The sequence below is a fragment of the Pipra filicauda genome, unplaced genomic scaffold, assembly GCF_003945595.2.
Source record: "Pipra filicauda isolate LSUMZ 115617 unplaced genomic scaffold, ASM394559v2 scaffold349_size1355687_pilon, whole genome shotgun sequence".
Lineage (NCBI taxonomy): Eukaryota > Metazoa > Chordata > Aves > Passeriformes > Pipridae > Pipra > Pipra filicauda.
Genome location: NW_024104475.1, coordinates 1 through 115,995, shown reverse-complemented (window position 1 = coordinate 115,995; position 115,995 = coordinate 1). Strand labels below are relative to the sequence as shown.

Sequence of the window (115,995 nt, the reverse complement as noted above, 5' to 3'; positions counted from 1 at the left end):
TACACTCCCAGCCTTCTGAGCAGCTGAGCCACGTTCATGGTATAACCCTGACCACAGCTGACTTGCCTCATGGCTGTACAGATGTGAGTTAGAGAGAAGCTCTCTGTTAGTTTTGTCCTACACTTTTCTGTTGCCAAGAGAAAGCAGAACAGGTGACTCTCTAAGTACCTCAGTTGTGAGGGATTGTTTTTGACAGAATTTTCTTGATGAGAAAGATTGTATTTTAGCAACCTTACTTTACAGGCCTGGTGGATTCTGGGCTGTCTAGCAAATATTACACAGGGCTATGAAGCAACAGCTCTACGGAAGAGGTATCTTTCATCTAATATGATGATTTTACATGAAAGCATTTCTGGTCATGCTTCACTTTGGAATCATCCTGAACATCTGGAAAGGAAGCACTTCTTTTTGTTGTATAAAATTCTTTTGTGTTATACATACAGGATATCTGTCTGAGAAAGAACTCCTCCTACCATCTTTTCACCTCTGACAAGATGGAATTGGAGAAAAAAACCTTTTCATAGGACTTGATCCAACTGAAAAAAAAAAAAAGCCATCTTTGCTCTCCTCCTCCTCTGGTGCTAGAATTACCTCAGTTCTTAAATTAAGAGAAGCAAAGTCACAGACGGCTGTGATTTGTTAAATTATATTTTAAGACTATCATCTGTTGTTTCAGATATTATCCTTTACTAGGAAAAATGGAAAGTTTATCACTCAGGAAGAAGAGCAAAGTAGCACAAGATATGTTAAAGGCTACAGGGTAGCTGCAATCTATAATGACAGTTAGCTCAGCCACATGCCAAAAGTGGGGTTCAACCGGTCCTAACAAAAGCAAGGAACCAGAGGGAGGAACATGTCAGATAACCTTTTAATAAAACAAAAACCAAAACCAAAACCACAAATAATGCAAGGTAGTGCCTGTTCCTAATGCTTTCTTTTGAAGCTAGTCAGAATGGATTTGCAAATGCACTGTTGGAGCGTATTCAGCCTGGAGAAGGCTTAGGGGGGATCTAACAGCAATATGCTAATACCTACAAGGGAGTTATCAAGAAGATAGAGCCTTGTAGTGGTGCATGGTAAAAGGATTTATGGCAGTGGTATAAACTGGAAGGAGAGGTTCAAACAGGATGGAAGGAAAAACTTTCTCCATGACGACAATCAGGCAGAGTAGCAGCAGCCTGCCAGGAGAAGTTGTGCTGCCTCCATCATTGGAGGTTTTCCAGCCTTGACCAGGCAAAGCCTGGCCTCAAGCTGAGCCTGTTTAAGGCAGGAGGCTGGACCAGAGAGCCCCTGAGGTCCCTCGTAATCTGAATTACTTTAGCAATGCTCAGAATTACAAACCTCTCTGGGTATGATTACTTTGTGTTGTAACTACTTAGCAGTAAAATACTTGAAGTGAATTGTCTTTTGGTTTAATAAAGAGATTTTTAGCTGACATAGTCTATTAACTTCATTCTAATATTAAGATTCCACAAGACATCGTAAGAGTTATCAGAGAACAGAATTGTCATCAGTCAAAAAAGGTTTGCTTTAGCAGGTGGCCTTCCATGTGTAACCCTGGCTTTTCCTTGCAAGTATCATGGAGAAGTAAAATCCATGACATTAGTTTTGCATATAAAAATGCATGAAATTGCTTTCCTTCTTTGACACATTTATTGCCTCAAAAAAGAGCTATGGAGGAGTAAGTTAGGCTAAAATGGATTAACATAGGCATATGTCAATTATTTCTACGAGTGATATGTAATCCTGCTTATTAGCAGTCATTTTACCAGAAAACATTACAAGCATAATTTCTCAAATGATTTGAAATATAACTTTTTGTGCATTTTTTTAAAGCTAGTCCATGAATTTTATGTTTAAATGCGTAGGTTTTGTGTGAAATATGTTAGTTTTCAAGTGGAAATAGTGGCACTACACTAGAAATGTTGCAGAGGAGGAAAATGACAGAAAACAACAAAAGAAATACCTTAGAACGAAATTATGGAAGACTGGTGTTACCACTATGGTTTGTTTATATTTTTGTTTCTTTAATAAATGTGCACAAGACTGAATAGGGTTGAGTGACATCCTGCAGTCCAGAGGCACTGCTGTACAGAGGCACAGAGGCCCTGTTCTTATCTGAAGTGTTTGGCAAGTAGAGAAAATATCTGAGAGTGAACGAAAGGATCCAAGAAAAGAGAGAAATCTTTGCTTCGTTATATAATAGTGAGGTAGTAATACTTGGGGAACAAGTAATGTAAAATTATTATAGAGATTTTTCACTTGTTAATATGTCACATCTTGATTACATTTGTATTATGTAATTAGTCTCCTAGATCTGTTCTTCTATACATTTGTCTTGGGATCATAACATGGAACTGACATCAGTAAGAACTTCTAACAGCAATGTAAAAAGTTTTCTCTAGGTGATACAGACTGAAATGGAAATCTGAAACTGCCTTTGAAAAGGAAGGATGTTCAGTCTCACTAGCTGCTCTGATATCCTGCCAAGCAAAAAAAACTCGCGTCATCCATACTCTAAATTAGCTCTATACCATTAGAACTCCTGATTCTTTGAAGAGGCAGGTATCAGTAAAAGAGGTTTCTCAGTGGTATTCTGTATTCTCTCTCTATCAAACACAATGCTGATAGGTTTTTTTGTCCTTCTCTAGGAGGAAATTATGTTTGGTTAATTCCTCTAGTCCAGGACTAGTATCTGGGTGAAGCCAACTTCTCCACTGTGCTCACTGGAATGAAATGCAGAAGCTGAACGAATTCAAAGAGAGGTTAATATTCTTCTCTTCAGCCATGTCAAACCCATTCCATTTTCATACTTAGTTTCTCAAATATGGAAATAATTGGAGCTGCAGAACTAACCATCTCTCCTGAGTAAAGATGCGCCTCTTTTGTGCACGCAGCTTTCTCCTCTCTCTTCTATTTTTATAAAAATGGTGGAACAGAACATGTTTTCCATGGCACATTGCATAAACTGTTTAAAGTATTTTGTAAAATTATTCTGTAAATTGATTTTAAAATTACTTGGCTTTTCGCATAACACTTAATTTCTTTAGCATGGGTACCTGATACTGAGGAAGACAGAAGTGGGCTATATAGCACAATATAGAAATTCTAAGATATATGCACAGAAGTGAATTTTTATTTATACACAGGTAAAAAGGTATAATCATCTGTAAACCTTATTATTAAAAAAGAAATACATTTCATTCAGCTCATAATTGAAGGTATTGGTAGCCCATTAATTGCAAAAAAATCCCAGTACCTCATAATTTCATAAGAAAAGTAGCTGAAAACAAGCATCTTGGTATTCTTTTTAGTATATGTTCTTTTTTTTTTTTCCTAAATACTTGATCTAACAAGGCTAAGCAAGTTCTCTCAGGTGCACTTTGGAATTACATTTTTCTTTCTCCAAGGGGAATTTAGCATAAAAGTAAATACCATGATGTGTTCCCATTGAAATAAATTTTTCTCTTTCCACCACAGAGGATGAACCTACACACTAATTTGGACTCTCTCAAATACTGATGCCAAAAAGGAACCCCCAAAAAACCCCAAAGCCCCCCAAGAATATCCAATCAATCCAACTAAATATTTATGGACTAGCTAAAGTAACTGAGGACTAGAATCAAAAATAGGTAGTAGTATAGTTTCCTTAATTCTTCATTATTGAAAAGAAAAATAAATGGAAGGTAATTTACAAAGCAAACACAAAGAGAAGTGCATGATAATCCTGTAAGGCTGACTGATGACTCTGAAAGAGCTGTTTTGTGATGAAAAATGAGTTGGAGTGGTGGATGGCATTTATCAATCAGACACCTTTATCTCTGAGTGATGTTAGATTAGAGCTGAGCAGATGAGTTGTGTATCATTATCAAATAAACATTAATTTCTTATATGAAGAATTAAAATACTCTTTTCATGAAAAAACAGCTGTGTATAGATCTTCCAGCAGTTTTCATATTTTGCATATCTACCACATGACAACAAAGTCTCTCTGTTCTTTCTCTAAATATCATCTTTTACTAGACTTAGATGTTCCAAGTTTCTAAAAAAGATAATAAGGATTGTGCCATAGTCAGTTTTATTTTAGAGCACAAGTATCATATTCCTGTGCATGTCAACTAGGTTATAATATAAAACGGAAATCTGCATTTACCTATGTATTTTAAATAGTATAGTTATGAGTAGTAATAGAAATTACTGTTTTATTAAAGTATTCTTCCCACATACATATATGGGTTACAAGTGGCCCTGAAGGTGTTCTTTATCACTAGTATATTATGGAGATTTATCTTTTAGCATCAAGGCTTTTTTCACTATTTCTATGGGACATGATCTGAGCCTATTTTTATTAAAATTCTGGCTCTGGCATATTTGACATCTCTCCAGAGTACACACTGTATGACAGCTACACGGAGTACAATCAGTCGCTTACTTCTCAATATCTAGTTGGCCTTGCACTCTCTTTTGGGTGGATGCCAAATTGGGAGCTGCTTGCGACTATGATGGACCCATTTGTGTTGCAGCAGAAGCTCTGGCTTAGAAAAAAGGTTCTGAAAGGCAAATGATTTTACCCTGAAAAAACCTGAGTGTTAGAGATTTAAGATGTCTTCATGAGGGTTGATACGATTTATAATATAAAAGTGTGAAACTACCATATCAGCTTTTTCCCCAGGTAATCTTCCAAGATATTGTGTAGGTAGTCATTAAGTATAGAAATGAAGTCCAGCATGAAAAAGCTTTTGTGGCAAACAGTGCAGAAGCCAGCTGCACAGCCTATAGGAAAAGAGAGCTTTCCGTAGACATTTATTAATTACAGGAGATCTTTAAAACCGTGATCTGGTTTTAGATAGAAAATGAAAGGTTTCTCAGTTACTACGCAGAAACCTGGCACTAGAAATTACACAGGTATAATTCCTAAAGTACTTTACACTAAATGAAGGGGTTTTAAAGACAAACTGGACTTTCATAAACATTAGAATTACTGTATTTTCTTCAAAGTTTGGTTTGAATATTAAGTTTCAAAGTTTCACAGATTTTTAGATTCCAAAAGATTAAGGTATAATTATTCCTAGAAGCTTTATTATGCTTTTTGGATTTTCAGTCTCAAATAATTCAACTGATTCTGATAAGCTTGGCAAGAAAAAAAAAAACAACAAACCCAAGTAACTGTAGACTAAGATTAAGCCTTATGAATGTCATACCTGAATGATGTTACAGAATGCCATGGAGAACTTAACTGTGGAGAAATAATACTCCTGATCAAAACAAAATCAAAAACCTTTTATCCTTCTGTTAAATGTTGGTAAATGTTGATCTTCTGTTTAACTGAAGATCAGCTGGGAAATGGGCTCTTTGTTACTAAAAGAATTAATTAGTTTTTATTTCTCTGACTGATTTCCAATCTCTGAAAATTATAGTAGGCTCAAAATAATAGATAGCAAAAATTCCTAGTAGAAGTATATTTCTGTATTTGGCTGGTAGAGTGTGTGGCATGACTCTGATCAAGTGAAAGCTGATCTCAAAGAGAGGACTTGAATACTCAAACCAAAAACGTACCTGCTGGATCAGGCTCTAATCACCAAGCTCACTCTAAGTGGATGAATACTTGAAGAGAATTCTTTTTCTTGCCCTTCAGGTTTCCTACTTCAGAGACATCACATTGCTTCATCACAGTCTTTGACTTAAAAAAATTCTTTGTGGAGTCACTCTTGGTATTCAAATGCTTTATTACTTTCCTCGCTAAGTGTTGTAAATATTTATTTACTTTTATGCAGTTTTAGTCTTATAAATCAAGAAACCTGTAGTGTTTAAAACACGGATTTATGTGTAAGTTGATAAACTGTTGTGAGTAACTAGCTCAGCATACAAAGAGTTGTAATAATTATTTCAGAATTAGTCTCTTAATATCTAACAAGATATGTTTACAAGCAAGTAAACTAGATTTTATTATAGCAATTAGGGGCACTTGTAATAAGATGTAAAGTAAAAATGAACAATGATGTAAAAAATTACTATCAGCGACATATAATCTTTACAATTTTGCCCTACTGTTCATAAATTTCAAAAGATGCTCAAGAGCAATCATATGCTTTGTGAGGAAAAACTTAGCTCTTATTTGCTTTCTCTAAAATGCCTGTTCTTAAACTTCATAAGCAATAGTTTGTAAATCTAAGTACTATTCTGGTCATAGAAATTATCTGTATCTTTTCTCTCACTCTCAAGAACATTTTTCAATCATTTTACAACCTTTTCCACAATAATTAAAAATTCTGACATTTCTGTGCTTATAAACTAGCTTGATTATGCCCTAAACAGGATATGACACACTCTATGAAATTTATATGCATGATATACTGAAACACAAGTTTATGCTGACTTGGGATAGAATGTATTTTAGCTTCCAAGGGTAGCCCTTTCTCAAAGCAAATATCTTACCTTGGTCCAGAACCAGGCCTATGCAACACTAATCCTGATCCCTTCCAAAATTTTAAATATTGTTGAGTGAGTTGGTTTCCTGTCAAGAACTTGAAACCCTACCTTCTGCTGAACTCAAGCTGTGTTGCTGGTTGGAGTTAGAGCAAAAAGGGATGTTTTCAGGCCCAATGCACTTTAATCAAGATAGTTGACAATCCTGTAGTTTCCAGTATTCAATTCAAAGCTGGATGTCTGGCAGGCAGGTCTCAAATCACCACCACTGTGAATAGTAACAGTACAGTCACTAGATAACCACAGTTACCAGAACTTAAAGTAATAGCAGGTTATCCTAGTTGGGGCAGATAAACTTTGCTCTGTTTCCCCTACCCCTGATGGTTTTAGTTACTGTATCAACTTCAAGAGGTTTGCTTCTTGATTTTGATGGGTTAATTGAAGATCAGTAATAAACCAGAAGTGCTCTTCTTCATCTTCCCTTAACCACAACTTTTATGAAACATTTCTATAAAAGGCTTTCAGTCAGGAACCTGCATATGCAAATAAATTTTAAAATATAGAAGTTTGCAATAGATTTATTTCAAAAGAAGTCTTTCCTTATTTGAAGGTAATAAAATCTTTAAAAAAAAAATTTTATTTGAATATTGACACTTGTGCAAAGCTTTTAGCGCTTCAACACAATTTTAGCACAACCATAAATCCACCGCTGTCAATTTTCTGGAAATATGCCAGTCTATCTTTCTTCCTTTTTGAGGCATAACCAAAATCCTTCCTAGTCTCCAAATCTTTATACTCAAATCCCCTCAAATACATTGGCAAGATACAGCAATTTGAATTCACACATGTCAAGGAATAGACTGGAGATAAGCATGTGGAACAGAAAATCCTGAACAAATGTTGGAGATTAATTAGCTACGTTCAAAGTAAAATCCTTCAAGCACCCAATCTCTCCATTTCCAATACCATCTTAGTGAGAAACACAGATGACAAATGTTGTCTGTGTTGCTCTGCAGAATGACCCTGAGGGCAGGATCAGAGCTACACCAGCCATCTGTTTGAACTTTCCTACTGGAGCATTTCTGTGGCTGCTTCCAAGTGATCCCATTGGTACTGAGGGAGAAGGAAAATCTGATCAGTTCTGGTCCTTTTGGTGCCTTTACCTGCACTGTAGTTAAGATGTGCTACTCAGTGTGGCTTTCAGCGGTCCCACCCAACCTTCCACTGATGACCTTGAAGAAAAAAAATCTACATTTCATCCATTATGCCTGTTGCAAGACCACGTGAATTTTATAGGCATCGTGAAGGCTGAATGAGTATATGTAAGGGACAATATGAATCCCAGCATAGAATGTAGTGAACTAAATCCCCACTTAAATCTGAACCAGTGCTCCTATAAGCATAGAATCATAGAATGGCCGGGGTTTGAAGGGACCTTAAAGATCACCTAGTTCCAACCCTCCTGCCATGGGCAGAGACACCTTCCAGTAGACTGGGTTGCCCAGAGCTCCATCCAGCCTGGCCTTGAACACTTCCAGGGGTGAGACATCCACAGCTTCTCAGGGCAATCTGTTCAAGTGCCTCATCACCCTCACAGGAAAGAATTTCTTCCTAATATCTAATCTAAACCTACCCTCTTTCAGTTTGAATCCACTCCTCCTAGTTCTGTCACTACATGCTCTTGTAAAAAGTCTCTCTCCATCTTTCTTGTAGGCTCCTTTCAGGTACTGGAAGGCCACAATTAGGTCACTCCTGAGCCATCTCTTTTCCAGGCTAAACAAACCAAATTCTCTCAGCCTTTCCTCATAGGAGAGGTGCTCCATTCCTCTAATCATCTTTGCATCCCTCCTAAGGACTCGGTCCAGTAGGTCCACCCCCTTCTTATGTCCCAGAAGTGGACATGGGATCTCACAAGAGCAGAGCAGAGAGGCAGAATCACCTCCCTTGACCTGCTGGCCATACTGCTTTTGATGCAGCCCAGGGTATGGTTGACTTTCTGACCATTGCCGAGTCATGTCCAGCCTTTCATCCACCAATGAACAGGTATACGACGTTAGATCAAGTTGCTGAGAGCAGTGACACTTAAACTGGGGACAGTCTCTCTAGCTGCTTTTTCCTACTGAGGATTTTTTCCCCAAAGATGCATAATAGATGTGATAAATATCAGCTGGCAATAATGATGCCAAAATCAAACAAACATCAGCAGCCAGACAGATTTTTTCAGGAAGGTCAGTAGAGTAAGTCTTATTCTAATCATGTTTGTTGGGGATTTTTCATCATATATTAATAATCTGAATAATATTTGCATTGGTCAGAATTATTTTTATATTTTAGCCTATAAATCTGCTTTTCCTCCAAAAAGAGAATAAATGCATTACATGCTGTACAACAAATCCAGCATATTAAAACAATGTCAGGATTGAGCTGAGCAAGTCATACTAATATTCCAAAGTAATCTTTACCAGTTGCTACTAAAAGGCCGTGCAGATTTCCTTGCATTGCTCTCTTTTCTGAGATGATTGTAGCACTTGTATTAGAAACAACACAGCCCCACTCACAGCACTCCCTTCCATTTAGTTCCATCCTTAGAGGAACATTACAGAAGTCAGCAAAATTACTTAATGCATCCCTGGAAGAAACTCCAATAGTATATCAAAGGTCACTGTGCTTTTCAATAGGAAGGCTTTCATCTTAACGAAGATTAATATGAATGCATTAATTGAATTACCTGAAATGTATTCACTTTTTACTCTGAACAGTCTCCTTAATGAGATATTGTCAGAGGAGCATAAAAATGTAAAAGACCAACAGTCTATGATAAAGACCTTCAAATTCAACTTCACTTAATACACAATTTTTCCCTATCTGCTATTTTGTCCATGAGCAAAACCAAAACCGCTTTCTGACATACATGGATAAAAGTGTCCTAGGCAGATGATTACATTTATATTCCAGTGTGGAATGCAAGACTGGATTTTTCCTCTGCAGTAGACAATTCCACATAATCAAAGTTATGCTAAATTTAGCATATATTGATAAAATTGCATTTTCATGTGCAGAAATGTGTCTACATCTTGAGTCTGAACATAGAAATTAAACAAAGGTTTCTCTGCATCCCTAAATTTATTTGTAGCACTAATCCAAAAAGACTGATTCGAAACATTAAGATCAGGATTTAGTTTGACATATTTCAGGGAGTGAAATCAACAAGGTTGATTTACACAGGTTATGCAGGAAAGGATGGCAGTTCTTTTAATGTCTGCTAAATTCACCATGAGAGTCCTGCTAAGCAGGCCTGGTTTGAAAATCAAATTCTTTGGCCTCCTATTTCCCATCCAAAAGGCCAACCCTGCCCCAGAGGGCCCAAACTTAGACAACAAGACCTCTCTGTTCCCTTCCTCCTGTCTATTCACCATTCCTCTCAAGTACTTGCTCTCAGCTGAGCTGCCAGCTTCACTGTTTTAGGTCTAATTTTTAATATCTGAAAAAACATACATAATTTAAAAATGGAGCACAACATAAAATGAGAAAACCTGCTAAGAAGCAGCTTAAAGCAGTAGCTTACATGTTAAATCTTTACAGGTGACATGAAAGACTATAAGGACTACTATATCCTGTTTAAGGACTTTATTGGCAACTTAGACCAAATGAGTACCATTTATTAAAAAAAAAACTTGAGAAAAGCCGAAACAAAACATTATTTAGAGTAAGAAGGCTTAATTCAATGGATATATTTTGCCAGCCAAAATACTGTCTCTAAGCTGAAAATGAAGTGACTAATTACTAAAAGCCTGTTCCTGAGAGGTTCCATAGGGTTACATGCTACATCTTGATGCAGATGACTGGCATAAAATATTCTGTACAACTACTATTAACATTTACATGAATTTTTAGCATGAGCTCTGGCTTTGTAATGATCAGTTGACTTATTAATTTTCTGTCCGGTGACGAGCACCGATAGGTTTAGTTCTCTGTTTTAGATGGGTTTTTAAACGTCTGGGTGCTTTCCTGATGTTGGCAAATGCCTCTCGCCTTGATAAATTAACAAGAGACTAGATTGAAATAGTACTTGACAAAGAAAAAGTTACGAGAACTAACAGAAACACTAGGATTCATCCACTTTTCTCCATCTGTGCAGCTAAAGGGAACAGAAAGGCACCAGATCCTTTCTAAAACAAGAGAAAAAATATTTTATACTGCTTAGACTCTTGAAGCATCTTTTACCCAGCTGTATCTCAGCAATTTCCAGAACAGCATTGAGTGAAACAGCCAACACTTCCTTTATGTGACTCCTGTCTCTAAATGACAATCATGTGTAAGCAGTGAGATATTTTTCCAAAGGCATTAGTTTTTCTTTGTTTCTGTTTCTCCTGCTGCTTTTTTTTAAACTTTGTTTGTAAAACAGATCTGTGTTTTCTCTGTAATTTTTCTTATTTTCTTTAAAATATAACTTCTCTGCTGAAAAAAAAAGTGGATCAAGCTTTAAAAACAAAGTTAACTTCTAAGACATCAGAAGAATTAAAAAAGAGAGCTTTATCAGAAGAAAGATAGAACCTTGCACTTTTCTTACTGGTCTTTTTCCTTTACAGTGGACTTTTCAATCCTTAACTACTGTTTTGTGCTTGAAACTAAAATATTATGAAAATCTTTACTTGTTAAAACCAATTGATGTTGATATTGTTAATTTTTCTAATAAAAAGCCATATGCCCCCAACTGCATGCTTCCATGCGAGGAATTAACATTGTTAAATGTTATGCAAGAAAAGAGATAAATGGATTTAAAGAAAGAGAGAATTATCTGGAGGTAGCTGCTCATGGGAATTTTTCTGTGTGCCAGTGCACATCTTTACAGAATCTGGAAAATTATTTTCCAAAGAATCAGCAAAAAACCCCAATCACTCAAATACACTTGTTCACAAGTTGCAGGCCAAACACTCTCTCCTCCATCATATCTTGACGGCTGTCCAGTTTGGACACATGCATGAGGTTGTATCATTCCTTTTAGGAACTGGTGACCTAAATTATTTTCCACACACTAACAGTTTCCTAGATGGGCAAACAGATGTAATAAAGACAACAGCTTTATCTGTATCAGATGTGTGTTCACCATTCTCTGCTTCCTTATTTGAAATACTCAGTTTACACCAGGTTTCCACACATATTAATTCAAGACTTGCAGGGGTTGGGCCTTTCAAGCTTTGAAGGCAAAATCAGTGTATAGACATAAAATTATAAATCTCAAAAGATGTAAGGACTAAAAATCTACCAGGCAGAGTCATAAATCTGTATTTGTCACCCTGTACCACTGCCTCATATTGCCTGAAAGCTTACTTGCATACAGAGGCAAAAAGGTAATTGATTGTACTACTCAGATAAGTATCCTGAAATGCTGATCTGATTGTTTACTTTATATAAATCACAGTCTTGCTAACCCACAAATAAAAAGGTCATGAGATTATTACGATATTTAGTTTTTATTTTTGTTTGCTTGTTCACCTCCCCCCTGCATATCCTTCATGATTATATATGCAACCATAGTAAGGCAATTTTGAGTACTCCTTTATTGATGTGAAAATATCTATCACATATTTTTATCTACAGCTCTATATCATTATCTACAGCTAACAAAAGAAGCCCTTGTTACTTGCACACTTTCAAAACAAAATGGTTTTTTATGATTTCTTACACAGAAACCTCAACATCCTAGATTAACCTCAGCCTTAGCAATGAGGTCTTTATGTTAAAGTAGGACATCATGGGCTTATTCAGTTATTATATTCCACCAGGTTTGTTTGGACCAGAAAATTAAACCAGGAATGACAAATATGTTTAAGCTGTGCTGCTGTTATTTTGAATATTTTATACTATTCTTTTAAAAGGTGAATTCTTACTTTATGAAAGTAATTAAATTTGTATATAAACTTAAGGTACGTATATAATAAATTATTCATTAGCATTCTGGTAGAAATAAAGACTTTTTTAAAGAACCGCCATATTTTAAGCATTTAGTTACTAAATTTAGGTATTTTTTAGTATTTAGTTACTTTCTTCATACACGTTCACAAAAAAAAAATTAAATTCTGGTCAGAGTTGTAGCTGCAGGCTCACAAATTAAACAGCACAAACCTGCAAAGACCAGTAGGTCAAATTTCTCGTTAACCATCCTTTCAGAAAAAGCTGCCGACTTCCTGACATCTTCAGAGTTGTCAAAAGACATTATCACAAAGCAAGCTTAGCCCTTGTAACATTTTCTGTCTATAAAGAATCAGAAAGGGAGTTTTGTGCCTGTGGCTTGAAAAGAAGGCATACAGTGACTGCACACATTTATCTTAGTCAGAGCTGTGATGAGGTAAATAAAGGGATGGAAATCTATAATCCATAATATTTCCAGCGGATTGAATGTAAATGAAATTCTTTCCTGGTTTCACAATTCTCAGTGACGGTATTTCACAATTTTAGAAAATGTTACACACACAGCAGAACATTTGAACAGCAAATATGCAAATAAATAGATAGTCAGTAGATTACAAAAAAAGGCACAGGTAGATTTTCCCACAGGCGATTTTATATCAGAAAAAGCAAAACTACAAAGTCTTCCCCACATGCTGCTATGTATCCATAGCAAATACCTAAAAAATTGCAATCTTAAAGCATATTTCAAATGCATTAAAAAACGGTCTGTACACATATACCAAGAGCACTCTCCCATGGAGCCTAAAGTCACATGGAGACACTAGATAGACACGAATTGTATCTCACTTACATAACCCCGTGGTGACAGAGACACCAACGGTTTCACTGTGCAGCTTTCAGAGCAATGATACACATCAAGAGCCCTGCCTTGTTCCATCGCTTTTTGCACCTTTCAGCAAACCCTGAGCGCTGCCTCCTCATTTGCCTCTGGATGGCCTCAGCCCAAGCCCCGGGACACCTTTAGACCTACAGATCCTACTGCACTGATGAGACATGAAATCCCACCCAAGGAAAAAGCACTAGGATCCTGGCTGTGCTGCTGCATTAAGCCCCTTTTCAGCAGTAACCTTAAGAAAACAGGCTCTATCCTACATATGCAGGCGCGAATGGAAAAGAGCTGCTTAGCAGTCACCATCTGAGCTCTAAAGGCCTAAAATGTGTAAAGAGAAGCTTGAAAAAATCAGAATATGCAAACTACTACTAAAAGGCACATAAAATATTGACAAAGAATATTTAATCACTTTTTTTAAAATTTAAAAGCACCTAGACAAAACTTACTATTTAGCATCTCAGTACAAGAGGAAGACAAAATTGAAGGTATTTGACTGTTTTGTCAAACATATATAAGCATAGCATATATAAGTCACTTCAAAATGCTTCAAAACAATGATTTGGGGCCAATATGAACCACAGCAAATGTTGTTCCTTAGATGTGCAAGAAACTGAAAAAATAAAGTAAGGCTTTTTGTCTCAGAAGAAATGTTGATAAACCCAAACCACTCCAATTCACTTGAAAAATAAGTCTATCCAGAATATTTAAAATGTGTAAGCTAAAATGAAAATATTCTGTAACTTTTGAGATTTCTAGGACTAATAGTTAATTAAGCCAGCCATTTTTTAATATCAGGGGCATTATTAAGCACACCAAAGTACATGCCCTTTTGCACAAGAATTAAGAAGCTCGCTTAAGGTTGCACGATCAGCCAGACACAAGCATTATCTGTGACAAAGCCTTCACAATCAGTCTACTGCTTTAATTAGTAGTTTGACCTTCCTAGACATGAAAAATGACAGTCTCCTCTGCAACTGAATTATTTTTTAATTTGATAAAACTGAATGTGCTATTCATGGATGTCATCCATGGACACAGATTTGAAACAGATGCTCCTAATATTCTTTCTTCCCCTTGTATTTCATCTGCATGAATCAATGGCTGGGTAGGCACCATCTGTCCTTTGTTCTCTGTTGCCAGAATGGGCCACTTCAGAAGGAAAAAAAAAATCATTGTCAGAATTTCCTGGACAATGCAAATTCTGAGCTTAGCGCAACACGGCTACTGAAAAACTGGGATTAAGTCGTGTCTTTAACCACTTTGATTAAATCAAATGCTCCTTGTTACTCAAAATAATTTGGGTTAATTATTTTCTTCATTATATGAGACTTTTCCCAGAACCTCCTTAGTTTTTCTGGCACTTTTAAAAATACCTTTCCAGTTGTGTTGACGCATGGAAATTGCAGATCCCAGAACTCTATGAAAGTACTTCCCGTGTACTCTCACAATCAATCTGTACAAAAGTACCAACTGTACCTTTTGGACAGTGACAAGTCTATGCATCAAAGAACCTAATTTACCCCATGACCTCAGGTTTGCACTGGCAGTTCATGTTTAGTTGGCTATTTACCATACAATATAAGCATGAATCTCTATCAGCAAGCAAGACACACTGCTCTGTAATAGAGATTTTGTCTTATAATTTACTATTCCACCTACTTCTAATATTTGCAAATTTTAAGTGATACTTTTCTCCATACTGTTGCTGAAAAGTCTGTTGCTCAGACTTAGCTGTGTATTTTTGTGGTTTGCCTCTTTAATATTTCTGCCTGCCTACAAAGAATGCAGGCAAAGAACAGATTTTTAGAGCAGAAAAAAAAGCAGTAAAAAGATAAACTACTCAACAGAGAGTACCGAGGACTCTGTAAAAGATGTGTGCAGAGGCTGTTAATCAGGGAATCAGACGTGTCCAATCCCATTAATATATATATTCTCACATGGCCAGAGCCTAGCAAGGAGATGTTAAATTGTTAAAGAGGGTGGCGGATCTCAGGAGTCACACAGGATGGGAACTGAAGAAGAGAGCAGGCAAACCCAGGCTAAAGGACATGCTAAATCCAGCTGTGAATCCCCTCTGGAGGGAACCTTTGTTCCATGCTCATCAGACTATGGGCCACTGGCTATAGAGGCAGTGTCTGTGGCTATGGGAGAGACTGGCTGGCTCAGGTGGATGCCTCCTCACTCACCAGCCACGTCACCCCAGCATCTGTGAGCACTGAGTTGTTTTTTCACAGAATCAATTAGGTTGGTAAAGACCTTTGAGATCATTGAGTCTGAATCTTGTCCTAACACCACCGTGTCAATTATACCATGGCACTAAGTGCCTCTTCCCATCTTTCCTTAAACACCTCCAAGGACAGTGACTCCACCACCTCCTTGGGGAATCCATTCCAATGTCTAATCACCCTTTCTGTGAAGAAATTCCTTCTAATGTCCAACCTAAACCTCCCTTGGTGCAGCTTAAGACTATATCCTCTCCTCCTGTCGCTGCTTGCCTGGGAGAAGAGGCCGACCCCCAACTTCCCTCAAAACCTGAGGTAATCGTGCAGTCCCGTGCTTACTTCACGTATTACAACTTTAACTCGGTCCTTTCCCGTACCACCTACTGCTGTGAGGGGACAGCACACACCAGTGCATACCAGTACATCCCCGAGGACCAGCAACACCTCACTCGCTCCATTCACTCACAGGCACCGCACCATAGCACCCCCTGTGCCCTCCCAGTGTTGGGGAGGCCCACCTTGGCCACGCCCCGCCGCACGCGGGGGGCTTCCCGCGAGAAAAAGGCTTAGGCGACCAGCACACCTGCCCCGAGCCCTACCACTAAAACCTGATCCCCACCCCCGCCCCCATCCTGCCCAAGCCCCCGCGGCGGCAGGGACCTTCTCCGCCCCCGTCCCCGCCCGCAGGAGTGGCGGCAGGCTCCCGGCTCCCGCGGGGGCGGGCCGGGGGCGCTCGGCGCGGTGCCGGGGCCGCGCTCGCTGGGGGGCGCGCACGGCCACGGCCACAGCCAGAGCCGCGGCCGCTCCGCGGGCGGGGCCGAGAGTGACGCGGGGCTGCGCGGCGTAAGCAGCCCGGCGGCGGCCCCGGCAACCGGGGACTGCTGCTCCTGCTCCGCGCCCCACCGCACCGACCGGCCTCCCTCCGCCCGCTGCCGGCGGAGCGGACGGGGAGCAGGACGAGGAGAGGAGAGGCTGGCGCCGCTTCTCGCAGCGGCCCCCAGAGCTTTGGCGCCGCAGCCCGGCGTGGCTGGCGGGAGCGGCGGCCGTAGGAAGCGCCCGGGGCGGGAGGAGCCGCCTCGGGCAGCGGGTCGCGGCCCTCGGGTGCGAGGCAGGGCCGGCGGCGTTGGAGGAGCCCGAGCGGCGGCGGGGGCCGTGCGGTGAAGATGGCGACCCCGGGGATGGGCTGGCAGCAGCCGCAGCACGGCTACGGCGGCGGCTCCGCGCCCGGCGCGGGGAAACTCGGCTCGGGCTCGGCACAGGCGGGGCTGGGCGCCGAGCACAGCCCGGACCTGCACTTCAAAATGAGCAAGAAGATCGCCCAGCTGACGAAGGTGAGGGAGACGCGCCGAGTTCTCTGCCGCCTCGGTTGTCTTCCCGCTCCGCGGTGTCTTTGCGCCTTGCTATCGCGCGGGCAGGGATGGGCCTGGAGAGGGGCTCATTGTTGGGGTTGGTGGCAAATCCAGGGGGGATGCAGCCGGGTGTGTGTGCCTCGGAGGCTGCGCCCGGAGCGGCCGACTTGCCCCGCGGAGCATCCTTGTTCCCCGGGGGCCAGAGCTTGACGTGCCCCGCGGTCCCGCGGACCGGGAGCCCGGGGTTGGAGGCGGACCGCTCACGGGAGCTGCCGCAGTACCGGCCCCCGATAGTTGGGTCCGAATCCCACCTGGTGCGGCCACCTATCCCGGTGTGTAGGAGCGGGTCCCTGGCTGCTGGGCTGGTACTTGATATTTATTCTGTGAAAATTACAGCTTCTCTTCTAGCTCTTTTTTAAGCCCTTCTCCAGATCTCTTTAAATTGTGAAATTCAAGTGTTGCTTGCCTTCCGTTTGCTGTAGTGCTGTTATTTTAGGTGTCTGGTGATAGCTTAAGTGCCTTAGATGGCGAGGGCGAAGAGTGAGAAAATCTCTGGTCTAGTATTGCTGATTGAACAGATTTCATTGTGTCATCCCTAGCCTAGAAAATACATTGTATCTTTCATAGAGGCTGGAGTCAAGCTACGAGGTGTTTTTGAAGCGTAGGGAAGGTAAGGCTGGTAGGCCCCGCGTTTCAGATGTGATTGCAGCTCTGATTTACTTAAAATAACTTAGAAGAATGCTTTGGTGCTGTAATCTTTCTTGTATGATGCTCAAGCTGTAGGCGAATAGCCTTGTTTAGGGAATGAGAGGCAGATTATCTTTGTTAAAGAGAAAGCAGAAGAAGTCATTTCTGTCGAGAATTACATAGCTAAAACATTTAAAGGTAATTTAAAAGCACTGTGGGAACTGCTAGTATTCTTCAAATGTATGCTAAAATGGATGAAGGTGACATTTCGTTGGAACTAAGAATGAAGACTGCTGGCGGTCTCGCAGCAGAGACAGTTCATATTTATATACAGTTGATGCACTATCGGCCAGTTAAAAATAGTATTTATCATGGCACACTGTGCACCTTCATGTGTTGGAAAACTGATGACTGAGGGGTATTTTGTCTTAGAATTCAGAGTCCAATTCCTTTCTATGTTAATATCAGTGGAATTCTAATTTCATAAGGAGAAAAGTTGAATTAAAATAAGCTGAGCGATCTCCTTGGTTTTGCTCCCTGTGCATACAAATCACAAATTAAAACATTAAAGGTGTTACTACAGACTTGTGCTCCCTGAAAGGTGCAGAAAGCACCTGGAGACCATAAACATGTATTAGGCTTACCTGAAGGCCTAGTGCATATGCAAAGTAATACTTTCAAAGACTAATTTGATTTTGTGTGTGTGTCTTTGATATATTCCCTTACTTTCTCTAGGAAACTACCCAGCAGTTTATAGTTTATTTCAGGAATAGCATTCCACTTCTGTTGTGGAGTCATTTGTGCATACCCATGAGTTCCACATCACTGGGCATGTGCCCTGTGCACTCTCAGTTATGCATCAGATATCTTGAGGTGGATGTGAGTTAAATATGGATTTAAATGCATGATGATGAGATATTTTGAACATCTGTATTGGAAAATGTAAAAAGAGTGAAAGCAAATACTGTTTTTTCTTCCATTTTTTTTTATGACCCATACTGAGTTCATCTAAAATTCTATATATTGTGTGCATGTCTGTCCTGACAAAGACTTCAGAGTAGTGCCAATGAGTTGTCTTCTGACTGTGTATTCAAAATAATTCTGAACTATATGCTTGTAAAAGGAGTTTACAAGTGAATTAGTCTTTTGCTGGACTGGAATCTTGTATGTGTTTCCCAGTGACTTGCAGATTCTGGCAATATTTTAATTTGTGTGTTTGTGTTCTGTTTTCAAGTTTTAGGGAGAAAACTTGGAAAATCAGCTGATCTTTACATTGAGTGAAGGCCTGGAGTGAATAATAGCATTTTTAAATGTAAACCAGGATGTATATAAAAATACTTCTCTTGCACCTATTGCAACAATAAAATTAAGACTTTAAAGATTAAAAGTGCTGTATAAGATTAATTTCATTAAGGTAGAGGTACACCTTTTGACAGTTTTGTAGTTAGAGTGCTCAGGTGCTACATTTCTGTTTGTTACTTGTTACCTTTCAGAAAGAGAAACTTAAAAGAAGTATAGAAACTTCTGGGTAAAGTATAATCTAAACTTTCTAATCTGCTCTAGAATCTGAAACCTGATTTGATAGCTGGCTGCAGAAATGAATCTTAATAAAGGACTCAAGCTACAGGGAAAAAATATACACCCACTACTTAATGTCTCAAGGTGAGAGTTAACTGTCAGAGAAGAATTAACTTCACTTTGCAGAAGATTTCTTTAAATAAGTTGTTGCAAAAAAGATTTTAGGATATTTCTATCAAGGTCTTTTGACCAAATTCTACTATTCTAACTTTGTCAAGTGCTCACTACCTTGTGTGTATAAAATTCCTCCTCAGTAATTTTGGAACTTATTTTTAGGAAAACCACTTCTTAATTGTGCTTCTCAAGTCGTTTAATGTCACATGTAAGATACTTCTCACACACCTTTCAACTGTTTTCCCCATTTATTTATTTTTGACTTCCAACTTTCCTCTAAGAGTGCATTGAAGATATATTAACTCTTTCTGTGGATTTAGAGCCTGAGTCAGGCACTTTACCAGGTCAAAGCAAACCCACTAATATAGTATAGTTGAAGGAAATTCAAATACACATTGTCAAAGGAATATACACAGTTAAGTTATTCAGACAGCTTCTGTCTTCTGACGAAAGGAATGTGACTCAATAGTTTATTTTTGCCTATCCTTGTACAGTTTGTATTATGAGCTGTGATTAGGAGCAGAAGAAAATGCTTTCCCTACAGAAGATGCAGGTCGCTCTTGAATTAAATGTAAAATTCCAAAATTAGGATTCCTCTCTTACTTTTTTGCATCACTTAGAGAGAATCTGATGTTTTAGTCAAAGCAATACAGGAACACAAAGTAAAAGGTGGAATTTGTTTAATAACTGGATTTAATCACTAATTCAGGGTGAGGCAAAATAAGGTAGGAATCAATTTCACTAAACATAACACTTCTGAAGTGCTTTACTATATTTTTACTTTTGCGCGTGAGAGAAAGACTTACTTGATTTAACTTTAATGTGCTTAATTCACAGGGGAAGTTAAAACAAGTAGTTAGAAATGCAGCTTTAAAATATAAGATGATACTTCCTGTCATGTTCAAAGGCTGCAGTAAATTGTAACTGAAGCAATTTTAAGTCTTCCTCTTCAGTATAAGCTCCTTATTTTCAGGCATTTTGAAAGATCTGTGTAGCAGTTTGGGATAAAGGAGCATCTGACACGAAGATTAAAGCCAACAAGAAATAAACTGCGATTATGAGATTGCATATATGCTTTTGTGCATATATGCATGCAGGAGTGCCAATGCAGTGTTGAATTATGCCTGCTGCAGATGAAAATATGCAAACTAATTAAATATATATGCATAAGACAAATGGAATAGAAACAAAAAACAAGTTGCTGCTACGCTTGCATCAGTAGGAGAGAATGGCACTAGTTTTTAGTATTGCCAGAAGAATTCAAGTGGCTTGGTTTTTGGTTTGTTGGGGTTTTTTTTTGTTGTGGGGTTGGGTTTGTTTTTTATTCTTTTTGTGATGTAATTTTTAGCTTGAACATTTGTGATAGAGAAATCCATATCCTAAATGTGCCTGCAAAGTCTGTTGTCCAAGCTTTGTGACATCAACATAAATCTTTTATGGAATAACTGCATGATCCGTGCTGGGATTATAAAATGAGAATCTTCAGTATTGGTTGTTGTATGATATTAGTTGCAGACATTTGGCATTAACTGGAGCAGCTCTGAAGACAAGGAAGCACTTGGGAGCGTTGATTGATAAGAAACTCAATATGACCCAGCGATGTGCTCTTGCAGCCCAGAAAACCAGCCCAGTGTCCTGGGCTGCATTAAGAGAACTGTGACCAACAGGTTGAGGGAGGTGATTGATTCTCCCCCTCTGCTTTGCTCTCCTGAGATCCCACCTGGAGTACTGCGTCCAGCTCTGAGGTCCCCGGCATAGGAAAGACCTAGACCTGCTAGAGCAAGTCCAGAGAAGGGCCCCAAGGACTATCAGAGAGCTGGAGCTCCCCTCCTATGAAGACAGGCTGAGAGAGCTGGGGATGTTCAGCCTGGAGGAGAGAAGGCTCTGGGGAAACTCTACAGCAGCCTTCCGGTAACTAAAGGGGCCTGCAAGTGAGCTGAAGAGGGACTTTTTACAAGTGCATGTAGTGATAAGACTAAAGGGGAATGGCTTTAAACAGAAAGAGGATAGATTTAGATTAGGTACTAGGAAGAAATTCTTTCCTTTGAGAGTGGTGAGGCACTTGAACTGGTTGCGCTGAGAAGTTGTGGATGCCTCATCCCTGGAAGTGTTGAAGTCCAGGCTGGATGGGGTTTTGAACAGTCTGGTTTAGTGAAAGGTGTCCCTGCCCATGGCAGAGGGGATTGGAACTAGGTGATCTTTAAGGTCCTTTCCAACCCAAACCATTGTATGATTCTGGAAGAAGGGTCTGTAAGTGCTATGCAGATGATCTGCATCCTACAGTTATAATTTCTGTCTATTTAGTAAAAAGAAAAGATGTAAAAATTTCTAATGTTTTTCCCTGGTACATGCTTATAGCTGGATGGTTCAGTTCTGGAAAGGTTTCAAAAAGCTCACTTCAAATACTAAGGCTACAAAGTTATCCAAGGCACATCATACTTGAGTAAAAAGAATCTAGAATCTGAGACTCTTGAGACGAGATTCTGTTCTCAACTCTTCCAACAGCTTCTTGTCTAAATTTGGGAAAATGCTTTTCTTAAAAAAAAAATAATTTTCTCCTTTGACTTTCATTCTGTTATCCCGTGTTAGAGATAAGTACTTAGACAATAGACATTAATGTTGTAGTTTAACCCAGTGAGTTGCTAGGGGACGTAAATTTATTTCAAAGAATGAAGAGCAATTTTGATGATCTTTAATTCAGATGTTTATGTTTCTTATTGTATGTGCTCTTTTTCTGGGATGGTTAAAGGTTTCTCTCAGCTATTGCAGAATGCAGTTCTATGGAACCTTATAAGGTTCCTTATAAGCTATAAGGTTTAACTTATATTAATGATTCTTAACAAAATGTTTCCAGTGAAACTTTGTCAGTTTTTATTTGTAAGTATTCTGCCTCAGGGAACAAACCAACTAAACCTCTTGCAGAGGGTTCATTGTGCATAGGATTATAAGAAAACTTTAAAAAAAGAGCCCTTAAAAACAGGGAAGAAATGTGAATCTAAAAATCCCTGTAGAACTGTTTTGATGTTAGCTGTCATCATGTGATGGTTGATGCCATTAACAGTTTTGTAAAAACTTTGCATTTAGCTTTTTAAGCAGCCTTATGTCATCTCTCCAGTGTGTGTTAACATTGGCAGTAGGCCAGTATTTGCTAACAGTTCTAGGATTGCATGAAAAGAACTGAAATTTTGAGGCGGGTGTGATTTAAGTACATATTTTAATGTCAGCATTTTTCATATGCTTCTGACTGGTAGTGTGGGAATAAATGTTATGTTATTACATTAAGAAATGGTTTTCAAGAACTAAAAGATATGAAAATGTAATATTAGATATTCAATTCATTTACATTTCTCTGGAGATATTCAATTTTGTTTTGTGTTGATTATTCCAAAGATAGCTGAAATAAGTCTTCTAAGACAGGAGAGACTGAAGGTAGGAACTGAGAAAGTTAGACATAGAAGATATTTCTGAAGCAAGTGTCGTAAAATTTTTCTTTTTTAAATCATGCTAGTGTAGTCTCTCCGTCTTCCCTGTCAGACTCTTTCTGCATGGTGTTCTGTGTCCTTGTTCTGCAGTAATTATGGTCTTAGCAGGGAGTATTCATAGAAGAGAAGTTTTCTGTACCCATAATGGTATAAGGGCAAAGATGGGACTGGGTAAAAATGTCATGTCTTTAATACCATCTGGTAGAGTTCAGAAGAAGTAGAGCTTCAAGGCTTTCAATATCTTCTGCAGGCCTTCAATAAAACCATCAGTTATTGTCTTTATCCAAGTGCTTACTGGCTGATGTACTGGGAATTGCTTTAAAGCACCTGTGGCTTCCTTCCACTTTTTGTAGGACAAGAATTATGGTATTTGGTGTTCTAGTTAGTATGCTCTTTGTTTCTAAAGAAGAGATCAGGCAACTTTAAAAAAGAAAAGGGGGAAAAAAAAAGAAAAAGGTTGACAGTCCTGATATGATGTCCAGGAACTCTTATTTAGTTCTGTGATTTCCCAATCAGGACTAATTGAAATAAGTTAATTATTGTGATACTTAGGAGACCTCAGGACCATATATCTGTCTGAAATGGTTCTTCCATTCATTATCATTGCAAACTTAAGAGGTGAGACATACTTTCTACATGGACCTGGTATGGGTATATTTTAGAGCTCAGTGTTGTGATATGTGTGAATTAGGTCAATGACTTCACAGTCTTTTATCACAAGACATCAAGAAGAAAGAAGTAGGACAAGAATGAAATATTTTTAATATTAAAAAATATATACTCAAGTAAAATTCCTTTACTCTCCACCCACATAGGTTTAGTGGTTGTCTAGTAACTTGTAGTTCTTTTGAGACTACTGACAGCTTTATGTTCTAAAGATACGTTCTATATGTGTGTGTAATTGAAAGTGTGATGGTGTTGAAAAACTGTCTGATCACACATTCACATAAGCTACTAGTCTAAAATGCCTCTTTAGTATGCTTGTGCATATATCAACTTCTTTGAGATCATTTTGGTTTCGGTGTTTTTTTCTTCACATTTTACAAACATCCAAAAGAATACTCAAAATGAAGCAACAAATAAACTGGGGGAGAGGATGAATAATATGACCTGACACCTAGGAACATAGTTTAGTGGTGGATTTGGAAGTGTTAGTTTAGAGGTAGACCTGATGATCTTAAGGATCTTTTCCAACCTAAATCACTCTATGATTCTGTATGTATCATCTTTCTTATTCATTGCTACATCAAATAATATAGTTACAAGGAGCTGGAAAACTGTTAAATGTTATTGCTCTGGTACTTACTTCAGCTGTTAAAAACTGTGCATCAGCGCACTAAGGATATTTAAAGAAAAACCTGAAAGATAGAGATTTTAGTATGAAGTTCAATGTTATCAACATGTCAAAATTTAAAAACTAAAGAAGAAAGAACATGCAGGTCATAAATGAAACTTGATATTGCAACATCCACGAAATTTAAAATCTGTCAACCTTCAGCTGCTTTTTACATAGGATGATATAAAGCTTGTGATAAAAATTAAGAAATATTTTGAATTTATTTTGATTTGGGGTTTTGTTGTTATTACTGTTTTAAGCTAAGTACTGCATTATGAAAGAAGTCTTTTGCAATTTTCTTGATTTAGATAAAATCAATAATATGTCAGTTGAGAATTAAGAGCGTAATACTGAAGTGCTTTCCTCCAGATGCAAAAGTTGTAAAGTGGAGAGTCTTTTATGTATTTGAAAAATGAAATCAATAGTTGAACTCCCTGTAACTGTACAAGGTATTTATAGATTAATTTCTCTGTGCAGTTATAAATTAGCATATGTACAGGACATTGAAGTACTCAATTCTGCAAGGAGATTTTGACAAGTCTTATAAAATTGTATCAGCAGAAGACAGCTGGGTTTTGGTTTTTCTTTTTTTGTTGTTGTTGTTTTGTTTTGGTTTTTTTGTTGGTTTTTTTTGTTTGGTTGGTTGGTTGGTTTTTTTGTGTGTGTTTTTGGGATTTTTTTGGGGGTTAGTATCTGGAATACCATGAATGTGCAAAGAAGTTGTTTCAAATGGATGAGACTTGCCACTTCTTTAGAAGAAGTCAGATTACAATTTAATCTTAGACATAGTGGTGTTGTACTTTCTTCAAACGCAGTAAAACTGTATTTAGCAATAGCACTGTTTGTATGTTTGAATATTTATTATTGTCATGCAACCTATTGGTCACACATACTTTGTTTTTTCATGTCTAGAAGTACAATTAGAGGCTTACTGCATCTAATACATGTGCAAAAGTGTTACTTGTCATAAGTCATTGTATTGTTATAGCAACTTCTAGCCTTAAGTAGCTTCTAAGCACTGAAATTATTTCAATATCTCATTCTCTGAACTCAGGCTTTGGCTTTAATAAAACCAGTAATTTTGTCAATGACGTTGCTGTTTCCCACCCTTCCAATTCTCCATTGAAAGCTTCATTCTCCTTTGAACTGTGTTGAGGAGGAGAGCATTACCTTAAATAGTCACTAACTTTTTCTTACTGTTTGCAGGCTTACTGTTAAACAAACCCAGCAAATCTAAACAAAACATTATGAAATCAGATGTATATGTCTCTTGGCTGATTCAAGTTTGGCAGTAGTAAGCCAGGCTTCTATGTATTTTTCTAATGACTGATGTCATACCAGTAACCAAAGGCATTGCATTCCAAAAATAACCAGAAGAAACAAAAACAGTCTAAAGCTATTCACCATCTTGTCCTACTTAATGCATATTACCTGGTTCTGTTTCCTCAGTCAGGCTCTTCTAACTGGATCTAGAAGGGTAGGAGGAAGAACAACCTTTTGCTGCGATTGTCACTTGGCTAGTCTCAAAATGACAGCTTTTAAAAATAGCTACTGTTAAAAAGTTCATGAAGTCCTTCTTGTTCAAGATGCTGCCATTAAATGAAAGACAACCTTTCAAGTACAAAAACTAGTATGAGGTGAATATAAGAAATACTTACTTTCTATTTTCATTTTTGTGAGATTAAAGTAATCTTTCCATCCCGTTTCCTAAAATTTAACTTGTACAAACCTGAATTGTAATGTCTTTATAAGCAGGTTGGCTATAATCCAAAGATTTTTAATGGAACAATGTTTTTGCTCAAAACATGACTGAAAGCTATAACTTTTAGTAAAGGGTGTCTGACACTGCCTTCTTAGATCTAGTATTTTGCAATATGTATGCTGATGTGTTTGGATAGGTCGTACTCAAATGTATTACAGTAATCTTCTGTGAATGTCTTTGTCCCTTCAAAATTTGGCAAATGAAAATAATGGTAAATTATTTCTGTAATAAAGGTTAAGAAAGGACTTTAATTTTTTGATTTAACTGCTTTGCATAATTATAAGTGTAGATTTCACTCTTAAAATGTAGTTTATTGTAGCTGGTAGTAATAAGTAATCAATTATATGTTTATAGGCTAAAAAAAGCGCAACAGCTTGAAAATCTGTATATGTGTTTCTTCTCAACATTAAGCTGTATCGCCGACATACTTTATTTATTAAAAAAATACTTTTTGTGTTGTGCCACGGAATGGTAGAAATTTATTTGAAACTTCTAATCTGTTATTATGATTAAGTTGTTCACTAGCTTTCCATATTGTATCTAACAATATAGTGTTGATTTACAGTTCCATTAAATTCCTATGCCATAAAATTCAGTCAGACCTTTCTTTGTCCCCTCTTTTTTCTTTTCTGTTGTTTTAAAAGCATATGTCCATTTGCTTTGTGCTGAGACTGGGCTTTGACACAAAGATCAGTTTACATGTTCTTTGAACTGACCTGGGAGTGTTCTGTGGCCATTCATTCTCCTGCCATGATTCTTGTCTTGCCTTTCATTATTTCCATGCTCTGCTTCACATCTTGTGAATGGTCCATATTGTGGGTCAAAAAGGTATACATGGCAATTTGGTGTATTAGGTATGTTCTGTCTTACCTCGAAATACCGAATGCAAGCAGTTGCAATTCTTATCATGTTTGGACAGACACTGCATTAGTAAGTATCCCTGCACCTTCTGTACAAGTGAAGAGCTTGAAGCAAGTTTAGCTTCTGTTCATTTGCATTCTTTTTCATAGCTATGAGTTGATACTGTCGGATAAACTAGATTTCAAATCCCAGATTGTTGGTTTGTTTTTTTTGTTGTTTTGGGTTTTTTTTGACAAAGCTGTTTGTGTAATAGATGATTTTCCTCTAATGGAAATTTTAAAATGCTTTGGGTTGGGATTTTGCTGTTGTTTTGTTTGTCTTTTCTTTTTCTGTGTGTGGTTTTGTTTGGGTTTTTTTATGGACTTATGCTCGCTGGTCCTGAGGGAAACTAGATTTCCTGCTTTCGAAACACTGTTAATTTGGTGAAATTGGAGACAGAAGTAAAATGCCTGTTCACTATAGGATATCGAAAAGAATTACGTGATGATCATAAACTGTAGCTTCTGTCTGTGCCTATATGAAATTTTTGTAGAGAAAGTCTTAATGAAGTCCTGACTCATGTGGTGTATTTGACTCTGGATTTGCTTGAGCCTTGTCTGTTCTTATGTGCAGAAAAGGGATTCTTATAGAAAAAGGAATAATTTATTTAAGGCTACAGAAAGAAATAAAGTTCTCTGGTCTGGGAAGCATAAAAACCCAGTAGCTTTGTCAAAGAATTGAGAGTAGTCTTAAGTTTATCTGCAAGAACTGATTGACATACATATGTTAACGAAGGCTGAGGCTGTATGCGTGCTTTGTGGAAGACTTGTGAGGCTCTGCCCCTGTGAAGAGGAGCCTTGTCTGACGCTTCGCCTGTCGGCTGTGTTGGCAGTGTTGAATTGTTCTCTTGCCCCGTGTTGCTCCGTGGCCAGCCGGGCGGCAGCTGCCGCTCTCCGGGGTGCCGAGTGCGGGGCTGCCTCGACGTTTTAGCTTCACTAGTGTCAACAGCAGCCGAGTCTTACTTGGTTTATGCAAACCAGTACATTTCCCTAGTGGCAAGATCTCGTTAGAGGCCCGACTTATATAACTACAATTTCCCAGTCCTTTTATGTAGTCAGTGTGGTGAGCTCTAACATTGATTACGCTGAACACTGTGAAGGTAAGTGCAGTGAATTATTTCTCTGAAAGTGTGTGCCGTGCCATTTTGTAGTGTCTTCACAAAAGCCAGGCCAAAAAAAAAGGGGACAAAGAAGTGAAAATAAAAACAAGCACAAGCACTGGCATTTTTCAGAGAGTTCTGTCAGCTAGCAAATTAAGAAGTGTTTGAATAAGTATCTGAATAAGCACCAGTACTTCATTCACATTGTTGGGACTCTGAAAGGGGGGTTCATGTTTGATTTTTCTAAAGCTGACTTAGGAAACATACAAAAGAATCCCTTGATTTATTCCTACAGGATTTGTATTTGGGTTTATTCTGTTCTGAAATAGCTGCATTTTTAGCTTTTAAGGACCTTAAAAACTTGGAAATACAATTGTCTTGTCATGAAATTCGTTCAAGGTATGTATTCTATTTCTGGATGTTGCCCACAGTATCTAAGATTGGCAAACCCTCAAAACAAGAGGAAATTGCATCTTGAAACAACATACTACTTAAAAAACACTGATTTTGATGATTAATCAAAAACAATGATACAGGTCTGTAAGATGACTACCTTTTTCACCTTTTTTCACCATTTAGGTGTTACTACTTCTTGATCTAGGAAATCCTGAACTTAATATCACTCTGGTGAGAGAAAATTCATTTGTTTGTATATGGAATATATAGAAAGTGAAGAGTGAAAATCCTTGGGGATCTGTATACCTGAAAGGCTAAAATCAAATATGCAAATATTCAAGAAATAAATGTGAAGGGAAATGCAGCTTTGAGACTAAAACACAACTTGAGAGTAGCCTTTGGTCTATCCTGTTTTCCTTGCAGCAATTTAAGGTCTAATCATATAGCAGATATGTCAACTATATTCTAGCTAGGTGATTAGAGGGTAAATGTGATTCTTTCTCTCAGGAAAGCAGATTGGGGAATTTGTACATCTGTCACTGAATCTTTTTTTCTTTTTATTTTTTTTTCTTCATTATGCTTCTCAAGATTTAATGTCTTGGGAAATCGCCCAAAGCTAACTGTGCTACAGATTTGTAATGCTTGTGTCTCACATAACCTTATTGTTAGAGGTTAACATGCCAAAACTGAAAAGGGCTTTTGATTGGGTGTTGGTACTGCCACACCTCTCCCAGCACAAGGGTATTGATTTGTTGTTGCAGGTATATCCTGAATAAGTCTGTAACAGGAGGAAATAGTTGTTACCAGTTGAATGAAGAGTGAATACCTGTGTTATTCCTGTTCATTAGAGGGCTAATCCTTGCATATGATCCCAAAGCACTGAAAACTTCTGTTTTCTTTTTTTAACGTGGCCTGAGAAACTGAGATGATTTGGTTTCTTTAGCTTCTGTTGGACCTCAAGATTTGAAGTTTTTGTAATGGAGTACAAAGGAAATCTAATTCTTGGTAAGTGCAGGGGTTTACTTTAGTAACCAGTCCATTACTGCTTTTTGCATATTTTTAGATGTTCATGTTTGGGTTGGGGGTGATGTTGTTTCTTTATTATGATACACTGGAATTGTTAATGTTTAATTTTCGTGAATTAGTTGGAAACTCTGCATTGAGTTCCAGTGTATTTTATACCTGGTTCTGTGATTGAAGATTATGCAAAATATAGGAGGTATATTAAGAACTTTATGAAAAGTCTATGGCAAACCATCAAGTGCAAGCATTTATTTAACTTTTTATTTGTAAAAGGAGAAATTTCTAAAATGTACATGGCTCTGTCGTTATGCATCAAGCTTGTTAATTTTTAATGTTATTATAAATAACCTTACACTTTCATGGAAGAGATTATGTTTTGGAAGCTGTATTGTATACAGTCTTTTTAACCCTTAAACTATAGGTAGAAAGCAATGGAAATTCTTCTAAAGTATAGATTAGAATTAGGGAGACGATCTGCTAAAAGCAGAACAAAAAGCTAAATATCAAAAATTTTCACCTTCCTTTGAACCTTTTCTGACTATATAATGGGCACAGTGGTGTATCAATTGCTGAAGATACTTGTCCTTAATGTGTAAGAGTGATGTTAAAAAAACACCAACAAACCAAAGCATAAATGGTATTTGCTAGCTAAATTTGAATTCCACTTTGAAAAAGTATCTGAAAACTTTAGCAAATTTGCTGTTGACTGTTAAATGTTTTAGTCTGAAAATTAAATTGTTCCATGCTGTTTCTTAGCAAGTTAAGACAACATTTATAATGATATCAAATTACAACTGATGTACCGAAAGTTGCATGGTACACAGAAAAGTCTTAAAATGTGCCTTGGAATAATTTCTCAGTATTCTATGAGTGTGTTCTTTGTATATGAATTACATAGATCATTCTTAAATTTTTCTGTTAACTAATTGTGTATTTTGCAATATGCCACCAATTTAGCTTATTTTTTATTCATTTCCCTTTTTGTGTAAAAAATGGAGAGTTTTGCACTAGTAGTGGGAACTAGGCATGTTTGTTTGAGACACTGAATATATAAAAACTGACAAGTGCGTGATACAGACCTGTACCCACCTCAACGCCAGAGGCCTTGAGCTGATTATTTAAGGTGAAGTTGCACACAAGTGCTCGGTGATTTGGTTTTTTTAATCTTTTTTTTCTTGTAAATCTACGTGTGTTTGATTTATATGTATTCCTTGATTTAAGAATGCCACTATTTTCTCATTTGCTGAATTAAAGTAATATATATGCTGAAAGAAGACTTCTTGATTTTCCTTTAGTCATCTTTACGATGTTAGCTATCACAGATTTTTTTTCTTAAGGTAGTTCATCACAGCCAAAACTTGAGGTCTTGATTAAGCTCCTTATTGGACTGACCCATCAGGTGTGGGGAATTTTTGTTGGAAGTGAAAAATTCTGAACAGTCTTACCTACTGTGTACAGTGAATTGCTGGAAGAGGAGTTAGTGTCTCCCATTTCATGTGAAATAAAGCAAGTATTGTAAAAGAGACAAATCATTTACAATATAAATACTCTTAAAATAAGCTTCTTGTAGAAGAAATTGTAGAAGCCTTTATTGCAATTGCATGAGACAACTTTTTAAGCACATTCACTAGTGTAGCTCTCCAGAGGATTATATCACTGATGACGTTTAGATTTGACTGGATAACCATAACAAGAAAATACAGATGTTGAACTGGTAACTGAGTGTTCATGATTCTACTTACTGTATTTATTGGGATGAATGGAAAAAAGAGATGCTTTAGAACAAAGCAATATAATTGTATGCTTTTACCAGGATATCAGTTTCCTTGTAGGTCTCTAATGGAGATATTACAGTTTTCCCACCTAAATATACACAATCTTTTTTTTTTTTCTTATATTTTCCTTTAATTTTTATCACATGGTTTAGAAAACTTGTGAAAGGAACTGCTGCATACTAGGAGAAGGAATATATTTATTCTTTTTTTTTTTTTTTTTGTGGGACTGTTTTTAAGGAAATTTAAAATTGGTTACATCTTCTCTGCTCTTTGTTGTGTACCTGTGAGTGCTGGACAAGTAGACCTTAAGGTAGACTAAAAACTCACTGAAACTCTGGACTTAATGTGTTGTGGTCAGCTGTGTGAAGCCCAGCTGGGGGCTGGTCACTAATGGTGTGCCCTAGAGGACGATAGTGAGGACAGTACTGTTTAACATCTTTGTTGGTGACTTGGATGATGAGACAGAATGCACACTTAGCAAGTTTGTAGCCAATACAAAAGTGGGACATGTGGTTGATAAAACAGATGGGTGTGCTGCTGTTCGAAGCTGGACAGGCTGGAGGAGTGCACAGACAGGAACCTCATGTGGAGGCCTGCATCTGGGGCAGCACAAAATCGACTGGCTGGAAAGCAGCTTAGCAGTAAAGGCCCCCGGGGTCCTGACAGACCATGAGTTGAACATGGTCCAGCAATGTGCCTTTGGCAGAGGAGGTCAGTGGCATACCGGACTGCGTTAGAAAGGGCGTCACCAGCAGTTCGAGGGAGGTGATCCTTCCCCTCTATTCGGCACTGGTGAAACACACCCGGAGTGGTGGGTCCAGTTCTGGGGCTCCCCAGTAAGAGAGAGATGTGGACATACTGGAGTAAGTCCAGCAAAAGGCCACTAGGATGGTGAAGGGACTGGACCATCTGTCATAGTAGGAGAGGCAGAGAGAGCTGGGACTGTTTAGCCTGGAGAAGAGAAGGCTCGCGGGGGGATCTTGTGAGTGTATGTGTGTGTATACCAGATGGTAGGGAGTAAAGAAGACTGAGCAGGCATATTCTTAGTGATGTCTCATGAAAACATAAGGCAATAGGCACAAACTAAAACATAAGAAAACACTTGTTTTGCTGTGAGGATGGTTGAATTTTGTCACAGGTTGCCCAGAGAAGTTGAGGAGTCTCCTTCCTTGGAGATATTCAAAACCTACTTGAGCAAGACCCAGTACTGTCTGTTGTAGCTATGCTTTGCACAGGGAAGTTGGACTATATGACTTCCAGATGAACTTCCAACCTCAGTTTTTCTGTGGTTCTGCATACATGGTTTCTTTAATAGTGTGTCAAACCTTGAAGCTGTGGGTGTCAAATGTCAAAACTAATAGCTAGTATTGTGTAAATACTGAGATGTAGCTGGGAAATAACAAATTTTTTTCATTGCATGATAGATACCTGGAAAGTATCCCAGTAGGCCGCTGCAAACTTGTCCTAGATTCATCTTGGGCTTGGCTTTGACAGTAAACTTGGAGTCTCAACTGTTGTGATTTGAGCAAAAGTGAACTGTACCACCTTGTACTTAATTTATGGTTTTGCTTCTATAACCTACATTAAAAAAAAAAAAAGAGTGTAATTGGTGATCAATCCTTAGTTTGAACATGAATTTTATTTTTTTTAGATAAAATCTGGATAGTTTTTTTTCCAGAGGAAGGGAAGAGAGATTACTTCAAGATAGTATAATATTTCTGGGGAAGTGGCTCAAATTCTTCTGCAGTTATTAAAAATTCCATGAATAGACAAAATTCTGGCTGGAATTTCCTTTATTCATTCTGGAAAATGATCATTTACCATTAAAGCTTCCAGAGACGATTTGTAGTTAATGCCTTCTAGAAAGTGAAAAATGCTGTAGATAAAAATATCAAGTTGAGAGTCTTGCAGTGTATGCTTTTCACTAATAGGTGAAAAGCATACACTTTCCTGCATAGGTACATACTTTTTTGGAAGGCTCTGTGCCTTTCCTTCACTTAAACAGGCCTGGAAAGTAGAGAGACAATTATGAACAAGAAATGGACTTGTTTGCTATTGAAAACACTGATGAAGATTTCTTCTTTGCTCCATAGAACCGAGTGGTATATTCTTGTCTGTGTGGTCTCTTCTGCTGTGAGGAACCTCTAGATACTGGAATTGCATAGAATCTGCAGAAGCTCTTGCAGAAATAACTCAAAATAGATCATGCATTGAGAGGAAAAGACCTGCAGGCAGAGAGAGTGCAAAAATGAACTCTGTTTTGATGGGGAAGAGGAAACTGGGAAGACCTTTTCTCTGTCATACAGTACTGCTGTTTCTTTTAGAAAACTGAATACAAGAAACCTTTTACTAATGTTTTCATCAGCTCAACACTTGAGGACTCGTCAGTAAGATTGAATAGCGTGTATGAGTGATAATAATGCTGACTATGCCTTGCTTTCAGGTTTACAAGCAAACTAAGAGGAACAGAGATCATCTTTCTTTAGTGTCAGCTTCATTTACAATTTTCCAAAAGTACTTGTGACATTTTCAGGTGATGGCACTCAGAAATATTGCTTTGGATATCCTCTAGAGCAGATTTAGAAATGGAGATATTTCATTTTTCCTTCATATTTCCACAGTTGTTGTTCTGTCTTTACCACCCCTGCTTTCCCCTCTTCCTCCCCTTGCCAAATAAAAGAAAAAACAAATCCTTTTCATTCTAAATAGTTAATGTCAGTTCCCAATATTAGTGAGTACTTCCACAAAAATTATTTTTTCCTAAAAAGTAAGACAACTTGCCTTGCATATCCTTAGTTATTTAAAAGCTATGTGTTTGGGGCTAAGCCATGTGTGGAGAAATCCAAAATCAGTCAGTGACCGGACAGTTTTTAATCATAAACATCTAGTGAAAACTAAATGTTTGAAAACATGATACTTCAAATGGTAAAAGTTAGTAGGAGGTTAGATTTGGTGGTGGAATAGATTAAGATTTAAGAGTAAGTTTTTAGTCTTGAATTATAATGTAAATGAGCTTGAATGATGAAACAAGGAAATAGATTTTGAAGGAAATGGGATGGTGATTATTTAGATTTTGGATTCTTTTGAGTCTTATGACATTTTTCTGTGTAGTACAAATAACTGCATGACTGAAACGTTTCTGATGAAAATAAAGGAGGTGAAAGTACAGATGTGATTGTATGAAGAATAATTTTACCAAGCCTAGCAAAAAAAAGGAGACAAAATATAATTTATGTCAATATAATTGATTTTGACTGTTAGACATTTTTTATATGTCTTTATAGGCCTTTTCAAAATAAGAATTGATTTTAGAAAATAAAAAAACTTAAGCTTTGCTTTTAGACAATAAACGGAATCAACTGCCTAATCTTACTCTTTTTATGTGATTGGTTTTTTACTCTAAATTGAGAATCTCTAAGTGTGACAGATTTGTTGTTGATATATGCTTTGTAGAAAATTTCAATTTGTCTTCATCCTTTTAGGCTCTCATCATTTCAATCTCAGTGAATGTCATCCTTTAAGCCATTTGATCCTAGTGAAGAAAATTCACTTCAGTGCCATCACTCGTATATTTTGCACCAAAAGGCTGTTTTTCTTGTGTGTATGCTCTTTCAAGGAGTAATATGAATAGCTTTCTGTTAAGAAAAGGAATAAAATATGCAGTGGTGAATTAGAAAATATTTTTTCCTTTTAAAAATATGCAGGGAGTGAGGTAAATTTCTGAATGAGATAAGGTCTGGAAAAAAATTCCAGCTTCATTAACTGTGGCTGACTATTAAGATGTAATTTGATGATACTAAATACAGAAACCAGAAAAGGAAAGGAGCAGCTTACTATGGTGTGTGAGTAATTAAAGCAGATGGAAATACGGCATCTGTATTTTTTCTGTAATGTAGTTCTGAAACAATGCTGATGATTTGGGATGAATCAAATAATTTTGAAGTCATAGTGTTGAAGTATTTTGAGAAGCTTTGTAAATAGCTGTTGTTATTTTAGTAACATTTGTGTAGTAGAGCTCTCCTTATTGGTTAAGCAGGTGTGTGGTTTAGAACCACTTAGCTTGACTTACAGATATTGGCCAAGTTGAAAAGAAGTGCTGATTTTCAAGCAGCCATTACGAAGCATTTAAACTGTTTTCTGCTGGTATTTGCTTCCATTCTGACTAACTTTTGAAGCTTTTTCTAAACACTTTTTTGCTCTTTCATAAGAGTCTTTCCTTGGGTTGTATTGAAATCTGTCATCATGAAAATATTTTTGATGACATGATCAGATTGAAACTTAGATTAAACTCTGTTTTGACTTACTTTGCAAGTTGGTTTTATGCTTTGGCACAGAAAGCAAACTTATGTGCAGTTAATAAAACAAAATGTCTTAGTCATGCAGGTAATATATTGCTTAGAAGTAGCTCTATTTGAGAACAGCGCAGTATGAATGTGTGGAATTGGACTGCTGAACTCTGTACAAATTTATGTAACTCCATTAAAGCCAGCAATGCCAGTGTAGAACAGCTGAGCATTTCTCTCAGGAATAGATGTTGTGTAGTAGCCAAGTGGGGGATTAAGTGCCAGGTCATACAAAGCACTAGGGGTGATGTCTCCCCTAATTTGGTTTATAGCAAAGGGGTACACTTTACTTGTATCCAGCTGCTTCTTGTCTTTCTGTCAAGGTCTTCAAGTCTACTTTTTCCTTCTGGAAAAACTGTTTTGGTTCAAGCTTGTGCAGATAATTCTAGGATGTTTTACTTCTCAAAATCAGTTAAATTGAATCTGGCCAGTAGCTTGTCCATCTGCAGTATTCTTTATCGGGCATCTTAGCCACTGACTAGAAGTAATGTCTAGTGTTATTCAACTGAATATCCAACTTATATCTCATAGTCCTATGCTATTATCTTGATATAGCTCTTCCCATTTCTTGTTTGTGATATCACTTCTGCTTGTTTTGCACCTGAGTTTTTTCCTCAGCTGAAGGTATTCCAGCGGTTGTATTGCATTTCATAGAGTCACAGAATCATTAAGGTTGGGAAAGATCTCCAAGATCATTGAGTCCAACCTTTGACTGAATACCTAGAACATAGTACTAAGTGCCATATCCAGTTGCTTCTTGAACACTTCCAGGGATGATGACTCCACCACTTCCCCGGGCAGCCCATTCCAATGTTTGACAACCTTTCAGTGAAGAAATTCTTCTTGATTTGAATGATGCAGCATTGTATCTGTCTGTCATGCTTTAGCTGGGTCATGATTATTTAAAAAACCTTTATGAAGTGAACTTGTATTTCATCAGTGTTTAAGTTATTAGTTTGTTTTTTTAAGTAACTTTACTATGAACATCCTGAAAATCAAATTAGAAGAGCTTTCAGTATATAGGGTCTGCGTGCTATATCTAATACATGTTGTATCTACCATTCTCATTTTTTCTGCTCTTCCATCTTCTAGACTTAGTAGGAATAACAACTTCACCTGTTCTCCAAAATCCAAATTGGATATTGTCAAGTAAGTTTTCCTCTTTGTAGTGGGTTGACCCTGGCTGGATGCCAGGTACCCACTAAAGCCTCTCTCTCACTCCCCTCTGCAGCTGGACAGAGGAGAGAAAATATAACTAAGGGTTCATGAGTTGAGATAAGGACAGGGAGAGATCACTCACCAACCACTGTCATGGGCAAAACAGACTCAAAGTGGGGATATTAATTAAATTTGTTACTAGCAGAATCAGAGCAGGATAGCAAGAAGCAAAATCTTAAAAACATCTTCCCCCACTTCCTTCCAGGTTCTACTTCCTTCCCCCAGAGGCACAGGGAGATGGAGAATGGGGGTTACAGTCACTTGTCGTTTCTGTTGCTGCTCAGGGAGAGGAGTCCTTCCCCTGCTCCCCGTGAGATCCCTCCCACGGGAGACAGCCCTTCATGAACCTCTCAGATGTGAGTCCATCCCATGGGCAACAGTCTTCACAAACTGCTGCAACATGGGTCACTTTTCCACAGGGTGCCCTGGCGTGGCTCCCTCACACATCACCAGGAAAACCTGCTCCAGTGTGGGCTCCTCTCTCCACCGGTCTGTAGGTGCCTTCCAGGACCCTGTTCCAGCATGGGCGTCCCATGAGGTCACAGCCTCTTTTGGGCATCCAGCTGCTCCAGTGTGGACTCCTCCGTGGGCTGCAGGTGAATTTCTGCACTCTTGTGTTCCTCCATGGGCTACAGGGGCACAGCTGCTCCACCATGGTCTGTACCATGGGCTGCAGGGGAACCTCAGCTGTGGCACCTGGAGCACCTCCTCCCCCTCCTTCTCCACTGATCTTGGTGTCTGCATAATTGTTCACATGTTCTCACTCCACTCTTCTTTGACTGCAGTTTTCATTTGCACAGTAACATTTTTTTCCTTCTTAAATATGTTATCACAGAGTCATTCTTACCATTCCTGGTTGTCTCAGCCTTGGCTAGCAGCAGGTCTGTCCTGGAGCCGGCTGGCATTGACTCTACTGGACTTGGGGGAAGCTTCTAGCAACATCTCACAGAAGCCACCCCTGTAGCCCCCTCTCACTCCCCTCTCCCCCCCACCCTGCTACCAAAACCTGGCCACAGAAACCTAATACACTTGTTTTCCCTTCCATCAAACATCATGTGCTTTCCATAATTACTGTCTTGTTTTCTGGATGGGAGAAAGGCTAGATCTAAGGGTTTCTATTTTTTATTTTATTTTGATAAATATTTGTAAGGGATATCTGTCAGTTTTTCTTCCTCAGAAAACTGGGTATAGTTATGAAATTCCTTTGCTCCACTATAATTTTTTGGTGTGAGGAAAATACCCCACTTGTCCATTTTCTGCACATCCAAGATAGCCATATAAGAATTTTCTGCTACCCATATCAGGATGCCAGCTGTTCTCCAGTGGTCACGCTGTATCCAGTCAAAGACCTCGCTTGCTCTGCCGAATGGAGTTGCCCCCAAGTGTCTCTTTCTGTCAGCCTCATATCTGTGCTAATGCCTCTGTCAAATCCCCTTTTGTCCCCCTAAGGTAGTATTTCACTGGTGAGACCCAGTCTTGGAAAAACTCAGCTGCTAGAGCAGAAGAAGCAACACAGCCTGATTGCCCACTTGACCCCTTTTAATGGGTGAACTCCTTCTTGGTTCACTAGTGATTGCTAAAATCATTTGGAAGATTGCATGTTGTTGTGTCCTGGCCCTGAGACCTGAGGTTTAAACCACTCTTGACTCTGGCAGCAGACTGCACGTCTTCTGAACTTGTGAACACCATGTTATTGCTCAGTGTGTTGGGCTATAAAAAGAGGTGCAAGTAATGCGCTCCTCTTGTTCAATCTGATTACAGAGTGTTCTGCAGCTGTAGCTTTACCTGCCAGCATGCTTTTGATTTCTGTTACCTGCTTGGCTTGATAAAGGTTATCCCTATTCCTGGATTAGGACAAAGTGCATGTTTCCAAGATAGGCTATGGTAACATAAAGCTCCTGATTAGCTCCCAGAAAGCCTCTCATTTGCTGTCTGGTACAACTCTAGGAGAAAGAAAAAATGCTGCAGGGAATGACCGAATTGGTCACACTAACCACTGTCCCTGTGCTGAGGCATGCTCTGTATCTCTTCTTCAGGTGAGGACATCTCCTACCCCACAAGTAATTGGAATGTGGCATGCCTTTTTCTGGTAATTAAATTTTAAGGTACGGGCCCTGTAATAATTTATAAATATGGTGGGCAGTAAATGCAAGTGGATCTTTTAAAACAGTGGGATTTCTAGACAACAATTAAAAGAGTTAATATTTCAGTGTGGGCCATACACACACAAACAAAACACAGAAAGGGTTGTAAGTCAAGTAGTTAAATGTGATACTGGTCTGTACTGGGCGGTTCTGAAAGTAAAAATGAGTTATTAGTGCATCAGGTACAGGTACTTGAGGAGCATGTATTTAGGAACATGAAGAAAGCATCTTTAGCTGTATGTGCCCCTGTGAGGCTTTATGCCTTAGGTATATGGTATTAAACATCAGGAAACCTGAAAATATAAAATAAATTTTTCCCCCGTGTTTTATTATCAGTGTAGGCGTTAGTGAACAGTGCATGGCCTCTGACATACCAAGATTTCTCTTAGTTAGAAAGTTAAGTGTAAATCTTTAGCAACAAGTGCGAAAATAAAAAATGGTTGTCATTTGTTTTCATTCAAAGGAGGTTAGGTAGAAGTGGATATCTATAAATGCCTGGAATTAATGCTGAGCTTCATGGTATCATTCTCTAAGTAAATAATTTTAAACAGAAGTCATTAGAGATTAATTTGGAGAGCTAGTTGCTGTAATAAAAATAACCCAGTATGTTTTCAGAATTTCTAAAGGAATAAATAAAGTACTAAATTTTACTTAGTCATAAATTGGGCTAACACATGAAGGCTGTTGAATAGCATAAAGGATATTTTAATAATAAATTTTCTGTGAAAGTGTGGGGTTTAGGGAAAAAAATTCAAGTTCATGCCTTCTGTGGATTTTGTCTCAAAGGAAGACTAGTATAGTTAGACCATCTTTTTTGGGGAGATGCTATGTGCAGGGGACACTACAGCTGCAGACTGTATTCGTGTTGTCCCTGCTCATGATGCTGTGCCCCTGATGCACTGGCCCCGTTATTTAGGAAGACTTGCAGTGAACCACATAGCTGATGAACAAGGGCTTTCCTTCTGCCTTTTCTGTGGTGTCTAAACAATCCTGGGCTAAAGTTCTAGGCTTGTTTCTGTTTGTGTTATCAGCAACACAGAGATCTGGATTGACAAAGCATCTTTTATCTGCAGTATTTTCCATGAAGTAACAAAAGATCTTTCCAGATAAAGGTGTTTTTTTTTTAATTGGAACAAAAAAAAAGGGGGAAAAAAAAGAGGGGGGAAAAAAAAGAAAGATGGACATACAGAGGTTTTGGGATTTGGATTTTTTTTTTGTACACATATTATAATTGTCTGTTTACTTTGTATGTAGTAATGCATTTGTAAGAATGTGCTTTGTGATTGTGGTCAGCTTTTCTGAAAGACTGTTTTAAGTAGCTTTGAAATATTTCCTGTATTACTATATTTTTATAATGTACTAAGGAGAAGAAATTTGTCCAGTAAAACAAACTTTTTCTGGGCATTAAATTGGTTATTTTATTTATTTTGTCTTAAATCGACCCTTTGTTGGTCATAATATATCTTAAATGCTTAAATATAACGTACTTCTCGTTACTTGGCATGATTTGGTCAATGGGGAAAAAAAGGGGGAAAATTAATGCAATACCCCTTGTAACAAAAAGACTATGATCAGTCTGGACTATCATATCTCATTTCTACATAAAATTAATTCATGATAATGCCAGTTTTTTCTTTTTATTAATGTTTCTTGTTAATTTTGTAGACTGGACTCTTCTGTTTGCATTCTGCTGCACTTTTTACTGTTTCCCAGTATAGTTTCTGTGTGTAGCAATTCTTGTTTATCCCCAGACAGCAAAGATTGGTCAGGCTCATTGGTCCGTGTCTTCCAAATCATTAACAGGTTATGCACAAGCAATTCCTTGTTGGCACTGTGCTTGTGTGGTTCATTCAGTTAGGCTGGCAGCATCAGCAAAATCTTGGGATGTCTCCAGAGGCTCTGGTGTTTCAGACTAGTGTTTCAGGCAGCAGCATTGGGAACACACTTCAGCTGAATGAGGCTGCACAGCGCTCTTACCCAGAGACCCACGTGTTAAGTCTAAAATGAAGGTTTAGCAGAGTTGTAAGGTTGGTGTTTGTGTAAGATCCGTACTGATGGTTTTTTCTAATAGGTATCAGCTCTTTTTTCATGTAAAATTAGGGATGATGAATGACACATTTTTGGAGATATTTTCATGGAATCGTAAAATATAGTTTTCAGTGCTGCCAAATATATTTGGCACCCAGTGGTAGTATTAAGTTGAATTACACATTTTTAATTAGAAAAACATTCCCTCGTATCTAAATTGCTGGCAGGAGTAGATGACCAAAGTGCAGCTGACTATGCAAGAGGTGGTCATCTCTCCAAATCATAACATCTGGTTTGGAGTAAAAAATATTTCTCAGCCAAATAGTCGAACTTTAATCTTTCAGTCACAGTGTGGAACAGGTATTTTTGTTTGTATTCCATGTAGTTCAATGCACCAGAGCTGATGCAGTGACTGACTTGCTTCACCTTACTACACAGACTATGACTAAACACTTCAATAATTATTGGCATAAACGAGGTTATTACTGTTATTGTTACTAACTCTGTTGTAGTTCTTCAGGCCAAGGCACATAGTATTTCATTAGATTCTTATTAATAGTTAATTATTGTTACTGTTTTCTATAAAGAGTATTAAGACCTTTAGCTAGCAGTCTTGGTATCCTTGGAGAGAGTATAGTTCTGTCTGTACCTCTGAAATGATATGCTGACGGAAAATACAGCAAAGCACAATTATTTCTTTTTCTGTCATTTGATAGGATTTACTATATGTATATGCATTTAGAGTGAAGCTGGAAAAATATGAATTACTCAAATGAGCAGTTTACGCTTCTTAGTACTATGCATTTGTACTGAAAAAGCTGCTAGTATTTTTTAAAGCATTTTAAAAAGTATTTACAAGCGTGCTTAGCAAGTGGCTCATCCTCTGATTTAAAGAGTGTGCAAAACTTGTTTTATCTACCTACCTTCAATGTTTGCAACCTTTTAACTGCTTTTCAATTTTTAGACATTTGCTTGAGAAGGACCTATTTATTTTAGCTGCAACTTTAAATGTATTAATTTGTTCCAAGGTATTTAAATTTCTTCTTTCATTTCATTGAAATGCTGTTGGGTTGCTTTTGCTTAAGTTAGTACAGACTTTCTTTCCTGTGTTCCTATACTAATACATCAAGTCCATCAAATTCTCAAAGATAAAATCTGATACAGCTATTCAATTTCTTTAAAAATACTGAGATTTATAGTAATTTCATAGAGTTGGAATTCAGGCTGCTATACAACATATATTATGACACAACGTTCAGTTGCATGCATTTTATTTTATTTGTACATGTTCCATAAGATGCTCATGTCCTTCATTTAGGGAACGAGTGGTGCTTATTGAATTTGTCAATATTCAGTGCTTTTTGTGGGGAGCAAGTCAAGGATGAAAATTTAAAGATACTGCTGAATCTGGAATTGCTTATAGAACTTATTTTTTACTTGGAATTTTCACTGAAGTTCGCACTGTTAAATCATGATACCCTTGAAAATACTTTGATTTACACTTTCTGCGGATCATAGCACTGCATAACTTGAGGCACTGCCTGAAGTGAAGAACATTATGGCATTTCTATGCACAAAGACAGGAGTCAAGGGTTGTTTTGAGTGCGGGATTTGACCTAGCGTTCTGCAAATGCTTATTATAATAACCTGATCTTAAGTGTGAAATTTCTTTTTTGTAGTACCTTTTAAACTACATTGTCCAGCTTCTTTAACCAAAACCAAGGCCTATTCGTGCAAGATAGTGTATGTACATTTACCAAAAAAAACCCGAATGGAGTGTTAGGTCCAATAGCTGAAACTGTATGTTGGTGACAGGAGGGAGGAGAAAGCTTTGTGATTAGAAGGTACTGTTGGCATCACCAAAGACAATGAGAACATAAAAAGTTGAAACCTTGGGTGAAGGACATTGCAGTGATAGTTGTGATTTTCCTAATGGGATTGCACATGGTTTTGTTGTCATTTTTTGCTATTTGTTGGTGGAGTTTTTGAGTGTCTGAACTGTGAAGCTCCTTCACAGTAGAAGTTTTTTTTGGTTTTGTTTTTTTTTCTGGGTAGGAAGAAAGCCAAAAGTCTGCTTGCTGACTGCAGAGATATAAGCATTATTGAGAACCATTACCAAAGCTATGGAAAACCTATGTTTTTTCCTCTGTCATTAAATAGCATGTACCAATGTTAGAAAAATTGAATTAGAATAAGTTAAAGTGTCCTTTTTTGATATTTCTAAGTTATTTCCTTGGTATGTAAAGTTGAGTGAGGTTATTTAGGTTTTTCATTACATCTGATAGTGTTTCAGAACTTTTTTCTTTTTATGTTTTCTATTTTTCTATTTTAATCTAAAGCCTGTCCTTTTAGCTTTCTGTGTCACAGGTAAAAGAATGGAGAATGTTTGTTGTTTCAGGCATAAAATTTAGAAGACAGTATCTGGACTTTTGCTAAAACAAACAAAAACCAATCAAAGAAAAATACCACCAGAAAACAGAGCACATTATATTACATGGCCAAAATCTTGAAGCTGCTTTTCCACTTATGAGAAGTCTCTTGAGCTTTGTAGCTTCTCTGAACACTGGACTGTAAATACCTTCTCTAGGTGGAACATAGAGGCTTTGTGCTTGGAGCCAGGAGAGCAATTCTGAGCCTTCTTCATATTTCCCAGCCCTGAGGGCAAGCACCATCTTCCTCTGTTGCCTGGTTGAATGCCAGTGGAGGACTGGCCTAAGTTCTGTCCTCATGGGAAAAAAAAAATCCCCTGCTGCTTCTTTGTTGTCCATTTTTGTTGCTTCTTGTTAATTTTTAAGATATACAATATATACCAGTCAGAAGACTTTTTTTCCCCCAGATGTGTGTAGCTTTTGTTTTATTTATTAAACTACTAAGCTATTTATTATAGCTCTTCTGCCAGTAAGATATCTGGGAAGGGCAGGGGTATTTGCTGGAGTTCTTGAAGCACAAAAGATTGTGGTAACACCACCTATTGCATGAATACTTTATTCACTGACATGTACACACACATACCCACATACTTACCCATACTTCCTAGTTAAAAACCAAGACGATGATCTACTGTGTTGTAGTGCAATTGAAACATCCCAGAGGATATATCTGGTTTTCTTAAAACTTCTGTTGAAAGTCAGTGGCTTTACTGTTTTCACAGCCCTCTTGAACTGCTTTACTCCCTGGGCTCCCTAGATTGTTGCCTGCTCTGCCCTGAACTTTTCTGTTCAGCTGACTTACTTTGTTGTTGAATTCTGTAGCGAGTGACCTTAGACCTTAGGAGATCCGCATACACCTACTGCTTACTAGGTAAGCTGTCAAAAGTGAAATTGTGTGCGGGCAACCATCAAGCTTACAAACCAAAACAACTAGTGTTTGCTTTTTAGATGCTATTTGATGTTCTGAAATGAAATATTTAAGAATGCTTAGCATTTGGAAAGGAGGGATTTGAGATTTGGTTTTTTTTCCAGTTTAATTTCTTGTTGTAATATATTCTTGTTGTAATATTTGCTGCATGTGTTATTCTCCAACAGAAGACCTCTGTTCAAATTATTTTTTAGGCTATGCTTTTAATTATTTAAAAAAAATTTGGGAGGGTTTTAAAATGTGTTGACTATGCTTTTAGTAGTATTTAGAGCAGCAACATGCAAACTTTCATCAGGAAAATTACAGGTCCAAAGAGTATAGAAAAACTGTTCTACAAGATGTGTAAGAATATCATGACTAATACAGCGTTTATGCTGTTACAGCCATAATAACATTTGGTGTTTTATTTGTATGATGAAAACAAGCCAGATTGTCAAAGTAATTTTCAGAGTGCTTACATGTTTTTTTCTTAGGATTTAGCAGGTAACCAGAATGACTTTTCTCTAATATAGTATTTCATATTTGCAGGTAATATATGCTTTGAATACTAAAAATGATGAACACGAAGCAGCTATCCAAGCCCTTAAAGATGCTCATGAAGAAGAAATTCAACAAATTCTTGCAGAGACCAGAGAGAAGATCTTGCAGTACAAAAGTAAAGTGGCAGAAGAAATGGATCTCAAGAGAAAGATTCAGGTTTTGGAAGAGTCACTAGAAGATCATAAAAAGATGAAACATCAGGCCTTGACAGAATTTGAAGCATATAAGGATAGAGTTGAAGATATGCAGCTTTGTGCAGAAGCTCAGCATGTCCAACGTGTAGTGACCATGTCAAGGGAAGTAGAAGAGATCAGAAAGAAATTTGAGGAAAGGCTACGAAGTTTCATACAGTTGCAAGTGCAGTATGAGAAGGACAAGCGTACAGCCCTGGAAGACTTAAAAGCTGCCCACAGGCTTGAGATTCAAGAACTTCTCAAGACTCATCAGAGTCAGAACGCTACCTTAAGTAAGGGGCAAGAAAAACTAGAGGAATTGCATAGACTGGAGCTGGAAGACTTAAACAATAAAGTTGAAGAGTTAAGGCTGGAAAGAAAAAAACTCATTGAGGATTATGAAGGCAAACTCAGCAAAGCTCAGTCCTTCTATGAACATGAACTTGACTCTTTGAAAAGATCGCAGCTTTTTACAGCAGAAAGTCTACATGCTTGCAAAGAAAAAGAAGTGGAGCTGAGAAAAGAATTTCAAAACCAGGAAAGTATGTTACGGAAGAATCTGGGAAAGCTTAAAACTGAATTGCAAATGGTCCAGGATGAAGCTGCCAGTCTAAGGGAAAAATGCCAAAAACTTCAAGTGGCTCTTGGTACAGCAGAAAACAATGTTCAGGTGAGACTGATGGTGCTATTCCCAAGGTTGTGAACTTTCTTTTCCTATTTATTCTATCTTTACATGAGGCTGGTAGGTTGAGGTAATGGGAGTGTGCAAACTTAATTTTATGTCACTCATTCTTGCTTATCATATTCTAAATTTTTTCATTTATTTATATTTTAAACTTAATTGTTTAATTAACAATGTTTTCACAAGCAGTAACTGAAATACTGCACACATTTTCAGTATGTTACTGGTTTTGGCTGGGGTAGAGTTAATTTTCTCCATAGCAGCTTGTAGGATGCCATGTCTTTGATTTGTGCTGGAAACAGTGTTGGTAACAAGGATATTTTAGTTATCTCTGAACAGTCCTTACACAGAGTCAAGGCCTTTTCTGCCTCTTAACCCACCTCACCAGCAAGGAGGCTGGGGGTGCACAAGGACTTGGGAGGGGACACAGTCAGGACAGCTGAATCCAGCTGACCACAGGGGTACTCCGTACTCTATTGGTGCCGTGCTCAGCATATAAACGTGGGGGAAGGATGTTCAAAGTGATAGTGTTTGCCTTCCCAAGTCACTATTATGTGTGATGGAGCCCTGCTTTACTGAGGATGCCTGAACACCTCTCTGCCCATGGAAAGTGGCAAATGAATTCCTTGTTTTGCTTTGCTTGTGTGTGTTTGGCTTTTATTTATTAAACTGTCTTTATCCCAACCCACAAGTTTTTCACATTTACCCTTCCAATTCTCTCTCCCATCCTACTTTGGGGGTAGTGAGCAAGCAATAGTGTCATACTTAGCTGCTTACCCAGTTAAACTCCGACACAATTTTATTTAGTGTATTGGGTTGACCCTGGCTGGATGCCAAGTACCCACCAAAGCTGTTCTATCACTCCCCTCCTCAAGGCAGGGAAGAGAGAATATAATGAAAGGCTCATGGGTCAAAATAAGAGTAGGGAGAAATCACTCACCAGTTACCATCAAGAGCAAAACATACTCAGGCTGGGGAAAAGGAAATCAAATCAGAGTAGGATAATGAGAAGTAAAACTAAATCTTAAAAGCACTTTCTTCCCACCCCTTCATCCTTCCTGGCCTTAATTTTATTCCCAGTTCTCTATCTCCTCCCCCTCCAGCTGCACAGAAGGATGGTGAAGGGGGGTTGTAGTCAGTTCATCACACGTTTCTCTGCCGCTTCCTCTTCCTCGGGGGGAGGACTCCTCACACTTTTCCCCTACTCTGCATGGGGTCCCTCCCATGGGAGACAGTCTTCCACCAACTTCTCCAACGTGAGTCCTTCCCATGAACTGCAGTTCTTCACAAGCTGTTCCACTGTGGATCCCTTCCATGGGGTACAGTTCTTCAGGAACAGACTGCTCCAGTATGGGTCCCCCCCCAGGGTCACAAGTCCTGCCAGGAACCTGCTCCAGTGTGGACTTTCCACAGGGTCACAGCCTCCTTTGGGCACCTGCCTTGGCATGGGGTCCTTCATGGGCTGCAGCAGGACAACCTGCCTCACCATGGTCTTCATCACAGGCTGCAGGGGAATCTCTGCTCCAGCACCTGGAGCACCTTCTCCCTCTCCTTCTTCACTGACCTCAGGGTCTGCAGGGCTGTTGCTCTCACATACTTTCACTCCTTGCTTCTCTGGCTGTGATTGCTTTAGCGCAGTAACGCTTTCTCTTTTTTTAAATCTGTTATCCCAGAGGTGCTCCTGCTGTCGCTGGTGGGCTCGGCCTTGGCTAGTGGTGGGTCTGTCTTGGAGCTGGCTGCCATTGGCTCTGTCAGACACATGGGACGCTTCTAGCAGCTTCTCATAAGAGCCACTGCTGCAGCACCCCCTAGGCTAACAAAACCCTGCCACACTAACCAAGTACATTTCGAAACTAAAGTTTCTTATCCCTAAAGAGAGACAAGACATCCCAGAAATACAAAGTCTGAGGATTTTTTTGGTCAGCAACAAATAGGACTGGGTATGCTGGACTTGAATAAAAAGATTCTGAAATTCTGCTCATTTTTTTGGTAACTGGGCTGAGGTTTGAAGAACAGCAATTTCTGTGGGTAAGCTTGAGCGTCTTGTCTTGGATTTATAGGTACTCTCAACTTACAAAGCCTTAAATGTGATGGTCGTAGTAATTTTGGAAGCATCATTGGTAGAGCTAAGATGGGCCATGAGCTTTTCTCATTTACTGTCTAATTCCACCCATCTTTTGGACTGTCCTTCCTTGTTGTGTAAAGGCTACACAACATAGTGAAGGAAGTCTGCTGCCTTTATCAGATGTTAAATTCAGAATACATTTTTCCAGTTTCCCAGGGGGCCTACCAAGAGTTCATTTCCAACTCTGTTCAGTTAGCGAAGCAGAACTCTTGCCTTTCAGTTGATTACATTGAGAAGGTAGGTTTCTGGCAAGCTGCAGTGAAGAGGAAACCCAATGTATGTTGATCATTCCTGCAAGAGGAAGAGTCTAGTAGAGTATTGGTAGCAGATTTTAAAGTCAGGTCCTACTCTGGTCACTGTGGTTGAGATGATCAAAAGCATCATCTAGTGTCTATGTTTCATTACCTGTCCTGTACAGTGTTTTTCTCAGTTCTCTTTTCTGCTTTAGTTTCTGAAATGACCCTTTACTATTTCAGTAACTTGAATGATAAGAAATCTGTATTTCCTTTTAAAACAGAACAGGATTTTCTTTTCCTTCCTACATGGCTGTGAACACATCATCATGCTATCCAAGATATGCTATTGTGAACCAGTGCATCAGACTTAAGGCATATTTGAAGTTTAGAATCATAGAACCATAGAACAGTTTGCGTTGGAAGGGACAGTAAAGATCATCTAGCTCCAGCCCCCCTGTCATTGGCAGGGACACCTTGTGCTAGACCAGCTTACTTAGAGCCCCATCCAGGCTGGTCTTGAACACCTTCAGGGATGGAGAGTTCACAACCTCTCTGGGCAATCTTTTCAAATGCTTCACCACCCTCACAGGAAAGAAAGCATTTCTTCCTAATATCTAGTCTAAACCTACCCTCCTTCAGCCAAGGCCATTCCCCCTTGTCCTGTCACTACATGCCCTTGTGAAAAGTCCTTCTCTGAGTCGCTTTTTAGTCCCCCTTTAGGTACTGGAAGGCTTCTTGAAGGCCTCCCCCAGAGCCTTACCTTCTCCAGGCTGAACATTCCCAACTGTCTCAACCTGTCTTCATAGAAGTGTTCCAGCCCTGAGGCCACTGAGTGTATTCCTCTGGAGTTGTTCCAACAGGTCCTTGTCTTTCCTGTGTTGGGGGCCCCACACCTGGACACGCAATACTGCAGGTAGGGTCTAACAAGAGCAGAGTAGAATGGCAGATTCACTTCCCTTGATCTGCTGGCCACACTGCTTTTGGTGCAGCCCAGGATACAGTTGGCTTTCTGGGCTGTGAGTGCACATTGCCAAGTCATATTGAGCTCTTCGTCCCCAAGTCCTTCTCCTTGGGGCTAATCTCGATGCATTTTCCACCCAGTCTGTATTTGTGCTTGGGATTGCTCTGACCCAGGTGCAGCACTCTGCATTTGGTCTTGTTGAGTTTTGTGAGGTTCACACAGACCCACATGTCAAGGTCTCTCTGGGTGTCATTCCTTCCCTCCAGCACATTGACTACACACCACACAGCTTGGTGTCATCAGCGAACTTGCTGAGGGTGCACAAAATCCCACTGTCCGTGTTGCCAAGAAAGGTGCTAAAAAGTGCTGGTCCCAGTCCCGACCTCTGAGGAACATTTGATTTAAGTAAATACCCAGCTCTCATTTATATGTCTCCATGTGCAGCTTAAATCTGAGTCAGTACTAAAAGCTCAGAGTTACAATGAAGGACACTGTAGACTGCTGTGAATATATGATGTATTTTTTAATGTGAAGAACTCTCATATATTAGAAACCATGTTTCCAAAGTTGGCCCCCAAACTCTGTGGACCATTTTACAGTTTATATTTTTTCATATATTTTGAATATTGTCATGTTTCTGTTATGCATTATTGTCATGCCATATATCCACTATCTTGTTTTTCCAAAAATATTTTTAAAGTATTACATATAACACAAAATCAATATGGCAGTAATATTACACTATTTCAGCTTTTGTATGAAGAAAACTCGTTTGCTGAAAGGTCTTTTCTGTGCCTTTTAACCTAATGCTCATTTAAATTTACATGATGATAACAGGTATTGTGTGTTTCCTCTAGGTTCTTCAAAAACAGCTAGATGATGTGAAGGAGGAGGAGATGTCATTGTTAAGCAAACACAAAGAAGTGGAAAGCGAGCTCGCAGCTGCTAGAGAGCGCTTACAGCAGCAGGCCACTGATCTTGTTCTCAAAGCCAGTATGTATGTCAGTAACTTAATCTGGAAATGAACTTCATCCTTTTATTCTAACCTTTCCTTTTTCTGTCAACCTTGTGGAGGTTTAGAGTTTCTGAATTCTGTTTAATGCTTTCCATAGAAATTTGTGACAAGTTTTGGTATTTTTTTAACTTTTTTGATATTGCATGCATTGTACTTAAGACTCTTTTTTTGTGTACTTATTTCTCCAGATGTTCTACTTGAATGGCGTGTACATATCTTCCAGGCCTTGGAACTGCATTTGTGCAGAATGCTTATGCTGTGTGTCTGTCCTCCACATAGTCACTGAAACATGCTTTCTGCTCCTCCATCTTTTTCAGTTGCCTTTTCTTTTTGCTGACACTGTGGTACTTTGCTTTTTACCTCCTGTCAGAATACTTATCGGATAATAAATCTCTTAAGGTTTTCTCTATAGCTGGTTTTTTTTTTGCTCCTTTGTGTTTGTTGGCATATGGAAAGGCATAAAAAATTGTTTAAGACCTGGCTGTACATGCGCAGGTTTTCCCTCTTAGGCCATGTCTCCCTAGTGAACTGCTGAGTGGTAGGGAATTGGCCCAAGAGCTTGAACTTGGTCAACTATATGATAGGTAGGGTCTTGGGCTGAAAAAAAGGCCCTGGCTTATCTTTGGCCTTGTTCAACAAGACCAATTGTAGTGATACCTGATTGTTTTCCACACAAATTAGCACAAGCTCAGGAATAGTGTAGGCTGCATATTTGAACAATATAGTGGCCAGCAGGGGCCCAAGACTGCAAGGTTCTGTTGGATGCAAACATCTGAAAGAAATAGGCTTGCCACCTGTTCCTTGAGTATCTCAAATGGGAATCTGACCCCCCAAAAGGTGTTTTGTGAGGCACTCATAGAAAAATTGATGACCTGAGACAGCTGGGGGAAAAAAAGCCCCTATTCTCATACACTTTTCAGCCCTTACTGTTTCATTCCTTAGGCAGAAGCATGTGAGCGGTTCACCAGGCCACCCCAAATAAAGTGGAAATAAACTTAATATCCAGGCTGTTTTTCCATATTACTAATGGCATCAAGTCAGCTGGCCTGTGATTGAGTCCAGCCCTGATCTCCTCTGGCACTGAGGCTTTTAGCTTTACCAGAAATTCCTGTATGTCTATGCTGTTGCCAAGCTCAGTGGCACTGTCAGTGGTACATCTTTGTTTTACAGTGCATCACTGTGCAACAAGAACCAGGATCCCTGTTTACATTGGTGCCACCAAGCCATCCCCATGTAATGTAATTGGCTTCCAGCCTGTTTCAAAATGGTTTCTGACACTGGCCCACTGCCATCTCCTTGATTTTCAGCTCACACTGTCAAAAATCCTGCTTCAAAGGGCCTGAATTCTCATACTTAATTACCATACAGAGTGTTTACTCATCATATTGCAATTTCAGAACACTGTATTGAGTCTGTTTTGGGCAATTAATACATTCTTCTTCCATTTATCCTGAGATTCCCAGCTTGGAACTTCTGCATTTCATACCTTTTGTGTAGAGCGTGAGGAATGGGAAACCTGTGTTGTGTGACGGAATTGCTAGGACAAAAGCTCTAAATCAGTGTGTGCTTACAATAAAATAAACATGGCATACTTCCCAACAAACTAAAAATTCTTCTCTCCTTGCTACATTCTGAAATTCTGGGTTTGAAAGTATCTTTCTTAAATGGCCGAACTTTTGAAACAAGTTTGGTTTTTTTTCAAAATGTTGTAGAAATTAAGCATACCCATTATCTTAAGTTTTTCTCTTCAGTTTTTAGTTTTACAAACAAAAATACCAAAATGATTCGTAGAATTCTTCAGGGCTTAGTACAGGTAAAGGTGTGCATTTCTATGAAAATACTATTAATTTTGAAGCTTTTTTAGTTTTCAAATTTCATTATATATCCCACTGTTATTCCCTTCACATCAGTGTCCACAGACAACAAAGGCTAAAACAGTTTCCTTTTTGGCACATCTTCCTTTTAAGCACAGATAGAAATGAATCATGAGACTCAGTGATTTTGTCTTGTGAGAAACAGTACCACACAGTCCACTTTCTTAGCTATTTCTTAGTGACTTAAATTTAAAAGCAATACTCTGTTATTAAAACTCAATTAATCTGTCATTTTTGAGGGTTATAATAATGAGAGAGAAAAATGAAAAAGTCTTACCTAGGAGTTGTGACTAAAAAAAGGAATAAAAAATTATTCCGAGTAAACAATACCTCTCATCTTTCAGTTGAACAAACCTAGAAGCATCCTCTTTTCCAAAGTAGTCTTCAATCCACTCCAGAGCCTCTCCCAGAATAACAGGAATTTCACTGCTATAGTCAGTTATGTAGTGGTCGTATTTTCAATAATACAAATATACATCAAAAAGAACAAGGACAAAAGTTTCTGAAGTCATAAACCTTTTTCCACTGGTTATGTGAAGGACAGATGATTTTATTGTCTAGTTTGAAGTTGTTGGGGTTTTTTTGTTGGTTGGTTTTTAAAAATATATCTAAAGAAATAAAAATAAAAAGCAAGCCTCTAACCTGCAATACTTTACTATAGAGAGAATGAGTTTTGTTACATCTTTTAGTCATACCCGTATACCAAAATAAACAAAGTTTATTAGTAGTATTATTATTAATTCTGTGAGTTTTGCAGGAGCTAAAGCTGTGTATCTAGCATGCTGGCTAAATTATGAGTTTGATAAAACAATATTTTTACCTTTAGATGTCAGTGTTTTGCTTTCTATTGTGTAGCTTCTCATGGGGTGAAAACACGTGGTTTTAGGGTGGGTAATTTCTTCAGATAGACTGTCAGTGTTCACAGTGTTGCCTACTTCTGCTTTACCTTGAGAGTCAATATGCAACTTTGAACCAGAAAAATTGAAACTAAAGGAGCCCCAGCACCAAGTGCTCTACTGTTGTTGGACATTTTGTAAAAGTAAAAAAGACAAGTGGAGAGGAAGAGAAGTATTGCAGTGAAGACAAGGGAGATACTACATGCAAGCTTCCACTAGATTTATACTGTCACTGGAGTCTGACTGTGCACTTCAATTGCATGAAACCAATGATGTGAGGTTTTAAAGAGCTGTTTTGTTTTTAGGTCACATTGGAATGCTTCAAGCTACTCAAATGACTCAAGAAGTTACAATCAGAGATTTGGAATCAGAAAAATCTAGACTAAAGGAAAAATTGTCCCAACTGGAAGAGGAAAGAAACTTATTACAAAGCAAAACACAGAGTCTGGATGAGCGACAAAGGCAGCAAATTCTGGCATTGGAAAAGGTTAAACAGCTTATTGGCTTTAGCTGAATAAAAACAAAAGACATAGAATTCTCAGGGGAAAAAAAAGATTATGTTTTAATTTTTGTTTGGCGTGACTGGACTAGGACCAGTATGTTTCAAGTATGTCTCATGTAGCAACACTGATTAATGTAGAGTGTAAAATGAGATTAGAGGGAAGTTCAGACTGCTTTGGACATCTTTTAACAATTTCATTTGATTTATGACCTGGTGTGTGTATGCCTAGTATCTAAAGTGTTTCAGGAAGGACAAATGTGAAATGGCTAAAGAACAGTTTTAAAAGCCATTTGCTGCAAATGCACTGAACATGTTTGAAAGTACTGTACTGAAATTCTCTATAGGCTTGATACCTGATTGCTGTTTTCCCAGATTAAATAGAGGAAAAAATAGATTTTTAGTAAGGATATATTGCTTGCATTGATCTGTTGAAACTACCTTTTTGGTTATGGAATTATGTAGTCAGTGCTTCATGTTTGCTTAGTTTGTTTTATATGGAAGTTAATCTTTTGTAGATTTATCTCATCAGTAATATTTTTGTATTTTTTTTCTGCTGTTCAAATTTTTTTACTACTTAATAGATTTTTTGTTTTCCTGTATTTTATAGAAAGTGAATGAAGCAAGGGAAACACAACGTGAATATTATGAGAAGGAGCTGGTAAAATTGCAAGCAAGATTGGAAGGAGAGGCTGCACAGTTAAAGGAGGCTCACTCCAAGACCTTAGAAGAGCTGGCATGGAAACACCATACTGCAATTGAGGCTGCACACAGTAATGCTAACAAGGATAAGAAGAAACTGCAGATGGTAGGTTTGTGTTTTCTTAGTAATCAAACATATTACAAAAATCAAATGTCACAGTTTGAATCTTGTATTGCATGGTTTTGTTTCATGGCAAGTTAATTTGGAATTACCTACAGGTCTGCAGGGTCTCTCTGAAGAAACTTCTTAGCTTTCATTTAAATAACAAATATCTTGAAAAAAATAGCACTTGTATTGTCATTTGTCTGCATACAGAAGAGAAATTCTCAAATTATACAACTATCTGTTCAAGTATAGTAGTTGTTTCTTCCTGGGATTTGTGACCCATATTCAGAAGGGTTGGTATATCAATCAAGATCAGTTCTTCTGAAGAAGATGAAAGATTATATTATTATAACATTTATTTAGAATTTTCACAAACAGTCCAGAAAGACAAAATGGCACTATATTAGGACTTGGCTATAGGTGTAACTCAGAAGATGACAACAGCAGTTCCTAGCTTACATCATAAAATTGTGCTCACTGTACAGGATTCTTTTACTGGAATCCTGAAACTGAAAGGCCTTTTTTTGTTTCACAAAATTGGCCTTTTTTTGTCGGGAGGAGAGGATCATTTGTGAATTATTTCCTTATCTGATTGTCTGTACCTTATGCACAAATTTTACCTTACACAGGAAATACAGGATAAAGATTAATTGTTTAATTCAAGGCTTTGTTATGCTCCTCTGATGTACTCACAGGAAACATACCAAGCAACACAGTTGTAGTTAGTGATGTGCACCTCAGGCTGAGGTTGAGTTTTTGTAAATTGTTTTACTAGTGTGTTGCTTCTTAGTTTTATTTTTGATAAATCACAAATTTTTTTTATGTTAAGCAGTGATTGAAGTTGTTCTTCGAGATATATGTATATCTGATCTTTCAAATTTACTTTCTTTGTACCTTTAAACATACCTGTTATTAAGACAATGTCTCTTAGGGGTTTCTGGGTATATTTTTCTTTTATTTCAGTACAATGTGGGGTTCTTTTTATTTTCTTTTGTTTTGTTTGTTGCTAAAATAATGTAGAGAATAGAACAAAGGATATAATAAAATATTTTTTCTTAAATAATTAAATTAGTTGAAGTAAGGAATACTTCTGTAAATGTGAGAACTCTGAAATTATTTTAACAAAGGAAAACTAAGTATGAAATGATGTTAGGATCAAGATCTGGGTAAATCTTAATCAGATTTCATTGATCTTAAATCTTAATCAGATTTCACTGTCTCCTCTGTCAAACCTGTCTCACTAAGCACATGTTGTGGTGTTTGAGTAATCCAAGGAAGAAAACAGGCTTAAATGCAGAGAAGAATTGAATTTAGTATAAGGAAGAAGCATGGTTACCAGAAGCCTTGGGATAGAGGACATGAAGATTTATTAGGACTGGAAGTCTGGGAAATGTATCTGGTGTGTGCAAAGTTCTGAAAAAAAATAGAACAGAAGAGAATTCTACAGGATTAGAGTAGGACTCAAGAAATAGCTTAAATATTTCTTTTTGCTTCAATTCTTCCATCTATAAAATGAGCTGTAAAAATGGCATCAAGAGGATTAGGAAAATAAGAGTTGCTCATAATTTTGCAGTACTGCACAGCTGTACTGACAAGTATCATCAAAGAACTATTTATTCTGTTATCAGAATAGGGTCTAAATAGCACTAGTGGAATTTAACAGACAGCAGATTTCAGCATGAACAAGATAAATTGATCCAAGTTTCATTGAGCAAGGATCATTTGTCCCACAAGGAGACTGATCTGGGACCAGTGAGAATAACAGGCACTTGTTGGGTTACATTGTGTAGCAGAGTTAGTGACAGTGTAACCCTCTGTTTTGTCACTCTGTCCAACTTACATTGTGAAGGAAGAGATTGTGCGAGCAGTTTACACAGACATTATTTATTACCTACCTCATACCCTAACATAGTGCTAGAACTAACAAGCTACTAGGCCTAATGTGCTTACACCCCTCGCAAAACACTTGAAGAGTCTCTGGTTTTGGGTGAGGAAGGCTCAGCATCTCTTGCTTCTTGGATAATACTGCAATTCTGTCATGCAGCTCCCTGTTTTTCTCTAGAGTTTTATATCTTTTTAGGACTGTTTTTTCCTCTTTAATACTTGAGCACTCTCTCTCTCTCCCCCTGTCTCTGCAATCTTATCAATATCTGCAGTTACACTTTTTGTTTCAGGTTGTCTCTGTTCTATATATTTTCATAGCTGTTTTCTGAGGTATTACTGATTTCTCAGAAATCTGAGCCCAGGGTTGCACAGAGGCACTGAATCAATGCTAAGCCTTGCATTACAGCTGAGCCCCTAGGAAGGAGTTAATTAAGGAGCCTCTGTAGCTGCACAGAAAACCTTGAAGTCCTGTATGACATGACTCTGGAGCACATTGCTTGGCAACCTTAATTTTCTTCAATAAAACATTGTGGTATAATAAATTATATAGCATATTCCACTGAAATATGTGATGAAGTTCTTAATTTTATCATATTTCCTTTAAAGAATTTTGTGAAAGAAATCGTTCTTCTGAAAATGTATTCTGAATATTAATAAAGCTGAAGTGTAAATTTATAGTTTTCCTTGAAAAAGAAAAAGATTTCTAACATATATATATACACAACATAGGCTCATGTAAGACAAATATAATTCATTCAACAGTTACTTCCAGAATTTGGCTATTACACCACAAAGACTGAATGAAAACAGAGGTGTTACTTGATTCTTTCCATGTAGTTAAACTTGAAAACTAATTATTGATTTCTTTTGGTTCTATGTAAATTTTGTAGATATGGTGTAGGTGGTTTTTTTTTAATCATAACAACCTGAAAAACTTCACAGAGCTCATTCTGGATTTTAAGATTTACTATTTTCTGTGGGGATTATGTGTAGGAAATAGATGGCTAAAGGCTAAAGGACATGCATATTATCAGTGTAATTTTATAAAAAGTGAAACCTTCTGTCAACTCAAATTGAAAAACTGGAAGTGAATATAGTTTTAATGATTTTGATAATTAATTGAGAAGTAATTGATAGGAAAGTTGTGTTTGTCTCTATTTTGTGATTAATAAGGGATGTTACATTATAAAATAAATGGGAAAATTAAGACATTCATCATAAAAGGAAATAAATATTCATATTTTATGAGTTTAAGGAAAGGGTGATTCTTGGTTGAGATAAAGAACATTTATGCCAGTAAGAATCATTTTCATGTGGGACATCTCTACTTTGCAATGACTGTATGGCAAGTATTTAATATTTCTTCCATCCTTCTTATCTCTGAAGGAGTTGGAGCAGCAGTTTGAGAAGGAGAAACTACATTTGGAGGATGACAAGAATCAGCTCCGACAACAGTTGGAAAACATGAAGGAAGAGCTGACAACGAAACTGACTTCTGCCAATCAGGAGGCAAGGGTTAACTTAGTTCTTTCAGCTGTGTGTCCTTTGTGCTAGACCACATTTCATCAACAGTGATCTTGTGCTGAGAGTCCAGGACAGCAGTAGGACTATGCTGTTCAATCTGTTTAGAGCCTTATTTCTGTTTAAAGTGGAGTATTCTTCAAAGATGATGAATTATTTGACTGCTGCTGAGCGTTTATTTTCTTCTCCTTTTCAAAATTAACGAAGTGGGAGATGGAGCTTTGTTGATGTAAACAGCTTTTCATTTTTAACTCTGCTTATATTCTGATTAGATACACAGACCTCTACGCAAAATATCAAGAGACAGAGAGAAAATTAACAGTATTTAAACCCATATTTAGTTACAATTAACATATTGGAAATTCTGGTCAGCTACCTGACTTGAAAATGTTCTTCATGTATTTTCATCAAAAGATGACATGAAATACTTACAGTAAGACCCAAATTATTTGCAATGTTTTGTTATATGCAGTGTTAAATGTATCATATTTCAAGACAGTTTTAATATTTTGAGTTTGAAATTATTACCTTTTCATAGTATAATATGTTTATACTAGACATACATTCTACTGATATCAAAAACATTAATCCATTCTTTTCTGGAACTTTCGCCTTGTTTCAAGAAAATTATTCATCAGCTTCATTGTTCAGCAAGGCCCTACATAGGATTTCAGTGTGTGTTTTAGGACAGACTTAAGCATGAATTTAAGTACTGTTTTGCAGCAACATTTTTCATTACTATTTTCTATACAGTGCAAGTTCTGGAAAGAACAGGTGTCTAATTCTGGTGGCTTGCAAATTGCACAAATGCTAAACTAGCTTAAGAACAAAACTACTTGTTTTTAATGTAATTAGTGGGCGAGACTGCCCTTTTGAAAGTATAGATTAACATACTGAAGTATAGCTTTATAATGTATATTGCGATATTAATAGTATATTAATTTACATGATAATGTATTAAATTATTGCCATCATGGCTAGGCTTCGCAAACAAAGATTTGGGAAGGGCTCTACCCACATTTGCCACAAGCACTCTGGTAGCTAAAAAGGCCAATGCCAGATAGACAGGTCCAGTTGCAAAAGGCACAGCAGAAAGACTCCTTACGTGGTATCGACAAGACACTGTTCTTCTGCATTGTCTTTTCTCCTCAAGGGTGATCCTGCGTGCGTGCTCAAAGGAAGCAGCAACGTTATAGGTGGTGTGTCTCCAGACCTCCCGATTAGAGGCCAGAGTAGACCAGTTATGGTGATCAATATGGCCAAGGCTGAGATGTTGTTTCAGGGAGTCCTTGTATCTTTTCTTCGGGGCTCCTCTCTTGCGGCAGCCGGTGGCAAGTTCACCATAAAGCAAGATCTTAGGGAGGCGGTGGTCCTTCATCCTGGAGACGTGTCCTGCCCAATTAGGATCTACTTCCAGAGTAGTACCTACCAGATAGATAGGTATGACAGAGATTATATAATAGCAGAGCAGCTGAATCTCCCATCTTTGGAGTTCAGCAGCACTGCTGATGAGTCACTCATGAGTACCAGTTAAACAGGAGACTGTGCTTCCTTCTGATGGTTGTGTCTGCCTTTGCCAGTGCATCCAAGCTTAGAAAGCTGCAACTGAAGCTGGAACTGCTCCTGCTCTTTTAACATTATGCCTATCTGCGTTCAAATTGATGAAAATATGGTATATTAGTTATTTATGATAACAAAAGCAAACACAAGTTTATTTTTCATTTCAATATTAAAGAAAGTTTAGTTATTTCTTTTTAGCTGTAGCTTCTCTGTTGTATGCTATTTTTTCTTGTTGCTGAATTAGATCTGAGGAGAGCACTGTTGTCATTCTATTGTCACTCAACACTGTAGGCTTAAATTTAGTTGTTCTTTCTCAGCTTCTCTTGGATTCCTGAGCAATAAACTTGCTCTTTCCTTAAAGGAAATAACTTCAAGTGTTTTAAGAATGAATTTTCGTTACCTAACTGCTATGAAGTACAGGCTTGAAAAATTCATCAGCACACTGAAATAAGAAAACAGAGGCATAGCTAAGGAATAGAAGATTAACATAAACTAAAATAGTGAATTAGGGCCAGCTGCTATTTAGTATTTGAGTTTATATACATTCCTATGCCAGAATAAATATAATATAGTGTATATTGCATATTGAAAGAATGAGAGAAAATGTACAGGCAATAAATTTGCAGTGGTCTGTAAATGCACTCCACGTGCTATGGAGGAGATATGTTTCATTTCATTATATGTTTATGTTGAGCACATGAAAGAAGTGCCTCACTTGTAACCACAGCTTACCCTTAGATCTCTATTGACAACAGACAGCAGTTTCTCAATGCCTTCACTGACCTGGAAGAAGCTTCCCTATGATGTGTCTGGCACATCATTAGCTTAGCTCTTATGTTTCTACTGTTGCATCCTTTTTTTGATTTGTTTAAAGTTACAGAAGTCATTTAACAGTAGGCATGTACTTATTACTTTCTGTGGATGTTAGCTTAGTTCTGGCTTCCCTGCTGAGAAAGCTACTTTTGAACCCATGCCATCCTCTTTTCTTTTTGACAGACTATTTGGTGGCAATTATCTTGGCTAAAGGACGAGGAAAATTCAAGCCTCGTTAGGCTTGCTCCTAGTACTAAGCTATTTAAGAACAGTGTAATCTTAAATACTTGACAGAGATTTTTTTGAGAGTTCAGGTTAAGTCAAGATAGTGGCTTTCTCACATATATATCAGGATGAGACTGGCTGTTTGCTCTATAGGTTTGTTTCCTTTCACTGTAGACCAGCCAAGACCTTTTAGAAAGATGCTTTGTTTGTGTCACTTGACAGAGCAATCTAAGGACTTGCTGTCTCCATGCAGAGGATTTCTGATTATATTGCTAAGGATCATTTTAAACAGCCTCCAGCATTGCTTTGTTAACAGCAGAATATATCTTTAGCCCTATGAGTGGCATTCCTGCATGCTCCCCTAGCCTGCAGGACTGCTGTTCAAGTTTCATGCAAGTGGTTTGCTATTACCAGATATGTAGGTAGTGGTACACTTCCAGGATATCAATACAGTTTTGAGGACAATTCTTCATGTAGGAATCCTCCGTCACGTAGTAGTGCTTTTTAGGGAATTACTAGTTGTTTGAATGTAGTGCAAAGGAGCACAGAGACAGGTGCTCAAGTTTACATTAGTTCTTCTCTGAGATCTGTCATGCCAAAAAAATTTTGGATTCCTTTCTGAGAGGAAAGGAGGAGTCCCTGTTTTTAGACCACGGTTGCCTGCAGAGGGAGAGAGTTCTGGGAGGGAGGGGTGGTGCCTCTGTGTATATTATAAAGAGTATTTGCATATCATTATTCTAACAAACAGAAAGAGTGGTTGTAACTCTTACCTGTTCATGCCTGCAAACCGAAGCAGGGACACTTGTGCCATTGTGAATGAAATTCATCTCAACATACAAAGGCAATGGCATAGACTACTGCTTCTGCAAAAACTTCAGTTCCAATTAGCTGCTGTTCTTTGGTTCCTCCTGACTCCTGTTATTCTGTTTTTCCGGCCTACATACTTAAAATGTTTTATCTCTCCTGTAGCTGGTGAACAATGTTCAATCTCTAATATTTTTATCTGAAACAAAGAAGTATAGTATCATCATTTTACGGATGGGGACCTGAAGCACAAGCAGGCAGAAAAGAAGTGTTACGTGGCAGTTAAGGAAATTACCACATTATACTCTACAGATTGAGCTTTAACTAGACTAATTTATGGACAGGTAGTGATCTGAAAACAGAGAAACTTATACCTTACACAAGTTAATTTATGTATTATATTAGAGTTTATGTATTTTGAAATAGTTCTCATTAATTTGTATAAAACATGCTTTCTCACAGTAAAGTTAGAGGCAATTTCAGATCTTTTATGTAACCTTGCAAAGTGCATCAAACACACATTGGATATAATTTTTTTTTTACTTGTAGAAATCCTTTAATTGTCTTTGATTTTCTGATATTACAGGAATTTGTTTTTAAGTATGGAAATGTTAAGTGATATTATAGGAGAACAGGCTCTGCAACTAAAAAATTTGCTTAGGTCAGAATTAGAAAATACTGGAAGAAAATGAAACAAGGTTGGCTTGGCTGCCGTTAGTAATAATTATGGAAATGACAACTTTCTTTGTTTTATGATAGGTGTGTCGTCTGCAAGACCTAGTACGAAAAAGTGAGCAAGGCCTTGGGACTGCAGAAGGACATATCTCCAATCTTCAAGAAGCTCAGGAAATACTACAGAAAGAACTGGAATTAACTAGAGCAAGACTGCGAGAGACCACGGATTCCTTGTATAGTGTTGAGGTAACCGTAATGTTGGATAATAAGTTGTGCAAAGCACAGTCACAGTGATTTTGGTCTTGTTTTTAAAATGGGAAGAAGTATTATGGTGTACACGTTATTGAAGGAGCCTCATGTGGCTTCATTAAAAGAGAGATTTCTATATCTAGCAGAGAAGAAAAAAACCCAGAAAAGTAGGATGGGTTGTTTGGGTTTTTTTCTCCTTTTTTTTTTGGTTGATTGTTTGGTTGATTGTTTTGGGGTGGATTTTTTTTTTGTTGTCAAAACATTTTTAGTATTTTAACAGGTAGTGCTGCATCTTTCTGTGGTTAATATAAATAGTAGCTGTGGCAAAATATGTTCAGAGGCTGGATAGAATTTCACGAGAATGTAAAAACTGTACGTGTTACAATGTTGCTATTCCAGACAGTTCATGTCTTGCTGCAAAATAAGATCCAGAGCTTACTAGTACTAGAATTCACTAAAACATATTTAATGTTTTCCTTGAGTAATGGGCACAGTCTTCATTTTAGTCCCAAATTTAGAATTTCAGTAGAGCCTTGAGGATACTTTAAAGATATATGCTATGATATCTTGAAAGATAGAAGACTGTCACCTAGAAAATGTGACCACTTTGAACCATTGAAGCAGTTAATCTGTCTAGGCACAAATGTATTGTCATTTTAATTGGCTTAGTTGAAACTAGAACAGTCAGTTAGTCTGTCAATAACTCATTGACTGTAATACTAAGTAAACATTTCCTTTTTCTTTCCTCAGTAAATAAGGTACATTTTACAAGATCACAGAAATGTTTGGAGTAGCAAATATTAAAAAAAAAAAATTCACTGAACCTGTTTTCTTATTTTCATAACAAAACCAGCTGGAAACAGGATATTGGTATATTTTTTAAATTTCTTTCAGCTGTGGTCATTGGGTGTGCACCATATTACAATTTATAACTTTCTTTGTATTTTTTTGTAATTTCTGTAAGTGTCCTTATGAACTAGTATTGCTCTCTTCACCTATCAAAATATTTCAATAGTTTCAATAGCAGGTTACTAGCACTAACATTTATCTTAACAGATTTTAAAATATATAAAAATGCTACATTTTAAAAAGTCTTAATTAAATTTAGAGGGCCATGTTTGCGTCTCATGTATGAAGCAAGCACTGATGAAGAAAACTCATGTAAGGCTTTCTAGGTAGTACCTAATACTATTCTAGTATGGTAAAATTTGAACAGAAATTGATAGGAATTTTAAAGATAGTGTTTTCTGTGTTCAGACTGTGAAACCTTGTTTCTAGCAGGTTTGTCCAATCAAGAAACAGAAATAAGTTATATGAACTTTGTAGCAAATACAGATAGCTCAAGCTTTGAAATTCAAATACTGAATGTTTGATGCTTTAAAAATTTTAAAAAACAATCAAAGCCTTCTTGACAAGGACCCAAGCAACCTGCTCTAGTTCTGAAGTTAGTCCTGCAGTGAACAGGACTTAATGACCTTTTGAGGTTCTATGCAACATAAATTGTTCTGTGGTTCAATGTAATGGTATTTGAAAAGGCTACTTGAAGAATGACCTATTGGAAAATTGCTTTTTATGGTAATGTAGGCTTCTGTTTCACAAGTATGATATATCAGCAGATGTTTAGGCATTAATTATGCATAATTAGGAATTATACACTGAAGAAGTTGTAGTTCAAATTTTATGAGTCAGTTGTAACTGTTATTTTTGTTATAAATATATTAATTTAAGGCTTAAAATATGTTTTTACTGCTGATCAGTCTCTATTGTAAAGTTTGTGTTTGCAGGGGGAACTAGATCAGGAGAGACAACAGCACGAGGCAATGATTGCTGCCATGAGAGAAGAGGAAAAGTTCAAAGTTGACAGAATGGCACGTGACTTGGAAATAAAATGGACAGAAAATCTTCGGCGAGTATTTTTTTCCTCTTTTATTCTTTATTAACAAATGAGCTATGTATTATATGCAAATGTACTTTCAAATGAGATGTAAAGCAAAGGTTTCGGCTATTATCTAAGATTTTTCCAATTACTACTGAAATCTTAATTCCTTTTCACTTCTTGCACAAGGTCCACTGCATTGTAGTTATTTGACCTTTGTTTTTAGACAGGAATGTAATAAGCTTCGTGAAGAGCTGAGGCTGCAGCATGAAGAGGATAAGAAGGCCGCCATGACTCAGCTGTTGCAGCTGAAAGAACGTGAAAAAAATGCAGCAAGAGATGGATGGCAAAAAAAAGTTGAAGATCTTTTAGACCAGGTAACTATGGTGTCTTTGAGAATTGAAAAGCCATTACAATTTAGTTGCAGGTGGTTTATTCCTAATTAACTGCATTGAATTGGTTGTGATATCTGACTTTGAAAAGAAATTTCTTAGCATAGTGCTTTTTAACCTAATCATTATAAAATATTTTAAATAATATATGAACATAATTTAATTATATGAATGTTCTTCTTTACATTAACTGTGAGTAAAACTTTTTACAGTTTTGAGGGGAGATGTGGGAGGATGTTGACAATCTCACATCTTCACTACAAGATTTTTTTGATTCTGTTTGCTCACCTGTTCTGCTGTTAAATATCTACCAATGCTAATTGGTTGGACTTAGAGTTATCCCTTATCTTTACAAAAATAATAATTTCCTATCTGTACAAGAATAACACTGTACAAGTCACTGAAAAATCAAAATGTCTGGGATATTTTAGGATAATTTTGTATAAATATTGAGGTTTTTTGTTGGCAACTCATATTTATAATCTCAGTTACATTAGATAACTCAAAGAAAATACTTGCTTTGTACTTTTTCCAAACCATAAATTCTGTAGAACTGGTTTTATTGACTCCAGTTTGAAGGAATAGCTGATAATGAATAAATACGTTTTAAAGTAAGAGAAACAGATTTTGCAACTCATTAAATGACTGTAATTTCAGGGTATTATTGGGGAATGGCTTTTAATTTGCTGTCTAATTTGAGAAGTCTAATAACTGAACACCTATTTGATTATACAGCCTCTTATAGGAGCATATAACAATATATTTTGCTGACAGGAGAATTTAAGCTTGTGAAATCTTGTGGTTTAGACTCATAAAAGCAGGAGGTTTTCAAAGTTCTTTTACAACATGAACATAATAAGATTTGGACTCATTTGATTTTAAGTATCAAGTTACGCAAGCTTTAAGCTTCATTTACTTTTTTTACTTCTACCTATAAGTAACATTTCTGTAGTTTTGACATATGTTTTAAAAATTTTACAGGCTCTTTAAATAATCTCTTTCAGGACTTAATTATGCTCAGAGTGAGGTTTTTCTTTAAATTTAGGCAGAACCTTCTCTGTATCAGCTCATGATCGTTGTCTCTCATTGTCCTGTTGTACAGCACTGTAACAAGGCTGGGTACACTTTCTCTAACCACCTCATAGGTACTGGAAAGCTATTAAGTCCCACAAAACCTTCTCTTCTTTAGACTGAACAGTTTCCTCAGAAGGATATATGTTCCAGTCCCAGCCATCTTGATGGTAGCTCTCCACTGAACATGATCAAGATTATCAATATGTGTCTTGCACCAAAGACTAATGAACTGGAGGAGGAAACAGAATATGCCCTCCAGGTGATATGCAATAAGTGCCAAGTCGGAGGGACTGATCCCTTTCCCTCAAATTACTGGTTGCTGTTACAGCCCAGAGTGCTGCTGGCATTTATTGCTGCCAGGCCACGCTGCTGATTCACATTTAGCCTACCATAAAATAGGTTGTGTGAAGCACATCTGTAACCCAGTATGGACCAGTGCAGGGGTTCAGTCCATCCCATGTGAAGGACTTTGCACTTGTCCTTGTTGAATTCTGTGAGGTTCCCATCAGCCCGTACCTATAACCTTTATAGGTCCCTCTGGATGGCAGCCCTATCTTTCAGTGTATTGTGTCCCCTCCACTGTGTCATTCTCCACCTTCTGCTCTTCCCCGTTTGGTGTCATTAGGATACTATCTATCTCCTCCTCCAGATACTAGAGGAGGTACTGAAATGAGCAGGTCCTGGAGAAGATGCCTTAGAAACTCTACACTGAACTAGAACAGCCTGAGATACTAAAGTAGGGCTGTAAAATTGTGTATTTGTTACACCCAGCCCTGGTTTTCATTCGTGGGAAGATGCATTTAAAACCCATTTGAAAGGCATGAAGCCCATGTAAAAATTAGGAAGAGTGGAGGGATCCAGCTCTTCATTCTGCAATTCAGATTTTTACACCTGAAATAGTGGTCTGGTCTATACTGGTAGTATTATACAATGATTTTTTGAAATAATACAAGACCAGAGTCTCTGCTAAATCATTTGTAAACTCCTGCTTTGACAGCAAATGTGGCCTATGTGCATTCTTTATGTTGAGAAAGTGTCTAGAGCTTCAACATTTAGTTGCATAAATGCTGTTCAGAAAGATTGAATTCAGAAATAAAATGCTCATCAATATGGGTACTTAATTTTCTATTATGTATTGATGCATCTCCGATTTGATTTAGAAACAAGCTACAAAGTGTAAGGCCTAACTTGAAGTACAGGAATGGTTATGTAATCGAAGTGTTGAAAAAGCAAGTTTAAATATAGTTCCTTAAACTGTAGAAAAATACAACATAGAGTATGCCCACCTTGGAATGCTGCTGACTGGTGCTGGAAAAACTGAATGAAGAGACAGCTATAAATGTTAACAATTAAAAAATCCCAAACAGTTCAGTCAAAAAACTTTATACCTGTAAAGTGTACTAAGCTGGTTTGGGGTTTTTTAATTATGTTATACTAATCTGTAAATTTATGCCACTTCTATTTGTTGCACGCTTGATGCATAAAGCTAGGTAATAGTTTTACCAGTAATGCTAAGTGGTGCCTCACAGAATGCACGTAGGATTATTGTTATTCTAACAGTATAGCTTTGTTATGAGTAAAATATTTTTCTTGAGATAAAATGCTATTCAGCAGATTAAGTGCTTAAATACATCACTTACCATCTACAGTTAAATGCGGTTGGTAGTTTAACTAGATCAGTGCCTGGAGACCAAGTGTGCAGTTCTTATCACTGATATGAGATATTATTCTAGAAGACAAAAAAAGAAAGTGCTTTTCCTTCTTTTCCCTTGTAAATGGCACCAAGTACTTCTACATCAATCCATGAGAGACTTTCATCATGAAATATGCAGTGAATTCGGATGTGCTTGCTCGTTTCCATTCCTCTTATCTGTATAGCGGGGTTTTAACACTTTTCTTAAAAACGTTTTACTGCTGAGAAAGCTTCAGCCATGGACAAAATAGGAGGAATTTTCTTTTTTTTAAAGCATGAGCATGTTCTCTCTTTTGCCTGTGTGTCTGATGCAATGTTCAGTTCTGAGCACTGAAATATACAGTTTAAGACCTTTTTTCTTCCTATCTGTTTCTTCTTGTGATAAATATTTCTTCCTGTAAACTGAATCAACTATCTTCATTGTGTATGGGCTTTTCTAAATCTGAACAAATATTGATTCTCTCATCTTCCTTTCTTTTCAGTAACACATTACAGTAAATTAAATGTTTTTGACGGCATTTTTTCCCATATGTAGCTTTTCCATTCTTATGTAGCTTCATACATGACCAAGCATTAGTGGGACATTCTTCTTTCTAAACTTGGCCAACTTTTCACAGTGGAAGTTACGTCTTCTATTAATGGAAATATCAGAAGTAGTACAGTGAGAATTGACAAAAGTATACTACATATGCTTTGGTAGCTTTTGTTTATTTTTCCTACTTTTTTGCAAAATATGTTCAAGTTTCCTATTCAGTTTCTTTTTGTGATGGTGTGTTCCTTTTTAAACTGTCAAAGTAAATAGGAGGAAGTTTGACATATCAAAGTATAAATACTCCCTTCTGATGTAGACATTATTCAAATTCTAGTTTTCGGAAAAGTTCAAACTCAGTCTTAAAATGCTGGCCTTAAAATCCTGAGTATACTCTTGTTCATGAAGTGGAATGCTGAGAAAAGTCACTGAACTCCTGTGCACACCTGTAAATGACTGTTGATCAGCCTTCAAGCCAGAGGCAGTTACTGCTCTGTCTTTACTTGCCCATGTGGAGGTGCTAATTGTAGAACTGATGTGCATCCACATCAGCAGAATCAGGAAATGCTCCTTTCTTTCCCCAGCACAAGGATTACTGGCCTGTTCCACAGCCTGGGTAATCCTTGCGTGAGAAGAATTGCTCTCAAATGGGTGCTGGAAATTTCTACAAGAAATAACATGTATATACCCTTTATCAGTTTCCTGAAGAAGGGAGATAAACTTTCAGCACAGAATCCTTTTACTCAACTTCCTTGCACTTGGTATTGTCCTGAACACACTGTCTAAAGGCTTGTCTGTCAGAAACAGAGTGGAGGTAAATTTCAAGTAACTCCCTCTAATTCACTTTGGCAGTTCTTGTATTCAAGAATACTTGTAAGGTTACCATGACATCTAGTGGATGGTAAGGGATTTTGGGCAAGATTGAAAAAGCAATTAAAAATCTAAAATGCTGAAATCCAAAAGAATAAAAAGAAACATCATAGCAAAGAGGCAGAAAAGAACAGAGGGCACCTGGAATGCAGTTCAGGATAAGGTTTTATGCCCTTCTTTCATCTGTGGATACCTGTTTTTCCAAAGGAGCACGCTGTCTTTGACTCTTGAAAACTTTGACAAGTTACTACAGCTCTCAAAACTGTGGTCTTAATGGGTCTGTGCTGCAACTCATGCGGCCTCACAGAGAATCAGTGGAGATTTGGGAGTTTCTTCCTAGATCCAATGTCTGTGTGCATCCTTCCACTCACCACTGATTTAGAAGAATGGTACTCCTGTATTCTAAGTGGGAAACCTATGCTTTAAGCAAGTCAGAAATTACCGTATGTGAGCATGTGGATAATCTACACAGTCCAGAGTCGCTGCAGTCCTGAGGGCCAGCTATTGAGGGTGCTTTGCCCGGTTTCATCGCTGTCTTCTTCTCAATAGGGAATCCCCCTTGTTCTGGCCTCCCTATTCTATACAGAGATTAGTTGGTGCATTTTTCTGTCCACATTGGTCGCTGTAGTTTTATCTGAAGCTTGAATGATAACAAATGCCTAACATTCAGCTGTTTGTTATGAGCCTGTAGTTTTGATGAGCCCATTCAGCCCACACTGCGCCTTTGTCATTATTTTACTCTTTGTTTAAAAGATTCTGAATATAACAGAGGAAATTCATTAAAGACCATTTACAATTAAGAGCTGCTCAGCAATACAGACAAACAAAAGCAACAGAACAAATCAGTGCTTTCAAAGTACTTTCAATAGGATATAGTGGGAATCCTAACAAATGTGAGTTTGTTGCTGTGTTATATAATAAATGTTTTACTGGACTTCTTTTTCATCTCTCTTTTGATTTCTTCTTGATTTTATTTTTTTCTCCCATGGTGTTGTGTTTAATTGAATTTAAAAATTTATGTAGGCTATGTTTGAAGTTGATATCTTCGTATCCGAAGAAACTTGTCTATCTGATCCTAAACTTCTAATTGAAATTTAATGTCACCAGTTTTCCTTTGGCAGTAAATCTGGAGGAGATGGAAAGACTGTTGTAATTCTATATGTCAATGGATGAAAAGAACATTAAATTCTTAGTATTGTATGTAATAAATGATGCATGAGTAAAGAGTTTAATTTGATATTTGGAAGTTTACACTTCCAAAACTGGAAAATAGAAATCTAAGTCAGATCCAACAGTAATACAATCCCCCAAACAAAATTTTAATCCTATATCTGTATATGTTTTTCTGTTAAATGTAAGATAAAGACACTGGTAAGAATCTAGTTTTAAAACATTATCCTTAGCCTCTTTGCTCCATACATGCTCAAGTAGCTTTTGCTTTTGGTTCAAAACCTATAAAAACAGCACACCTTGGAAGGAACAAGAGAGAACTTACCAGGTGGGGCAAAATTTGTTTGAGATTCAGCAGATGAATGAAATTCTAAATTAAGGGCAATGATACTTCTGTAATCCAGGAAGAATTAGTCAAGGTGTGTATATAATCTTTAAGATCCTGACAGCTTTATGACAAATAAATGAACTGAAGCTCTAGTATCATTCCAAAACCTTTAAAAATTATCAGGAGGTTCAAATGGTCCTGTTTTTCCCCTGATCATTAAACCTGCAGTTTGTCAGATTAAAAACATGTATTCCAAAATCCACATGTATACAAACATGCAAAACACCTAGGCCAACCCAAGCCATTCTATGATTTTGCCTAGATGTTTGACAGATTCCTACAGCTGGAAAAGAGAAGAGCTCCATCTTTTTAAAACAACAAGATAAGCTCCCCACCCTATGATATCCGGGAGACAGCACCTTCCCTCATGGTTGCTACAAAACCAGGAGGAAATCAGGACCAATTAGATCCCAGAGGTGGTCACACATTTCAGAGTGGCCTATATATACTTCATTTTCCTCATCAGAAAACTGTTGGGTTTTGAGACAGAGAAAATGCTCTAAATGCTGCTTTTTCTTACCAGTCATAGGGGACAAATTTTGATGTAGCTCTTCAATTTCTAGCGTGTCACAAGCCTCGAGCCAAGTACAAAATGTTGTAGTAGGAAACAGCTGCTTTCCAAATCTCTGTGGAGTCATCTGTCGTGTAAGCACTGCACAGCCAGAGACTGCACATCTGCTGACAAATCAGTCTTTCTCTTCAAACGAAAGACGTATCTCGAGGGAGAGTTTTAGGGTTCTTGTTGTCGTTATTAGCTGGATAAAATGGACTTAAACCAAAGATTGCTTCAGCTTCTTTGCTAGGCACCTCAGAAACTAGTTTCTTTTGCTGACATCTGATGGAGGCACATAGGGTTTCTTTTTCAGAAAGGTAAGCAGCATCTATGGGAGGTCATTCTTAAAGTGAAGCAAAGACTGTGTAGCCAATATAAATCTTCTTTGATAAAACAGATAAAGTAGGACCTTTCCAAGTTAAGGTCTCAGGTTTTATGCAAGAATTCCATTTTGCCAGCAGTATTTTGAAAATTTAGTAAACTGTACAGCAAAATTGGATTGTGACACAATTTGACATTGATATTGTCAGTAAGGAAAAAGTGTTACATAATTGATGTTTGGGCGATATGAAGACTAATGCCGAAACTCAGTGTCAAGCCTCTATAATCCAGTTTAAAGTAATTTTTAGCCCAGAGAAACAATCAAATTAGAGAACTTCTGTTCATTCAATAGGTTGGTGTCCTGCAGAAAGCAGGGTAACTAGTGCAGTAAATGTTCTCCTCAAGAAAAATTACTCTGTTTCATCACCAAGTATGGGCCCTGTGAGTTTCCCCTGTGATGGAAAACAAGCAACTGTTCATTACAATAAGCAAACCCAAACCTTGAATAGTATCAAATCTCTAAATCCATGCTTTGCTGCAGCAAGATGGGCCCAACTAAGTTGAAAATTCGACTCTTTCATGAGAAATGTTGAAAAAGAGGCTGGAATACCAATCTTGTCCCATGTATTGTGTGCAAGGTCTTTCGGTCCTGCTGAGTAGCCTGCAATGATCAGTGAGTTCTAAAGATGCTGCATATGAAGATGCAGATTGTACTCTCTGCTGCATCTCTCTCTGCTGGTCATCTGGATCATGGTGAAGTTCTCTTAGGTACACCTGAGGCTTATCTGTGCATATGCTGAAGGTGTAGAAGATAGTATTTCTGTAAATTGAGACCGCAAAATCAAGTAAAGTCAGGTTAGCTAATACATACATACCACATAGTGATGTGTTTTCAGGAGTTCCTGTACTTCCAAGAAGCAAATTAATTCACTTGTACACCCCATATCTACAAAGTCTGATTTCAAAGAGAAGTGAGCAAGGGTTTCTTATACCACAGTAACATCACAAATCAAACCTTGAATTCCAGCCTGTAGGAATAGAGTGATAGTTAAACCCACCTTCTCCCTTGTTTTTTTTCTCATCACTTTCCACATCATAGAAATACAGACAGTAATAATTATGCCTGCATTCTTTTTGGTTTTTAACACTTTTTCTCCAGAACATGGACCTTGTTGTGGAAATACTCATAAGGTTGTTTTGAATTTTTATGGAATTTTTTAATAATACTGAAACCGGCGTTATTTTGGAGTTCTGCATTCTGATTGTGTCCTGCATACTTTTCAATATGGAGCTGCATCTGATTATATTGCTACATATTTGGCTGGAATCAGCCCCCATACCAGTTGACAAGCCTATATAATTCTATAGTCCTATTCTATTGTGCATGGTTATTAGGAAAATGATTTACTATCTAATAAAGGATGAAAATAATAAGTTCTGGTCTGGTTTAGTAATAATCCTAGTGAATTCATGTTTGATTTCAGTGATCAAACAACACTGTTTTTGAAATAAAGTAGGTTAGTTTTAATCTTTTCAAATATCCTTCAATAATATTGTACAAGCACACATTTTTATCAAAATCTCATTTGATAATAGATTGAATACCATTAAAAATTTCTCTTAAGTATTATTTCTGTACAGGAGCATTTATTGCCCAGGTTTGTTATCAAAGGTCTTTATTCCATTGCTGTGTTGACTGCAAATCATCTTATTTTCATACTTGAAGATTTTCTTGTTTGACTTCTAAGTCATCTTTTCCAGTCTTTTTACCAGTCTGATGTTTAGCCAGCTGCCCTATAATTAAATGCTTTTGAATAGTGATATACTTAGACTTCCATATTGGTCAAGTACTTGTGTATTTCAGGTTTTGTTAAAAATAAATAAGCTGTATTTACTGTGTATTCAGCATTGCTGTGTGTCTTTTTAGAATATGTAGGAATGCAAAATATATAAGTTCAACTTTATTAAAATACAACTTTTTTTGGTCTTTGCATGGTCTTCCTTTTTGCCAATAAGATCTGAGCAGTTAGTAGTTAATGTTTTTTGGACAAGATATTTACTGATCTCATTTCACAGTCAGGAAATGTGGGTTGAGGAAAGATTGCTTCGAGTGATGTAGCCTAAAAAATCTGTGACTAATTTAACTGGAAAGTTTTAGTGCAGAACTTTCACCAAGAGTTCATTTTAATTCTCTAGAAAACTTTTAAATTTGGTGAAATCACATGTATTAAAATGGTTATTCCATGTTAGTACTTTTAATTGTAAGATCAGTTTGACAGCGAAGCAAGACAAGTTTCTTTCTTGGTGAAAGAAATCTGTTATTCTACAAGTGGCAGAGGGCAACTGTCTTAAACGGCCTTTTTTATAATAGAGTAGAACTCAGAATACAACTTCCTAAAAGTATTTTTACTTGGAACTTCTCTTCAGTGTAGAACAATATGAACCCTTCTGCTTCAGTTGTAAAATCTAAATACTTCTTAGTTGTACCGCAGTGCTGCCTAGATATGTCCACCAATATTAAGTCCAAAATGTTCTATAGACTTTATATTTATTTTGCAAGAGATTATTCCTGCTTGTAACAGCACCAAACAGATGGGAAAGGAAGCACAGCAAAATTAGACTGATTTGTTCAGACTGACACTGTCAAAATCCTGTATTGAAATCGGAGCTGTTAGATGCCAGTCTGTTGTCTTGTCTGCTGGTGTATGATGCCTCCTAGTGTTATGCTCTTGCATAGAAAATTATTGCTTATAACTCTCTTACTATTTTAATGAGCTCATTTTGGATATTTCACAATAATGTATTTTTGTGTTGTGCCTTTTTGTAGATTCATGGGGATGAATAACAATTTCTTTTTGTATTTTGACAAAGTATTAGATAATAGTTCCCACCTGTATGCTTCTAGGCTGGTATCAAAATACCTGCTGTCTCCTGGAGAAAGCCATGTTCTTGACTGACCTATGCCAAAAGGGGAAGGTGGTCATGCTGGCTTTGAAACTGCTCTCACTTAATTTCTGATGACTGTTTTATGCATGTGTGTTTGCTTATCCACGTGATTAATATATAAAAACACGCAGGCATATATGTATATATATATATATATAAATGAATCATAGAATCAACCAGGTTGGAAAAGACCTCCGAGATCATCAAGTCCAACCCTTGATCCAACACTGCCGTGGTTACTAGACTAAGTGCCACATCCAGTCTCATCTTAAAAACCTCCAGGGACGGTGAAATGATGTATGTTATTTGTATGATCAATAATATTTCATAGAGCATGTACTTGGCAATATGTTGGGGTTTTTTTGCTTTTTATTAGTAATCAACACTAGTATAAGTGGTACATTAAGTCATTTTATTGCTGGAGACTTGCAAGAAGAGTCTTTTATGTACCCATCTCATTCCGAATTTCAAGAAAAATAAAAGTACTTTAATAGAAATGTCTTCATTGCTGACTCATTTTCTGCTCTTTAGCAGTGAAATTTGTTCTTTAATATGATGTGTTCGATATGCTTGTGATATTTGGGAGACACAGCTGATTGTTGATTGCGCCCTAATTTTTCTGATAGGAATGCAAATTGGTATAGTTAATGATTTCTGCCAAAAATTATTTGCCATAAAGGAGAAGAGAAAACAAGTGGATAACTTCGTGTTCAGCTGTGTAATATGTGACTATATAGTAACATTATGTGAAAGAGATAATGCTATTCTATGTGTCCAAAACATAACATGGGAAACCACATCATTCTGTTCTGTGTTCAGTAGCTTATCTACTGAGTCAAAGCAACGTATTCATTTTTTTTTCCAGATGGTTTTCAACTTATTTTTCTCTGATCAAATTATAATTAATGTTCTATGTTTACCCTTCCTGCCTTATCCCTTTTTCTTTTACTTAGTTGATTTCTGAATGTTTCCCTTTATTCCTGTGATCTTTTCTTCGTAGCGGCACTGTCTCGGTGAAGCTTTGCATAAATCTATCAGCAATGTAAGTGATTTGCACTTACAGCTTGTGAACAGGGCATGCTTGCATTAATCAACCTGCCTATCCTGTAATACTGCTTTGGAGCTTTAGCCCATGAAATGGGAAACATGGTAATATCTGAGAGGAGAACGTGTGCCACTAGTTACGAAAAGCTTGTGTACTGCATCCATTCATCTGTGTAACTGTATATGTATCATTGGGCATCAAACACTGTGTACGTGCTCATAACATAAGCAGCATTTTTATGTCATTGTTAACGCAAGCAAGCTTGTGGGCAGCGCAAACGTGTATTGCAAGAGCTTTCTACAAAGCATGAGATTGATGCTGTATTATAATTTGCAGTTTTGCAGTGCAAGTCTTAATTGTAGCCAAAATATTCTTTCTTTCTATTTTATTTTTAAAATTCTCACTATTGTTTTTAATGCACTGAAAACCGTGGGTAAAAGTACTGGAAGTTCAGAGAGTAGCGGTGAGAGCTGTTTTCTTTTGAATCCTCAATACAGAGGTGTATAGAAGGAGTGGTACAAAGACATGCAAAGGAAGGCACTAATGTTCTCAAAAATTTTCTCTTAAGCGTATGTGTATGTACTGAATAATCAAACTAATGTTGAAAATTATATGGTCTTCTAAAAAGACTCAGATTTTTAACTTTTTTTTTACTTTTGAACAACAAAAAAATTATTAGATGGGTAGACTTATCTGACTTGCTTGTTAGAATCATTTAATCCTCATTGTCCTTTATTTTCTGTGTAGTCTATTGATGCAAACAGGACATCTCCAGACATTGACTCATTTCAGGTTGTGGTTTTGCAGTCACTTTAATCTGGTGGAAGTATGAACTGCTCTTGCGTATTCCTGGTCTCTTCTAAGATGGCTTCCTGGCCAGATGTCAGACTACTCTTGGTCATCTCAATTAAAATATTTTCTGCATTTACAAGAAGGAAATTAAAAGAAAATTGTTTTGCCTTTGGCCCATGCTCAAAATGTTTATAAATGGTATACTAAGAATTATCAGAGTTTGGAGCAGGAACATAAATGAGAGATAAATTTAACTTCACGCCAAAAATACATTTTTTTCATGTAATCTTAAAAATTTGGCTAAGTTACCATGGTTGACTCCATTTGAATATTGTCATGAGAGGCTTGTTAGAGTGTGGTGATTAAATGGCCTGAGGTTCTGCAGGACTGAGCAGGAGTTCCCCTAGACTTGTACTTCCTGGTGGCCGTGGTGAATGGGCCAGGACAATGGTGAGAAACTTGAGGGACATGAGAAACATGGTGAAAGAGACAAGTAAGAGTGGGCATAGCATTCGTCTAGTGAATGTGTCTCAGTGTTCCTGCTAAAGGCACTTGGAGGAGGAAGAGCAGGATGTGAGTGAAAATTGTGGAATTTCCTTCAGATGAGATTTTTAAACCGTAATTTGTGTATAAATTTCCCACCTAGTGCAATAAATTGAACTGGATAATCTCTTAAGCCTATCCTAAGTGCAGATTCCTACGATACTAAAAATGGAGTTAGAAAGAAGAAAATGAGAAAAGGAGGGGAGGAGGAGGGGAAGAGATACTGGAGTATGGGATGGATGAAAGAGAAGGAATAGAGGTTCTAGAGCCAAGTTGCAGTTGTGGTCTCAGGGAAACAAACAAAAAAAAATCCGAACAAACCCGAGAGTTTACGGATGGTGGTTAAATAGGAACAAAAGTAACCTAAAGAAGCATAAGTTGTCTAAAAGTACAGGGGAAAAACAGACCTCCAGACAGGGTCTGCGTTTTGCTAGGTGTAGTCTGGAAGAGAACCAGGAAATAAAGGCAAGGCTTACAGATGAAGAGAAGGACCCAGGTAGGTATGAACTCTCAGAAAGGTGGGGAAAGAGAGAAGGGCCCAGCAGTGAATGTGGAATGAATTAGAGTAGATGGAAGTTGAGGTAATATAGATTATTTTTTCCTGGAGAAGGAAGACAATAGCACATTGCATGACTAGAAGATGATGCATATGTGAAAATTCAAAGCTGGCTGTGCTGGCAGTTGTGAGGTGCAAACTCACCCCATCAGAGGAGTAAGTTTCTAGGGGTAAAGAGAAAAAAATACAGTATGTGGTTGAGTTGTTATTTTTTGAAATACTGTCTGTGGTGATTTGTCTGACCAGCCTGGCAACCTTGGCCATGGTTGCTGAAAGAGATCAGCCAAGAACTTCTGGAGCTTCTGAGGAAACTAAAATTCTGCTATACAAAGAAGGGAGGAAGGTTTTGTATAGATAAATATCTAGTTGAAAAATAGGTATTAAATAGAGTGTTACCACAGTGAACAAAGATTCTCAGTGGAGTTAAACAGATGTGCGGCATATTTTCTTTTGCAGGTTGTTGATAAGTAAGGTGGGAAACTTTGCAGCTTATAAAAGGTTATTCAGGGTGGGAAAAGCACTGAAGAATTATAGAATGGCTGTAAAAAGCCAAGGGTATAAAATGGTAGATGAAATTCAGTGTAGATAAATGCAAAGTGACACACAAGGGAAAACAAATTGTAACTTCTTGTGTAAAATTATGAGCCTTATCTTGACCTGTTACAACTAGAAAGTAGGTTTGGGGACTACAGTATATAATTCCGTAAAAACATCACCTCAGTGCTTTTTTGTTCTTCTTGTTTTACTGCTAATTTTTATTTGTGTAGCTTTTTTGTTTCAAATCTGCTTCAGCTGTGTCCTTCTGAAAAAAACTGAACTCACGTGTTTGACAACAATGTTTATGCTGCAAGTTGTACTTGGTATGCTGCTATTAATTTTTCGTTAAGTGGTGGGTACTAATGTTCTCTAATGCAATAAATTGATGTGCAATGTCGTTATTAATTTGTCATAATTAGTTTTACGATATGCTGAATCAAATGACACTATCAGACTTTAATTTATAATTCTCTATTATGTAATGCTCTGAGGCTTGAAAAGTATCCTTACTGATTCAAATTCTTTGTCACAGGGCAATTTTATTTTCCTTCCTTTGAGTCACTGTAGCAAAATTCTCTTTTGGTTAAATCTTGTTTCCAGAATTGGAGAATATCTCTCCTGTGTTTAGCTCTAAAGGGAATACAAGTTTAGTACTTTCAGTCTGAAAAGATGGTATCTGATGTGCAGAACAAAATATAATATTATTATAAAAATAAAATTAGATTTTTCGAAGGAATACAGTGTTCTATATTTCTTGGAGGAAAAACATCATTTGTAAAATCAGGTATTTCTAAAAAAATGAGTTATTTGTGATTCAGAATGCTTAGATCTTAGATCTTGAAAGCAAGCATAAAAATCACTCTCATAGTCTTACTGAGCTAACAAAGAAGTGTTACTTTTTATTTGTGATATAGAATGTTATGATACCATTTCTTTCTAAATGAGAAAACTACCAGTAAGATAGGACCATAATATATGAGATTAGCTCAGTTGGTTAGAACCTGGTGCTAATAACACCAAGGTTGTGGGTCCAATATCCCCTATGGGCCATTCACCTAAAACTTGGACTCGATGATCCTTGTGGGTCCCTTCCAACTCAGAATATTCTGTGATATATCTGTGATAAAGGATACAAAAATCCATCAGTGTAGAATGTCGCAGCCTGTCCTCACCTATCCAAGCACAAGATTATCCTTGGAGAATGGATGTTCCCCTGAAGAATAGTTTAACAATCAAGTGGTTGATTTCAGACCTTGATAGTGTCATTTTTATTGATCTTTTATATAAAACCTAGAAATAATTTTTGAGAATCTGGCCATGAAAAATTGTGTTACAAGCAGTGTTGTAGTATAAACTAACCAATGTGATAATCCTTACAAAATCATTAAAATGTAGTTATTATATCTCTGACATATAATATTAACAGCAAATTCATACATGGATGACATTGCTTGTCTGTCTTTCAGCTAACAATGGCTTTAAAATTTCAAGTGTTTTCTTCTTTTGAATGTTTTCTTTACAGTTGATTTTAGTATTAATGACTAACAGATATTTGCTGTTCTCTTGTGGATTAGATCTCCTTACTGAAGCAGAATCTGGAGATGCAGCTTTCCCAGTCACAGAGCTCTTTACAACAGCTACAAGCCCAGTTCAGTCAGGAGCGACAGAGGCTGACTCAGGAGATCCAGGAATTAGAAGAGGAGCATCAGCAAAGGCATAAGTCCCTTCAGGAAGCCCATATCCTTGCCTTTCAAAACATGGAAGAAACAAAAGAGCAAGAACAAAAGGCATGTTCATATGGTTATTCCAAATTCTATAGAGAATGTTGCCATTGTAGCATTTTATGTACACAGTTGGAATTAGTAAAGAACAGTATCCACGTAACTACTAAATTTCTATTTCAGATTATGTATTACAGTAATATTGTTATCCAGTTAAATCTGAGCAAGGCATATTTAAAATCATCTCTGACATTAGCATTGTTTCATGTCTTGCTTTATATGCATGTATATAGGTGGGTGTATATATATATATATGTAAAATTATTATCAACACATGTATTTCTTTATGGTAGTTTGACATTGTTACCCTTAATAGTATACTCTAAGAATTTTCTATTACAGTTACTTAATTTTGTGTGTATTTTTTGTCAATTGACTCCTTTTCAATGTATTTTATATTTTCATTACGTTAAAAATTGTATAAGCTATGTTCTGCGACTTGCAAGATAATTTTCGTGTCTCACCCGAGATATTTTTTTAAAACCTTGACTAAAACATCTTTAAAAATGAAAGTTGGCAGTGCATGGTACTTAATGAGGGGATGTCTTAAGGTTTTTTAAGTTCAGATGTAGAGTGCACTTTTGCAGTCAGTTTTCCCATTAGCCACCCTTAATGTATTTTGCTTCACATTGTAGACTGGTCTTGGAGCACACAAGGTGGATTCCTTTTGTTCAAAATCAAACCAGAAGGTGTGCACCAGGAACATTATGCTTCATACAATTCAGTAGGGAGTAAACGTGGGTGTCCTCAGGGAGCAAAATCTCCAAATGTGTATTGTGTGCACACTAACCCCATCTATGGATCTGCACTTCACTACAGTGCTTGCTATTATACATATATCCATAGATTGGGTTTTTAATCTTTTCCAGCTGTGAGCAGAACAGGGCTTTTGTGTCCAGGTCATCTTGGTAACCATGAGCCACTGAAAGGAGAAATGTAGTAGTAGGATAAGAAAATATGAGGTAAATTAGTGCATTTTTAAAAATTTCTAGAGTAAGTCAATGCCTGCTTTTTGTTTTCAGTTGTTTATTGTGTAATATTTTATACTTTTTTTAAGTTTGTAAAGAATAAATTCTGTCAATTTTGATTTCGTAGGAATTAGAAGAACGTTTACAACAGAAGCACTCAGAAGAACTTCATGCACTGAAAGAAACACATAAACAAGCCATGGAAGGCTTTAAATTGGAGATGGAACAGGAACTTCAGACTCTACGATTTGAGCTGGAGGATGAAGGAAAAGCTATGTTAGGTATACTATTTTCAAATTTGAAAATGGGTTCAAAAACTTTATTTCTACTCATGCAAATATAGATGCGCATCTATATGTGTGTATGTGTGTGTGTTATAACACTATAGTGTATCTCAAAGTCATTCAGTGTTGACCTAAATGTCCCTCTTAAAATCAGTATAAGTATTAACAGGTAAGTCCAAACTGTTCACTTTTGAAATATCTCACCCTTATCCTATCTTATCTAGTTTTTTTTGGAAGAAGTAAGCGACCAAAGTTCCTGATGGAGAACATTTCAGAAAGTAACAGGAATAGAATGACAGGACAATTGCTTAGCTGGTGTAAACAGAGTGTATTAGGTCAGCCACAATGGGAGAGGGAGCTGGACTGTTATTGTTAATGTAAAGATTTCCAAAATAAACTTTTCTGTTTGCTCCCGGTAACCAGCTTCCTTGCGCTCAGAGCTCAATCATCAACATGCAGCAGCAATTGACCAGCTGAGGCACAACCATCAACAAGAACTGGTAGCTGCCAAAATGGAGCTGGAAAGAAGCATAGAAATCGGCAGGCGACAGGTAAGGGGCATGGCTGGCAACTGACTGTAAGACGGCAGGATCAGTGTCTGTTTTTCTCTTAGCTGGAGGAAAGAACTGTTGTGAACAAACGACAAACATGTAATCCTTCCAAGTCACCTGACACCAGCAGCTAATGCATTCCTTCCAGTTTCCTAAACTTCCTTCCTTAGCATTTTTTCCTTCTACAAACATCATTCAAAGCCTACTAAAGTCTCCCATATCAAGGCAGTTTCCTCTCAGAAATGTGCAGCCGTCTGGGAGCACAGGGGCTTGCTGTGGGATGCAAGTGCCCATTCTTGCAAAATTGTACTTATCCTCAACTGCCAGCAGGACTTAAAAGGAAAAAGCTGTTTCTCTTTGAAGTCTAAGTGATATGGAAAAAAAAGTGGTTGCTTATAACCAACCATGATTGTTTCAAACTTAAGAGATATCTGTCTCTTTCTGTCTCAGGAGCCAAATTAGAAAAGATTAATTAACATATAACGAAAACAGAATATGATGTAACAGCTTGCAACTATTTCTTAAAAAAATAAAGGCACAAAAAAAACCCCTAGAACAAAACCCCAGAGACAGTATGGACTACCTTTGCTTTCAGTAGGAAATTAATTCATTCACTTTTATCTTTCATTTTCATTTTATACACTATTAGTTTTTCCACTGGTAACTAAAAATTCAAAGTTTAATCTCTATTGAGAGGAATCCAGACTCTTGGAAGTAAGAGGACCAGAAAACTACCTCTTTATTTGCCTATACAATAGGCTTTTCAAGATTGATTTACTAGTAGTCCAGCACCAAGGAGGAGAAGTAGTTTAAGAAATATATTTAACAGAGTAAGCAGGCTTAGCTGGACATAGCCTTTACAGAAAAACAGAGGCAGTCAGAGATGAGCCCTTCTTTATCTCTTCCTTGCTGATTTAAAAGTGTTAGCACTAGAGCCAAAAATGTAGTACTGTCATGAAGGATTTAGGAAGATATATTTTCAGTCATGTGTTGTTTAAGCCTAGAGTCTGACATCTAAAGGAGATGTCAGAAAAAAAAGTTTAAATTACAAGAGCCAATGTTTGATCCAACCACATACCCTGTACTTTTGGACTCAGTATAATGATCTGCTAAGCACAAGCTCAAGTTGTACTGAGGGCAAAGCAAGTAATTGTGTTTTCTTGTGTTAGAATGCTTATCAGTTCACAGGATCAGAGTTGAAATAGATGTCGAGTAGTCTACTTTTTGAAATATTTAAATATGTGGATGTAACTTTTCCACTGCTTTTTCCTATAACTTTAACATAGTCTATATATAGAGAGGTAGACAGTTATTTTTAATGGTCTGTTCTTAAAGATGCCCTGTAAAATTTGTGCATTGGGATATATTTGTATTTCCTGGAGACAGAAAGGCACAAAACACAATTATACCTAAAACTACTTTGAAATATCTACTGATTTTCTCTCTGTACAAACTATATGGTTATTAATTATTCTGAAACTGTAAGAAGTGGAATAGGTGGAAACAGAAAACTCTGGAAAAGATTGTTTTCATTACAGACATTTCTTAACTGATGAGAAGCATTATCAAAGCCAGTTGAATGGGCTCCAGATGCGTTTCCCAGACATTAACTTTATTGTAGTTTCTTATGTAAAAAAAACGACTTTTATTATTGAAAGCAATATAAATATTACATAAACTATTTAGTACGTATTCTGCTGCAAAATATTGATGACCCTTGTATATATTTGTAAGATAAGAGACCTCTGAATCAGTGTTTGTTCGTGCAGGGCATACATTTTGAGTAATTTTCTCCCATTGAATGGGTCTGTAAAGGAAAAAAAGTTTCTCTGGAGTGTATGCTGACAAGGCAGAAAACGCTAAATGCCCAGGCCCCTGGTTCTTAGCAATACCTGGTTTTTTGTTGTGTGTGTGGGCAGAAGGAAAATGTGATGAGCTACACAAATTTTAACTGGCAATGACAATGACAGGTTTTAACTTTTTTGGCAAATGGAAATTGCTTGTTACATAACTCATTTCTTCTTTCTTTGCACTTGTACACAATAAAAAAGAACCCCTTCATTTTAATTATAATTTGTATCAGCATCTAAAACTGAAAAAATTGTATATTGAATGGAAACTTCTGCTCAGCTCACAATACAGAAGCAAGTATTGTGCTTCTGAGACACAAGTCTATCTAAAATATTTTTTATATTTAAATGCTTTATATTTATATATAAAATATAAATATTTTATATTTATATTTCTTATAGGAGAAAGAATTTTTATGCCGAATATCAGATCTGCAAGATGAACTGAGACACCGAGACCATCATATAGCTGAACTGGACAAAGAGATTTTGCATCTTCATGAAAATATAAGTGCATTGACAAAAGAATTAGAGTTTAAAGGGAAAGAAATTCTTAGAATACACAGTGAATCCAACCAACAGATCAGGTATGAATTTCTTCACTCTAAACTCAAATGTGTATTGTTTCGCTTATTGTTTTACTTAAGAAATTTTACCATTTGCAATTCTTAATTTATCTTCTTAATCAAGTGATGTTACATATCATTTAGTCTTCTTTAGGAAAAGCTATGCCTGTTAGTAGTAAACTTAGTGAATATTACCATAAACATAAGCTGCATTTCAGTGATACATTTTGGCATATTTTAGTAACAGTTCGCTCAAGTGCTGGTTTTTGGTGGTTTTTTTTTTTTTCAAATTCATTATGTTTGTTTATTTAAAAAAGCATTAAAGGAGATGCATTTTCCATGAAATAAGCAAGAAGATTGGAGAACAGTAAGTAGTGGGTTTGATGAATGAGTAATTCCTTCTAATTTGTTTTCTGATATTGTGTAAAAGCCATTAGAAGCATGGCAGAAAATCATGATGAACAAACAAGTCTGATTTTAGAATAACTCTTTTTTTAACAAAAAATAAATTGAACAGGATGCATGAGCAAGATTTAAGCAAGAAACATGAGAAAGAGCTGGATGTCTTGACAGCAGATCACATCAGAGAGAAACAAAGCATGCTGGCAGATTTTAATAAGACCCAAGAGCTGCTCAAGGAAATTAATTCAGCTTTACAGATTTCGTAAGTTTTGTTGCATTAAAAAAAATTGTATGTAGCTGCATTTGAGTATATCCATAAGTTCCTGAAGATATTACAGAGGTGCAGGTGTACAAATACCTCAGTCAAGTATGGGGCCCAGTCTTGCATTCTTTAGGCAACACAATTCTGTAAGCTTTAGGGGAATGTAGTGAGATAAATTGTTAGGGGTTTGAGACCAAAAATTTCAGGTAGGGAAGATATTAAATCTGTGCAAGTCCTAGAAAATTGGAGAAAACATTACTTCAAATATTTTTTCTCAAACTTCAATACATCTTTTTTGAGAACACAAGAGCTTCTACAAGTTTATAAACAGTTTATAAAATTTGCTACTGAGAAGTGAGATTATAGCATGAGTAATGCAAACATTTTCAGGTTTGCTAAGAAAAGGAAAGTTAGTGTCTGAAATGGATTGTATGAGCATAACATAAAGAGAATACTTAGTGTTTCTCATAGTCAAAATACCACCTGAGATTAGACCACGTCTGGGCAGAAGTCATGTTAGTATGTTGTCTAGCTACTGTTTTCCTGTCTTTCACATCATTCTGTATCTCTGTGATGTGTAACCAATTTGGTCACAGTTTTCATACTGCACTGAGGGCTTCCTGCCACAAATTTGTATTTGTGGGATTTGTATTTGTAGCACAAAGGATTTATGGCAGAGAAAAGAATTGGTTCTAAGTCTTCAAAGTAAATATCAGTTAAAAATTAACAGTAAAGCCCAAATGCATCTAATTTTTTCTTGATAATGAACACTCAGAAATTGTCCTCACATAAGATGGGTATAAAATTCTAGTTCTCACTGCCTTGTAATCATCCACATGCACACTGTTATGCCCTGATAAATGTGGTAACTTGCCATTCAGTAAATTAGGTGCAAGCTACTTCCTGTTTGCTGCATTTATTTTGTATGAGAAAGGGGCCTATGAGCACCAGAACTAGGCTTTGGAACTGTTTACCCTTGGTTTTCTTCACATTTAGTTGTTTGCTTTGGAGTGTCCAGAAATTTTCTGAGTTGGCTGGCTCCTTACTCCTGGTTCTTGCTCAACTTAGAGCTGCAAGGAAGCAGCCGCTGGCCTAAAGTCAGAAGCATCATCCAAGATGCCCTGACCTGGCTTCCAATGTGTTATCTCTCTACTTACACTGAAGCAAGAAGCTGTCCAAAGAGGAAACTATGTAAAAAAGCAAACAAATTAAAAAAAAAAAAAAAAAAGGAGGAGTTTTATGTAGCTATTTCTCAAGTAACTGTTTCCAGGTTCAGCCTCACCTAAAGCATGGCCTCAAGAACTTCTGTGAAATGGAGAATCTATCTTAAAATAATTGAGAGTGGATGTCATTAATCAGGCTGTGCAACTAGAGTCCTTAAATTACAAATTATCTATTTGAAATAGAAAAATAAACCCAGTTCTTTGAAGTATCTGAAAATTAAATGACAGCTATGCGTAACTATGTACTATACTCTGGAGATCTGTATACAATAGCTTAACCCAGCATAAAACATATACACAAAAATTAAGCCAGCTGTGGCTATTTCTGTTCTGCTGAGTGAAATGCCTTCTCTGCAAGTAAAAACAGTCATGTTGTTCTCATTCATATTGTTTTATGTAAATACATTATATAATCTCATCAGAATATGTACAGGTTATTTGAAGGTTATCAATACAATTTAATATTAGCTGCATTTTCAGTTGCAAATCAAAGTAAAAATCATATAGTTGATTTTGAAGAGAAAATATTTATCTAAAGTGAAAAATTATGTCTACTTCCAAGTGTCTTGTGAAACTGTTTGACTTGAGTTAGATGATTTAAATTCATAGATTTTTCTCAGTGTTTGATTGGGATTTTTTTTATTTTTTCATTAAGTTTGTTAAATTTCCTGAATCTCTTCTGAAACTTGGCTCTCTAATCTACATGAAGGCTGAATATGTGAGACAAGTATTTTAGTATTTTCCTTGGAAACAATGTTTAGCATCATGAACATTGTATTTGTTTAAAAGAGACACGGTCATTTGAAATTGTCCTGTCTTCAAAACTTGTTCTTTAAGTAAAAAGGATATTTGTGCAGTTATTTGTACAATTCCTCTGAGTTGGCTTATTTCACTTCTCTCCTTTAATGCTTTCCCACCAGGCATTTCAAATTTCTTCTTTTTTTTCAAATGTTTATCAGTTGTTACATTTCTCTTAATCTAGATATCCTAATATCCAAGTGTTATTGCTTTTGTTTTGCAGCTCATTCCTTTATTTCATCTCTAATGGTACTAAGTTGCTTTTGTGGAGAGGAGTTAGTTACCTGTTAGTCTTCAGTGTTCTTGGATATCTTTGTTCCAGTATGTTCCACATGAACTGAGGAAGATGCTGCCAGCTTTTTCTGTCTATCCAGTTTCTCCATTATCACAAGCATGCATCTTTATTAGAGTAGTCTTCTTTCAAAATTAAAAAAAAAAGAAAAAGATACTGTTGTTTTTCCTCATTAGGAAAGTGAATTGCCACCTTTTTAAATTTACATTAATATTAAATATAGTGCTATGTAGTCCCTATATTTTACATAAGAATTGATTTTAGCTATGTCTTCTGTAACTCTCCTGTCCATATTGTGGTTTTGAATGCCTTATTTTCAAGCTGACTTCCAAGAGGCCTTTTTCAAACACATAGTACTGCATGCACAGGAAGGATGTTAAGTTTTTAGAATTTTGCCTAGATTATTAGTTGCTGGAGAAAAAGTTATTGTTATTGGGGTTTTATGTTTTGTTTTGTTTCTTAACTGTCTAAAGCTGAATGAGAACATAGAAATTAATTTCCTTCAGGACGATGAGAAAGATATCTTCTGTTTTTACTCCTTGAACTGTCTTTTGTACTAATCAAAAATGCGACTATTCACTCATCATTTAACACTGGATCAGGCTAAAGAGGGTATTCTTCTTTTCTATAAAGTTTAGAAGAAATGGAAGAAAAATATAAAAACAGAGAATCAAGACCAGAAGACTTGCAGCTTATCTCAGAACTGAAAGACCTAATTGCAGAGCGGGACCAGCTCATAAAGAAATTGATTGTAAGACTTCTATGCTCTCTTGGTGTAATATCTTGACAGATACAAAAATTAATCTAATTCAGAGTGTTTGAAATGTGTATAAAGAACCAATCTTGCTAGCATGTTATTCATATTCTTTAACACATTATTCCTGTGGTTCCAATTACTCATGATAGTAAAGCTAATAAGATACAGAGTGTTTTCCACAATCAAGCATAATACATTATTACAGAAATATTTGGGTGTGTCCTCGATCAGATGTCTTCTGTCTCCAGTCCTGGAATAAGCCAGTCATGTAAACCATATATGAAGTAGTCTCTTCTGTGACATTTTTAAGACCAATATCCTGATCCACTGAGCTTCCCAAATTCAGAGCACAGCACCATGACTCGGGCTAGTCTGATTAGATCTTAATTAAGAAGCAAGAAGGAATGAGGAAATTAAAATTAATTAAAGATCAAAAGTTAACTATACTGAGTCTTTCCTAGCACATAACACGTTAGGCTATGCTCACTCTCAGGACCGTAGAACTACAGAAATAGAAATTATTTAAATTATGACATATAATAATATATAAAACATGAAATGCAATTTTTAGAATTACCAGTTTATTTTAAAATGTAAGCATAAATTTATTTGAGAACATTTTATAGGCAGATTTGGCCACTAACTGATTGAAAATGCATAAAAAGAAGTTTCTATTTGTTGTTCTTTTTAGGAGGACAAAAAGTTCTATCAGCTGGAACTAGTTGACAGGGAGACTAACTACAACAAAATGTTTAATGCAAGCCCTAATGTTGGTGTTATTAATCCATTGGTGAAGGTATGTTCCATGGACTTCATTGCTAAAGTAAAGAAAAAGACATCTAAAGTTAAGATACAGTAAAAGGAAGAAATATATGTGTATGTGTGTGTGCCTGCATCTGTACATAAATCACTCTTAAAAGACATGTTCAAAACAAGAAACATAGTTTTCCATTTGTCTCTACTTATTTCTGTGTAGGTTTGTTTCTTTTGTGTTGTTGAGAGATCCAGTGATGCTGTTGCCCTGGTTTGCTTGACGTGTATGACATAAAACACAGTTCCTTCTCACAAAACTGCAAAATCAAAATTGAAAAGTGACAGAAAGGCAACAGAGGGCAGAACTGTAGCATACAATAGAAAGCAGTGACACCCCTAACAGTTTTTTAGTTTCATAATTTTTCTTGGTTATTTTGGAAAGTGCAAGGGCACTTAGCAATTTTGAGAAAGTGCTCAGGATGGAAGAGCATTAGAAATACAGAGGGACAGGTGACACTAAAAGGAAGGGAATAAGGGTAAAAAGTGGAAGGGGAAGAGTGTGAGAAGGACATAGGATAAGTTTGAATGAGGAAAGGTGTAGAGTAAGACTGGAGCACTGCAGTGACAAACCAGGTATGGACAGTGGAGGCAGCAGGAGGCAGAAGTCAGTCTCTAGCCTTCTCAGTTGTTGTCACTACCTATACAAGTCAAAGCACTTCAGTAGCCACCTTTTCCAGTTCTCTCCATCCTGCTGAATAGCAGCCAGGGAAGGCTACTGTACGTGTAAGCATAGTAGCCTTCCTGTCATTTCAAATGCCAGCAGCATTCCATCATGAGGAACGTGAATAGACTGCAGTAAGGTACCTTAATTCTATTTCTTTTCACCACTTCAGGAATAAGAATGAGTCCTCTGACATTTCCTTCCTCCTTGTGATAACCCATCAGTTATTTCACCTGCGTGGAAGGGGAATAGATTTTGTCCCAGCTGTAAAGGCAGAAGAACTCTGGAAGGTTCTGAAACAGAGGCTAACCCAAGGGGCACAACATGAGCAGTTCAGATGCCTGAGTGCTTTAGTGATCAGGGTTCAGGCTCCCATTATTTAAAAGGAGTTCTGGCTCCACTATTTGGGATCAGGCTGTGCTATTTAGCCAAGCCTTATTGTAGTTTCACATCAGATCAACGTATTTCACACTTCTGCACAAGCTCAGCTGCAAAATGTCAATATTCTCCTGTGATTTTCAGGAGCCCAGCAGATCTCACAAGCTTATCTGTGGATGCCTAATTTTTATCCTAACTGCATAAAAGAACTTAGTTCAGGCCCAGTAGAGACAATACCAGGACATCCAGATACAATTTGAATGCTTTGTTTTGTGAAAATTTTGGAAGATTGTCTGAACCATTCATTTATAAAGATGTGAAATGTAACCATCTAGTATATAAGCTTGTTTTGTGTGAAATCTGAAGTGTTTGGCAAAAGCACTTTTAACATCAGATTTCTGTAGTGATAATTCATATATTTTTATAATATGCTTCTATCACTCAAAACTGTTTAGACTTTAAAAGTGTCTTGTATGCCAGAACATTCTGACCTCTCATTTCATGAGTTGTGGACTATGTTACTTTATTTTGTCAAAGCATGTGCTATGTTATTGGAGAATGAATTACAGAGAAACTGAAAATCTCATTCTCTTTTCCTTTTTTAAAAGGAAAGACAGAATTTATGAATTACTATAGGCTTTGCACATTAATGCAAAATTACAGCCATTGCAGTATGTATTACTGCTTCTCTAATTTATGCAATGGATCTGTTTAGTATTATATTGTTACATCTGAAGTTTCTTAATACTTTGCATGAATTTCATGGAAACAATACACACAATTTTCTCTTTCCATATTTGACCACTTCAGAAGCACAGATTTTTTTATAGAGAATGTTATATGAATTGCAGTATTTTTCTAAGCACTTATGTGGATAACTTATATTTTCCAGAAATGGGCCACCTGTGGAGCACACAGATTTAACTACAGTTTGTTTAACACACTGTTTTAATTACAACGTATATTGCCTTGCAAGTGTATTTTACGTGCAGTTGGTTACTTTTACCAAACTATTTCTTCCATCATAATATTTCTTGCTTCTTCAGCTACTAAAGCAGAAGTGTATGGGACAATCTTAGTTTAATCCTTTGTAGCTGATGATCTTTCACTGTGATGCCTAGAAAAGAATTTTTTCTATTATAGCATTTGGTTAAATTGTTGAGGGTTTTTAGTTATATTTTGACAAACACATCCACCAGTGTGGCTGCAATTAGTAGCATTTGCATCTGCCAGCCCAGAGAGGCTGGGCACTGAAATCAAAGCCAGCAGAGAGCTACAGAGAAGAAAGTGCAAACAAACAGTTGGACTCTGTCTGTCTCTATTTGAACTTGCGCCCACCCTTGAATAGAGCAGCTCTCCTGTTTCAAGTGGAATTCTGCTGGAAAATGTAATATAGAAACAACACGAGATTGCACTCGTCTTTCACTTTCGTTCAAATTTGTGTAGTTCATAAGCCCTTAAGGGTTCTTCTCCTAGCTGCCTTGTTAGGCTTGCATGTAGGTAATTGAAGGAAATTATTTATTATATATTCAAATAATACATAATTCATTATATTTATGAGGTATTTTTTCATTGCTCTGGGTATGTTAAAAAATCCTATTTTTAGAAATGAGATGCTTTTAATATTAATATTTTATTGTGGATGTGGAATATTTGATAGAAGTCAGAAAATACACAAGGTTTCTTGTCACACAGCCATTTAAAAAAAAAAGCTATAGAATTATTTGAAACATCCTTCTACATTAAAACATCTATAGAGAGGTTGAATACTGACTTCTTTGTGTGATGTGTTCTGGAATGTAGAATAGTGATATAAAAATAAATTTCTTCAGTATTTTGAGTCCCTTGAAATGCTATCAGGAGAAGTATAGAGAGTATTACAAAAAGAAAAATGTTCAGTTGTGCCACCTGGTGTCCAGAAGTGACAGCTATAACGGCATCAAAGCCTGGCTTTTTCCTTATTCAAGAAACTGAACTCCTGTACAGTAATATTTATATCTTCAGCCCTATTGCTGTAATGCTTGCTGACCATGAGGGCGTTGATTGCTGTGAAAGGTTTGCAGATATCAAGAAAAGTTTTGAGTAAACATGAAAGGTTTAGCAGACTGAGAGGAAGTTTTCCACAAGATTGTCAATGTCCAATGTTTAAATAGAGCAAAATGTTATATTGGAAGACCTCCTATGACATACTCATTGATTATTATGCTAAGTCACAATAATTTAATCATCTTGATCAGAAATTTGATTTTTCTGTGAAAATCTGTGGCGTTCAGGTCTCGTCAAAGCAAACAGGATAACTACAATTGGAAAAAGGGGCCAGTCTGTCACAATGTCTCCTTCAAAAAAACCTCCAAACCAGCCATCAATAAAACTTTTAAGTTTGCCAATGTCCTCGTCTGTCCAGGTGCAAGAAGGCTTCCTTACATTTGTTATTTTTAATGCAGCAAAAGAAGAAGAACGATAAATCAACAAACAGGTTTGTGAGTGTCCCCAATCTAAGTGCTCTGGAATCTAGCGGAGTGGTGGGCAATGGACATCCTAATCGCCTGGACCCCATTCCTAACTCACCCATCCACGATATTGAGTTCAACAGCAGCAAACCACTACCACAGCCAATGCCACCCAAAGAGCCCAAGACGTTTTTGAGGTGAGCACTGCCTCACCAATCTTTTTTTTTCTTTTTTTTTTTGCTTAACTCAGAAAAATTTTGCATTCCTATTGAGCTGAATCCCACTTGCTTTATCAGCCTTTCAGAGGTACAAGTACTCTTACGGCATTTTAATTTTTACATTGTATTTATAACCTCTTTATAGTATTCCTTTTTATTGCAGACCTTGTTGAAATATGAAGTATTCTCTCACTTCTTCCTAAGCCTTGAACTTTGAAAACCTTTATAAATACCCTAACAGAATTCATGTGCTTTCAATTGTTTACATATATGAACAATTGTTTTAAATGTTTGTGTTATTTACTGATTTTCATTTAGGAATTGATACGAGCACGGAATTTCTTTTATTCAGTATTATGTGATAATGATTTTTATGTAAGAAAATTATTTTCCGTGCTACGTGAATGTTTTATGTTTCCCCTTTCTTCACCTGTATCAAATTGTTTCATATGAGTAACCTTCCTACAGCAACAGGAAATGTGTAGGCTTAGGTGCTTAATGCTGAGCTTCCAGTAATCAAAACCAGAATTAAAGTCTCAAATAATTCTTTCACAAAATAATCTGTTGAATTGAATAACTTAAAAATGGCATTTTAGAGGCAGGATTTTAATCTTTTAGCTTGATGTGCCCACATATTAAATGCACCGAAGTGCTGTACTCTATATTTAGTAGGTGCTGATCTCTTACCTCTAAGTTGACAACTTAAAATGATGTCTAATTAGTGGTTCCACTGTTGGTTGTTTGCTCTCTCCTTTGATATAATGCAAAAGATCACATACCTAGCAACTGCTAATTATAAAGGGAAACAAATGATAGAATCCAAAATAGATAAGGGAAAACGATATTTTTCAAGAAAACAATTTAAAAAAGAAAAAAAGTACTGTTGCTAATTTTTTTTCCTGTGCATGTGATGTGCATGAGTATGCTCAGATATCTATAACATGCATGTGCATGACCCCATGAACTGTGATGCTGGAGTTTTCACTCCAAATTGGTTTTTGCCCTGTATTATCCAATAATCGAGATTACTTTTATTACCATTTTTTATTGATAAAGGAAGTTAATTGTGTAAACTACTATAAATTATTCTCTCCTACTCATTTTGTGAGAATGTTAAAAGAGAAACCAAATCCTGTTTGTAGCACAGTAGTTTCTTTTTTCCTAGTATATGAGCATATTCTAATTGTGTGCATGAGCAACAATGCAAGTGATATTCATGATCGGTGTTAACTATAAAAATAGTGTGTATTTCTGTTCAGTTGCCAGCCAGTCTTTGTGAGCACATGTCTACAAATATGATGCTCGCATCATATTTTTCAAAATTAACTTTACCACAGGAAAAGGATGCTAAAAGAGGACCTTCTACAGTCACGCTTTTCCAAGAAAACTCTTTTTATTCTTCCTGAAAACCTACAGTTATTTATGAGATTCTAAATTATGTTTTCCAAAACATTATTTGCCCAGTCTCTAATGTGGTTTCTGAACTGACTTGTCTGTGCTGCTGATGCTCTCCAATGGAGTGGATGATCACAGATTCTATAGGGAGACAATAAATCATGTCCTGGGGCACACTGATAATTAATCCACGGAAAAACAGACTGTGTTCCTTACTGAATATTCTCTGTGACTCTTTTTTTTCTCCTAATAGTTGTACTTTCTGTGTAGTTGTGGGATAATTGTGGTTTTTTTCTTTCTGTGAATTTAGCCCTCCTCCGACTGATGCCTCACCAGTGGCTTCACCAGATCCACAACGCCAGGAGTGGTTTGCCCGATACTTCACGTTCTGAGAGATGATTTCTTTTTGTGGCACAGCGTGATGTGGACTGTTTATAAGAGCATGACCTAAAGTAAACCCTCATGTGAACAAGCTATCCTGTAATTTGTCAAACACTGTGAATGAGAAAGTAATTGTCTTTCTGATTTGAAACTGCACTGTATTTCATGTTATATTTGTTGAAATCACTTGACATGATACTATACAATATGTGTAATTATAACTATTATTTTTATTTAAAATGGAAGAATCTTTAAACTTTGTAATTACTACATAATAAATTTTGGTAGAACAAACAATGCTTTCCCCCTTTTTCCTATAAATGCTTTCTTTGATTTCAGGTAAGGCTTTTCCCCCTGAATAACATAATTGCATGGTTACTATAAATACAACTTAAATTGTGAAAGGAAAAGGTATGTATCTTGCACTCTCTCTCCAATTTGAGCAGGATATATTTAATGCATCCCAACTCTGTTACTTTGTAGCAGTTTAAAATCTGTCTCTATCGTTTAAAAGGAAGAATGCTAAATAAAACTAGCATAGCTGCTGGCCTTCAAAGCAGAGTCATTCTGATAGAGGATGAAAAAAGCCACAAACCAGGAGCTGTTCACTGGGGTTGGGGGTTGACTCCTCACTTATTGCTCATGAGGCTTTGCCATCTCATTATAATCAAATATTTTATCACTGAATTTAAACAGAAACTGTTTTCACAGGTTCTGATATTTTATGAATATTAACAAAAACAAATGCTCGATATATTTAGAAAACTCTGCTAAGTATCTCTGCATAAATCAAGAATCTACATTTTGAGCATATAGTCCTGCTTCGGATAAAATTCATGTCTGAAATAAAAAAAGAAAGTCCCAAACAAACAAACAAAAGCAACTTTTTCCCATTTATTCATACTACAGTACAGATGTTTCCTTAAAAATTAGTCACCTTCCTTTGTCTATATTAATTTCTTTTCTTCTTCTTAAACTGATATATGAAAATGTTTTTTCAGCTAGTGAGCATGATTCTCCAATCTGTACCTTTTATGATGTCAGTGTTGCTCGAGAAATTTGTTGTAGCATATAGAAAACCAGAGCTTATTGTCTTTTTTATATTTTTTCATTCAAAGATTACCACAAAGTAACTCACACTGGTAGTCTCAGGGAGAACATTGTCTTTGTTTTATGAATGTATTTTTAAGCTGAATCTCTTATCTTTTAAAAGCAAGAAAAAAAAATTTGAGTTATTTGAATAAGGTTCTAGTTAGCATATACAAAGGTCTTGAACTTTAATATTTCATCTGAAGCCCTAACTACATCCTTTTTTTGCTATATGCACAAAGATAAATACCCAGATGAAGATACTTGCTAATTAAAATGAGTTTTATATGTAGTATATGTATAAATGAAAAATTTGTATGTTTTCATATAAATAATATAAAAATCTTCTAAATGCACATTTAAAAACTTCTATCTTATAATTCAGCTTGAAAACGCCACTGAAAGCTGTATTCTGGTGATGCTGCCATGGATTAAAGATGTATACAGCAGATTTTCGGTAGCTGGTGGACTCAACTGTAGGTATATGCAACTTTTTAATTTTAGAAGAAAGCCATATTGGGCAAAATGTCAGATTTCTTGGCTGTTACCCAAAATAAAATTCACTAGATCATTTTGTTACAATGTTCTGAAGTGAGTGTCGCGTATTTTTTCTTGCATGCTTTGCAAGGGATCAGCCTTTTTCTCCTATCCTCCACTTCATTTGTGCATTTGTACTTATGGAATGAATAACTGAACACTAATACAAAGATGATAATATCTACATTTACTTATTCAGTAAAAGCTGTGCCCATTGTTTTTTTACTAGAAAAGAAAAGAAAGTTAAGAAGGACACAGTTACTGTGTCTGCCACAGTCAGCAGCTGTACCACTGCCAAATTAGTCTATTCAAACCAAAACCAATCAAACAAAAAACCAAAAACCAAAACAAAAAAAAAACACAACAAAAAACCAACCAAACAAAAAACCCCCCAAAAAAACAACAAAAAAAACCCCAAAAAAAACCCCAACAACAAAAACAAACAAACAAAAAAAGAAATTTGGAAAAAATTTATTTTCTACCAAATGGCATTAAGAAGTCTGTAAAATGTATTCCTAAAAGAAGGTAATATCTGGATTTTGGGATTAATACAGTAACTTGGATGATCACTATGCTATTGTGCTCCTGATCTTTGCAGTATCTGGTATTCTGGAAAAACCTAGAAGTGTGCATATTCGTGAGTCCAGTCAGTTGTGCAGAGAATTCTGCAAAGTCTCTGCTCACACATGTGTGCAGCATTTCCAAGCTCAACAGACAACTCTGAGTAAGGAGGTACAGAGTTAGCATAAAGTGGCATAGTATTAGTTACAACAGTGGGAAAGTCTTTTGGCTCTCAGGAACTATCTCTCTGCATTCCAACACATCAGATCTCATTACCAACACTTAGTGTAACTAATTCCCATGACCCTTTAATTCTGTTCAGAAAGAACAATAAAAGGTCAAAGAGGAAACAAGGACGTAATATTTCAATCTGTCTTTTCCTGTGGAAGAAGGTATAGGCTGTACTTGATACAGGGGCAAAATGCAGAAGATTGCTACATTTCATCAGAACATCATTGTAAAAATCAGTCTTAAGGGCAGGTTCGACACGGTCTAGATTGCTCCATGTACATCTGTGATAAGAGTTTGAATGCCAGTGAATTTTCCAGTTCAGCAGAAAACTCCTCTAGCCAACCCTTCTGACACAATCTCATAGCACAGGGAAGAATTATGTCCCAAGAACTGCATGGCTTTTTTTCTGCAGCAGGAATTCTACCCAGAAGGTATACTTGGGGGAAAAAAATCCCAAAGATTGTTGAAAACCAGGCTGCAATCAGCACCAACGTGGAAATCACTTTATCATATTGACTGGCTTCCCTTTGCATTGTTTCAGTTACTTCAGCATGTGTGTACTACATTTACCTCAGACTTCAAGGAAAACCCTAGTCCTAAGAGAAGCACTGGATATAAATTACATGAGTCCATAGCATTGAGTTTTTAACATTCTTAGTCTAAATAAATTTTCACTTCTGTTTTTCTCATGATCTCCATAGGCAAATGCTAAACTTTTTTTTTACTACAGTGAAAATTTGTAGTATTGTTGTTTAGCTACTTTTGGGTGTTGGGCATTGTATCAGTTTTATTTCTGCACACATTTCCTGGCAAAATCTTTAAATGGAAGTAACTAATTAACATGTACAATATATATGTACAATATACAGAAATCAGCTTGCAGTTCTAAAAATTATTTACTTTGCAGTGTATTTGTGTCATGTAAATAAACATCCATTTCTTAGGATACATCACAGTAATTGTACCTGTGGATAGTACTGGACAGTGTAACAAAACCAGGCAGCCAAGATGAAACAAGTTTTGCTCTTTGTCTGACCAACTGCTGAACTCCATTTCTTGTTTTAATAGAACTTGGTATTTGCTGGGTTCAACACTGGGCTTTTCTACTGCACAACTGTGTTAACATTTCTAATTTTCAAGCACATACACTATTAGATAACTCAAGCTTTGCTGACTGCACAAATTGCACTGCAAGTTCCCAGGTTAATGGTGGGACCTAATGAGGTGAACTACTAATCCACTATGGAGTCCTGCAGGGTCTTAAGGATGAGTTTGTAAATTGTCTGTCACTGATAGCAGTGTTGCTGGGGAACATGAAGAGTTAAGCTTAAGAAAATAAAAGCATAATTCAATAATGACTACCAAAATCTGGCTTCATTACAACAGTGAGTTCTCTCTGACCTTAGCAGGCCTTCCACAGTCAACCTGACACATGAACAGAAAAGTTTAGAGAGTGGCTGATTCTTTACCTGGAACTACAGCTGTTTAACTTCAGTCATAGATTATCTGTGTGATGGCTGGGCACAAAGCAGAATCAGCACACTTCAGGCTGACTGAACCACCACAGGCAGCCTCACCCACGGCTGGCAAGAGACACACTTTAGGGCAGAGCCTGAAGCCCAAGTTTTACAGCTACATGAACTTCCAAACATATTCACGCTGCTTAGACTAAATCTTTACCTTACCTGTGGCATCCATGAGCCCTTCTCAGCTCTTGTGCAGCCTTGCTGGTACTGCCCCAATTGCACACAAATGAGATGTGTACCAGCCACACCAGCCATAGTATTATGGGCAGTTCTTGTACTCTCCTGGGACATACCCATATTGAGGGCACACACTATGTTCTGTAAAACTGATAAACAGAGCACTTTTAAGTCTTTGTCTCTTTCTTTATTACTGCACAAGACTATCAGAAGTGACCTGAAAGCAAAAACGTAATACGGATTTATGCAGGGGAGCCATTCCAAGCAGAAAGCAGAGACAAACCAGGAAAGCATTCCGAGCTGAGAACAAGAGAGCTTTTCAAGCTGGTAACTGCCGGCACTTCTCCATCCACTCATTTGAAACAATTACTTTTTCCTGTCCTATTTTGCACCATGATTTCAAAAGAGGCTACTCATGGATTTTCAAATGGGCATAATATATTTTTGGATGACTTCTTGCTGAGTAAACATTTCTTCATTATTCAGCTAAACACATACCAGTTACTGGTTATTATTAGATAGTAATAGGATGATAAATAACTTTGGGGTTTTTTTTGTAGGAACCACTACCTAATCGCAGCCTTTACGTACCAACATCAGCTACTTGCTCCATAGTTATAAAAATCAGCTGCCCCAGTTGCAGGCTGCTGCTGCATTGTTTTTCATGCTACTCTAGTTGTTTAAGCTACAAAGCGCAGTCTGAGGAAGCACACATGGACACCTCCAGTCAATCACAAAGATGACACCTCTGCCATACCAGAAGCCAAGTAACTGTGCTAACAAACATGCAGTAATGACTGTGTCTCATCTTTAGAAAAAAAGCAGCCAGGCTTTCTACCTTGCAAGACAGCACTATAAACCGAGTAAAGCTGATACTGAAAGCATATACTGGAGACAGGGCTTGTTTTGAATTTTCACAGTGATCAATTTATATATCAAGTGCAGATCTCAGCAGTGCTTTTGCAACCATATCTATTAAATTTGTTACAACAGGACCATTTTATAAAGCCCAATGTATTTTTCTTCTAGAGACATACCTAGGAGTTAAAACATTTCCTCTTTATAACCACCTGAAGCAGTTTTGGACTTTTACTGTAAACACTATTTCCTTCAGGTAAGGATTTAGGAAACATCTACAGATAGCCTGAAGAAGAATGTATTTGCAAACAATGCAGGAGAGGTAACTGAAGTTCCGTCCACGGGTTCACCCAGCAGGAGTTAGATGCAGAAATCCTCTTCCAATAGCTTGTGAAGTAGCAATTCAGAGAAATATGATCTGTAACTTAAAGCACCTGTAAAGTTCCACACGAGGATGAACTCATGGATAGTGAGATATTCAATATAGTCAAGAGGTGAACCACTGCAGCTTTCTTATACATTAAGATAACACATTCAAATATGACTTGGAGAAAAAAAAACATGTTAGACATTCAAATTAATTAATTTAGTTTTATTAGGGCTGGTAAGGCAGTTACTTTACACATTGAAGTCATACATCATAACATGAAAATAAGGGATCTAAAGTTTATTGGGGTTGGGGGGGGGCTGTTTTTGTTGCGGTTGGTTGGTTGAAAAGTGTTGATTTTCCTCTCCACCAACCCTAAAAATTTGTATTAAAATACAAATTGTGTACAATTATTAGAGAGTATATGTTGGTGATACTGTAATATCTTAAAACAAAAAGTGTTCTAAATGAGCAGTGATTTTTGTTTTGATTGCCTATCAATAATTCACCATTAATACAGGCCAACAGTGGGAGGTCCTGGGACTGAGGAACTCAGTGGAGAACTTTTAGGATTCTTCAACACTTTGAAGTTACGCAGATTAAGTTATGACCTGTGATGTTGCAAGACTTGAATGGATGTATGAGAACGATACTCAAACACATTGTCAGAGGTACCAAGAAAATACATGTAGTAATTCAGAAGACAGTCTACTTACACTGAACCCAATGAGGACAGAACTCAAACATGCAAGCACAGAGTTGTTAGAAGTGTGCACACGTGCTGCAGAGTAACTGGAGGAAACAGACATGCTGCTGGAGAAACTGGGAACCGGTTTTACTCCTTATGCCTGGAACACAATTTTAAAAAAGAATCAATTAAAAGACAAAATATTTCAAATAGCTAAAGCATTTCACTGCGTCACTATACACGATGGGGGGGAGAACACAGAGGTACGAAATTTTCAAAACAACACTGGGCAAAAGCGAAAACTTTAGAGCCTCCAGGAAACCCTATTTTCTGGTTATATTAACAATATAATCCCTAAACTCCTCAGACTTCGAGGGAGGGAGAAATGGCTGGTTTGTTATGCAGTCCGCTTTTTAAGAAGTCCAGTTTAGACTCTGTGGTGCCTGTAAACCGCGGGGGAGGACTTGTAAAAAGCAGCTCCAGCTGCCTGGGGGCTGCCCCTGCCGTACAGTCCCCCTTCCGCCCCTTGTACACAGGAGCAGCGCCTCTTTGCAGCGAGGGAACAGAGATATTTAGGCAAACAACAAAGTGCGGCAATACTGGAAGGAGAACCCGTAGGTGGATCTGTTGTTCCCGAGAGGCCGAGCAGCTGCAGCGTTCCCCGAGCCCACGGAGCGCTGACTGGCGCGGAGCCGGGGCCCACCGCCCCTCAGCTGCTCCCGGGAGGGCCGGTTCTCCCGCCGCCGCTGAGGCACCCGAGGGAAGCGCCCCCGGGCGCGCCCGTGGAGCGGCGCGGAGGGGGCGGGGACGGAGCCGCTCCTCCTGCCGGTGAGGGAGCTGCGGTGGCGGGACCCCGGCCGGAGGGGCGGCGGCGCCCGCTGCAGGTACCGAGCGGGAGCGGGGCGGCCGCAGAGCTCTGCCCGCCTCCGCCCGGCGGGCGCGGGCACGGGGGTGACGCTCGGGGCGCACCCGCATCCCGCAGCACGGGACGCGCTTGGGGCAGCGCTCCGCAGGCGGGCGGGAGGCAGTGTGCTGCTGGCCCGGTCCGGCCCACCCCTACCTCGCCGCCGCTCTAAACCTGCTGCCCTGGCGGCGGCCGACTGCGCGCTGCGGAGAACCCAGCCCCTGCCGCCGGTGGGGCGGGGCGGACACGCCGCGGCTGCTTCCTCCTCCTGTCACCGCCCACAGAGCGACGGAACGGGGGCCTTCGCGGTTTCGCTTTCTGGCATTAACGGGAGGAGCGCCCCGCCCGCTCCCCGCCCGCTCCCCGCCCGCTCCCCGCCCGCTCCCCGCCCGCTCCCCGCCCGCTCCCCGCCTGCCCCGGCGGGCGGGCGTGACCCTCTGAGGGGGCGGGGCGGGCTGGCGAGTTGGCGGGAGCCGGCAGTGAGGGACTGCAGGCGGTTCCGTCCCGGCTCCGGAGCCCGGCGCGGCGCTGGCGCCGGGCAGCAGCGGGTCGGAGGTGCCGCTGTAATGAGGTGCCGCTGCCCGAGCTCCTGAGCCGCGCCCCGCTCTCGCCCGGCTCCGCCATGGGCTTCCCCGAGAGAAAGATAAAGTTTCCCGCTCGGCGCGTGCCCGCACCGGGAAGCCTCGCTGTGTAACCTCTTCCCCTCACCTCGCCCCCGTGTAGGCGCAACATGGTGCTGAGCGCGGACCAGGTGGCCCTCATCGGGCAGGTGTTCGAGTCCTACGTGCTGGAGCACCACAGGGACGACATCCTGGGCATCCTGAGGGAGGCGGACGACCAGGCGCACTACCCCGTCGTCGTCGATGCCTTGACGCTCTTTGAGACCAACATGGAGATCGGGGAGTATTTCAACGCCTTCCCCAGCGAGGTGCTCCCGATCTTCGACAGCGCGCTGCGCCGGGCTGCCCTGGCAGCGCTGCAGGACACCGCGGACCCAGCACAGCTCAGCCTGAAGCAGAACCTCCACGCCAGGGTCTCGGGTGAGTGGCGGGGCAGGGGCTGCAGTGAGCTGCATCTCCCAGTCAAGTTTCCTTACTCTGGAACAAACTATTGGGGTGCCATGGGAATGAGCAAGTTTAATTCTTGCCGTTTCACTGTTTGAAGCGGTAGGGAATCTTTAGCGTCTATTAAGCAGGAAAGAACACATGCAAATACATGGAGGTGTGTAGACCAACCGCCCAAAAAGAGCTATGGCCATTGCCACTGACCTGCATGCAGTGATTGGCATTTGTTGGGTCAGGGCTTATACTAAAGCCTTTCCTTTACTAAAGCTCCTCACATCAGCAGCTGGTCTTACATTATTTCTCTTCTAGACAGAAAGTCTAAAGAAAAGTTTTAGGGGAAGATATATGGTTTGTAAGTTTAATTGCAGGTTGACTTTGCTACTGTGCCAGTTGGCTCATCGTCTTTTTTTACTCCAGCCACCTCCCAGAAGAGGCAAAGTCAAAATTTTGAGTTGTCCTGTAACAATTCCATTTGAAATTGCTGAATTTTATGCTTAGCTGTAATAAAATTGCTTGTTATAAAATTGGAATGAACTGTTGAAAGGCATGATCGTTAACAGGGAACTTTGTCATTTTTTCCACTGCAAGTTGATATGCCATTATTCCTTATTAATAAGAAATTTCTAGTAGCTTTGAGGGCTGGTAGGTGTGGAGTGCAGATTCAGGAGTTGAAATGTCTGTTTTGCCTGCTCTGGGAGACTGGGTCAGTGGTGGCATCATCCCTTCTGATAATTTCTGGTCATAACTATTTGGAGCAATAGTCCACAAAGCCAAGAGGTGGCAGCCTGTGTTTCCCTCCCCTGCCTTCTTGTGGAGTGGATTGTGATCATTCAGTCTTTTGACATCTTGGACTTGGATAAATTACAGTTGTTAAATAGGCCTGTGTTTCATTCCAGTAAGTTTCAGTAAAAATGTTGTAATGAAAACACATCAGTCAGAAATACAGTTAGCCTGTGGCTCTCACAATGCTATTTTTTCAAGATTTTTAGAGGGAAAGAAGTTAAAAAAAATAAGGCTTGCTACCAATTCAGTTGTTAAGGAGCTTGTACACAACTGCTGAGTATGTGATGTAAAAAAGGATGGCCTCCGTGCTTACTGAAATTTGTCATTGGGCATCTCCCTGTACCTATGAAAGCAGGACTGAATTAAAACTCTCCTCCTAGTGTTCTAGAATGCATGTGCATCATTCAGAGCTTCAGCATGAGAAAAAGACTCCAAGTGGGATTATTTTAAAAGCTAGCAGGAAGTATTAGAAGAAGTACAGCAAGGGGCAGATGATCACTGCATGAGTAGCGGTGTCTTTAAGACATTCCTGCTCCTGTTATCAGCCTGTTACTGGAGCTGATCATTCCTCCCACAGTGATGTTTTGTCTGAATATTCCCTTATAAACCTCAGGCAAAATTAGCAACGTTTGATCAAGTAGTTTTAATAACTGATAAAAGCAAGCCTGACAGAAGAAGTCAGCAGACTACAAATAACCCTCTCACTAAGCTGGAGGGACATTGATGAACAGGGGGGTTATCCTTGAGTGGTCCAGCTGGATCAAAATAACATCTGTCCACATAGTTTAGTTAATGTTCTGTACCACCAAAAGGCTGGCTTCGGAAGAAACAGAAGAAATAAGCTAAGGGATCTGTAGCCTTCTTTCCACACCAATTTCCCAATGATACTGTTACCTTTCAAGTGGATTCTGGGTTTTGGTTACCTTCAGGATTCTCCTCTTGGAGTGCCACTTCCCATTCCTACATTAGATGAGAAGGGAATGAGAAGGTGGGGCATTATTTTTGGTGAGAGCAGCAGACAACTAACTGGAGTGCGGCTGAGGGGATCTTCGTGTCAGGCATGGAATGAAGTGAGGAAAAGTGGTTTTGCTTATGCCGGGTATAAGATTGCAATCTCGACACACTGCTACCAGTACATCTAGGAGTTCAAAGAGGGATTCAGGGAGTGTGAGTGTGCAGCAGTTAATAACAGATGATTACCTTGGGTTAACTGAAGAAGGTAAAAGATGAAGTTATCTGAATTTTAGCATTGTGGGAATTTGATTGTGTAACTTCTGCATTTTGCTACAAATCCATGAAATGATTTTTCCTTACCATTAGCCTGAGCACTGCTGTGTCTGTTACTGAAGGCCAAGCTGCTTCTAATAGTTCAGCGTTTTTGTGACTGATACAGTAAAGTTGATTCAAAGAGGCACATACTCAATTAAAGAGTTCATCAAGCAGTCTGATATGATCAGAACAAAGGCTCTTTTTTCACATCCAGACTCTTGTCTCTTCAAAATTCACAGGGATGATCATCATATATCCTGACAACAGTGCTGCAGTTCTCTCTAGTGTAAGATGTGTTGTATTTTGCAAAGTTTGTTGAGGGGCACCAATACTGAGCTGGGAAAAAAATGCCAAAACAGTTGGAGAAATAATGGATTTTTTTTCCCTGAACTGATTAGAAATGCAAACCTGTGGGAGAAAAAAAAATTCAACAGGTTTGGTAGAACATGTAAGTAGCTTTGCTAGAGTCAACCAGGAAAAATTTGTTTGCAGTTTTACAGATTATTTAATTCCTTTCTACGTTTTCTTAACTTTATTCTTTTACCTTTTAAAATTAGCTTAATAGTTAAAAATATTTTCTTTAAACAAAAGCAAAAGGTTAAACGTTGCTTAAAAGCATCAAAACAGAGTGTTTCAGAGTGTCTGAAATAAAGCATTTAGTTTTGAAAACACTGATATAAACATATGATATCTTTTTTTTAGCAGTCAAAGCTCCTAAGAAGATTTGACCTAGATGCACAAATAGTTTTAGTCCCCTTAGAAACATCATTTCCCAACAGATTTGTAATTTTACATCTCTATTTTCTGGCTCTGTTTTAAAGCTAAGAAATTATTTTAGGAGTAGGTAATATCTTTTTAAGTTGATAAATATTAGTATCTTGTAGTTCATTACTACTTTCTGAAGAGGCAATATTGTGCTCAGGTGATCATTTCAGAGATATGTAAAGTTGAGGTAGATTAATTTTCCTGAGGACTTTAGCCACTGTGGTGCCAAGTGATGGCTGCATGAGTGAATGCCGGAACAGGATCGGGACACCACTGAATTGGCTGTTGGGGTGGAATTAAAGGAGGGCAGGTGGAAAGTGTTCTGTCACTATTCACTTGAACTTACAAGTGAATTTGCTTTGGTTGTGTTCAAAACTCCTTTACATTTTTTTTGTGCTGTCTTCCTTGTGCTTGAGCTTTACTGGTATGCAATGTGGATTTAAGGTCAAATGCTCACCAACTGCGAATTTTAAATTTGCTTAGACTTGAGAATTCACACAAGACTAGGAGGTACAGCTGTTTAACTATGGAATAACACTGAACTACAATTAAGTAGCATAACTTAAAATTTTGTAAGTCAGATAAACTAGTTGTAGAAGAAATGGCTTCTGCAAAAAGAACATTTAAATTAATAAATAGATCTGAGAACATCAGGATCTTCTTCCATGAATGGAAACTGTTCGTGACTATTCAGCCCTTGGCAAGAGAGGGAGAGTAAAATGGCAACATTTTCAGTTAATGCTCAGTGTCTGATGATTTTCACTATCTGAGGCCAGTGAATCAGATTTATGGTACAACAGATGAATTGCTGAGTCACATTTATGAAACAGTAATAACAATGGCTACTGTTCATATGTCTGGCATGTCTTCTAGCCTTTCTGTTTAACTGCACTGTAAGTCCATGTTTTATATGCACAGCCTTATGCTGCACATATTTCTGTTTAACAGGTTTGCCTGTTTGCCCAGAGCTGACTCGAGAGCACATTCCTAAAACCAAGGATGTTGGTCACTTTTTGTCTGTTACTGGGACTGTCATACGTACCAGCTCGGTGAAAGTTTTGGAGTTTGAACGGAGTTACATCTGCAACAAGTGCAAGCACGTGTTTGCTGTCAAGGCTGACTTTGAACAGTACTATGCATTCTGTCGTCCATCAGCCTGTCTTAATGAAGAAGGCTGCAACTCAATCAAGTTCACTTGTCTCTCTGGAACAGCCTCTTCTCCTACCTGCTGCAGAGACTATCAAGAAATCAAAATTCAGGAACAGGTAAGGAAAAAAAAAAGATGGAGAAAAAAGGAAAGGTATTAAAGTATAGATGTCTCAAGTACAAAAATAATTAACTTACGAAAGAAGACATTTGGGGGTCTAATTTCCTGTTGAAATAAGGTATCTCTGCTAATCTTGGTGAGACTATTCATGCTAACATTAGAATTAAGATTATCCCATTTTCATCGTTAAGTTTTACATGCTAAGATAAGTGGAAAAGTTTTACAGGTTCTACTGTTGTTTAAATCAAATGCCTGAGAAGACTAAAAGAAGCCAGGCAGCCTGTTGGTCAGAGATTTCTCAAAGAGTTAACAATTAAGCAACATGTTGATTAGACTTCTGTTATTGGGTAACTCCATTTGATGTTGTACAAAACACCCAGGATCAGTGCACAGATGAAATTTCTGTAGATGAAATTCCATTCCATGTTGAATCCTTACATCAAGTGTGCATTGTTTCTCTAAGCACTTACTGGACATGATGCTGATGTTCAACACTGCTTCTGAGGACTAGAGCTAACCCAGTGGTGGCCAAGGCCAACTGTAGCTGTGCAGTATGGTCAACACATGGTGTCTGCAAACATCTCCTCCCTTCAGCCAATATTGAATTCAACAATTATTGCACATGTGATCTTTACAGAATTTGCATTTGTTTTCTGATGGTAGCCCTGAGTGGAAGTACAGCCAAGCTGGAGGAGTTAGAAACAATTGGACCTCTTTTTGTGGTAGCACATAACCAAGACAAAACTGGCAAAGGAAAATCTACACTGTATGAAAATTGAGAATAAGCAGGGTATATTGCAGGCAATGTTTCTGTGTTTATTTATATGCTCAGTGTCTTTTTTTTGTAGATCTTTTCTAAGATATCTTCAGTTGTTTCAGGGTTTTGATTTTATAAATGGAGAGGATAGTGGTGCCAATCTACATGCAAGATGTATGAAATTAGAAATGAAGCTCTTGAAAGTTCAGAATAGCAAAAAAAAGTAAGGGATTAAAACTTTCTAGGAAATAAGCCCTGTGTTGCATGTTCATATAATGATTCTTCCTGACATATGGGAGATTTCTATAACTTTCTGGTTTATTGTGTGACACACAGATCTCTATGATAGAAGGAATTTTCAGCACCATGGGCTTATTAAAAACAGTAAAATTAAACCAGGATTGAATTTCACTTGTGTTTCACTACTGAGCTCTGCAAGTAACTGTGCGTGTGTTACCAGTACTGACAGTGATGTGAACTGCCTGTGCCCACGCAGATAATATACAAGGGTGGATTAACCTTCCTAGGCACTAGAGAGAGAATAAGTCTAGAATTCTAGCATGTATGACCTGTGCTGCAGAATGAAAAGAAACTTCTGGCTGTTGTACTTGTGCAGTGGATACTCTAAAAACTATTGCAAGCTTTAAGTGTAAATGGGAAGATTGCTGGTTGGAAATAGATTCTGACCAGATTGCATAGACTTTGCCCTGGAGAAAAGAAAAAGAATTACAGGATTTACTGGCACATTTGTCAATATATATATTTGTTTTTTCCGGTTGTTGATTTAATCCCTGACAACTAGGTGTATACTTAATCTCGAACTCTCAAATTATGGTTAAATACCAGAAAAATACAGAGAATATTCTCTCAGTATGTACTTCCGTGAAGGGTTATCTAACGCATTGACACGCTTCAGTACCCAAAGTCAACTTTGCATATTGAAGTATCTAATAATAGCTCAAATTATAATAAAAAAAAAGATCAGCTCTTTCAAATGACCTCTTTTAGTGAGCTTTCTTCAGCAAAATATTGAAATCACACTGCATCTCCCAGCACTGAGCACCTTCTACTAATTTAATACTCAATCCCATTTCCATTAATATCAGCATTAAACTTTCATTGTTAAGTTCATGGCAGCAGTGGCATCTTTTACTGTAAGTTTTGTGATAAAAGGCAAGAACTGACCTCCGTTCCAGGAAAGAAAGGAGTGTAGGTCTTTAGGCCAGAGCAGCTATAAATGAAAGGCTTTTGAAAGCTGCTATTCTTAAGAAGCTCTCTTGCTTCCCATCTCCCAGGTTCAAAGGCTGTCTGTTGGAAGCATCCCTCGTTGCATGGTGGTTGTTCTGGAAGATGACTTGGTGGACAGTTGCAAGTCTGGTGAGGATACAGCATATATCACATATGTTTGTACCACAAGCATTTTTAGTTTTTCATTTGAGATGAATCTTTGTCAAGTAGGCTGTGTTAGTGCAGAGAGCTTGTCAAATGAGGTGTCTGCATCTGTCATGTTGCTGTTTCAGGATGGACAGTAGCATGGCAGTTGAAGACTATTCTAGAGAATGTCATGAACCCCCATATTACATCTTAACTTTTTAACAGTTCAGTTTCAATAAGTAATGGGTTGTGACATACAGAAACTATATTAAATCACGTTAATGTAGAACACCAAACCTCTCGAGGAAATTGGTTCACACCATCACCCAGCATGTGTTGCCCCTTCTTAGATTCAAAGAGCCGGGTAACCCGGCTTTCTATCTAAGGAGTGCTGCAGGTGGAAAAAGCTACTGGCCATTCAAAGAAGAAGCTAATTGGCAGGAGGATGAATGAAGAATGGACTACAAATTCTCAGATAGGCACATCTCCACAAGAAATTAATTTCTGATCATACTTTCTCAGAAGAACACTGTACCCAGAATGTTAATGAGTGATTCTGGAGTTCATAAAAGTTACCAGAAATCAAATAAGTTTTGACTGAATTTTTTGTATAGTCAATCTAATTGAGAGAGCTTCTACAGTTTACTGTGAATTCCTCTCTTCTAAAAGAGGAAACAAACAGAGGTATACCTGTAAGAATTCACCTCCCTTAAAAAGAAGTGGAAAGACACAGCAACTTCCTACCACAGATGTAAGCACTCTACCTTATCTTTGTTTTAGACTTCCTGTAACTGCATTGCATTATTATGCATTACAGCTAACTAAAATGGCTTCATGTCTCAAGTCAGATGTTATTTTGCTAACTTTTGTTTTTACCTCCAGGAGATGATATCACAGTGTATGGCGTGGTAATGCAGAGGTGGAAACCTTTCCATGAGGGTTCACGCTGTGACTTGGAGATTGTTTTGAAAGCCAACTACGTTAAAGTGAACAATGAGCAGCTAGCAGGGGTTGTAATTGATGAAGAAGTTCGCAGGGAATTTGAAGACTTCTGGGAAAGGCATAGGAATGATCCCTTAGCAGGTTAGTAGTTGAAAGCTTTTATGTAGGGCGCTTGATTGGATAGAGATGAAATCAGGAGTGAAAATACAGTGACTGAACACATTTTCCCCCATTATCCTATCCCACCACCCATTAATCCAAGAATATATTTTTTCCAGTACAAGAATACGAAATTTTTACTTTAATATTACTGAGGGGGAGGAAGTACCAAAACTACTGCATTGATCTTCCTTCTTTTGAGCTTTCTAGTCAAGTATTTTGTGGAACATTTATTAACAAAAAATGAGAAACAATATAATTACTGTGGGGGAAAAGAGGAGTGTTTTATAATCAAGAAAGACGAAGCATACTTCTTAGAAGAAATGGTATGGACCAGATCTGCCTTTAGTCAGCGTAGCTGTTGCCTCTGGGACGAGAGATCTGACTCGCGGTCTCTGCATCCCAAACTAAGCTGTGAATCTTCACCATAGAGCTTAGCACATCTTATCTTTAAGCTAACCCTTGGATGCCTAGACCCTTGACTTAGGTGCAGTGGAACCTCTCAATTCACAGTGGCTTCCAGAACAGTCAGTGCTGGGTCCTAAACTTAGTGTAGTCTGTAGTCAACCACCTTGGAATAACCAGGAGTTGTGTCTGAAACTCTCTCCTTCTCCATAATCTGAGTGCCTTCTCCTCAACTCTGTGGAATCTCAATGAAGTCTTTAGGGTCTCCATCACTGAATTTTTTTAGGCTGACACTGTATCTTATAAAACCCTGGAAAGGGCTTAGTTTTTCTTCTTAAAAGACAAACAGGAGGAAAAAGAGGTGGGAATATCCCCCAAATTAGCCTGCTCACATAAGAAACTGTAGATCCTGTCAATGTTAAAGATTCTTCAGAACTGCATTTCCCAGAAAGCAATTTAATTGCTAGCTTCCTGCTGTTTGGAATGATACATGTTTGGAATGTTTGGAATACAATGTTTGGAATAACATTTCATCCTTCTGCTCTTTGGAACAAGATTATTATCACTCTGGTTAGAACTGTTCAGAAAGTAATTCAGGATCTTCTTTGAAGGTTCCATTTAATCTTTCATTCTCAGGACAATTTTTGGAAGCCTGCAGGGAGCAATGTGATTTTGTGCAATATTACTCATTCTGAACAAATAAGTATGAAGTGGGTACAAGAAAATTGAGGTGGAAATGAGAAGGACCCTGACTGCCCAAGATGTCTGTTTCAGGCTGTTAGTCTGAATTTGAGTTGAAATGGAGGACAGAGATCAAATTTGACTGAGGAGTCTAAGGTATAGGCCATTGCACAACAGAATGTGTGTACATTTGCTGGTTTTCAAGAGATAATGGTAGCTACCACTGCATTTTATGTCAGTCACTTCGTGATGCTAACTCCTAAGTGTGGAGTTAATTCTTGAGTTATGCCATGGCTGACCAAAGTTTTTAAAATTTCACTTTTGGATGGACAAAGATGTGTTAATTCCTTCAGAAAACCTCCAAAAGAAACACATATGCCTCAAGTCATCTATTAGGGGCTTACATATTTTGCCAGTACCATGTAATTGCATCTAAATTTAAAACATGAAGTTAAGATCTTAAAATTGGTCACTCTCTTTTATTCCCTAGCAATGGGAGTAACACATCACATTAAACCTGTGACCCCTTATGTGCTGGTAGTGTTAGAATATTAAAGGACAGAATTAATTCTGTTACATATCTTGCAAGCCATCATCATTGTGCTGGAAAGAGACTACGGTAGGGAGGAAAAAAGGGATCTGTGACACAGAAGGGTCAAAAATGAAAAGGAAATTGAAGGTAACAACAAGAAAATGAGCCATGCTGTGTGTGCACAGGTTTAAGACAAAATAATTCAAGTGTTAGAAGTTTTCTTTATTTTCTTAAATGTACAACACACCAGCTTTCAAGGGCTGTTTCGAAGTCTGGAAATTTTTAGGTTTTATTCTTCATAGCCCCTACACTTTTAGCTATGAAACAAAAGAATTTGGATGATGGTATTTCTTTCCTTAAAGCCCTTTTTTCCTGCTATCCAGACCATACATTCCTTAAATTGCAATAGGATTGGCTTTGCTGCTTGTGACTGTTTGGGTCAAACAACTGCTTTGGGTCCCATTTAAAAAATAAAATAATTTTTAAGAAAATCTTCTCCCTACTCTGTTCCTCTTGTTCAAGAAGGAGGCCCAAATTATTTGTCAGTATACACAGGAGTCTGTGGGAAACCAAGTTTTACTCCAGGGGCAGTGCTGAGTGCCATTTTTGCTGTTTTAGGGAGGAATGAAATTTTGGCTAGCTTATGTCCTCAAGTTTTTGGCTTGTACCTGGTGAAGCTGGCTGTAGCCATGGTGCTTGCTGGTGGTGTACAGAGAACAGATGCTACTGGAACTCGAATCAGAGGTTAGTATTCTTTCTAACAGTATCAGATCCTTTCTAACAGTCATTCCCATCCCTGTCTTCACCCACATCCCTCCCCCCTACAAAATCAAACCAGTAAGGTCTTGGAAGCATAATGATCCCATTTTCTTGAGTGAGAACATTTTTGATCAATCCTGAGTATTATTGCAGAATCTCAACAAATAAATTTTTCCCCCAAAAAACCCCAGTAGAAGCAGACTTTCAGGTTTCCATTAGGTACAATATTAAAGGCAGCTGTTTTATCTAAAATATAAATTCACTTTTTATTGTATAAGTGACATTTTTAAATTATTTCTAGTAGACTATTCCCAGCAGTATTGGCATCAAAGGATGGAATCTTAATGTTCCCTTAATGTCAATCACTACAGTTCATTGAAAGGAAAAATTAAAGGATTCATTTTGCTTCCTAATGCCAGACTTTTCCATCTATGATTGTCAGCACATCTCACTTAGTTCTGTAACTCCCAAGTTATCTGCCTGCTGATTCTCCTTCTGTTGTTATTAGATGGCAAATCTGCCATGTGCCAGGTGGTATGCAGGTCATAATCTATGTAGGTCATAATAATTCTAAAATAGGATGTCTCTCTATACACATACAGGATTTTCTTAATGCTCCAGCAGCTACGTAAAGTTATAGACTTTATGATTGAAGTTGTAGTGATATTTTGTAGACAGTGAAATAATTTTAGAGCACTTCAGTGAGATTGTAGTAGCCAAATTATTGTTTTGAAATTATGAAGTTATGTAACTGCTGGCAAAGAATTAGTTAAGAAAAACAACGTGCTGATTTTATTAGTCCATTTTGCAATAATTTAAGTAACCAAGTAGTGGAATGATAACTAAAACCTGGTATCCTTCTGTTTCAAGTTCAAGAGTGAGATGAGCCTGAGAAATGAGTATTCTAAAATGTAAGAATTCTCATTACAGGAAATGTGCAGAAACCTGCTAATACTTTAAAAATATTTCACTGTAAATATTTGTGTCCAGTCATATTGCTGGGTGAAGGAATATGACTAGATGCTTTTATTAAACAATAATTTATCACATTCAATACATAGTGCAGTCTTAAACAGAATCACATATTGTAATGTATATGTAGCGCTAAATGTTAGGTGAATAATTACAAGTATTATTTAATCTGAGCATTTTTTGTATCTGTGTGTCTTTATCTGTACTGTCTGCTCTACATCAATGTTCTCTCCCAAGGTGAATCGCATCTTTTGTTGGTTGGAGATCCAGGTACAGGGAAATCTCAGTTCCTGAAGTATGCAGTAAAGATCATGCCACGCTCCGTGCTTACTGCAGGAATTGGATCTACAAGTGCAGGTATGTGCTTCTTCACCTGGAAAGGTTTATTTTCTCACTCAAATATGTTTATATAGAAGCCTTCTACATATTATGAACATATGTGCTCAGGTTGTATGAGCACAGCTGAAGCAGAGAACTACTGTGGAGGCATATGAGGCCTGATATAACTCTGCAGAAGGGCAGTCCTGCCCTTCAGCTGTATCCGTGGAGGACTGGAATGAGCTTCTAACAGGGAACCTTCCAGGCCTCATCCAGAGGCACCTCTCAATGCTTTACTTGCAGAGGGTGATCTGGACCTGTATTTTTAGTGCTTTCCAGTATGACAAATACGACATCTTTCCAGAGCTCACACTGTGTGATGGGCTAGCATCCTGACCAGATATCTCCTTTCTTCTGTTCTTTCATAAGTTCTGTCTGGATGCAGTTGAATTTCTGTTTGCTTTCCGGAAATTCACCCCTGTGTTGAGGAATTATTTCTTACTCGTAAAGATGATTTCAAGGTGGTTTCAGAGAGCTAGTGGGTTTTTTTCTTCTTTGTTTTTTTTTCTTTCTCCTTTTTGTTAAATTTAAGTATGTCCCAGTTGGCTCTGAATGCCAGGCATTTTTACAAACTCTTCTGGGGACAATGTGCAGAGTCAGATTACCTCTGCCAGTGGCTTTATTTGAACAAATGAATATATTACTTGTACGTTCAAAATCACAAAATAATTAGGGTCAAATCCCAGTGTCTCAACTAGCATGTGTAAATTGAATACTTCTCAAATAGTGCTGCTTTTCATTTTATGCCTGGGAAACAGCATTATTTATACATGGGACAACCAGAGAATAAATCCTTCCCAGTTCCATAGCTGTGTGTATACTGGGTCTTCTGTAGCAGTGGAACTGGAATGTGATGTCGAACATAAACCCACTTGTGTGCAGGGAACTTGTTATGAAACATATATGCCTCTAATTTTCCATTTAAACTGTTGACAAATAGGTCTGGAGAGAAGCCAGAGAGAAAATTTTGGCTCAGCATAACCTTTTCTCAAGTCTTTTTTTTCCGTGTTAAGAACTGAGAACAGAATGGATAATTGCGGATTTGCTAGGGGACTTACAGTGATCTGGAGTGAAATTTTGCCACACATTTCAGCGTGACTTTGCCCACTTTTGTCAGTGCACTTCCTGTGCAAGGTGTGTCTTACTTATGAATCTGTTTGTAGCTGTACCTAACATTGATTTTTGTCAACTTGCCCTTTGTGCAGAAGCTTCAAATTATGAGTTTGAAGAACTATTAAACTGCTTTACTTTCCTTACCATATTTGCACACCTTGAAGTACCAGTTTATGCTTTCTCATGAGAGGACAGTCCTAATTCATATTTTTCCCTTCCGTGTACAAATATTAAATCTGTAAATTTCATTTTCAGCTAGTTCCTCACTATATATATTACAGATTACATTTAATTGCTGGGTCTGGGATTTTAGTCCACATAGGCCAAAAGACACACCTGAGGTTTGGTAAACCCTGGAGAAGTGCTAAAAACTGTTTACATTTGGATCCCTCTTTTAGAGAAAACTGCCGATATCTAACCAACCTTTGGTAAGATTCTGTGCATTAACATATCTTGTACCCTTTACCCATCTGGTACAGTTTTAGGACACAAGCTATTTAACAACCATTGAATTAGAATTCTGCTTCCTAAACTGTCTGTCATATCAGTTTTCCTTAGTTTTCTGCACAAGCATTTCTTTGTACCAGGACAACGTATTAGATCATTAACATTCTCCTTGTGCCACAATTCCCTTTCTTTCCTGCTCTATCTTAGGTGTCATGTACTTTGGGATCCACCATGACCCTTTGGGGCTCTGCAGTGTCATGTTCCTGCTGCAGCCCATTAACCCATCCAGTCCTAACTGGAATTGCCTTGCAGAATTTCAGAAAACACTGACCTAACTCCTGCAGCTTAATTTGCTGTTGGGCCTCTACTCTTTCAATCAGGTTGCTGCCTTCCCCTTCACTTTTTAAACAAAGCCTGTGCTTCATCACTTTTTGCATGATTCAGAAACTGTGACCCAGGAGAATGCCTGCTTTCTTGCTGAAGATATGGAAGACCTTCATCTTCCTATCTCACCGACAGGCTCAAGCTGCCTTATTGCTGCAAACAGCCCTTACAAATGACCAATAATCTATTCTCTGGTTTGAAAAAATAGAACTTTACCTCCATGCAGTGAATATGTTTCTGAGTTTACTTGTTTTATTAGGTTGCCTTTCTTGCAAGCACTTAGTAGAAATTTTCTGTTGAGTTTTCTATGGGTTTAGGACTTCAGTGAGGAACCTGGGTTTTTTCCTGCAAATCTCTTTAATGAGAGTTGGCAGCTAGAAGACCAGCCCACATGCAACAACTCCAGAAATTTATTTGACCAGTGTAGGACTTTCTGATTTGTAAATAAAAGATGGGGTAACCATCTGTCTCACTGTTTGGTTCTGTCTACACTGTTTTTTCAAAGGCCTGTTTCATTCTTCCCAGCTAGTCTCTCTTCTGAGAATCACAGAGAGTCATTCAGCTTCCTTTTATTTTTAGAAATTGATACATAGTTTTCCATAGAGACTTAGTGAGGCTTAACAAACTCTCTCTGTAGGTTCTCACCTTACTGAGTTTAACCAGCTGTTTTGCAGTCCCCAGAGCCATAGCACTGCTTATGCATATTTGGACGAGATGATCACTAGTAAGAAAATATTTCATTTACCCTGGAGTTTGAGATCTGCAGTGATTGATTGGTATGTTCAACTCCATAGGGACAGGAACCAACACATGCCTGTTCTGGCAGGTCTGGAGCTCTGGGACATCTGGGCCAGTCATTCTGCTGCTTCTTGGTGCATATTTGGCCGTTCACATTTCTGAAAGTTTTGTTTGGTGTTGCGTCCCTCCACAGATGGACTGCTTAAATAATTTTGTGAACTGTATTTAAAACAGCCTGCCTAAAAGTCTGGGAGACTATCAGCTGTTTCTCCAGCTCTCCAGTTTTGTATAACATGCCTTTCTGAGCTGTATGAAATGCAGCCTGGTTGCCTTTCCTCTTACAGCCTCTGCAGAGCCTTGTGAGTGAGTGCTGCCTTTTTGCTGACATTTTGCACTGTGTGAGATTGTCCATATCATGCCAACAGCAGTTTACTACCGATTTTCTTTCTTTTCATTGAAGGGAACTGACTCCAGGGGAAACCACCTCTTTTTTTTTTCTGTCATAGTAAGCGTCACCCTGCTAGGCAGTCTTCAGGTGCTAAAGGCTGTCTCTCCTCTGATCCATTAGAAACCAATCCAAAGTGGCTGACATGAGCCATCCAGCTGTGGTTATAAATAGAGTACATGGTGTCAGTATCCTGAGGTATGCAAGACACTGAAACTGGAGATATTTTTCCCTCTTTGTAGATCCCAAACTGTCCCTGGGCATTCCCAAGTTGCTACAAGCCAAGGCAGTGGCAGGGAACAGTTTTCCACTGTAGATTCATTCCCTGTCCCTGATAAAGTTATTAATACAGATGCAGCCTTTAGGCCACTCTTCTCTGATCTTCACTTCCACCAGGGGATTGTTTTCCTGAACAGTTATAATTGTACATGAACTTGAAGTATTTTCTATCAGCATGTACCTTGAAATATTTTCCTGAGAGCATGGCTTCATTGGCTGTTCCATCAACAGTTGGGCCTCAAGTTGAAGAGGCCTTAACTCTGTAGGAAGTCTGCTAGACTTCCTGCAGGAATGAAATTTGAACTTGTGATCAAACACCGTCAGATATGTTCCATCTGTAACAATGTCTCATCTATTGCAGATTCTTAAAATCCCTTAATTTCCTCTCAATAATGCTGCTCCAAGATGGCTTTGTCCTGAGACAGCTTACCTTCACCTCCTGCATGCCAGGGATTATTTAGCCAAGTTTTCAAAAATTTTGGTCTGTTCATACATCTGTACCTGAAGACCTATAGTTAGGATGGATGAGAAATATTGCAGGAGCAGTGCAGCCACTTCATCGTGTTGGCTGAAGGTTTCAGGTCTTTCACACATCCAGGCCAGCCTTCATCAGACTTATTCATCCTGCTGTTGAAATGGCAAGCA

The 115,995-nt window shown here is 37.8% G+C and overlaps 2 protein-coding genes across 11 annotated transcripts; both read left to right on the top strand.

Annotated features, from left to right (window-relative positions):
- The first annotated feature begins 16,267 nt into the window (after positions 1–16,267).
- On the top strand, positions 16,268–94,575 carry FAM184A (family with sequence similarity 184 member A). Of its 9 annotated transcripts, XM_027716308.2 has the most exons (19): positions 16,270–16,784; positions 44,573–45,427; positions 49,619–49,754; positions 52,852–53,033; positions 53,656–53,853; positions 57,124–57,246; positions 61,420–61,581; positions 63,369–63,490; positions 63,687–63,837; positions 74,397–74,438; positions 78,444–78,656; positions 79,746–79,899; positions 80,326–80,453; positions 82,706–82,890; positions 83,387–83,533; positions 86,480–86,597; positions 87,295–87,399; positions 90,900–91,102; positions 92,829–94,575. In XM_027716308.2, exons 1-19 carry the CDS (start codon positions 16,617–16,619, stop codon positions 92,908–92,910), a joined length of 3,474 nt encoding a protein of 1,157 aa, XP_027572109.1. In that variant the 5' UTR covers positions 16,270–16,616; the 3' UTR covers positions 92,911–94,575. The 9 variants fall into 9 exon arrangements, with proteins under 9 accessions (XP_039240301.1, XP_039240302.1, XP_027572111.1 ...); XM_027716310.2 differs by lacking the exon at positions 87,295–87,399 and having other exon boundaries at positions 16,269–16,784; XM_027716309.2 differs by lacking the exon at positions 74,397–74,438.
- A 5,783-nt stretch (positions 94,576–100,358) lies between these two features.
- LOC120322451 (DNA helicase MCM9-like) lies at positions 100,359–113,318 on the top strand. Of its 2 annotated transcripts, XM_039384375.1 has the most exons (7): positions 100,359–100,877; positions 104,667–104,983; positions 107,038–107,119; positions 107,999–108,199; positions 110,454–110,579; positions 111,804–111,923; positions 112,885–113,318. In XM_039384375.1, the coding sequence occupies exons 1-7, from the start codon at positions 100,568–100,570 to the stop codon at positions 112,923–112,925; spliced, it is 1,197 nt and encodes a 398-aa protein (XP_039240309.1). In that variant the 5' UTR covers positions 100,359–100,567; the 3' UTR covers positions 112,926–113,318. The 2 variants fall into 2 exon arrangements, with proteins under 2 accessions (XP_039240309.1, XP_039240308.1); XM_039384374.1 differs by having other exon boundaries at positions 111,804–112,954.
- The last annotated feature ends 2,677 nt before the right edge of the window (positions 113,319–115,995 follow it).

Bases quoted from the DNA above. Each gene is read 5' to 3' on its own strand.
- FAM184A (XM_027716308.2), top strand. From the start codon at position 16,617: ATGGCGACCCCGGGGATGGGCTGGCAGCAGCCGCAGCACGGCTACGGC. The intron at 57,247-61,419 runs GCAAGGGTTAAC...GTTTTATGATAG, and splicing joins TGACTTCTGCCAATCAGGAG to GTGTGTCGTCTGCAAGACCT. The intron at 78,657-79,745 runs GCATGTTCATAT...TTGATTTCGTAG, and splicing joins CAAAAGAGCAAGAACAAAAG to GAATTAGAAGAACGTTTACA.
- LOC120322451 (XM_039384374.1), top strand. From the start codon at position 100,568: ATGGTGCTGAGCGCGGACCAGGTGGCCCTCATCGGGCAGGTGTTCGAG. The intron at 100,878-104,666 runs GTGAGTGGCGGG...TCTGTTTAACAG, and splicing joins CCTCCACGCCAGGGTCTCGG to GTTTGCCTGTTTGCCCAGAG. The intron at 107,120-107,998 runs GTGAGGATACAG...TTTTACCTCCAG, and splicing joins GGTGGACAGTTGCAAGTCTG to GAGATGATATCACAGTGTAT.